Here is a 144,179-nt window from a genome sequence, read left to right on the forward strand (position 1 = left end):
GACGCCAATCGTCTATCTATGCCATGGATGTCTTCCTTGCTATCTCCCACCGGTATCCTGTATTTACCCCCATCGTCTATCTATGCCATGGATGTCTTCCTTGCTGCCTCCCACCGGTATCATGGATTCACGCTCATTGTCTATCTATGCTATGGATGTCTTCCTTGCTGGCTCCCATTGGTATCCTGTATTCATCCCCATCATCAATCTATGCCATGGATGTCTTCCTTGCTGCCTCCCACCGCTATCCTGTATTCACACCCATCGTCTATCTATGCTATGGATGTCTTCCTTGCTGCCGCACCTCGGTATCCTGTATTCTTGTCCATCATCTATCTATGCCATGGATATCTTCCTTGCTGCCTCCCATCGGTATCCTGTACTCACGCTTATCATCTATCTATGCCATGGATATCTTCCTTGCTTCCTCCTACCGGTATCCTGTATTCATCCCCGCCATCTATCTATGCCATGGATATCTTCCTTGCTGCCTCCCATCGGTATCCTGTACTCACGCTTATCATCTATCTATGCCATGGATATCTTCCTTGCTGCCTCCCATCGGTATCCTGTACTCACGCTTATCATCTATCTATGCCATGGATGTCTTCCTTGCTTCCTCCTACCGGTATCCTGTATTCATCCCCGCCATCTATCTATGCCATGGATATCTTCCTTGCTGCCTCCCATCGGTATCCTGTACTCACGCTTATCATCTATCTATGCCATGGATGTCTTCCTTGCTGCCACCCATCTGTATCCTGTAGTCACGCCTAAGGACTTGCAGGTTCTGTGAGATTGCGGATCTGGGTCCGACATCTGAGACGGGTCTTTGAGTGCTTTAGTCATAGCTTTTAACCCGTGTCCTGCCCCTAATCTGTAGAAGAAGGTTGAGTATAGGTGCACACCTCTGGTTCAATAAAGATTGTTAGGTAATTTGAAGTTATATTCAGATAATTTTAGGTGCTGGGGAGGAACTGGAGTCATGGCACAAAACCCTGACACATAAAATTAAAAAAGAAAAGGATTTAACCTAGGAGTCCTCACGTCCCCTGCACACTTTTGAATGTTTGGATCAAGTCCAATACTGTTATTTTTATACATCAACAGAATGTTTAAGGGGTAATACTTCATAAAAAGAAATGTCAATAGACAAAATGATACAAAAACATTTTTTATATCACAAATAATGTGATTCAATTCTTTCGAAATGAAATTTACAACATAAAGAAGCACAAATGGTATCAAAAGATCACATCAAGTTTGGAGAGAAAAATGAAAAGCGAAAAAGGATTTTTTCTGAAGAAAGAGATGTATACATATGGAGTCCAATTCACTTGGCGACGCGTTTTGAGGATACTTTCCTCTTCTTCATATGGCCCAAATTGGATTCTTAACACAAAGAGAAAACGATTAGGTTAGTATAATGTTGTTCATGAAAACATTAATTTTGGCTGGGTACTCATCATTCTGTGGGGCTGGCAACAGAGTCATTCAATTGCTGTTTTCAGGGTCACCGGTTGTAAGTAATTTTTATTGTTTATTGTTAATGATGTTCAAATTTACGTCCAGAAAGTGTAAGTAAGGGGTACCAATTTCAATGGTAAACTTGATTCTTGGATGCACAAGGTTGATGTATTCAAAAAACCTATTTAGTTCTTCCTGTGTGCCACACCAGATACAAAAAATATCATCAATAAACCTCTTCCATGTTACGATGTAAGGTGACCAGATTGGGTGTTCCAGTACGTGTTTACTTTCAAACTGAAACATGAAAGTATTCGCATAGAAGGGTGCCATCGATGAGCCCATCGATGTACCTGAGGTCTGTAAAAAGTATTTGCCCTGGAATCTGAAGTAACTGTTGTAGAGGATCAAGCCAAGTAGTTCTAAGATAAATTGTGGATTCCCTTTGATCTCAGGATTGTTGAGGAGTAACCATTCAACAGACTCCATACCCTCATCGTGGGGGATTGAAGTATATAGGCTGCATACATCTAGACTGAAGAGTATACAGTCGGAACTGATGACTGAAAAATCTTTAAGACCGTTTAGGAAATCTGTTGTGTCCTTTAAATAGGTGGACGTAGACGTAGCTTGTATAACTGGTTGTAGTAGTTTGTCAATGTAGATAGCCAGAGGAAGAGGTTTATTGACGATATTTTTTGTATCTGGTGTGGCACACAGGAAGAACTAAATAGGTTTTTTGAATACATCAACCTTGTGCATCCAAGAATCAAGTTTACCATTGAAATTGGTAACCCTTACTTACACTTTCTGGACGTAAATTTGAACATCATTAACAATAAAAATGCGGGATGCCAGCCCCCTCATTGTGGGCTTTACGCTGCCCTTGAAGTTTCCCTAGATCTGTTCACCTGCCTTGTGACTGCTGGGACGCAAGCCCCCTCATTGTGGGTCGTGCTTATGCTGCCCTTGAAGTTTCCCTTGATCTGTCCACCTGCCTTGTGGCTGCTGGGATGCAAGCCCCCTCATTGTGGGCCTTTATGCTGCCCTTGAAGCTTCCCTTGATCCATCCACCTGCCTTGTGGCTGCTGAGACACAAACCCCCTCATTGTGGGCCCTTATGCTGCCCTTGAAGTTTCCCTGGATCTGTCCACCTGCCTTGTGGCTGCTGGGATGCCAGCCCCCTCATTGTGGGCCCTTACGCTGCCCTTGAAGTTTCCCTAGATCTGTTCACGTGCCTTGTGACTGCTGGGACGCATGCCCCCTCATTGTGGGTCACGCTTATGCTGCCCTTGAAGTTTTCCTTGATCTGTCCACCTGCCTTGTGGCTGCTGGGATGCAAGCCCCCTCATTGCGGGATGCGCTTCTGCTGCCCTTGAAGTTTCCCTTGATCTGTCCACCTGCCATGTGGCTGCTGGGACGCAAGCCCCCTCATTGTGGGCCCTTATGCTGCCCTTGAAGTTTCCCTTGATCTGTCCACCTGCCATGTGGCTGTTGGAACACAAGCCCCCTCATTGTGGGCCCTTATGCTGCCCTTGAAGTTTCCGTTGATCTGTCCACCTGTCTTGTGGCTGCTGGGATGCAAGCCCCCTCATTGTGGGCCTTTATGCTGCCCTTGAAGTTTCCCTTGATCTGTCCACCTGCCTTGTGGCAGCTGGGATGCAAGCCCCCTCATTGTGGGCCGCTTATGCTGCCTTTGAAGTTTCCCTTGATCTGTCGACCTGCCTTGTGGCTGCTGGGACGCAAACCCCCTCAATGTGGGCAACTTATGCTGCCCTTGAAGTTTCCCTTGATACGACACCTGCCTTGTGGCGGCTGGGACGCAAGCCCCCTCATTGTGGGCCACGCTTATGCTGCCCTTGAAGTTTCCCTTGATCTGACCACCTGCCTTGTGGCTGCTCGGATGCAAGTCCCCTCATTGTGGGTTGCGCTTTTGTTGCCCTTGAAGGTTCCCTTTTTTCTGTCCACCTGCCTTGTGACTGCTGGAACGCAAGCCCACTCATTGTGGGTCCTTATCCTGCCCTTGAAGTTTCCCTTGATCTGTCCACCTGCCATGTGGCTGCTGGGACGCAGGCCCCCTCATTGTGGGCCACTTATGCTGCCCTTGAAGTTTTCCTTTATCTGTCCACCTGCCATGTGGCTGCTGGGATGCAAGCCCCCTCATTGTGGGCCCTTATGCTGCCCTTGAAGTTTCCCTTGATCTGTCCACCTGCCATGTGGCTGCTGGGACGCAAGCCCCTCACTGTGGGCCCTTATGCTGCCCTTGAAGTTTCCCTTGATATGTCCACCTGCCTTGTGGCTGCTGGGACGCAAGCCCCCTCATTGTGGGCCCTTATGCTGCCCTTGAAGTTTCCCTTGATCTGTTCACTTGCCTTATGGCTACTGGAACGCAAGCCCCATCATTGTGGGCACTTATGCTGCCCTTGGAGTTTTTCCCTTGATCTGTCCATCTGCCTTGTTGCTGCTGGGATGCAAGCCCCCTCATTGTGGGCCCTTATGCTGCCCTTGAAGTTTCCCTTGATCTGTCCACCTGTCTTGTGTCTCCTGGGATGCAAGCCCCTCATTGTGGGCCTTTATGCTGCCCTTGAAGCTTCCCCTGATCTATCCACCTGCCTTGTGGCTGCTGGGACACAACCCCCCTCATTGTGGGCACTTGTGCTGCCCTTGAAGTTTCCCTGGATCTGTCCACCTGCCTTGTGGCTACTGGGACGCAAGCCCCCTCATTGTGGGTCGTGCTTATGCTGCCCTTGAAGTTTTTCTTGATCTGCCCACCTGCCTTGTGGCTGCTGGGATGCAAGCCCCCTCATTGTGGGATGCACTTTTGCTGCCCTTGAAGTTTCCCTTGATCTGTCCGCCTGCCATGTGGCTGCTGGGATGCAAGCCCCCTCATTGTGGGCCCTTATGATGCCCTTCAAGTTTCCCTTGATCTGTCCACCTGCCTTGTGGGTGCTGGGACGCAAGCCCCCTCATTGTGGGCTCTTGTTCTGCCCTTGAAGTTTCCCTGGATCTGTCCACCTGCCTTGTGGCTGCTGAGATGCCAGCCGCCTCATTGTGGGCCCTTACGCTGCCCTTGAAGTTTCCCTAGATCTGTTCACCTGCCTTGTGACTGCTGCGACGCAAGCCCCCTCATTGTGGGATGCGCTTTTGCTGCCCTTGAAGTTTCCCTTGATCTGTCCACCTGCCATGTGGCTGCTGGGACACAAGCCCCCTCATTGTGGGCCCTTATGCTGCCCTTCAAGTTTCCCTTGATCTGTCCACCTGCCTTGTGGGTGCTGGGACGCAAGCCCCCTCATTGTGGGCCCTTATGCTGCCCTTTATGTTTCCCTTGAACTGTCCACCTGTCTTGTGGCTGCTGGGATGCAAGCCCCCTCATTGTGGGCCCTTATGCTGCCCTTGAAGTTTCCCTTTATCTGTCCACCTGTCTTGTGGCTGCTAGGATGCAAGCCCCCTCATTGTGGGCCTTTATGCTGCCCTTGAAGCTTCCCTTGATCTATCCACCTGCCTTGTGGCTGCTGAGACACAACCCCCCTCATTGTGGGCCCTTATGCTGCCCTTGAAGTTTCCCTGGATCTGTCCACCTACCTTGTGGCTGCTGGGATGCAAGCCCCCTCATTGTGGGCCCTTATGCTGCCCTTGAAGTTTCCCTTGATCTGTCCACCTGTCTTGTGGCTGCTGGGATGCAAGCCCCCTCATTGTGGGCCTTTATGCTGCCCTTGAAGTTTCCCTTGATCTGTCGACCTGCCTTGTGGCTGCTGGGACGCAAACCCCCTCAATGTGGGCAACTTATGCTGCCCTTGAAGTTTCCCTTGATACGTCACCTGCCTTGTGGCGGCTGGGACGCAAGCCCCCTCATTGTGGGCCACGCTTATGCGCCCTTGAAGTTTCCCTTGATCTGACCACCTGCCTTGTGGCTGCTGGGATGCAAGTCCCCTCATTGTGGGTTGCGCTTTTGCTGCCCTTGAAGGTTCCCTTTTTTCTGTCCACTTGCCTTGTGGCTGCTGGGACGCAAGCCCACTCATTGTGGGTCCTTATCCTGCCCTTGAAGTTTCCCTTGATCTGTCCACCTGCCATGTGGCTGCTGGGACGCAAGCCCACTCATTGTGGGTCCTTATCCTGCCCTTGAAGTTTCCCTTGATCTGTCCACCTGCCATGTGGCTGCTGGGACGCAGGCCCCCTCATTGTGGGCCACTTATGCTGCCCTTGAAGTTTTCCTTTATCTGTCCACCTACCATGTGGCTGCTGTGATGCAAGCCCCCTCATTGTGGGCCCTTATGCTGCCCTTGAAGTTTCCCTTGATCTGTCCACCTGCCATGTGGCTGCTGGGACACAAGCCCCTCACTGTGGGCCCTTATGCTGCCCTTGAAGTTTCCCTTGATCTGTCCACCTGCCTTGTGGCTGCTGGGACGCAAGTCCCCTCATTGTGGGCCCTTATGCTGCCCTTGGAGTTTTTCCCTTGATCTGTCCATCTGCCTTGTTGCTGCCGGGATGCAAGCCCTCTCATTGTGGGCCCTTATGCTGCCCTTGAAGTTTCCCTTGATCTGTCCACCTGTCTTGTGGCTGCTGGGATGCAAGCCCCCTCATTGTGGGCCTTTATGCTGCCCTTGAAGCTTCCCTTGATCTATCCACCTGCCTTGTGGCTGCTGGGACACAACCCCCCTCATTGTGGGCACTTGTGCTGCCCTTGAAGTTTCCCTGGATCTGTCCACTGCCTTGTGGCTGCTGGGATGCAAGCCCCCTCATTGTGGGCCCTTAAGCTGCCCTTGAAGTTTCCCTAGATCTGTTCACCTGCCTTGTGACTGCTGGGACGCAAGCTCCCTCATTGTGGGTCACGCTTATGCTGCCCTTGAAGTTTTCCTTGATCTGTCCACCTGCCTTGTGGCTGCTGGGATGCAAGCCCCCTCATTGTGGGATGCACTTTTGCTGCCCTTGAAGTTTCCCTTGATCTGTCCGCCTGCCATGTGGCTGCTGGGACGATAGCCCCCTCATTGTGGGCCCTCATGCTGCCCTTCAAGTTTCCCTTGATCTGTCCACCTGCCTTGTGGGTGCTGGGACGCAAGCCCCCTCATTGTGGGCCCTTGTGCTGCCCTTGAAGTTTCCCTGGATCTGTCCGCCTGCCTTGTGGCTGCTGAGATGCCAGCCCCCTCATTGTGGGCCCTTACGCTGCCCTTGAAGTTTCCCTAGATCTGTTCACCTGCTTTGTGACTGCTGGGACGCAAGCCCCCTCATTGTGGGTCACGCTTATGCCGCCCTTGAAGTTTTCCTTGATCTGTCCACCTGCCTTGTGGCTGCTGGGATGCAAGCCCCCTCATTGTGGGCCCTTATGCTGCCCTTCAAGTTTCCCTTGATCTGTCCTCCTGCCTTGTGGGTGCTGGGATGCAAGCCCCCTCATTGTGGGCCCTTATGCTGCCCTTGGAGTTTCCCTTGATCTGTCCACCTGTCTTGTGGCTGCTGGGATGCAAACCCCCTCATTGTGGGCCCTTATGCTGCCCTTCAAGTTTCCCTTTATCTGTCCACCTGCCTTGTGGCGGCTGAGATGCCAGCTCCCTCATTGTGGGCCCTTACGCTGCGCTTGAAGTTTCCCTAGATCTGTTCACCTGCCTTGTGACTGCTGGGACGCAAGCTCCCTCATTGTGGGCCGTGCTTATGCTGCCCTTGAAGTTTCCCTTGATCTGTCCACCTGCCTTGTGGGTATTGGGATACAAACCCCCTCATTGTGGGATGCACTTTTGCTGCCCTTGATGATTCCCTTGATCTGTCTACCTGCTTTGTGGCTGCTGGGATGCAAGCCCCCTCATTGTGGGCCCTTATGCTGCCCTTGACCTTTCCCTTGATCTGTCCACCTGCCATGTGAATGCTGGGATGCAAGCCCCCTCATTGTGGCCCTTATCCTGCCCTTGAAGTTTCCCTTGATCTGTCCGCCTGCCTTGTGGCTGCTGGGACGCAAGCCCCCTCATTTTAGGCCCTTATGCTGCCCTTGAAGTTTCCCTTGATCTGTCCGCCTGCCTTGTGGCTGCTGGGATGCAAGCCCCCTCATTTTAGGCCCTTATGCTGCCCTTGAAGTTTCCCTTGATCTGTCCACCTGCCTTGCGGCTGCTGGGATGCAAGCCCGCTCATTGTGGGCCCTTATGCTGCCCTTGATCTGTCCACCTGCCTTGTTGCTGCTGGGGCGCAAGCCCCCTCATTGTGGGCCGCTTATGCTGCCCTTGAAGTTTCCCTTGATCTGTCCACCTGCCTTGTGGCTGCTGGAATGCAAACCCCCTCAATGTGGGCAACTTAAGCTGCCCTTGAAGTTTCCCTTGATCTGTCCACCTGCCTTGTGGCAGTTGGGGAGCAAGCACCCTCATTGTGGACCACTTATGCACCCTTGAAGTTTCCCTTGATCTGTCCACCTGCCTTGTGGCTTCTGGGGCGCAAGCCCCCCTCATTGTAGGCCGCTTATGCTGCCCTTGAAGTTTCCCTTGATCTGTCCACCTGCCTTGTGGCTGCTGGGAGGCAAGCACCCTCATTGTGGGCTGCTTATTCTGCCCTTGAAGTTTCCCTCGATCTGTCCACCTGTCTTGTGGCTGCTGGGACTAAAGCCCCCTCATTGTGAGCCGCTTATGCTGCCCTTGAAGTTTCCCTTGATCTGTCCACCTGCCTTGTGGCTGCTGGGATGCAAGCTCCCTCATTTTGGCCCACTTATGCTGTCCTTGAAGTTTCCCTTGATCTGTCCACCACCGGGACGCAAGCCCCCTCATTGTGGGCTGCGTATGCTGCCCTTGAAGTTCCCTTGATCTGTCCACCTGTCTTTTGGCTGTTGCGATGCCAGTCCCCTCATTGTGGGCCACGCTTATAATGCCATTGAATTGTCCCTTGATAGTATTCTGTTAGGGAGAATTCTCATTTATGGCTGATTTCCCTCACCTAGTGAGTCCCCCAGCAGCTTTGCTGGACTTCTGGAGTTTAATTTCTTTCACTTGGTAAGAGTGTGAGCTTTCCCCCCACTCTTACCAATGTTTTGCCATATGTCTTTTACCTGTTTTATGATTGTGGACTCTGGAGTACACCACTTCAGTAGCCCCCTTCTTTTGTGTGTTACACAGCACCTTCATTGCAGTGACACAGGGTTGTCTTTTAGACTTCCCACCGACTCCATTTCTGGGGCTGACTACAGTCCCCCAGAAAAGGGTAAAGTTAGTGAAATTACCACAGCTCCAGTACACCCCATCTTCCATGGAGTATTGGAAAGGGTTAACTTGCACCCCTTTTTATCTGTACCTCCTAGAGCATTGTTTCGCTCTTTTAACATTCAGACTTGGCTGGTGGCAGTGGTATCTACCCTAACTTTTCTACAGCGATTATATTAGATAAACATGGTATTGTTTTAGGCTATTTTATTAGCCTCGAACTTAAACCCGCTTGACCAAATACTTTTTTCTTTTGGCTCTGGTCGGGGTTATTCGCCATTTCTTTTTGTTAAAGTCCTTCTTGTGTCTTACTTTGCGTGGCAAACCAGGTTTGCCTCCTTTGTTCACCGTCTATTGGCGGGCTTCTGCTCAGAAGCCCTCCTCCAGGCACCTGGGTGTCTAGGTGGGCTGAATGTGAGGGAGGGGTGTAGTCACCCCCTGCACAGGGTATCCTAGGAGACCCAAGTCACACTTTGCCATGATTGGCTGAGGTGGTTGTCCGGGCTGGACAACCCACCTGCTGCGTGATTGACACCCAGGCTGTGTGAATGGGGGGTTTTCGCATAAAAGGCAGGTCTCTTGGGCTAGAAGTCAGAGAGTCGCCACTGGAAGTACAAGGAACCGAAGAGAAGCAGAGAAGTCGGATGCTGCAACTTCCCCGTCCCGGGGAAGCCCAGCTGCAGTCCTCAGCTATCTACCCTTCGATGACCAGAGAAGATCCAGTACGGAGTCTTCTTCCCTTGAGCTTGGTGGGGATAACCAGCTCATCTTCTACAGCCAAAGGATCCTCTTCTTGGTCAAAATCTCTGCACACTGCTGAAGTGATCCGGATAGCCATCTGAAGAGCCTCTCCAGTTTTTAAGGAGCGCACCTTTTATTCATCGTCACTGCTGCCAGCTTCATCCCTGTGTGGTGCAGACCCCTTCAGACGTCCTCCTTCACATCGAAGCTCCAGGAACCTTGGGTCTGTAGGAAACCAACAGGAACAACTGCCAGGGCACCATGTTCTCCACTGAATAAGGTACTATGTTCTGCTTGAGGAATTAGGGTGAATCCATTTTCTTCATCTCCAAGGCTTGCCCTTGTCCTCCCTCCTTCTTATAACTTTTGCTTCCGAACATTGACAATATCAAAGTACTCTTGGCTACGTTGAATCGTGAACTGTCCAACTGTGTGATCCTCCACAACAGGCACCCGGTGTCACTTGACGCTGGCTCCGGCCCTTTGACTCTTGAATTCCTGTCTATGAGTGTTCTTCGATGCTGTCTGCCTAGCTATAATATTGCCTATGATTTTTGCCTCCAACTCCCCCTGGGTATCTTAGGTGCTAAGTGTGTTTTTGCCCCGGTAGCATTTCTTGTCACGGATTCGCGTTTATTTATGTCAAGTTAGCTTAAAGGAGGAGGAGATCAATCCCCTCTCCCGAACCACAGAAGCCGAATAGTTCGACCCTCCTGCCTTGGTTGGCAGGGGTGCCTGAGTATATAAATACAGGAAACCACGTGGCAGCCAATGGGGGAAGACGGAGTAGGGAAGGGGGATGGACTGACAAAGGTAAGGTAGGGAAGAACAATATGCATAAATGAGAGGATAACAACCTACACACAACTAGACCTAACCCAGCTGTTCCTGACTTAATACCTTGAATATTCTACCTCACCATACTCCGCTGGGCCCTGTCCTAACCACCTGACAACACCTAACATAATTCACATGAACTCACAAAGCACAGTGGACTCTGCTACAAAAACAGAAAAACACATTTTCCATAAAGTTGACATGTCATTGCGTGCAATTAATAACTGACAATGACTGAGACACGTTTAGCACCCCCATAACATGGAACATTACACTGCACATATGGGACATATCAACGTGTGCTTAGGAGGTGCAAAGACACGTGTAACACCCCTGTGACATGGAACATTTACACTGCACATATGGAACATCTCAACTTGTGCTTAAGAGGTGCTTGTATACACTAAACTCATAGGGAGCCCAAAAACTCAATCAGGGCACAGATTGCCTCATAAGCGCTTGTTTGATCAGACTCTGGAGGCATAACACGAAACGTGTCTTAAGTGGAACAGAGTGCGTAAATCCATCTCACACAATCTTTTAAATATCAGAAAACACCCTAGAAAACACACTTAACTGCTTGCCCGGACGCCTTTCCCAGACGTCCGGACACAAAAGAAACCTAGATCAACTCAAGATATAGTCGCTTCCAAATCATCACTGCGACCCGAGTATTTATCAAGTACAAACATGCTGTCCACTTAACTGGCTGTCCGGTGCCTTCCGCGGCTGCCCTGGACCATGAGATAGAAAGCATCAAAGGCTTTTACCTCCGCGACCCGAGTCGTAGCTTGCCCACTTCACTGGTCCGTCTGCTGCCTCGTCGCCACCGCCCGTGCTCTCCAACGTTAATCATCAGCACCTGAGCACGGGCGGTTGGCTGTAATATACATGCCTTCTGGTTGTCTGCAGCTGACCACTGGCGCGCATAGGGAACTACACATCCTCCCGATGCCTACTGGGAAGTGTAGTTCCCAACCTTATTTATGAAAGATATGTTTTCTCTGCACCCTGTTCCTTAACCCCTGAAAACTGACAGTACCTCCTCTGCTAGGGCTCTTCCCAGGACCTGCCTTGTCAGGATGTTGTAAATGAAATGGTCTTACCAAGCGCGGAGAATTAACCAAACTGGCAGGTTCCCAGGAACAGTCTTCTAGTCCATAGCCCGCCCATTGGATCAGGTACCACAAACCTTGCCGTCTTCTTCTTGAGTCCAACATTTTCTTCACCTCATACTCTGTCTGACCCTCCTTGTGGATGGCTGGAAGTCTCTGCACTCGTGTTCCAGGCACTGCAGGTTTAAGCAAACACACATGGAATACTGGGTGTATCTTTAAGGTTGTAGGCAATCGTAATTTCATAGCAACTTCTGGCACACATTTCGAAATTTTGTAAGGTCCAGTAAACTTGGGGGCACATTTGTGAGATCCTATTAAGGGCAGATTTTGCGTAGACAACAATACTTTATCCCCCACCTTGTATTGAGGGGCTCTCCTTCTCTTTTTGTCTGCATATATTTTGTATTGTGCTTTTGGCTGTTCAAGATTGTCTCGAGCCTTCAGTCAGATGTTCAGAAGCAATTGTTTTCTGTCCTGGAGTACTGGCATATTTTTCACCTCAGGTAATTGTTCAGGCAACCTTTCCTGTATTTGCCCATACAAACACTCATTAGGAGACATCCCTAGTGATGCATGCTCCGTATTATTGCAAGTGAACTCAGCTAACCATAACGCTTGAACCCATGACTCCATACCTTCATGTAAATAGCAATGTAAGTATTGTTCAAGCGTCTGGTTGACCCCTTCCGTCTGTCCATCCGTCTGAGGATGATAACTAGTTGATAAGGCACAATTGATTCCTAGCATCTGACAGAAGGCACGCCAGAACTCTTTTGCGGACCCCTGTTGGATACAATACTGCACGGTAATCCATGTAACTGTACCACATGTTGCAAAAATAATTATGCCAACTTCCCTGCCCCTGGAATTCCTCTATAAGGCACAAAATGAGCTTGTTTAGACAAGTAGTCCACCACCACCCATATGGTATCATATTGATCGTCCGGAGACAGATCTGTGATAAAGTCCATAGATATATGCGTCCATACCTTCTCCGGAGTAGGCAGTGGTTTAAGTAGCCCTGCTTTCTTATTGTGACCAGCCTTACTTTGCACACATGTTTCACACCTTTGCACATACTTATTTACATCCTGACCCAAATTGGGCCACCAAAAATATCTTTCTATCAAAGTCTGTGTCTTCTTGCTGCCTGAATGCCCTGCTAAAGGGGAATCATGACACCAATGCATTTCTTTCTTTTGTAAATCCAAAGTGGGCAAATATAATCGTCCATCATAATAGGGAAGCTTATTTCTGAAGGTTTCAAAGGATCATTCACTCCCCAATCCAAATCCTTTTGTTTCTTGATTTATTGTTTCACTTGAGTCAATAACTGGGTCACCACAGCTCCCACTGTTGAACTGGATATTAAATTATGCCTCCTATTATAACGATTTGTATGTATATTGGCCTACGCCAAGTTGCTTAAAATTGTACGCGAATAACTCTCTACGGCAAGGTCTTGACCTTAGAAATTGAAGTAAGCCGCCATCTTGAATCAAGCCTCCATTTTAGGTTAGAACCGCCATTTTGGGGTTTTTGAACAAAGTCACCCTGTAATCTAAAATGGACGTCTCGTGTGCCCTTGTTCTTGCCTTAACCTCTCCAACCTCTGTAGGAGAGTTAATGTCCAACCTGTCTTCAGGCTACATGTTAGGGTCATGTAGACCTTGTCCTTTGTTGACCTAGGGAGCAGGGGATTACTTGAATCAGCAATGTTAAACTACAAGTATACAAGAACAGTAATGCTATCCGAATATAATATGTGAAACATTTGTTTGGTCTGTATTGAAACAGTATGTAAAGAGTGTAAATGTTAAATTAAAGAATAATGAAGTGTGTTAGTAAATATATTCAAAAGTAAACCGCATGCACGAGATATGTAAATTAGGAAAGTGAACCTGGCGCGTCCCTAGCCCAGTGTATAATTAACCTCTAAGACGCTGGACATCATTTTACAAATTGTATAAATGCGTCGATGTCGAGCTAGGAAATTCTGTTCACTGCTCACATTGAACCCTGCTGGTGGTCTCTGTGATGTATTGATGGCCAAATAGCTATTTGTGTACTTTGTTGAATACTGTTCAGTTTTGTAATAAAGATTCTGGGAATCTTTACAAGCCTGTGTCGGTGTATTTTCCTTTGCTTGGTGTAACAGCAGTAATATTGTATTTTTTCTGATTCCACAGATGGCGCCCGAATAGGGACCCTCAAGATTGACTTCGTCGCGTTGAAGGTTGGCTCGGCTATCGGACCGGGATCAGACGGTGCCAACAGAAACAGCAACTCTAGACGAGAAGCGAATTCCTCGACGAAACTGCACGATCGGATCCCTGGACGGTGAACTGTAGCCCGAGACAACGTCTTGACGAGGGTCCATATATTTGAGGTGGGTAAATTTGCCGAAAATCACCAGACACGTGGGTCCTTAGCACTGTCCTTAGTAACCCGATCGGGCCTCCCAGTCCTTTGGTCAGGTGAATCGTGTCCCGATTCTTAATCTAACCCTGACAATTTGAATTTGGAGCATTGTACTCGCGAGCACAATTATTTAACCAGGTAACACCAGAACTTTGATATGCCTGGGAAATTGTCTGCCTGCTTTAGGGCATTATTCCGCAGCGACAGACAATCTTTGGAAGATAGCCGTCCCGCACAACAGGAGGGGTCGCCGGCATGTACTATGTACTGTAAGAAATGTTTTGGTAGTATAGCATTTAATGACAGACTAGACATAATTCTAATCTTCGGTGGCCAACCAATGGTAGTTTTGAAATCCCTCATATAGAATATTTAGAGTCTGTATTAGTAAAGAAAAAGGCTATACCTGCAGCATTTGACGCGTTGCACAGTTGGAAAACAGAAGCTTTGCAGCAACAAAAGAGTAGAGAGAAACACATGCGTAGACATATGACAAGTCGAAAAGGCATGGTTACATGATCAAAATAATTAATTGGAGTCAGTTAGGGACACGGACAGGGCGTTTCAATTAGGCATTCAGAAAATCTACCCTTCAAAAGATTTTCATACGTCAGATGAATTGATTAATAAACTTTTGCATGAACGAAGGCCCGATGCCTCCGCGCCACCTCCGCACGTCCCTCCTCCTGGCGCTTTGCCCCTTCCTGTTGTTGTTCCCCCTCTTATAGTTCCTCCGGTCCTCCCTGCTTTTCTTCCTGTTGTTCTTCCAGCCATCACTCCTTTGCCTGCCCCCTTGCCTTCACCTGTTGTTATTCAGAATGTGCCTACTCTTCCTCTTCCAAGTGATTCTGCATCGCTTGTAGTAGACCAGGGAGCGAGACCAAGGGTTTTGACTCGTAATACTGTGTCCCCAGACAAAAAGAGTGAATTGACTGCTTGGGCTAAACATTGTATGGAGAAGGGTGAACAAGCTGATGTTTTTTCCACTCTCGAAATTTTAAAAGGTATTCCTGAGAAAAATGTTTTTATTGAAGGATTAGGGACTCATTTGAGTATAATGTGAAATAGACTAAATGATGTAGATTTCCCACAAGGGTTACGGGATTTGAATGCCTTAGCGTTGTCCAGAGATACTGTGGAGAAGGTATATGAGCATGATGAGAGGATTTTTGAGTATAGGAAGGAGTTGGAAGAGTTACAGAATGAGGAAGCAGATGGTGGTCGTTTAGGTATTATGTACTTACAGAAATGGTTTTCTCCTCGTCGAGAATTAAAAGGAGAGGAAGCGCGAATTTGTATAAAGGATGCGATAAGATGGATTTCGGATATGTCGATAACTCCAGATGAAGTATATGAGACATATAGTCAGTATATGTTAGAAATGCAAAAGAAAGTGATACAGGTGATGGTAGAGCACCTGCATAATGAGTGTGTAAGAAGAAAGATTTGTTGTCCCGCAGAATTGTTGAGTGTTTATAAGAGAGCCTTTTCGACTGATACTTCTTCGACTGCCTTAGCGCTTGATTTGGCTCTGTTGCTTAGTAAGCGTTCGGAGCTGCCTACTTCTCAGTTGCCTATGAGAGAGGTCCCTCCGACATTTGTCCCGAAAGTTGAGATTGCAGCCGATGCTGGACGAGGAATAGTCGCCGGAGAAATTCTTGCACATTACGTTTCACAGTTTGTTCACATTCCGTTTTCAAGACAGGAAGTGAACACCATAATGCAATCTATTCCCGATATAAGAAAGAATCCGACCGGATTCTATAAAGAAATAGAGTCGATCTTACAGTCGTCAGTATTCACTTTAAGTGATATTGACCTATTATTTTCCATACTCCTGCCAGTTGATTTGTGGAAACAGATTAGGACTATAGATGACATACCTGGGTTGGGAGATACATGGGATAACATGGTTAGGCTAGACAGAGAAAGACCAGCTGGCGAAGGACCACCTCAAGTGATATTAACCTTGCCTGATAGAATTATTGTAAAATTGAAAACTATGGTTCCAGAAAAAAGAATCATTTGGGACAAGCTTACGGCCTGTGTTCAAGGAAAGTCTGAGGGTGCTACCGATTTCTTCAATCGGTTCGAGCAGGTATTCTCAGATTTCAGTGGACAAGACTTAGGCACAGAGTCAGGGAAAAGGTTGTTTGTCCACAAATTTGTATTTGGATTGCTGCCTGACATCCAGTTACAGATTATGTCTTCTGAAAGCGCTTGGCAGGCGAACTGCATATGGCCCAGTACTATGAAAATCGTGTAAATACTGAAAAGGAAAAACTTGAGAAAAAAAAGGGTGACCTGAAAACTAAAGTTTTATTACAGCAGATTGTTAGAAGCCCTAGAGGGGGTAATCAATTTAGAGGTCAGTACATTCCACAGGGAAGTGCGCCCTTGGCTCCGGTAACCATTAACCAGTGTGCCTATTGCCGGCAGGAAGGCCACTGGCGCGCACAATGTCCGACCTTGCAGCAAAGGTCATTTGGGAACATGGGTAGACAATCCAGAGCTCGTCCAGGTGCAGGGGGCCCTGGCAGAGGTCAGTTTGCACCAGAATCACAGCAACCTCCTTCACAAGATAAGCAAGTTTTGAATGTGGATAATAGAAACATTTTTGATCACCCTTCTGCCACGTACCTCTCTGAAGAGCTTCCTTTTGATAATATTCTGTTTCACTAGGATTGCCCGAAGCAGGATTTGGAACCTACGCCTATTCCCGCTCATCAGAAAGGCCCCTATGTTGAGATGGCGGTGGGAAATAGGAAGCATCTATTTTTAGTAGATACGGGAGCACAGAAATGTTCCATTGATCATTCACGGGTTCCAAATATTCCCCTGGCAGGGCAGTCCAACGTTTCCGTAGGGTTTTCAGGCACACCTGCAGTTTGCCCGGTTTCTCTGCCGGTACCGATAACACTGGGTCCCTTCACGGACAGTGTCCATTGTTACTTACCACAAACTGTGGAGAGAACTTGCTGGGGCTAAATTTGTTGAAGGCATTGCATGCAGTAATACATTGTTCTCCGGATGGAATTCGGCTAACAATTTCACCTCAGCAATCACTCGCCTCTCAGTTTTTGACTCGACCTTTACCGCCAGAATTTAGTAATGTTCCAGAATGCTTATGGGCAATTGATGATAATGATGTGGGCATTCTTCAAATTGAACCTGTTAAAATTATTTTGAAACATGGAGAAAATTGTCTGGCATCCCGCAATATAAGATCTCAGTTGAAGGCGAACAGGCTTTGAAATGTATACTTTCTGATTTTGTACATCGTGGAGTAATTGAGGAGATTACGGGTAGCATATGTAACAGCCCCATTTTGCCAGTATACAAAAAAGGTGATAATGCGATTCCCTTTCGTTTTATAATTGATTCACGCGCTATTAACAAAATTGTGGCTCCTCAATTTCCTATTGTACCTGATGTTACAACGATACTAACCATGATTCCGGCTTCTGCCACTCATTTTGGCGTTGTTTATCTTAAAAACGCATTTTTCAGTATTCCCATACACAAGGATAGCAGGTATTTGTTTGCGCTTACCCTAGGTGGAGGCTTGTTTACATTCACTCGTGCACCACAAGGGTACAGTGAGAGTCCAAGTATTTATAGTAGGGCATTGGAAGAGCAGCTCGATACCCTCGAGTTGCCTACTACTTGCACATTACTGCAGTATGTAGATGACCTCCTCTTGGCTGCTCATTCTGAGAGCGCCTGTAAAGAAGGCACCATTTTGTTGCTTTGTCATCTAGCAAAACATGGCCACAAAGCTTCACTTAAAAAATTCCAATATTGTTGTCAGGAGGTCGCCTATTTAGGCTATCTCCCATCAAAGGAGGGAAGACGGTTGACACCTGAACGAATAAAGACCATTTCTGGCATGTCTGTCCCAAATACGCAAAAGGAAGTTAGAGCCTTGATAGGTATGGCTTCTTATTGTAGATTGTGCATCCCTAACTTTTCGTTAACGATTAAACCAATGCTGGCTTTGACAAAGAAGGGCATTTCTTTGCCATTGCCATGGACTTTGGAACACCAGACAGCATTTGATTTGCTCCAATCCGCGCTGTGTTCAGCGCCGGTTTTAGGAACTCTGAATTATAACAAGGCCTTTGTATTGTTTGTGCATGAACGTGATGGATGTGCTTTGGCTGTGTTAACACAGGAACATGGAGGGAAGAATAGGCCATGTGGCTACTATTCTTCCGCCCTTGATCTTGTAGCATGCGCTTTGCCAAGATGTTTGCGCGCTGTTGCTGCTGCTGCTGTGTCTGTAAAACAGAGTGAGGGAATGGTCCTGGGTCATGCATTAACCCTAATGGTACCTCACTCTGTAGATATTCTACTGAATAGAACTGAAACGCAACACCTCACTTCTGCATGATTGACAAGATATGAACTAATCTTGTTTGCCCCCCACATTCAAATTCAGAGGTGTTGTGTATTAAATCCGGCTGAACTTTTACCTTTCTCGCAAGATACTGTTGATGGTGACGATACGTCACACGATTGCCTTTATATGACAGAACAAGAGACTAAAGGCAGAATCGATCTGAAAGACACGCCTTTGAATAGCCCAAAGGAGAGCTATGCAACGGCTCTTGTTTTAAACTTCCAGACGGTACATCCACGGCTGCTTATGCTGTTACTACTTTAAGCACGGTTGTGGAAACTAAAAGAATTATGCATAACACTGCGCAGGCCGCAGAAATGATAGCATTAACTCGAGCTTGTGAACTTTCTGAAGGGCTTACAGTGAATATATATACTGATAGTCAGTATGCCTTTGGGGTGGCCCATAATTTCGGTAGACTTTGGAAATAACGAGGTTTTTTGACCTCGCACGGAACGAAAAATCCAGTACGGCACTTTAATAGTGCGATTACTTTCAGCACTCACACTCCCTGTTCAGTTAGCTATCATAAAATGTTCAGCACATCAAAAGGTTACAGATGATGTAGGAAAAGGGAATGCTTTTGCCGATCAGATAGCTAAACAAACTGCCACTGATTTCAGTTCAGAAATGTATGCTGTAAAAGAAATTGTAAATGTTTGCACTTTGGGTGAAAGAATCGATGCTGTAAAATATATTCAAGCAGATGCTACCATAGAGGAAACTAAGAGATGGATCGAGGGTGCAGGGAGATTGGATGACGATGGCTGTTGGGTAGACAATATTGAAGGGAAATGGTTACACCCTAACGCCTACATTACAATGATGGTTATTATGGCTCATGGTCCGACACATGTTTGTGCGCGGAAATTGACTAAAATGTTACACAGTGTATGGACCAATGATAAGATTTTCAAAACTGCGGAGCATTTTGTCCAAAGCTGCATGGTTTGCTTGCAGCACAATGTAGGAAAAGGTACCTCGACTCCTAGAGGAGGTTTCGCTCCACCTTCTGTCCCGTTTGAGGTTATTCACTTTGATTTTATTGAAATGGAACGGTGTAACAATCTTAAATGTGTGTTGGTTGTTATTTGTGCCTTTAGTAAGTGGGTTGAGGCCTTCCCGGTTAGAGATGCAATGGCCATAACCCTGGCAAAAACTCTGTTGAAAGAGTTTTTTCCTGGGTTCGGGCTGCCGAGAGTCATCTGGTGTGATAATGGGCCACACTTTATTGCCACTGTAATCCTTCAAATTTGCAAAGGATTACAGATTGACAAGCGGTTCCATTCAGCTAGACATGCCCAAAGTGCCGGATTAGTGGAAAGGCACAACGGCATTATAAAAAACAAACTCGCTAAGACGTGTGCTGGCACCAAGCTAAAATGGCCGGACGCCTTACCGATTGTGTTACTGTCGATGAGAACAACCCCTCAAACTAAGACTGGGCTCTCTCCCTTTGAGTGGTAATGGGGAGACCTGCTAATATTTGGGGTATGCCAAAAAGTCGCTCATTACAGGATATAGAAAATGTGCTTCTTTCAGATTACTGTAACCAGTTGACTAAAAATCTGTTTTCAAATTATCACCAGGTGCGAGAGGCATTACCTGTGCGCTACAAGGGTCCTGGTCACAGTCTACGGCCGGGGGACTGGATCCTCACAAAGGTTTTTGAGAGGTCGTCTTGCCTTGCACCTCGGTGGAGTGGTCCCTACCAAGTCCTGCTAGTCACCCAGACTGCCGTGCGGGTAGCGGGTCGTAAACACTGGATCCATGCGAAGCACACCAAACGGATCCCGCAGCCCATGCCGTACGATACAGAAGACACAGAATCCCTTCCCACTGTTGTAACTAGTGTACTTGAAACAGCAACAACCAACAAGGGAGAATCGGAGACCGCTTCAGAATCCGCAAGGCCAGACAAAACGGCCATCTTGTCTCCGCACTCCCCAATAGTGGAACTTCTGGATCAATCCTTTTCTGATCCCATTTCCGTCCATTCGCCATTTGCAGGAGGAAGTGACGACACTTTGTCCTCACCAGAAACTGTAAAATATAATTTGCGCCCAAGCAAGTAAATGTATAGCATGGTCTGACTGTGCGATTGAGAAAATCATTTGAGGGCTTGCCTTTTGGCCCGACTGTGCGGGAAGATTCTGTTAACTAAGGGTTGTGGGAAAGACATTAAGAAGACGCGCGACTGGAGTCGCCAGCAAACGAACAATTGGTGTTTTTTCGGTTGAAGATTGCCCAGGGATTGGCAAGGAACCTGTTATTTAGGGATTCTATTACCTGGGGTATTTATTGCCAGTACTGTGGAAATTTCGAAGACTCGTCCACGACGAGGTGTGAAAGGGGATACTCCAGCGCAAACTCTAGGAGATATTATGAAATCCTTTGTGCCATTTTTTGGGCAAATTACAAATTCAGAAGATATCAGGGGACTAGCGAGAGTATTGGAGAGAACCATCAACCGGACCACTGACATACTCTATAATATGACGTTAGAGCAGAGAGCGATAAGATTAGTGGCTCTTCAGAACCGGATGGCATTAGATGTCATCCTGGCAGAGCGAGGAGGAGTATGTAAATTAGTGGGGTCCGCTTGCTGCGTTTACGCACCAGACTCCTCTCTGACGATCTTTAGGGCTATCCAAAATCTACATGTTCTTATTTCAGAAGTACATGTTCCTGAGGGAAACTGGGAACTTGGTACATGGTTTTGGGACCTCCTGCGGTCATGGGGATGGAAGTTGTTTTCGGCCCTGCTGATTATCTTGGGAAGTTTTCTGTTTCTTTGTGTTGTATACAGTGTCTCCCTGGTATATGCTCAGTATTAGGGGGATGTTGCGCGCAAGCAACAAGTGTATTAGGGCATAAAATATACGCCCCAAAGAAGGTTTCCAAAGAGTATGTGTTAAAAGAAACTCTGGTGTTAGATCTAATGGCAATAGATATGTCAGACAATGATTCAGGGTGTACGGACGATGACATATGGAGTTACTTGCAAGGAGATCAGAAGTAGCGTTCGCACTTGGCATAGGCCAAAAGGAGGGTTTGTTGAACTGGATATTAAATTATGCCTCCTATTATAACGATTTGTATGTATATTGGCCTACGCCAAGTTGCTTAAAATTGTACGCGAATAACTCTCTACGGCAAGGTCTTGACCTTAGAAATTGATGTAAGCCGCCATCTTGAATCAAGCCTCCATTTTAGGTTAGAACAGCCATTTTGGGGTTTTTGTACAAAGTCACCCTGTAATCTAAAATGGCCGTCTCGTATGCCCTTGTTCTTGCCTTAACCTCTCCATCCTCTGTAGGAGAGTTAATGTCCAACCTGCCTTCAGGCTACATGTTAGGGTCATGTAGACCTTGCCCTTTGTTGACCTCGGGAGCAGGGGATTACTTGAATCAGCAATGTTAAACTACAAGTATACAAGAACAGTAATGCTATCCGAATATAATATGTGAAACATTTGTTTGGTCTGTATTAAAACAGTATGTAAAGAGTGTAAATGTTAAATTAAAGAATAATGGAGTGTATTAGTAAATATATTCAAAAATAAACCGCATGCACGAGATATGTAAATTAGGAAAGTGAACCTGGCGCGACCTTAGCCCAGTGTATAATTAACCTGTAAGAGGCTGGACATCATTAAACAAATTGTATAAATGTGTTGATGTCCAGCTAGGAATTTCTGTTCACTGCTCACATTGAACCCTGCTGGTGATCTCTGAGATGTATTGATGGCCAAATAGCTATTTGTGTACTTTGTTGAATACTGTTCAGTTTTGTAATAAAGATTCTGGGAATCTTTACAAGCCCGTGTCGGTGTATTTTCCTTTGCTCGGTGTAACAGCCGTAATATTGTATTTTTTCTGATTCCACACCACCACCTTTTCCGCAGGAATTATAGGTTTTACCTCAGTCACCACATTTTCAAGATTTTACTGACGAGATAGAGCATCAGCTTTTCCATTTCTTTTCCCAGGTCTGAATGTCACTACAAAGTTAAACTCATTGAAATATTGAGACCATCGTAGTTGCCTGGGACTCAAGGTATGGGCTGTCTTGAAATACTGTAAATTCTTATGGTCTGTTACCACTACCACCTGGTGCTTGCCTCCCAATAATTAATGCCTCCATTCCAGAAATGCCGCCCTAATGGCTAGTAGTTCTTTATCTTTTATTGAGTAATTTTGCTCACATTTATGAGTTTCCATGAATAGTAAGCTACTGGATGCCAAACCTCCTCTAGACCCTTTTACAATAGCACGGCCCCCACTGCCACACTTGACGCATCAGTTTCCACTTGAAATATTTTCTCAGGATCAGGATGCCGTAATATGGGTGCTGATGTAAACACCTTCTTCAATTCTTGAAAAGCCTCTTCAGCTTCTGGGTTCCAACAAAACCTTGTGGCCTTTCTTAATAACTTCGTCATGGGTGCTATGGTCTGTGAAAAGTTGGTAATGAATCGTCTATAAAAGTTAGCAAAACCCAAAAAAGATTGAATGTCTTTAACACATTGGGGCGTGGGCCAATCAAGAACTGCCTGTACCTTACTTTTGTCCATGATTATTCCTTCAGGAGTTAATATGAAACCCAAAAACTCCATCTGTGTAACATGGAAGGCACATTTTTCTATTTTTACATATAACTGATAATCTTGTAATTTCTTCAACACCGCCCTCACATGACTCACATGCTGCTCTTTTGAAGAAGAGTAAATCAAAATGTCATCAATATATACAATAACAAAAAGGTCCAAGAACTCACTCAAAACTTCCTGCATAAAATACTGAAAAGCCGCAGGAGCATTACATAAACCAAAGGGCATAAATAAATACTCAAATAATCCAAACTTAGTGCGAAATGCAGTATTCCACTCATCCCCCTCCTTGACCCGAATGAAATGGTATGCTCCGCGTAAGTCTAATTTGGTATACACCACTGCTGTCTTTACCTGATCCAAGAGTCCTGAAATCAAAGGCAGTGAATATCTATTTTTCTCTGTCACCTTGTTCAACGCATGGTAATCAATGCATGTCCTTAGGGTTCCTTCCTTTTTAGGAACGAAAAACAATGGGGAAGAGACTGGTGACGTGGAATGTCGGATAAACGCCTTCTTACACATTTCATCCAGATACTCTCGCAAATGGTGATTTTCTGTTTCAGTCAATGCATATATTCTGCTGCAAGGCAATTTGGCCCCTGGTTCTAAATCAATTACACAATCATAAGGTCTGTGGGGTGGCAATCTTTCTGCTCCTCCTTTATCAAAAACATTTACAAAATCTAGATATAGATCAGGAACCTCTATTCCCACAGCACCCACAACTTTGGATGCAGATGGCTGATCCGCCAAAAATAAAGCAGGGCCCAACTCTTCTTCCATATGTCCTATACAGACTCGATTCTCAAAGAAATAAACTCTCAAGTAACCCAATCAATTCTTAGATTATGCTGTGCTAACCAAGGAATGCCTAAAATAAGCCCAAACTGAGGTGCTGCTGTACAATCTGTTCCACATGTCCTGATCCACACCTCATTATTATGGTTTGCGTTTGTTGACAAATAGGCCCTGAAATTAATGGGGAACCATCCACAGACTGTACCCCTTCCACCTGTGTCTTCTCTCTTAAGGGCAAACCCAACCTTTTAGCTAAACTAATGTCAATGAAATTCCCAGTGGCCCCAGAATCCACCATAGCTGACACCATCTGTTTAGTACATGCAAAAAATAAAGTTTCCAAAATATACAAGTGGGAGTTACCCTTTTGTGTAGTCTTTGCTACCCAAGTGGGGAACTTTCCTACCACTGACCCTGACAGCTGAGTTCCTCCTAAGGCGGGCCCGATCCTTTTCCCGACTCCCCCTTGCTCTTTTCTCCACCAGTAACCTTCCTGGGTGTGTTTGGACAAGTGCGGATATAATGCCCTGGATGCCCACAGTATAGACACAAATTATTAGCTTTTCGCTGCTCCTTTTCTGCGGCTGATAAGGGACCTCTAACCCCTACGATCTGCATTGGTTCTCCTTCACTATTTCTGTTAATATTTCCTCTATCCAATCTTGCAAAAAGTACCACCTCCGGTCTTTTCCTGTCTCCTTTGCGCTCATTCATTCGATGATCCCATCTTAATGCCAAATCAATCATGGCCATGCAAGTGCTGGGCTGGGGCTCCACCTGGGCTATGGCATCTTTTAATTCTTCTCTTAACCCTTGATAAAACAGAACTGTCTGCTTATTTTCTGGCCAATCTGTTTCAATGACCAGCCTATTAAACTGTGTTACATACAATACCAAATCTTGTGTACCCTGTTTTAACGCCAATAGTTCCTTGTCTTGGGATAACAAAACCTCCCTACGATCAAACAAACGGCCAAATTCCACCAGAAAATTGTCCCAATGATATAATAAATGATATAATAAAGGGTCCTCCTTCTGCACCGATGGCATAGACCAAGCTGCTGCATCACCAGTTAAATATGATATTACAAATGCGGTCCTAGCTTGGACAGTCTCAAATGCAGCGGGTTTACACAAAAAATGCAACCGACACTGTGTCAAAAACATCATAAACTTCTTGGGATCCCCTGAAAATCTTTCAGGTGCTGCCAGAGGCACACTACTGGGAGGTTGGACAATTACCGTGGGTGATCTAGTGACTGCCATAGCTGTTGATGAACCTGCTTGCTCTAACGGAGCCCCTTGTGCTGCTAACCCCTGTACTTGATCCTTAAGTGTACCCTGTCTAACTTGGACTAATTCCACCTGAATGTCTTGCAGTGCTTTTAGTACGTCCTCTAACAAGGGAGGGTTTTCCATTTGGCCTGGGTGGTTCAGTAATCCTGAAATCGGGGCTGATGATTCTGTCAAGTTAGCTTAAAGGAGGAGGCGATCAATCCCCTCTCCCAAACCACAGAAGCCAAATAGTTCGACCCTCCTGCCGTGGTTGGCAGGGGTGCCTGAGTATATAAATACAGGAAACCACGTGGCAGCCAATGGGGGGAAGACAGAGTTAGGGAAGGGGGATGGACTGACAAAGGTAAGGTAGGGAAGAACAATATGCATAAATGAGAGGATAATAACCTACACACAACTAGACCTAACCCAGCTGTTCCTGACTTAATACCTTGAATATTCTACCTCACCATACTCCGCTGGGCCCTGTCCTAACCACCTGACAACACCTAACATAATTCACATGAACTCAAAAAGCACAGTGGACACTGCTACAAAAACAGAAAAACACATTTTCCATAAAGTTGACATGTCATTGCGTGCAATTAATAACTGACAATGACTGAGACACGTTTAGCACCCCCATAACATGGAACATTACACTGCACATATGGGACATATCAACATGTGCTTAGGAGGTGCAAAGACACGTGTAACACCCCCATGACATGGAACATTTAAACTGCACATATGGAACATCCCAACTTGTGCTTAAGAGGTGCTTGTATACACTAAACTCATATGGAGCCCAAAAACTCAATCAGGGCGCAGATTGCCTCATAAGCGCTTGTTTGATCAGACTCTGGAAGCATAACACGAAACGTGTCTTAAGTGGAACAGGGTGCGTAAATCCATCTCACACAATCTTTTAAATATTAGAAAACACCCTGGAAAACACACTTAACTGCCTTTCCCAGACGTCCGGACACAAAAGAAAATGTAGATCAACTCAAGATATAGTCGCTTCCAAATCACTGCTGCAACCAAAGTATTTAGCAAGTACACACATGCTGTCCACTTAACTGGCTGTCCGGGTGCCTTCTGCGGCTGCTCTGGACCACAAGATAGAATGCATCAAAGGCTTTCACCTCCGCGACCCGAGTCGTAGCTTGCCCGCTTCACTGGTCCGTCTGCTGCCTCGTCGCCACCGCCCGTGCTCTCCAACGTTAATCATCAGCACCTGAGCACGGGCGATTGGCTGTAATATACACGCCTTCTGATTGTCTACAGCTGACCACTGACGCGCATAGGGAACTACACATTCTCCCGATGCCTACTGGGAAGTGTAGTTCCCAACCTTATTTATGAAAGATACGTTTTCTCTGCACCCTGTTCCTTAACCCCTGAAACCTGACAATTTAGTAGATCGAACTGTCAAAAAGTGATCGCAATCGTATTCACGGTAACATGCCTTGTTTCATAACACCGGTCCATTCAAACACAGGATACTTACCTTGTGTCATACTGTACCAAGTGAATTGGTTAGTGGTAGTATATTTTTCGTGTGGTTTTGAATTTAATAAAAGTGTTGTGTTTATAACAAATGGTTTAAAAATAAATGTACTTATATTTTTCTACCTGAAACCTTGAGTCAGTGTTTGCTTGAGCCCCAGTAATTGTGGTCCCTTTGTGTAATCTCTGCTACTGCTCTTAGACTCTTGAGATAAGCCTGGCTGCTCCGCTACTACTACCACTTTAACATAGTAGTACAGGCTTGTACCAAAGGTAAAACTTGTATTTCCACCTGTAGTCTTAATTGTGCATAGTGGTCCCTAAGGGCACTGCACAGGATTCTGCCTAACAGGTGATGCGCTGGGCGGAGCTAAGAAGGGCGGGTTTACGGCCGCGTGCGCTACCCCGCGTAAAAAGAGAGGAAGGACACATTTCTGAAAAATGTGATGCTTTTTACAAAGTGCTCCGGTCCTGTCCCACAGAACGGAGAAATATCCCATAAGTATGGAGGAAAGGGGACGGGACATAGGAGTATGGCCCTCATTACGACCCTGGCGGAAAGTGACTGACCGGACCGCAACAGCGTAAATAGCGTTTCCGCCATTGCACGAAGGAGCAAAGTGCGGCTAATCACGACCCATCGGGCACGAGCATTACGCCATGGCGGAATCCGAAAGGCTGCGATGGCGAAAATGACCCCAAAACGGCCCTTACCGCCGCCGTACGCTGCACCAGGTGCAATACCGCCACCCATCTTAGCGGTCACCGTAATGAGCGGTCACCGTAACGAGCGGGCACCGCAAATTACGGCCACCGTAAATATACGGAAACGGAAGTAAAAGCATGTGGCCGGAACGGGAAACAGCACGCCGCACAACTATAAAAACCGAATCCCAACACAACCATTAAAAATCCGACCCTGACACACATCCCAACCCGTTAGCAACCCCAGTTAAAAAAATAAATATGGGAAAGGTAGCCAAGAAAGCGTGTGACCGCAAGCGGCAGGTACACTTCTCCCGAGAGGAACTGACCGTGCTCACCGAGACCCTCCAGGAAAATGCCGCCGTCGTCTTCTCCAGTCAAATGACCAGGACGGCCCTTGCCAACAAGAAGGCCATATGGGCCCTGGTGGCACAGCGCGTAAGTGCGGTGGGGACAACACCCCGCACGCCACAGCAATGTCGCAAGCGGTGGGACGACCTGCGGATCCGCGTACGCAGCATACTTTCTGCGAACAGGAACATCGCCACAGCTACCGGGGGGGGATCAGAGTCGCCCATCAAGTTGACCCCCTGGGAGGATATCTGCGCCTCCACCATAGGAATGGAGAGCATAGAGGGAGTCGGAGGGATGGAGAAAGGAGTGCCGACATCCGGAGAATCAGGTAGGTTGGCCAAGAGAAACAATGCGAAATCCACAAACCACGAACATGTGCAGTACCATGTGACCCCATAGTGCAATACATACTTTGCCCTGACAGCGCCCTCTAAAAGTCAGAATGAATAAACAAATCAATCAAGATGCCATAAACAACCCCTACATGTGCAGCATGCACCCCTTAACTGCAGGCAGCCAAATGAATGCATCCTCAATCCACACGAAAATGAGACCACCTCCAAGCCCCAGTCCCAAATCAGCCTCATGTACCACCCCAATCCATTTGATACGTTGCCATTCCAAATCCGACAGACCCATAACTAACGCTCGCCCCTCTTTACTCCACCACAGGGTCCGATACCAACGACGAGCTGCAGGACACCCCTACCAGCACGCCTGCAAAGAGGGCCAGGACCAACGTCCCAAGAGCCTCCACCTCAGGTGCAAGGATCAAGACACGGCAGCAGCAGGAATCAAGTGGCAGCACACTGGAGGGGACTGCAACAGGCACCCCAGCAGCCAGCAAGTCCACAACCCCAGCACCACAGGTCCCCCCAAAGAACGTATCTGATGGCACTGCCTCTGGTGGTAGCAGCACCATAGGTGACACAGCTGTCATGCCAGCATGCTCCGACACGGAAAACAGTGCTGGCGACGTAGATACCATCCATGACCTTTCCCAATCCCCCTGCATGTCCCATCCCCTACACCATGACGAAACCACGCAGGGGCACCCTGAAGACGACGACTGGCCAACCCCCACAAGTCCTGTGCCAAGGCAACATGTGTTGAGCAGCCCCCCTGTCACACCACCGCAAATGTCCATGGCCCAGCAGAGGCAACAGTCCCTCGACCTGCTGATCGAGCAACAGCAGGAAGTGTCCACGCTACTCAAGGACCATGCAAATGAATGCGGGGGTTCCAGGGCAGCCATGGAAACATCCACCGAGACACTCAGGGCACAAATAGAGAAAAGTAGTGAGAGCCTCAGGGGAGAAATGGAGAGAAGCACCGAGAGCCTGAGAGCACAAATGGAGAAAAGCACCGAGAGCCTGAGGGGGGAACTGCATGCGACGTCCAAAGACGTTTGTGCTGAACTTGCTGCTGTGCGCCGTGTGCTCTCGGAGCTCTCACAAACCCTCAGAGACATGCATGGACGCGAGCAGGCAGAGACATCATCCGTGGCAAGTTCCGTCCAGGGCAGCCCCCAACGCAGATCTGGCAGGAACCTGCGCTCCACGGGCAGGGGTGCCCCTGATACCCGTAGAGGGGGCTTGCAATAGCGTCCAACCACGGACAGCATGCATATTTGGACACTGGTGTTGGGGGGGGAGGTAGTAGGGTGGAGGGGGTGTGTTGGGCTTCACTGGGTGGCGGGTCCATAGGGTGTATAAATCAAATCACATTAACAATACAGCATCTCATAATCATCCAATGACATGTGTGGACATTGATATTTGCGTACGAGGCCTTCATAGGCGTACAGTCCACAATGTGCCTGTACTACACACACACAGTGCCACAGGTCCCCTTTCCGTGTAATGGGCACCATGCGTGGTTGCTAGAAGCATGCATCTATGATGCTCTGTCGGATTGCACGTGCATCCTGTGCCTCATGGACTCCTTGAGGTGCCTCCACATCCCCACCCTCATCATCATCATCATCTTCAGGTGCATGCAGTACAGCGTCAGGGGGCATGGGCACATTCCTACGTATGCACATGTTGTGCAGCATGACACATGCCATGACCATCTTAGAAACCTTCTCATGGCTGTACATGAGTGCCCCGCCAGACCTGCTGAGGCTGCGGAAACGAGCCTTCAGTAGGCCGAATGCCTGTTCAATGACCACACGGGTACGTGAGTGGGCATGGTTGTAGTCCTCCTCATGCTCGTTCTGTGGGTTCCGGATTGGTGTAAGGAGCCATCTCTTCAGTGGATACCCGGCATCACCTGTATGAGACGAATAAAGGGTGTCAGTGGAATGATAGTGCTAAGTAGCCCCCGCCCCTCCTGCAAGGTCATTGACGCATCAAATGGGCCACGATGTCATGCATGGAATGAGACTCACCGAGTAGCCAGGATCTGTGCCCTGCGTGTCGCTCCATGTAGCGTGGTATTCTTGTGTTCCTCAGGACCATAGAATCATGGGTAGATCCTGGAAATCTGGCACAACAATGCGTAAATATCTTGTTGGAGTCACACACCATTTGCACATTGATTGAATGAAATTGTTTCCGGTTGCGGTACTGGACCTCCATGGCATGTGGGACAACCAATTCAACATGGGTGCAGTCGATGGCACCAATGCAACCCGGGATGCCGCCAAGTGCATGGAATCCCACTTTTGCGTTGGTAATCTCCTGGTACGTGCGTGGTAGTGTGATGTGGTCGTCGGCGTGCTTCAGGAGGGCATCGTGCACTTGGAAGAGTGTCCGTGAGAACAGTGGCTGTGAAATGCCATGCAACTGTCCCACTGTGTGCTGGTAGGTGCCTGTGGCCAGGAAGTGGAGTGCAGACACCACCTTCAGTAGGGGTGGGATGGCGGTTGGGCTATCTATCATGCTCACGAGGTCAGCATGTGTCATGTCCACAATGGCGATTATGGTGTCCCGGTCCAAACGGTAGAGGGTGTGGATCTGCTCAGCAGTGAGGTTGAACGGATCGGCTCGGAGGCGTGGGATTGCGGGCTGCCTGCGTGGTGGTAGTGGCAGTGCTTGTGGGGCTTGCTGACCCTGCCTTGCCCTCCTCCTCCTCCTTCTCCTCCGTCTCCCCTGTGCGCCCGGTTGTTGTACCTGTTGTTGTTCGTCGTCTTCTTGTAGTTGTAGCACTTGCAGTGCTATCTGGTCCCCCAGGCCCAACATCGCTAGTCCTGCCGGTAGCATTTTGGAGTGGGAGTGGTTGTGGGAGGGGTTTGGGTCTGCAATATATGTGCTGTCGGCCTGTATGGCCTCCACCTGTGCTGATTGAATGAATCTGTGGCAGATGCTATCCCTTCTGGCCGAGCACGTCCCGCACGTAAGGCTGCATTTGGCCGCATGGCATCTTGGGATTGGAATCATGTATCAAATCCCGATGGCAGTGTGATGTACTTTGACTGATTTTCATGCTATGCTCCCATTGTTACACATGCTATGATTGCAGCCGCTTACATACCTGTGAAGAGTCAGTGGTATGTAGGGCTCGATCGATGGCCGACCCTCATGCAGCACAGTAACGTACTTCACCGACGGGCGTGGCGTCCCATTTGTGATTGCAGCCAGTTAGCATTATGACACACAGCCGCACTACATTGATGTAATTGTGAATGCAAGCGTTCACAGAAGCCTTTTCGACGTAATGTTGCAAGTGAGGAATTCGAAGGCCAGCATTTTTGGTTTTGAAGTAGCGGCGAGGATACGCCCACAGGTCTGGCTGGAAATGTAACGTTCTATTGTAGAATGTCCTTGGGACATGGCCCATAACGAGCAGGCAATGAATGATATGAATTGAATGGGATGCGCAATAGCGTAGTGGACGATAAGGCAGGACGTTCCCAAATCCATCTTGCTTCACAACACTACAGATCCGGCCAGGGGCACAGTGGTTTTTGCGGACTGCATTACGCACAGACGCGATGGAAGTTTCACATATAATGTGAGTGAATATTCATGCGTTTTCATTGCGGGATGAGGGAATGATGAATGGATGCATGGACTGATGATTCCGTTTAGGGTCTGCCATGTACATGGGTTTTTTGAATCACTCCCCTTCCCCTGCGCTATGTGATGCAAGGCTGCCATAGTGGGACATACGTCTATCTGCCCTTGTCGGATCCTCCCTGTCTCGACGCGCCTTCATACACTTGTGTCTAGGCACGTTACTAATCCCATGTCATGGGTTCTATCTTGACGGACGCATGCACAGTAACCGACGTTGCCAATGGTGTATTTAGCTCGATTGATTTCGTTATGATTCGATACTGATTTAGGGTTGTGTATATTCCTTTGGAGTGGGCTAGCATGCATATGGGTGTGGATTTGGTGTGTTGAATGAAGATTGTAATGCATCATGAGTCCCGTAATGCAATCGGTTAATTTGTGTTTCTTTTGGGTGACAGGTATCTCCTGCCCTATTGCAGATGCCATCTCTACGCCACTCCTCCAGATGGTTTTTACTCTCGACTCCTGCAGCTTCGGGTGAATCAGTGGAGCACCATTTCGATCTTATGGGACGATCGCCAATGGGCCACATGCCCTTACGCTGTACTGGTGGCTAGGTGCAACATTTCGGCCTTTCAGCTCGACTAGTGCCTGCCTCATGGGACGGACCTGCGGTTCTTGCCGCTTCCATGTTGCCTTTTGGAACGTTGATGTAGGCCCTGTGTGCCATGATGGTACAGGGCGTCACACAAGTGGAAGCTGGTCAATTATTGCAGATGCAGCCCTCGGTGATGATGGTTGTTTTGGTGTTATTTTGCAAATTGCTGTGGGGCCTTTGTCATTTGGATGTGCATTTAAATTGTATTCCGATATTTGTCGTGTTGCGTTGTTCTTTGCAGGTGATGTGGCGATTTTCGCTTTGTGGCGGTATGTATTGCGAGATGATCTGCATTGTGTTCCGCCTTCTGAGTTGAGTTGTGTGGTACAGTACTGGCCGCGTTTGCCTACGTAGCACAGTATGGTCACGGATAGGGGCTGCCATTGTGACTGTTTACATGATGTGCTGTTCAGGGGCGGGGGATTGGCTTTTGGCCGACTGGTGCCTGTCAGCCAGGTCGATTGGTGGAATGATGGGATGTTCAGAATGTGGCTGGTCACAGGTGACTGTGTTTGCGTGCGTTTGTTGGAGGGGGACTGGGGTCATGTCCATTGGAATAGCTTCTGTATTGATGCCATCTGTGCCCTGCAGCTCCCATCGGCCCCTCTTGGGATGAGCCTGGCTGCTCAGTCACTCTGCCAACTTGTGTGGTACATGCTTCTGCTGATGGTTGGTTTGTTTACTGGCAAGAGTACAGGGCTGGTGCAATCCCCCTCAGGATGCTGTTTTGGATGTTGCCTTGCGCTGGTGGCAAGCGATGGGGGACTACTGTTGTTTTGTGTCATGTGTTCTTGATTTTCATTTTGATGTATTGTACCTTCACATGCCTGTGCTGCGTCAGTACGGCTATGGTGACATGCCGTACATGGATGCCCACTCACGGGGCGCTTTGAGCCCCTGCATGCTTTTCTACGTTGGCATGCATGGGTGATTTGTAGATTTCACTGGTTGCATAGTGTGGGTACATTGCGCCTGCCAGGAGTTGTGCAATGTGGCCAGGGAGTGGAGTACAGGCACTCAGTGGGCCATTTACGGTTGGTTCACGATGCCGTATTTCTCGCCATGGCGGAATGGTACTTTACGACGTGCTTGATGGCGTTCAGTACATGTCCGCTAGGGTCAGAATTCGCGTACCGTTGCGCCATGGCGGTGATTCCGGTTTTGCAAGGCGCGCGTGCGCGTACTTGGTGCAGTTAGCGTTGCCGTTCACTGCGGTGTCGCTAATGGCATCGTACTTTACGGTGACGGGTCATGATCGCAACGAGCGGTGTTCGATGGCGGTATTGCATTTCCGCCATCATTTTTCCATTTCCGCAAGGGTCGTAATGAGGCCCTATGTCTTTTCCTGCCCAGGGACTGAGACATACCCCGATTAGGACAGCCCACAGAGAGCACTTGCATGTCCAGTACTATCGACTAACTTGCATCCAGAAGAGGAACCACTCGTAGCTTGAGCCCCAGTAATTGTGGTCCCTTTGTGTAATCTCTGCTAATGCTCATATACTCTTGAGATAAGCCTGGCTGCTCCACCACTGCTACCACTTTAACATAGTAGTACAGGCTTGTACCAATGGTAAAACATGTATTGCCACCTGTGGTCTTAATTGTGTGTAGTGGTCCCTAAGTGCACTGCACAGGATTCTGCCTAACAGGCTCCCCATGTTTAATGTGACCAATGTCCAAGCAATGCTTAGGTGGTCGGGGAGGGTGAGATTCTTGCGTCCCTTCATTTCTTTGGTGTGGCGGGGGCACATGCGTCTGGCACCGAAAGCCCCCCAAGAAGCTTCTGAATACATCCCTTCTCTTGATGGTCAGTGGTCATCTTGCCTCCTCTGGACCCCTATAAGTAGACCACCCCCACAGACAGTTGTTTTCTATATCCCAGACCCCAAGATAACCTATGATTCGATCAAGTCAAAGCCCCCCCCCCCCCATAAGGTGAAGCCAAAGTGTATTTTAGGGACCGGTCCCCCTCTTTTTGTTTAGGCCTGAGCTGAAAATTGCAAAGCTTTGGGGACAATATAGGAGCCAATAAGCGGGTGCTACGGCCAACCCCTCATATCAGCCCAAACTCGATAGCGTTCAAATCCTGACTAGTGGTGCCCAGAAAGGCCTAAGACCATCTCTGTCCGAGCAGAAGAGGCATTGCCTCTCTCTCCCGATGCCCCCACCTCCAGGATGGGGAGAAGCCCCAGACTTCCCTCCCCGCTCCGCTGCTCATAATCGGAGGGGTGGAGAGAGGATCAGAATGGGGTGCCTGCTATTGAAAAGGAGCCCAGCAAATTGCAGGCTTGCTGGAGACTCGCAGCCTGGAGTCGTTAGACCCCATTCAGGGGCTTAACTACCGACTCCATGGCTGTCACATAAATTCATGGCCCTGCTTGGGCCTATTACGGCTCCGCGGATCTTAAATGCAGGGGGCAATGCGACACCCGGGGGTCTACAGGTGTCCTCAGAAGCCATAACTACAGTAACTGCCAGGCCTTTTAGCTACAAGTAGCTCCCTTTATCTGGGCGCCTTTTACAGTAGATGAACACTTAAATGTTCCGCCCCCCCTCCCTTCTCCTGCACCTCAGTGGTTAAAAGAAGCGAGGCCTTTCTTCCACAAAGACGCAGGACAATGTTGGGGGTCATAGCTAATGTCATGGCTGTGCTGCTCGGCGCGAGCACAGAGGACCGTTTTGTTCTCTGAATTGCTTTTTTACTTATGGAAATTGGCTTGAAGTTTAGTGAACCAGCCTGGAACAAGTGGGAAAGAAATACTGGGGCGATAAACGCCCCCCTGCATTCAGGGCCCTCTGCCTACAAACACCTGTGTCTCACAAAGGCCGAGTGTGGAGTTAAAGCCAGCCTTTAAGGGGGAGTGTGCTATTCTCAAGTGACGACCGTCCCAACAAGTGGGGCACAATGGCGTGTGCGTCTGCCCGAGAGAGTGGATAAAGGGGTGCAGACGGTCTATTGAGCGGCGCAGAAGATGAAGACACAGCGGCTGGTTCGATAGACTCCCCTCCCAGGGCAGTGCCCTTCCTCCGGGCAGGTGCTCACATCACTCAGGGCATGCTTGCTGGCTGCCAGGCTCTGCATTGCCATGGGATAGACCCAACTTCAGGTCTCCTCTTGGCTGGAGTCTGCAGTCCCAGGCAAGGCACCCCCACCCCCCACTCCAAGTGTGCTGCCTTAGGCGGGGTAGCTGGCAGTCTTGCACATCTGTGCACCCACCATGGCAGCCGAGGCGAATGAGAAGGGGCGGCGCTCTGAAAGGATGGCTGACCGATTGCTGAATTTGGGACCATCACGGCACCATCACGTTATAACGTTTTATTGAAAGTGGTGTCTTTGAAACACTGCATTCACATGTAACTCCGATAAAGCAGTCATCATGTCGGGTAGAGGGGGTGGCCCAGATTCCCTTGAGTACCTAGTGTTGAGGGGTCTGGGTGATGTGCTGAGGGGTCTGGGTGATGTGCTGACAGGTCTGAGTGATGTGTTGAGGGGCCTGGGTGATGTGCTGAGGGGTCTGGGTGATGTGCTGACAGGTCTGAGTGATGAGTTGAGGGGTCTGGGTGATGTGCTGAGGGGTCTGGATGATGTGCTGAGGGGTCTGGGTGATGTATTGGGGGTGTGTGTGATGTGCTGAGGGGTCTGGGTGATGTGCTGAGGGGTTTGGGTGATGTGCTGAGGGGTCTGGGTGATGGATGTGCTGAGGGTCTGGGTGATGGAGCTGAGAGGTCTGGGCGATGTGCTGAGGGGTCTGGGTGATGGAGCTGAGGGGTCTGGGTGATGTGCTGAGGGGTCTGGGAGATGGAACTGAGGGGGCGGGTGATGGAGCTGAGGGGTCTGGGTGATGGAGCTGATGGGTCTGGGTGATGTGCTGAGGGGTCTGGGCGATGTGCTGAGGGGTTTGGGTGATGTGCTGAGGGGTCTGGGGGTGTGTGTGATGTGCTGAGGGGTCTGGGTGATGTGCTGAGGGGTTTGGGTGATGTGCTGAGGGGTCTGGGTGATGGATGTGCTGAGGGTCTGGGTGATGGAGCTGAGAGGTCTGGGCGATGTGCTGAGGGGTCTGGGTGATGGAGCTGAGGGGTCTGGGTGATGTGCTGAGGGGTCTGGGAGATGGAACTGAGGGGGCGGGTGATGGAGCTGAGGGGTCTGGGTGATGGAGCTGATGGGTCTGGGTGATGTGCTGAGGGGTCTGGGCGATGTGCTGAGGGGTCTGGGTGATGGAGCTGAGGGGGCTGGGTGATGGACCTGAGGGGTCTGGTTGATATGCTGAGGGGTCTGGCTGATGTGCGGAGGGGTCTGGGTGATGGAGCTGAGGGGGCTGGGGATTGGAGCTGAGGGGTCTCGGTGATGGAGCTGAGGGGTCTAGGTGATGTGCTGAGGGGTCTGTGTGATATGCTGAGTGGTCAGGGTGATGTGTTGAGGGGTCTGGGTGATGTGCTGAGGGGTCTGGTTGATGTGCTGAGGGGTCTGGGGTTTGTACTGAGTGGTTTGGGATGTGTTGAGGGGTCTGGGTGATGTGCTGAGGGGTCTGGGTGATGTGCTGAGGAGACTGGGTGATGTGTTGAAGGGTCCGGATGATGTGCTGAGGGGTCTGGGTGATGTGCTTGGGGTCTGGGTGATGTGCTGAGGGGACTGGGTGATGTGCTGAGGTGTGTGGGTGATGTGCTGAGTGGTCTGGGTGATATGCTGAGAGGTCTGGATGATGTGTTGAAGGGTCCGGATGATGTGCTGAGGGGTCTGGGTGATGTGCTGGGGGTCTGGGTGATGCGCTGAGGGGACTGGGTGATGCACTGAGGGGTCTGGATGATGTGCTGAGGGGTCTGGGTGATAGAAGTGAGGGGGCAGGGTGATGGAGCTGAGGGGTCTGGGTGATGGAGCTGAGGGGTCAGAGTGATGTGCTGAGGGGCCTGGGTGATGTGCTGAGGGGTCTGGGTGATGGAGCTGAGGGGGCTGGCTGATTGAGCTGAGGGGTCTGGGTGATGGAGCTGAGTGGTCTGGGTGATGTGCTGAGCAGTCTGGGTGATCTGCTGAAGGGCCTGGGTGATGTGGTGAGGGGTCTGGGTGATGGAGCTGAAGGGGCTGGGTGATGGAGTTGAGGAGTCTGGGTGATGTGCTGAGGGGTCTGGATGATGTGCTGACAGGTCTGAGTGATGTGTTGAGTGGTCTGGGTGATATGCTGAGAGGTCTGGATGATGTGTTGAAGGGTCCGGATGATGTGCTGAGGGGTCTGGGTGATGTGCTGGGGGTCTGGGTGATGCGCTGAGGGGACTGGGTGATGCACTGAGGGGTCTGGATGATGTGCTGAGGGGTCTGGGTGATAGAAGTGAGGGGGCAGGGTGATGGAGCTGAGGGGTCTGGGTGATGGAGCTGAGGGGTCAGAGTGATGTGCTGAGGGGCCTGGGTGATGTGCTGAGGGGTCTGGGTGATGGAGCTGAGGGGGCTGGCTGATTGAGCTGAGGGGTCTGGGTGATGGAGCTGAGTGGTCTGGGTGATGTGCTGAGCAGTCTGGGTGATCTGCTGAAGGGCCTGGGTGATGTGGTGAGGGGTCTGGGTGATGGAGCTGAAGGGGCTGGGTGATGGAGTTGAGGAGTCTGGGTGATGTGCTGAGGGGTCTGGATGATGTGATGAGGGGTCTGGGTGATATGCTCAGGGGTCTGGATGATGTGATGAGGGGTCTGGGTGATGTGCTGAGGGGTCTGGGTGATGTGCTGACGGGTCTGGGTGATGTGCTGAGGGGTCGGTGCTGTACTGAGTGGTCTGGGTAATGTGTTGAGGGGGGTGGGTGATGTACTGAGGGGTCTGGGTGATGGAGCTGAGGGGTCTGGGTGATTGTGGAGGGGTCTGGGTGATGTGCTGAGGTGTGTGGGTGATGTGCTGAGGGGTCTGGGTGATATGCTGAGGGGTCTGGATGATGTGTTGAGGGGTCCGGTGATTTGCTGAGGGGTCTGGGTGATGTGCTGAGGGGTCTGAGTGATGGAGCTGAGTGGTCCGGGTGATGTGCTGAGGGGTCTGGGTGATATGTTGATGGGTCTGGGTGATGTGTTGAGCAGTCTGGGTGATGTGCTGAGGGGCCTGGGTGATGTGGTGAGGCGTCTGGGTGATGGAGCTGAGCGGGCTGGGTGATGGAGTTGAGGGGTATGGGTGATGGAGCTGAGGGGGTCTGGGTGATGTGTTGAGGGGTCTGGGTGATGTGCTGAGGGATCTGGGTGATGTGCTGAGGGGTCTAGGTGATGTGCTGAGGGTCTGGATGATATGCTGAGGGGTCTGGGTGATGTGCTAAGGGGTCTGGGTGATGGAGTCTGGGTGATGGAGCTGAGGGGTCTGGATAATGTGTTGAGGGGTCTGGATGATCTGTTGAGGAGTCCAGATGATGTGCTGAGGGGTCTGGGTGATGTGCTGAGGGGTCCGGATGATGTGCTGAGGGGTCTGGGTGATGTGCTGAGGGGTCTGGGTGATGTGCTGAGGGGTCTGGGTGATGTGTTGAGGGGTCAGGGTGATGTGCTGAGGGGTCCGGGTGATGTGCTGAGGGGTCTGGGGGATGGGGTTTGTGTGATATGCTGAGGGGTCTGTGTGATGTGCTGAGGGGTCTGGGTGATGTGCTGAGGGGTCTGGGTGATGTGCTGAGGGGTCAGGGTGATGTGCTGAGGGGTCCGGATGATGTGCTGAGGGGTCTGAGTGATGGAGCTGAGGGGTCTGGATAATGTGTTGAGGGGTCTGGGTGATGTGCTGAGGGGTCTAGGTGATGTGCTGAGGGTCTGGATGATATGCTGAGGGGTCTGGGTGATGTGCTAAGGGGTCTGGGTGATGGAGCTGAGGGGTCTGGATAATGGGTTGAGGGGTCTGGATGATGTGTTGAGGAGTCCGGATGATGTGCTGAGGGGTCTGGGTGATGTGCTGAGGGGTCCGGATGATGTGCTGAGGGGTCTGGGTGATGTGCTGAGGGGTCAGAGTGATGTGCTGAGGGATCCGGGTGATGTGTTGAGGGGTCAGGGTGATGTGCTGAGGGGTCCGGGTGATGTGCTGAGGGGTCTGGGGGATGGGGTTTGTGTGATATGCTGAGGGGTCTGTGTGATGTGCTGAGGGGTCTGGGTGATGTGCTGAGGGGTCTGGGTGATGTGCTGAGGGGTCAGGGTGATGTGCTGAGGGGTCCGGATGATGTGCTGAGGGGTCTGAGTGATGGAGCTGAGGGGTCTGGATAATGTGTTGAGGGGTCTGGGTGATGTGCTGAGGGGTCAGAGTGATGTGCTGAGGGATCCGGGTGATGTGCTGAGGGGTCTGGGGGATGGGGTTTGTGTGATATGCTGAGGGGTCTGTGTGATGTGCTCAGGGGTCTGGATGATGTGCTGAGGGGTCTGGGTGATGCGCTGAGGTGTCTGGGTGATGTGTTGAGGGGTCTGGGTGATGTGCTGATTGGTCTGAGTGATGGAGCTACTGCAGCAGGGACAGAACTCGGTCCTTTCGAAGTAAGTAGGGGCGTTCATCATGCAGAGTCGTCTTCCGAGGGAAATTGCTGGATGTCCTGTCCAGGCTTTGGGGGTGTCACTGCTGCCCTCTCCGCATGGCTCCCCAATGTGAATCGGCTGGGCTCTCTCACTTGTCACATGGGTCTGCTTACTTGTGCGCAGATTAGTGGTGGTAGGTTGCGATTCGGTATCCAGTCAAAATATCTAAAACATAACAGAGTGGTACATTTCAGAGTGGACCATAAAAGCGAAAAACACTGCCACCATTAATTAAATAAATAAAGCGTAGTGGGGCAAAGGGGTTAAGATGGGATGGGATTGGGGTGGCGTTTTAAGGGTTAAAAAACGGGGGGATTAGGGGAGACCTGCCCAAATTTATTAAAGAATTTGGTGTTTTTCAGTATTTTGTCCACAGTGAAATGTACCACTCTGTGATTGTGGTCGGTAAGATCACATCTAGCCTGTGATGCTTTGGCTCTGCACACAGTACCAGTCGTTCCCTTGGATCGGGAAGCAGGCTTCAAAGGCAGAGGGTCTGGGTTTAGGCTACTACTTCTGGGAAGGAAGTCGGCATTTTGGAACAGCCCTCGGCACCTGTTGGGAGAGATGATTAAGTCCCAGAACCACCATTAACATTCAAGGTTCTGGTGGAGGAGAGATTTCAGTATTTCTTTTCTCTTCGGTCTTACTACTTTCTTCGTCCCGGCCTTACTACTTTCTCCATTCCGGCCCTACTACTTTCTCCATCCCGGCCTTACTACTTTTTCCATCCCGGCCTTACTACTTTCTCTGCCCCGCCCTTACTACTTTTTCCGCCCCGGTCTTACTACTTTTTCCATCCCGGCCTTACTACTTTCTCCATCCCCGCCTTACTACTTTCTCCACCTTGGCCTTACTACTTTCTCTGCCCCGGCCTTACTACTTTCTCCGTCCTGGCCTTACTACTTTCTCCATCCTGGCCTTACTGCTTTCTCCATCCCAGCCTTACTACTTTCTCTGTCCCAGCCTTACTACTTTCTCCATCCTGGTCTTACTACTTTCTCCGTCCCGGCTGTAATACTTTCTCCGTCCCAGCCTTACTAATTTCTCCGTCCCGGTCTTACTACTTTCTCCCTCCCGGCCTTACTACTTTCTCCGTCCCCGGCCTTACTACTTTCTCCATCCCAGCCTTACTACTTTCTCTGTCCCAGCCTTACTACTTTCTCCATCCTGGTCTTACTACTTTCTCCGTCCCGTCCGTAATACTTTCTCCGTCCCAGCCTTACTAATTTCTCCGTCCCGGTCTTACTACTTTCTCCCTCCCGGCCTTACTACTTTCTCCGTCCCCGGCCTTACTACTTTCTCTGTCCCGGCCTTACTACTTTCTCCGTCCCCGGCCTTACTACTTTCTCTGTCCCGGCCTTACTACTTTCTCTGTTCCAGCCTTACTACTTTCTCCATCCTGGCCTTACTACTTTCTTCATCCGGGCTTTAGCACTTTCTCCATCCCGACCTTACTACTTTCTCTGTCCCGGCCTTACTACTTTCTCAGTTCCAGCCTTACTACTTTCTCCATCCTGGCCTTACTACTTTCTTCATCCGGGCTTTAGCACTTTCTCCATCCCGGCCTTACTACTTTCTCCGTCCCGGCCTTACTACTTTCTCCGTCCCCGGCCTTACTACTTTCTCTGTCCCGGCCTTACTACTTTCTCTGTTCCAGCCTTACTACTTTCTCCATCCTGGCCTTACTACTTTCTTCATCCGGGCTTTAGCACTTTCTCCATCCCGACCTTACTACTTTCTCTGTCCCGGCCTTACTACTTTCTCAGTTCCAGCCTTACTACTTTCTCCATCCTGGCCTTACTACTTTCTTCATCCGGGCTTTAGCACTTTCTCCATCCCGGCCTTACTACTTTCTCCGTCCCGGCCTTACTACTTTCTCCGTCCCCGGCCTTACTACTTTCTCTGTCCCGGCCTTACTACTTTCTCTGTTCCAGCCTTACTACTTTCTCCATCCTGGCCTTACTACTTTCTTCATCCGGGCTTTAGCACTTTCTCCATCCCGACCTTACTACTTTCTCTGTCCCGGCCTTACTACTTTCTCAGTTCCAGCCTTACTACTTTCTCCATCCTGGCCTTACTACTTTCTTCATCCGGGCTTTAGCACTTTCTCCATCCCGGCCTTACTACTTTCTCCGTCCCGGCCTTACTACTTTCTCCGTCCTGGCCTTACTACTTTCTCCATCCCTGCCTTACTGCTTTCTCTGTCCCCCTTTCTCCGCCCCCCTTTCCATTTTTTGTTTTATTTGTTCTCCATGTCATATGCTCAGTCTAAAGATTATCCAAAAGAGTTGTGTTGATGATGTGTGACTTGAACCACCAGTGTGTGGATTCAGGCATAAAGGAGGCCTAAGTGAGTGTTGTGTGGTCGTGCCCTGCATCTTGGGGGAGAGAGGGAACTATGCAAGTAAGCATTCCTTCTTTCGTTTTCCACAACACACATAACTCCTGATCCATGGAACTGTGCAAAGTGTATTTTTGTAAAGCAAAGTCATTGCAAAACATTCCATGAATCAGGCCCTTAGTCTGGCTGTTGGAACATCATGTGTTTCGGACACTTACGGGATGGTACAGCCATAGTCTGCAACCCAAACACTAGAAGGACTGCTATTGGCCGATCACTGTGCTCCTGGTCATGGTAATTAGGGTATCCGCACCCGCGTTTGCCTGAAGCTTCCGGTGATCATCGGAACTGCCACCTTGTGTGGAAGTCTGGGATCAGATCCCACATGGTGATTGTTGCAAACGGTTGATTAGGGAAGAAGAACATGTCAGGGGTGCTCCAAGTTTCTTGTGGCTCAGGGTCTTGGTCTCATATAAGGTATGCCTACTTGAACACACAACTCAGTAAAGCCATCGACATGTAAGTGGCTGAACCAGTGTGGGGGAAATCGTTTGTTTGTTTGTTTATTTTATTTATATAGCGCGCCTGACCCAGAGGCATCTTGGACCTTCTTTGGTGTTTGCAGAACAGAAGGTGTTTTTGGCAGTTTGTTAGCTGGATGAATCTGGGATTGTTGGCAAATTGAGGGTTCCTGTTGGTATGTTCCACATGTCTCAACTGATTTGGAGATAAAATGTGGCAAAACCCTAAAAGCCTGTTCCTGGTGAAGGGTGGATAAGTGGACCCTGCTCAAGCTGGCACTTCCATCTTAGGGTTTTATGGCGTAGCGAGAGCATCAACTGAGCCGAACTGGCAGACAAGGGAACATTTGCCATTCTTGGGGTTTGGCGTTCAGGGCCACAACAGTAAATCGAGAGAGACTTCCAGAGGGAGGATCCTTGTATGTGAGTCTTCTCCCACCCAAGCTCATGTATCCTGACTGACTGATGGCCATCACTTCCGGGCTATCCTTTTGCCGCCTTTCACTCACAGTCTTGCATTAACCAGGCGGGTGCCCAAACTATCTCATGGCCCAATGTGGCTGGTACCCTGATCTCACCAACCTGACCAGCTCCATGTGGCGGTTCCTGGGCCCCCTGAAGGCTGGCAGACACCGAGGACCTGTGTGAGAGCTGCAAAGGCATGCATGTGTGTGGTGGTGTGCAGCTGCCTATGGTCACGGGAAGGACACCTTCCCCTCTTCCATGGAAGGTTGGTGCAGCGGGGCGGTTGCATATGTATGGCGGTGTGCAGCTGCCTATGGTCACGGGAAGGACACCTTCTCCTCTTCCATGGAAGGTTGGTGCAGTGGGTGGGGTCAACAGTTTGATTGAAGTTGGAGGTTGACTGTGGTGCAGTGCACTATGGGACACCTAGTCCCAGTGTAGGAAGGAATAACAGTTACCTAATGTTGGTCTGGTAGGCAGCAGAAGGAGAGAGCGTTGGCGGCGACACAGTGGAAGAGCAGGGTGGCCCCCATCGCCCCCCCATGTAAGGTCCTTTAGGGATATGGAGAGGACTCCTATGTCAGGTTTGCTTGCACTCTGTGTCAGAGTTGGCACGCAAGGCAGTGATATGTTAGATCAGTGCGGGGGTAGAGCGCCTAGGAAGGAATGAGTACAAGATTGAAGGTTACCGGGTAAAGATTTGCGAGTTGAAGACATCGATCCCTTTTTGGTGAGTCAGTAGGCGCTCGCCAGTAGGTAGCGAGGCGTCACTTTGGTAGGAAGTTGATGATCATGTCTGCAGCAGAAACTATGCAGTGTTATTTTGCACTGAATTAAGATCTGAGAGGACTATCCACCTGGATCCCTGGAGCCTAAATCATCCTTCCCTGAGTGCAGACGAGTGGTGGAAGTTGATGTTTCAGGGAACTGATTTAAAGTTAATACTTCCTTTAACACGGTTGCTGGAAATCATTGAAGCACGTTTGATACCAACAGAAGGAAGATTTCTTGTAAATAGTGATATTGGGTGAATTAGTTTAAGATGATGCTTGATGTAGAAGTCATGGAAACGGATTATTCACTGGCGTCTGTTACTCAATATATGATATATGTTAACACGTGTGTGCATATGTTGTATGTATTGTAAAGGTTTGTAAAAACCAATAAAATAAAAAATAAAAAAATAAAAAACTATGCACAAGGCAGAGGATCTCAACACTGACGCAGTGCTTTACTGGGAGCCAATGGAAGGACTCTAACGCCATAGAGATGTGCTCAGAAGTTTCGAACCAAAGGTTGCTCAGACTGCAAAGTTCTGGAGACGAAGAGCAAAGATTTGTATTTAACAGGAATCATGTCATGTATAGACTCCATTGCAATAGTCAAGTTGGGACAACGTAACTGCTGGTGCCAACGTGATATTAGTGGCTGTCTTGAGGAGCAGTAAACCTGCAGGTAGACAGACGTTTTTGACTTGAGGAACAAAAGAGATGTGCTTGTCAAGGATGACACCCAAGTTTCATACCTGAGGATACAGGAGGGGGCCCATGAAAAAGAGGGAGGTCGCCGGCCCAATCCAGGGAATCACTCTTTGAGGCATTGGTAGGAGGCGCCAGCCTGTTCTTTGCGTGTTAGATGCGACTGTATGGTATCAGGAGACATCTGCTTTGCCATCTCGCTGATATTATGATTGAAGCCTAGCTGCCTGGATTCACTGACTAGGATCCATGACTGGATCGCGCCTTCATACCGCCTCCCAGGTTGCTCCAGGATGGAGACCTGGAAAGGAGCTAGCTATTACATCAGTTGGGGTCGAAAGTAATTCTCCAAAAGAAGAATTCACACTTGACTGAAATACTGAAAGCATGAACAATGTAGCGCTTTCAGCCTCAGATGAAACTATCCAGAAATGCACGGGTCCTCCACAAACATTGAGTCAAGTCCTACTTCTATTAAAGTTTCGCTTATCAACACACGATTCCTAGTTAAACATTCTCAAGATACCCACGACTATATAGTACTTAGAAAAGTATATTTTCTGTGCGTAACTGAAACATGGTTACAAGACACCAGTGGCCCCCAATATATCAGAGGCCTCTCGCCCTGGTTATACTTTTTACAATGCAGACCATAAGGAAGGGCAGGGAGGAGGAGTGGCCATAATAGCCAGGTCCACTCTAAGGCTTTTTCCAGCCATTATCACATGCTCACATTTTGAGATTTTACATCTTAAATTGACACCATCTTATCATCATTGTGTCAATATAATATTGATTTGTCGACCCCCCTCGTAATATGCCCGAATTTAATGATGAGGTTGTGGGAATACTTAACGGCCACAGCAGCCCAAACTCACCACTCCCTTTTTGGGCACTCTCAATGGATGGAAGGGAGAAGCAGAGAATAATGAAGCAATACTTCTCGAAGCAGCACTATCAGATGGTGGCTTCAATATAAGAAGTAATGACCCAACACACGAGAACCCCCATGTGCTGGACTGGTCGCTACTAAGAACATTGCAAACATTGCAACAAAGGACATAGTTACCCTACCATGCATTTGGTCGGATCATTCTATGATAAGCTTCACTTTGTATTGACCAACACCAATTGCTAAACCTACCAGTAGCATGAAATCTGTTATAGGTCGTAATATTAAGAAAGTGAGCTCTTCGGACATCATGAACGGAATTGAGACGGCCACGGCCAAAATATTACCATCTGACCAAATTGATGACATGATGAAAGCATCTAATAATACATTCACAACAATACTCTATACGGTTGCCCCTATTGTAGCAAAAAAAGCCAGAAAATATCTTAATCATCAAAGTTGGTTTACATCAGAACTGGACGAGTTGAAAAAGAAAAAAAGGGCTTTAGAATTGACTTGGAATTAACACCCTTCGAACACCACACGACACGAATGGAAGAACCTAGATAAATCCTATAGAAATTTGATAGTGGACACAAAGTAAAACTATTATAACACCCGCATTGAGCAAGCATCCAATTCTTCGAAGGAATTATTTAGCATCTTAAAATCCTTAGAAAAACCTAAAACCGTGGAGCTTCCCATCTCAATCACAGATAAAGACTGTGCCCGGATATCTCTAGCGTGCAAAGACAAAATGAATAAGGCAAGGGATAATATTTTAGCACCCCAGAGTTCTAATATCCCACTGGTGTACCCCAACAATGCTACAGAGTCCAAAGAAATAGAGGATTCTCCCCCTCTCTCACAATCTCTGGCTTTTTCGTTCTCCTCCATCTCATCAACAGAAATCAATCTGCTGCTAGCTTCCATGAAACCTACCACCTGTTCATTAAACCTATTACCATCCAAAGTTATTCTACAACATACAAACATATTTGAACCATTTCTAACACAATTTGTTAATGCCTATTTTGGAGATTAACAAGCCGAGCATGCTTTGTACTCCTTTAACTGAACTTGGTGATGGCCACTTAAGGATTGCGTCCACTTTTCGTGAGTCCATTCGGACTCACTTTGGGGTCAGGATAAACCCAAGGAATTCAACTTCTGTGGCATGAAAAATGCATTTTTCTAGTTTTACATATAGTTTGTGTTGGCGCAATTTCTCTAGGACTGCTCGGACATGCTTAACATGGTCAGATTCTGAAGAGGAGTATACTAGAATATCATCGATATATACGACAACACAAACGTCAATGAGTTCACGAAGGACACCGTTCATGAAGTATTGGAAGGCTGCTGGTGCATTGCACAACCCGAAAGGCATCATCTGGTATTCGAATAACCCATACTTAGTGCGAAAAGCAGTCTTCCATTCGTCACCCTCTTTTACTCGTACCAGATGGTATGCCCCCCGGAGATCTAATTTAGTGTATATACAAGCGTCCTTCACTTGGTCTAGTAGTTCAGGGATCAGAGGCAATGGGTATCGGTTCTTAACAGTTATCTGGTTCAATGCGCGGTAGTCTATGCAGGTTCTGAGGTCACCTTCCTTTTTGGGCACGAAGAACAAAGCTGAAGATGCAGGGAACTTGGATGGGCGAATAAAGCCATTGGCAAGGTACTGGTCTAAGTATTGTCGTAGGTGAAGGTTCTGAGGTTCCGTAAGGGCATAAATCCTGCTACAAGGGGGTTGTGCACCGGGTATGAGATCGATTTGACAATCGTACGATCTGTGAGGAGGTAAGGTGTTTGCCTGTTCTTTTTGGAAGACATCCTGGATTTCTTGGTATTCTGGAGGTAGTTGCATCACTGCTGTGGTTAGTGTGGCCAGGCCTGCATTCTGATTTTCTTTGGGTAACAGGTTTGTGCACAATCCTGGAAGGTTATTCTCTTCTCTCGCCAATCAATACAAGGATCATGTGTTTCCAACCAAGGTATCCCCAGTATTATTTGGAACTGTGGGGCTTTGATTAGATCAACCACAATAGTCTCTCGATGACCATCCTGACCCAATAGTGTCACCTCTGCGGTGGAATGAGTTACAGGCCCAGAGGCAATTTCAGTTCCATCGACTGTGGTGATGACATCTGAGGTGGTTTTTCGGCAGAGAGGTAGATTCATCCTGGAAGCCAATTCATAGTCCACATAGTTTCCTATGGCCCCGCTATCAATGTATGCCCTTACTGCGTGCATACGCAATGGCTGCCTTGGATCTACGAGGACCATTGGTATGATGAAATGCGAGGTCTGAGTATCCTTCTTCAAGCTCGGCAAGCGGATCTCTACGCTTGTCGGGCGTGGTCGTTTCCCGAGTCTGACTCCATATAGCTTTTATCAGCAGCTCCTACCACCTTCTTGGGTGGTTTTACAGGGCAATCCCGTAGAAAATGCCCAGAAGTTCCACAATATAGACACAATTGCATTTGACCTCTCCTTTCTCTTTCCTTCTGGGTTAAGGGTCCTTTAACCCCTCCGATTTGCATGGTTTCTGAAGCATCTGCTCCTTTGGGGTTAGCGTAGGTTTTGACCAACACCTGATTCTCAAACTTGGCTCGATCAGCCTTTCTGTTCTGAAGTCTGTGATCTAACTGGACCACTAAGTCAATATATTCAGTCTTGAGGTGGGTTCACGACTTGAGCCAAGACTTCCTTGAGTTCTCCTCGAAGCCCTCGATGAAATAACGTGATTCGTTTTACCTCCGGCTATCCAGTTTCCACTATAAACCTATTAAAGGTCACGATGTAGGATAAAAGGTCCTGGTTACCCTGTCGTAGGGACAAAAGTTTGTTATCCAGGGACTGTCCTTGGGAGTGCCAGGCAAATAGTCTTTCCATGCTCGTTTGAAAGCCCTGAAAATCCCGAAGAATTGGGTCATCCTGAGTAACTAGTGGAATTGACCAATCAGCTGCACTGCGGCTGATATATGACAATACAAAGGCTACCTTGGCTTGATCGTTTGGGAAGGCTCCAGGTCTGCATAAAAAGTGCAAGTGGCATTGGTTCATAAACACGGCAAACCTTTTGGGATCTCCGGCAAAGCGTTCGGGTGGAGGTAATGGAATATTTCCTAGTAGGTTTATTTGCACAGGGTTACCCGATAACACAGGAGCTGGATTTCCCCCGGAATCAGGTAGGGGTGCTTGTCCAGCCTGGCTTTGCAATAGTTGCCTAGCAAGGTCATCAGTTCGCTCCTTTGACAAAATCAGTTCTCTCCTAAGAGCATTGGTTTCTTGACGGGCGGAATGCACTTCAGCCCTCAATTCCCCTAGTAATTGGGCCAATTGGTTAGTCTCTGAGGTATCCATAATGCCCGGGTGGGAATTTGTGGGTAGGCTTCGTGTTCTGTTACGCTCACCTGGCTCCCACAGAGGCGTCGATCTGAACTGGACAGCTGCGGACTCCACCAATGTGACGCGTAGGGCCAAGATTGCCGGACTGGACTGGCCCACCTAGCTTTGTTTGCTTGGCCCGTAAGAATATTCTTCTGCAAATGGAGAAAGGGATTTAACCACCCCGTGGAGTTGAGTGTAAATCCCCACACCCCCGCTGTTCTCCCCACGGATCACCTTTGATGTCCCCTCTTATAGTCTCACCTGATTGTTTGAAAAGATGAGCTCTCCATCCTGCATTGAGCACAGGGGCGCGTTGATAACTAGTTGCTACACTGGCTCGAAGGAATTGGTGAGTTCCAGAACAATATTGACTCCGAAAAGTATGTAGTTCGTAAGAGTTCAAATGCCTGACTTTCACTCTTGTCCGATTCCTTGCAGATTGCAGCTTGACCCTAGTGAAGAGTTCCTCGTGGCAACCAGTAATATTCTGGTAAGGATTTGTATTTGCAACACAGTTCGATAAATAATGTCAATATGTAACCTGTTGCTTTCTCTCTTATTCAGGCACTGAGAGAAAGTATGAAGTCTCGGGGAATAATACCTCCGGTGGTAAAATCAGGTAAGTCTAATGTGGTGAGGAGGGTTCCCCTTGATAGTCCCTTTGTTTCTCCTTGCTGTCCTTTTGTTTCCCCTTAGGGGCCGGGGTTCGGCAAGATGCAGTGGAAGCTGCGCCGACCCGTGAAGAGGAATAGTACCCGCGGTGGTAAAATCAGGGGTTACTAATATTCCTCTGTGTATTCCCTTGGCTCACCTTGCTGTTCTTGTCCTCTCCTTAGGTGCTGGAATGCGGCGGGAACATGCGGGAGGATGCGGTGGAATGTGAAGATGCTGCGAAGGCCGGTGAGTTCACCGCGGCAGTGCAGCAGGCGAGGCGACACGCATAAAATAACTTCTTTCTTCCAGCTCGAAGGCACGATGGATCGGGAATTCAGGTAAGGATCAAAGGTATTGCTCTTGTTCTAACCTTTTCTCCTTCTTTCTCCCTTTTTCTAGGAGCGCCAAACTCGAGGCGGGCGTGGCAGAAGACTGGATGCAGACTTGCAGGCACGGTGAGCGTTACGCTGCTGGATGCAGAATAACACGAAGCGTGTGCTGCTCTTCGGGCGTGGTTTAAATAACCTCCAAAATAGTCCCAGGTAAGTATTCCTCCCCAGCCCTGCCCGAGTAAAAAAATAGTCCCTAGTTAAAATAGTCCCTTCCAAGCCTCCTTTGGCTTGGAGCTCTTGCAGCATGGTCTGCATCAGGTAAGCTTGCAGCATGGTCTGCATCAGGTAAGTTCTACTCTATGAGCCTGGCGCCTATGGCACCAGGACTGACTCTCCAGATGAGCCTGGCGCCATTGGCACCAGGACCGCACCCAAACAGCCCCTAGCAGGGGTTTTTGGGCTTGCCCAAAATAACTTGATGCCTGCTTCCGGGGTTGCTGGACCTGGTCTGGGTCCCCGGGGATAGGCATCATGACAGTGGGGTTGATGCCAACCCAATCATACTTGACCAAGTAATCTAGGGTCCTATAGTTAACAGAACCAATGAGACTTTGTACTTTTAGTGACGTCTACAGCAGCCATTTTGAAGGAAGGGCTCAGATGCCCCACCTGACACTGATTATCCAATCCCCTCACTTCGTTACCATATACAGATATAGTACCTATGTTTAAGTTACATTCCTATAACCATTAGAATTGCATGCAACATTTTAAGCGTTACACGTCAGTGATGATGAGTTTTTAGTATAAAAGATGTGTTTTTTTGATGAAGTTTGTTGGAGTTGTGAAGTGAGAAGGAAGATTGAGCGATTGCTGATGTTCAGGAAACTCCCTGTTTTTTGTGCTTGTCATTAAACGGACTCCCTTTGTCAAACTATTGAATCCCCATCCATCTCACAGGTGCTGATACTCATCCTAAAGTGCTATTGGGTAACCCCCAGCTTTGGGGCCGGTTGGGGTCCTAGTGCACACTTGGTAGCAGAGATAGGATGGCTTATCGACTACCGATTAGATAAAACACCCATTGGCCGTCGACATAAGTCACTCTAGGTCATCGGCAATTTCACAAGTCCTTTGCCATCCGGATAAGTGAACCGAGAAGCTCCCCGTAGATAGTGGCTAGAGTAAATTATAAAATCTGCAGTTGAGGTCTGAAGTAATCCCTGTTTTCACCCACAAAACCCTTTCCACTTCTACAAGCAGCCTTCTGGAAGAAAAGCAGGAGAGGCGGGAACGAAGGTGGTGATCGAGAGGATCCAGAGAGGAAAAAAATGCGAACAGTGAGTGAGAAAGACTAAATGCTTTGGCAAAAAGTTGCATGTCTTAGAACAAGTAAGGGAAGGTAACGGAGTGAGGTGGGACAAAAAATAAAGACAGATGTAGAGTAGAATGTATATGTATATAAGGGGAAGGTAATATTGACTCGAGGGTGACCGAGCAATGTATAGAAAATGCCGGGAAGATACCCGAGCTAGAGAGAGGATGCCAGGAGGATACCTGAGCAGAGAGAGGATACGCCTAAATACCTATGCTTTAAATATAGCGGTTACAAGAAGCCTGCATTCAAAGTCCTGAATAATATAGGGCAATAGGAGACTAAAACGGTTAAAGACGTTTTCGAAAGGAATGGGCTTACACTCCATGTCGGAGTAAATCATAGGGGCAGGAGATCTATGTAGCCGGCTGGAGTCTGTCTAGTCTGTCACGTCTGTCTTATGTTTTTTATTTTTTTCTCTGACATCATAAAAATAAGACATTTTTTGGAAGAATTAGCGCGAAAATTACGTGATTGTTTAACTAATAAATTGTATAATATGAATTGATGGTTGTTGTGTGAAAAAGAAAAAAAACAGGATTGGAGCTTGCTCATATTGTTGATTTTGCTTAAAACATAACAAAGTGTTGTGTGACGAGAAGATAAATAATTTTAAGCATGGATGACATTACACCATTAGTACACTTGTGCAAACAGTTGCCGAAACATTCACCTAAGCTGAAAAAGTACAGTGCAGAATGGGTCAAAGGAACCGCCCACAAAATGTTTATGCCATGGCCTCAGGGTGGATCGCTATCTAAAGCAGTCCTGCAACACAAGACGACATATTTGCACGCCACATATACTTGGAAAAAGTTAGATAAACGCCTAGTGAGTTTAGAGCTTTGGAAGATGTACCAAGAGGATAAGGAGGAGGAGCCGCCGGTAGATTGGATACTTAAAATATGCACAGAGGGGGGTGAAACGCCTTCCACGCCACTGGCCCCGTCTGAAACAAAGAGCAAAGCCAGTGAAGACGAAGGATTATACCCATTGAGAGAATTTAAAGCAGCCACGGGGTATAGCAACCCTGCATATGAGTCACCTACGCAAAGTAGTGACAAAACCCAGACAAAGACAGCGACAGAGATATCACCTCCAAAGTCCAGAGAGACAAGAGAGGCGTGAGAAAGAAAAAGGAGATCAAGCACAAGCAAGTACATCTCTAGAAACGAGTAGAGAAGGAAAGAGATGGAAAGGAGATGAGGACAGAACTGATGAGATGGCATTCACACAGAACAAATGGATGGGAGGTCAGATTCTTTTAAAACTCAATGGTAAAGGCATTGAGGATGTGAGACAAAAGGGAGAGCCGGATGATTCACAAAGAAAAGAGAACGAAAAGGAAAAAGGATTGAGAGACGAAAGGATCAGGATAAAAGATAGACAGAGACGAGAACAGCTGTACCGCGAAGAGCAAGAAAGGAAACGTGATCATAAGCCAAGAGCAGCTAATGGTCAAGACAGGCAGTAACAACGGAGAACAGAGGAAGAAGAACAAAAGATAAGGGAGAAGAGAATAAAAAGACAAGGAGATGAAGAAATACAAAGGGCAAATGAACGTAGAGATACAAAGAAACAGGAAGAAGATAGGATCAGAGAGGAAGCGAGGAAGCACAGAGAGTTCGAAGCCGACATAGAACATAAGTGAAGACAAAGAGCATGCAATCTTGAATATCTGGAAAGAGAGGTTAACAAACCCGATCCAATAGTAGAGTGGGAAGACCTAGAAGAATTCTTTCCTGAGTATGATTCAGTACCAAGCACGTCTAGGGCAAATATCAAAGATGACTTCGACACCAGAAGCATCTGAGAGACACTTGAAAGAATATATGATGAAATGGGGCTAGAACAAGTACCCCAAGGGAGAGGGGAGGATGAGCTTCTTGAGAGAACTCAGTTGTATGACACAGAAGACTCCTCCTGAAGTAGTAAAAATAGAGAGCTGTCCCACTAAACAGAAATGAGGAAGATGAGAGGAGTTACACGAGTTGGGCAGAGACAATATCAGATGCAGAAAGAGAGGAATATGAGGAAAAGGAAGAAGAGAGAAGATGCGAAAAACGCATCTCTGGAGGAAAAGGGATAAGATGGTCAGATTCTAGTGAGTCTGCACCTAAGGCATCAGAGTCAGCCAAAGAGTCAGACCAAAATGAAGGAGCATTTTACGGTCAGAGGGGGGTGTCTTCACCACCCTGTGTGAGCCGACTAAGGACATTGCCAGGTAGACAGCGATGCAGGACTATCAGCCCTGCAGTGGATAGAAAAATGATGAGAGAGGAAAAGGAGTGGCACGTATTACAATTCCCGTTGCTTGAAAAAGGAAGAACGAGGCCACAGTATATTCCATGGCCACACATGGATCGAGAAAATCTGAAAAGCAAGCTTCCAATGTTAACATCAGGAGCCGGAAAATGGATACATGAATTGGAAGAAATGGCGGGAGGGAACACAATGGCTATAGGGGATATTAAGGGTCATTAAATCGCCATACTTGGTGATCAAGCTGACAATGTGTGGACACGTGCAGGTTCCCCTGGTGTGACTAAAGTTAACACTGCACACGATGGAGTTCCATTTAACAATTGCAGAGCTGCGGTATGGAAAGCATTACGATTGCTATACCCGGATATGTCGGACATGGGAGCTACAATGACCCACAAAATGAAGGAGTCAGAAGATCCTTTGCTTTACATTCAGAATTTCCAAGACGCATGGGTGCTGGAAACGAGGGAATCTTGGGGGAAATCTATAAATGTGTTTTATCACATCTTATGCCAAGGACTGCCAGATAAGGTAAAGAAGCAGCTCAAGAAATTGGTAGGAATTGAGGCCAAGCCATGGTCCGAGATACCACCGACCATAGCTCACTATTGCAGGCTTCTGCAAGAAAAGAATAGCAAGAAAGAGACTGCACAAAAAGCTGAAGAGGCAAAGTTAGTGCTGAAGAAATTATCAAAATATGCCATTGAAGGGACAATGATAACTAGCACAGATGGATCAAACATACAGCAGGTCAATAATCAACAGCAGGTTAATCAGGGCAGTAATGGGTTTTACCCCAGAGGGAGAGGCTTTTGAGGAAGAGGATGGCAGAGTAATCAGGGAGGTTTCCAAGGTAATTAGGGAGGTTTTCAAAACATGCAAAGTGGCAATCAAGATATGGCAAATGGCAAATGATCAGACCACTGCCTATATGTTGGACGTGTGGGATGACAGGGCATCTAGCGCGCACATGCAGAAGTCAGGGCATGATGCAAACAGACCAAGGAATCAGAGGAGGAATGGTGACTCTACCTGTGTTTTTACAGCAGGGTGAAAATGGAGTTGCACAGAATCACATGGTGCAAAAGGAAGCGTCAGGAGCACAGCAAAGCTTGCAACCTCAGAACTTGATACGTTTTCCACAAAGACAGTCTCAACAGTCAACCATGCAACTGTCACAGACAACAAATACAGGACAGGCATTGAACTCTGGAATGAGAGCCAACAGTGGTGATGGAGGAAGTCCATTCACGCAGCAAGAGACAAGGTTATATATGGACTAGGACAGCTCACTGGGAAACCTGATGTGTTCTACCCTATCAGTGACACCACACCCTCATGAGGAACCAAGGGTAGGTGTTGTTATAGGGGATAAAGAATATTCCTTCCTAGTAGACACAGGTGCAACACACTCGTGTATACGTGAAGGAAAGTTTTCCTTGTCCGGCGATACGATAAATACTCAGGGCTTCACAGGAGCAACAAATTGTGTTCCTTTTACAAAAGAACTTCCAGTCTTTTGTAAAATGGGAGTAGGAGAATGTGACATGAATGGGCCATTGCTATATTCAAGGCAGACCCCAGTAAATATATTGGGCCGAGACTTAATGACAAAGTTGAACATGACAATCTCGTTCACAGAGAAGGGCATTGTATGTTCGACTCCAGAAATGTATTATTTAAACGTATGCAAAATGATTAGAGCATGCGTGGGACAAACAGCTTTGAGGTATGTCCCATTGGAACCAGAAATAATCACGTATGGAGTGCGTGTGTTAATGGCAGGGCTACCAGGCCTTGCAGACAAAACCATGAGGACCCTAGATGAATTCCCATTCAGGCCAAGAATACCCATGCACGAGGAAAAGGGACAAGTATTTCCCTTGGCAGTACACACAGCCATAGTGCGAGGAAAGATGGAGTTGATCGATGATTGCGATGATGAAGGCAGACAATGGTGCACAGTAATCGCCATTGAGGAAGGGTACAGATTGACTGACGTCACTGATGACGATCTGTTTGACGAGCAAAAAGATGTTGAGGAAACAACAGTTGAGGTAAATCTCATTTTTTGGGTGAGGATGATCAAAAGACAAGTGCCCCAGAGAATGTTGATGGCACAGAACCGTCCTGAATATTTTGATGATGACATGGCCCAGGTGACAGTCTCATTGTGGACCAAAGGCCCCTATGATGTAGGCTTATTGAAAGGAGTCAGAGAAATAAGGATTAAATTGAAACCAGGAGCAATTTTGCCAAAAGCAGGACAATATCCCATGTCTAGGGAAGCAGATGAAGGGATTTTCAAGACAATCTCTGCTATGATGAAGCAGGGCATCTTAGTGACGTCAAAGTCGTCATGCAATACCGCGTGCACCCTATTAAAAAATCAAAGGGAGGGTCTTGGCATTTAATTCTGGATTTAAGGCCAATAGAGGATATTGTTGAGGCCGAGTTCCCTCTAGTCCCTAACCCGTCCCCGATTCTATGTAATATACCTGTTGAGGCTCAATATTTAATGGTGATTGACTTAAAAAATGCATTTTTCTCAATCCCATTGCACAAAGACTCAGAAGATCTGACGTCATTTACATTCAGACAGATGCGCCTGAAAAGCACAAGACTACACCAGGGGTACTGTGAGTCTCCTTTGATTTTTAACAGAGTCCTGCACATGGACGTAAGCAATGTTGCATTAGAGAGTGTTGTCTTGCAATATGTGGATGACATCTTAGTTTGCACCATGACAGAGGAGAGGTGCAGACACGATTCTGTTCAGCTATTGACTATATTGGCTGAGAAAGGATATAAAGTTGACAAAGAAAAGTTACAATATTGTCAGCAAGAAGTGTTGTACATAGGCCAGCTGATCTTGCATGGGGGAAAAGGGTTACCCATGAAAGGGCTGAGGCCATATTGAACACAGCCAAGCCACACACGATAAAACAGATGCAGAGTTTTTTAGGACTTTGCAATTATGTCAGGGCATGGGTCTTTGATTACAGCTCTTACACTAAGCAAAGCAGTCTTACAGCTTACTTCCTTCACGGACTGCACAGACTGCAAGACACTCTGCTGGCACTTTTCAGCAGATCTGCTACTCTTCTGAGGTTGAGGGTCGTCGGAAGCGGCCACTGCGTTCACTGTAATCCTATCAGTGATAGCAAACGTTGGTGCGGCTTGACATCCTGAACACCTCGGTCCCTTTCTCTAATAGACGTGCGCCAGGAAGTGGGACGCGCACTCGGAGCCCTCAGAGCCCTCGGAGCCCTCGGAGCTGAGGTAGGCTTCGTTTGGGCTTCGTCTGGGGAAGTAACGCTCCCCGGATCAGACTCGGAGCGGGAGCCGCCTGGGAGCTCCGGACTTGTACCAGACTCGTGTTAGCCACTTTAGCGAGTCTGGCAAGGAGGCAGCATAGAAGCAAGGAGGTGAGGGGGGGGCAAAGTGAGCAGATATTAGGGTAAGGAGTATTTACTATCAAACGCCTGACTCTTTTGCCGAGGAGCTAGCTGTGCTATAGCTGTGCTATAGATCCATTAACAGAGACACGAATACCTCGCCAAACAGAGAATCCACAATTCCCTCGCCCCCCCACTGCCCTCTCCCCTATGTAGTGAAACATTATATTCCGCCTCCACACCGAATTCGTTCTAGAGACCTGCCCAAAGTCCTTCCCCACTCTCAATACTCCCTTTCTTCTTTTCTATTGTATTTACTCCTCTGGCTTCAATAAATGTAAGACAGGCACGTCAGTCATAGTGCGGCAGTAATTAGAGCAACACTATACGGAGGAAGTCAGTGGGCTGTTAAAAGCGTAAAGGGAGGGAGTGCTCCATAAACACTGGTTCCACCTATCTTTACTTTTTGCTGTGACCGGGAGACTGTGGGCAACGCCTTTGATCCTGGCACACAAGGCAAAACCATTTCAATATAGAAATAAATTACAGGCTTTCTTAGTAAGATCTCTTACTGTGGGGAGAAACAAGACACACTATGCTCACTGTTAAGAAGTGCTCTGCTACGAGGTACAACCTTCAAAATCAGAAGGACAGGACCTCTCTAACAGGGATGAATAAGTGTAAGGGGACTAAACCTGCATCGATGAAGAAAGGCACCATTACTGATTTCTTCCCGCTCCCGGACACCACAAACCCAATAATGTCTTCACCATCTATGGAGAAGGAGTTGGGCAGTCATAGTATGACTAACAACGCAGAGGGTCTAGGTGAAAGTGCAATTGATAACAATTCATTGCTAGATCTCTGCTTATCTATGCAGAGAGCAATGACTCCTCTACCAGGAAGCAACGCTGACAATCTGATTAACAGTTATCAACATCAGGCCAACGATACACAACGTGAAGCATTCAACAGATTATCTGCTTCGCCTAATTTGGATGTCCACTTGGATTCATTGCAATCAGAAAACAATAGTGATCAAGGAGAAAGTTGTACGACCCTAGGTGACCTGCAAGCTTCGGTTGCATCCTTACAATTTGCATTAAACATTCTGCTAAAAAAGTGTGGAAAGATATTGGATGTCATCCTCACTCTGTCGAGAGGAGTCACAGAGGAAAATAGTCATAAGAAATCTGAGCCGAAAGAAAGCAATGTCACCACTCCAGACTGCTCTGAACCGGTGGCTCTGGATCCAAACGTCACATACAATTCGGAAACTTATTTCTCACGTAAGCAGCGACGTCTAACCAGAAGAGCGATTGGAAGGTGAAAGCATCAAACTGTAACTATAACAGTACCTGACACATCTGAGCCGGAGGATGAAATCTCTAGACCGACTGTAGGCAACATACCCAAAAAGGGTCAGAGAAAAGCAAAACGTAAAGCAGCACGCGCCCGAAAACGCACTGCAGGAAAAGAGGGAAAACTAACCAGCTGGCTCATCACTGATAAGAGCAATACCCCTCATCCAACAGTGGAGGGGGACCCAGAACCATCTCTCTGCTTTGACGCGTAAGATATGAACTTAATTCAGAATAACACAACAAATGTATCAATTATCTCATTGCCATTGATTAACGATCCTCCTTTATCAATATCAGTAATAGCTGACAACAAATGCAATATTATAGTACCCCAAGGTGGAAGAACTTGCCTTATTAAAAACCTGTATCAAACCAGCGATCATGACTGGATTACTAGATCAGCACTAATGACTAGACTGCACTCCATCCCTCAGTTGAGAGTATTACGATCTGAGGATTTCGAATTTGTCGAACCATTGAAAGTCAAGAATTCCAGTACATCGGCTCTACACTGTAAATTTTTAGCCACAGCTAATCTGATACGTAACTTTAAAACCAGCTTGAGGGACACAGACATGGAAGTAGATGTTGATCCCAACACAATTTACCCACAATGGCCAACACAGATCTCGAGTCCAAAAACGGAAGAAAACACAACACCACAGCTACCAAAAGGCAATTCAGTACAAATGGAAGATATACAGAAGGTGCTCAAATGGCTCGCGGATTCTCTTCCGACATTAACATTAAAACAATGAGATCAAACCGTAATATCATGGAACTGCCGGGTTTTTAGCCACTTACTAATGCCCGATGGCTACATTCCTCTATTACAAGGACATACCTGCATATGTCTTCAGGAGACGTGGCTTACCTCTCGAGCCCTGTTAAATGGTTACACTATACATCAGGAACTGGCCAAAAAGGGACAGAAGGGAAGACCTTATGGGGGCCTACTTATTGGAATTTTACATCCACTAAGATCCTCCCGTATTTATACAAACATGAATGAACTTATATTAGCGGTGGAAATTGAATTCCCGGGAATAGATGCAGTGGAACAAATATTGTTGGTTAATATATATAATCCTCCTAAATATTCCTACAGAGATCACATTCAGGAAGCCTGCCATGATCTATTAATTGACTGGATGACCGATGTAAAGAAAAACCTGGTTATATTTGCCAGTGATTTCAACTGCCACTTAGTTGGAGATGTGAGTGCAAGTAACAATCCCCTGATGAAAAGCATAGGCAAGATGAGACATGCCGATGCAAACTCTGAGGGATTACTATGGCTCAATTTCTTCAGGTCATGGAACTTTGAAATTCTAAATGGCAGAACCACCAGCGACTTCCCGGGCCAACCGACATGGGGCAACGCTAAATCCAGAAGTACATTGGATTACATCTATGTTAGCCCCTCCATAGCCACTTGGGTAACGGATATGAAGATCATTGACAACGACTGGAGTGACCATGCAACCCTTACACTTACATTCAATTATAGGCTACAGCATATCCAAAATAGAGCTCTGGGAGAGTTGAAGACGAACCATGCCTCCTCTAACATTCGTTGGACTGACAAAAACATCAAAAAGCTACAGAATATTCAATGGATAAGCGAAATATGGGACGTGCTGAGCTTCTTGCTATAACTAGCAATGAGATTGAGGACTGGATTACATCATTCTCGTATTGCTACGCAAATGCTAAAACAAATATTATGTTGGCCCCTGAAGTCAAGTCTACCAACGAATTCGATATTGAAATCAGAGACGCTAAACAAAGGCTAAGAGCAGATTTGAGACAGCTGCAAAAAGAATCCAGTACATGGAACAATTATTTGAACTTAAGCAAGAAGTTGAAAAATGCATATAGAGTATGGCTCAAGCAGAAACGCTATACAACCAAACTACTCAAATGGCAAAAAACAGTTCAAACACTCTGTACAGGGAATTCTCGATCTATATGGGGAATGCTGAGTATGGCACGGGGAGACACTGACAACCTTTTTTCCAACCCAATTGGTATCGACCAGTGGGAGGAATTCCTGAAAACTCGTAATCATACTGCCCAAGATAAACTCGAGGAGAGGACCATTGTGGGTCGACCTAGTGCCCCTTTTAAGGTGACAGTTGAAACATTGATTGACAGGATAAAAAACCTTAAAACATCAAGGGCTTCTGGGCCTAATGTTCTAGCGAATGTTGTCCTAAAGATCAATCCGGAATACTGGGCGGAAGTACTTGAGATATTATTCGAAAAGATCCTGAATGAGGGTTATATACTGGAATCCTGGTAGACAGCAACCTTGGTTCCTGTTTACAAGAGGGGGGATCGTACTGATCCCGGCAATTACCGTCTACTATCCATGTTGGACTGTAGGGCAAATTATTTGCAGTGTACCTACTACATGAACTACAAACATGGGTAGATAGAGAAAAGATCTTAGACCGATTTCAATGCGCTTTAGGGGAGGATATTCTACAACACATAACCTGATTGTAATGGATATCCTTTGTAATAAGGCCAGAACACCAGGTAATCTCCCCCCTTTATGCTCTGTTTATCGATTTCAAGGCGGCTTTTGACCTAGTCCCTAGGCAGTTACTGTGGAAGAAACTCAAGAATCTCTGGTGCCCAAAAGGAATTCTACACTACCTCAGACTTCTACATCATAATACTACCGTCTCCCTGAAGTTAGACACCAAGGGGAATATGACCAACAAGATCAGACAAAATCGTGGAGTAAAACAAGGTTGTGTCACAGCACCAATACTAAATAACCTGTTTGTTCATGATATACCCAAAATATTAGCATTGGAACACAACTGCCCACCTAAGATTGGTAACGCCCGATGTCTGGTCCTAGCATATGCGGATGGCTTAGTCATCATGGACCACACTATTAGTGGTATCCGAAGGTCGGCAGAGGCGCTATGGGCTTATACTCAAACCAATGGCTTGATAATCAATCTGAATAAAACCCAGAAGGTAGTATTTAGCTCCAAGAAGATTCCTCGAGTGAATGTCAAAATGCAAGGGACTGCAATTAATTATACCCACTATTACAGATATTTGGGCATCGAGCCCAAGGGGCAATATACTTTGTGTAAACAGGCCAGAATTACGAGAGCTGGCCAAGTCACAGCCCTGATATATCGTTTCTCTACAACTCACTGTGGGTATACCATCTGGGCAGCACAACAGTTATACCTTCAGGTGCTTGCACCAATGATAACTTATGGTCATGAGGCACTACAACTGATGGACATGGAATGGCTGCAGATCCTTGGAGGAAAATATTGGAAAAAAATACTCTGACTCCCGGCTTGCATACCCATGTCCATCCTGAGATTAGAACTGGGCCTCATCTCTTGGAAAGCCCAGGTATTTAGAAAAAGAGCTGAACTATATTTAAAAATGACACCTCATACAAACAATCTCTTGTTAGCGACAATGCACTGTGAAACCAATAAAACGTTATCTTGAAACGATTGGCTGGACTCAAAGACAACAAGCGGATACAGCCTTGGCACCCAGAGCTCTATCAAAGAAAACTGAATTGCATGATTGGATCAATAATTTTGCGCACTTGGAAGACCTGAAGCGCTATAAATTTGTGCAACATATGAACTATACTTTCAAGAAACCATTACCATACCTGAATCTGTGCCCCTCACCACGCCTGAGATGATTTGTTCTCCTGCTAAGGATTGATCAGCTGCTGACACTGGCTATAAGTGGGATCAAGAATAAGCTCACTACATCCGAACGCTCCTGCCATTATGCATGGACAGATCAGCGATTGAAACTGGCAAACACGTCCTTTCCAGATGTCCGGCTATGATCAAAATCTATAAGATATATTATGCAGACTTTGTTCATAAATTGGACCACGTTAACAGCAACGACTTCTGGTTAAGGGCAATTAATGCAAGGGGACTGAAACTCTACATCGCAATGCACAACATATGGTTGAATATAGAGAAGTCATTGGACATAAGCATATAGTCATCTTGCTGGCTACGTATATCTATCATTGCTAGAATCTTATGTATGAACTAACAGGTTTTTATATTAATAATTGTTGATTTTTAGAAATGTTTATACAGTGTAATTATGATTATGGCATATGTGCTTATTTTTGAAATGTTTCCATATTTTTCTCCTTTTCTATCTGATATTACTGCTAATTTTTGCTTTCGATCTAAAACATTATCTTTCTCTATTTTCTTTCTTTCTCTTTTTCTATGTATATTTTCACATAATGTAATCTATTTTATGTAATTTATGAAATATGAAAAGCTTATGTTAAGCTACAACACATTAATAATAAATAAAATAACTAAGCCCTTGTTACAAGCCCTGAAGAAGGCACAGGGGATGAAAGAAACAATTTGAATGGTCTGTGCCCATGGAAGAAGGTTTTATTGAAATCAAGAAAATTTGCACGCCACCAGTGTTAGGGAGTCCCAATTATGCAGAGGAATTCTACCTGTTTTTCAAACCTGAATGACAGCGTTATGACGGCAGTACTCACACAGAGAACCACATTGGGGTACAAGCCCCTAGCATACTACAGTGGGAATTTGGACCCAGCGATGAGAGGTCATTTCCCTTGCGAACAAAGTTTAGCTGCCGCAGCATTCGCCATAGAGAAGGCTACAACCATTGTGATGGGCTGTTCAATGACATTGTTTGTCGAGCACGCACTATTTGCCATTCTAGCGAAACCAAATGGCAATTGACATCTCAGAGAGCTTCTGTTTATGAAGTGATCATATCGAATCCATTGATTAAGATAGTTTGATGCAAAATAGTGAACCCAGCTATGTTCATAGCAGAGCCAGTCACTGAAGGAGAGCCGATCCATGACTGTGCACATTATGAAGAATTCTATGATGAAATTCCCAGAGTGAAAGAAAATGCATTGGCAGATGGAGAAATTGTCTTCGTTAACGGTTCTTCGAGAATCGATCAAAATAATGGACAAAACTATACAGGTGCCACTGTGATGAAGCTCACGGGAAATGGAGAATTTCGAGTACTCATTAGTTCACGATTACCATCTCATTACTCAGCACAGGATGTAGAATTATTGGCGTTGATACTCACGATTGAGAATCACTCAGACCAGGAAGTGCGGTGTACAGTGACTCCGCCTATGTGATATCAACAGCGCACGCAGGCCTAGCGCACTGGAAAAGGAGGGGCTACCTCTGAGCGGATGGCACACCAGTGCAGCTCGCAGCCCTATTGGATAGGCTCATTAAGGCACTACAGCTCCCAGTGGGCAGAGCAGTCGTAAAGTGCACCGCCCACACGAAGGGGACAGATTTGATCTCACATGGAAATCGAGCAGCTGACACAGAAGCCAAGCGTGTGTCCACCAAAGACAAAGTCGTAATGGATGTGGAAATAACTGATGTGCATGAGAGAATGATTGCTGTACGAAGTGAACCTGACAGTTATAGTAACATGGGGCAAATCCAGTTAATGGAACTCCAAGGGGAAGCACCACGGGAGGAGAAAACCCTCTGGAAGTGGCAAGGGTGTTCTTTAAACCCCTCCAAAAGCTTGTGGTGACAAGACAGCACTGCATTATCCAGCACATATGACAAAAGAGAATCTAGCAGAAACGCTCACTGAAGACTGGTTCATACCGAACTTAGCAGAGCACTTTGCATTTTATATAGTGAACTGTATAATCTGCCAACAGTTCACGGCTGGGAACACACTAAGAGTAATTAGAGGAGTCATCCCAAGGTCTAATGGACCTTTTCAGCACTTGCAGGTCGATTATGTCGATATGATTCAAGTATGTAACTGGAACAGGTACCTAATTGCTGTGGTGTGTCCATTCTCTAGATGGATAGAAGCATGTCCATGTACACACCCAGACTCTACCTGTGTGGCCAAATTTCAGGTGAAAGAGGGATTTCTCAGGTGGGGAGTATGTGAAGTCATGAGGTCAGATAATGGTCCTCACTTTGTTAATGCAGTATTTGAGCAGATCAGCTTGCTGCTTCGTATAAAGCACAAGTTCTTGTCGGTGTATCACCCGCAAGGTAATGGATTATGTGAGATGCTCAACGGCTTGTTAAAGGAAAGGATAGCCAAGTTGAAGCTTACTCTAAAGAAGGGATGGCTACACTGCCTTCCATTGGCACTGTATGCACTCAGAAACCAGCCTGGTTCTGACCATCATCTTACACCGCACGAAATAGCAACAGGCAGCATGATGCATACTCCATTGACACCCTGAGCTAGAGCTAGATGTGATGCTCAGCCAACAGGAGAAATCTTAGGGTCTGAAACGCAAAATTACTTGAATTGCATGACATTGTGTCTTACTGTAATTTCAGGACAGCTGCAGGGACGACAAAAAGGGTGCGGGGCAGCACAGAACACAGCAGGAGATACTACAACAGACCCAATTCAAGGACTACATCTACCAAAAACCATACAAGAAAGAAGTGGGACGAGCCAAGGTTCAATGGTCCATTCAGAGTGGAGAACGTTACTCCCTCTGCAGTCAAGCTAGAAGGAAGAAGAGCTTGACTATTTCTGGGTGATATCAAACCATACATCAGAGAAGGCCCCCTGCCCACACCCCAACACGTAGAGACTACAGATGACAGGGAAGAACCACAGCAGATGCAGACGAGATCCATGATGAGGAAGAAGGATGTATGACCAGCAAAACAAAGATGAGAAACTCTTGTGCAAGTTGTGACTTAAAATTGGACATTTCCTCTGAGCAAAAAAGGGGATAACAACATAAAAAATATGGACACTCTGTGCATCCTAGTTGCAGGGTGAAGAAGAGAATTGCACGTATAAGCCACAACATATTCTGTTGACTTTGAATTTTGGACTGAGGCATGCTGAAGCCTTCATAAGAAAAGGATATGCCAAATTTTGATCGAGGACACACAAATTGGAAGAAAATACAATATCCAGACTTGTTCCAAACAGAAGCATTATTTGGACTCACTTATGGTGTCCCACAGCAGCAACATCACTAAAGACGTTCTGTACTATTTTGACCTAGTCTTGAGGTCATACCCGCCACTAGTGGGAAGGCTCACTAGCATAACTGAATTTCTTAAAAACCCTGAAAACGAAAAGACAATAATGAGGATGCTCACTGTGAATGCCGAGCAGTTCCTCCTGCTTCCGAAATACAGAGAGGAAAAAACTAATGTCCCGAGCAGAAGAAGAAGCAAATAGGCTTGTCAGCATACTATTCTTTTGCTTAATTGAAGACTGCCCAGATCTTGTTGGGAGACTAACTGACATCTTGACATTTCTTTGAGATCCTGCAAACACAGAACATTTGAGCATAATCCTGAACGGAATCATAATCCAGGTTGCTCTTGAAGCTCACCGAAATCATAGAATCTGTCCAAAGTGCGCAAGGACAAGACCAATGTCCATGTCACCAGAAGATAGCAGATTGGTGAGCAATGTCTTCTTTCGACTAATTGAGGACTTTCCAGAACTTGTGGGGAGGCCTACCGGTGTTGACGTCCTCACTTTCATCAGAGATCCAGCAAACTCTACACAGTTGTGCATGCTCCTGCATGGTATTGTGATGCAGGTTGAACTATCTAATCATCATCAGAATTTCTGAAGGAGACTGTAAAACTTTCTGCCGAGGCACAGATCGAGAAATTGTTGCCAGAGACTTCACTCTTGTTTATACTGCCAAGGATCCAATATGTCTTCCGGAGTGAAACAGATAAGAGGAATCAACTGGGAGCTCGTGTATTTTGAACACGTACAGTAAAAAAGGACTTGTTGAATTTATTGCCTTAATTTCGAATACAGAAATGAGAATTGTCTCCAGAGACAATAGACAATCCATTGTCCAGACAGAGGAGGACAATTGTTCCCGTACCTACAACCGACAAACAGAAGCAGCAGAATCCAGAGATATTGTTGCATAGGATGTATTAAAACGATTAGTCTTCTTCCCTTAAATGATAGAGATGGGCAACTTAAACAGTAACATTGTCATCCCTCAGGAGGAAAGACTTACTTAAGGTTCCAGAACTAAGTGTTGCCGCCTAACCTACAGAGGCATAATATACCTATGTATTGTATTTATCATTGTTCTACTGTCACCGATGATTCGAATTGCATTTTCTATTGGTGCACAAAGTGTCTCGATTCCAATGCACCCGCCTAATGATGTACGCATGACACCGACAAAAGTACCCATACCTTTTAAAGTCCTTCCAGTTCCTAGACAATTTGACAAAGGGGTGAGTGAGCTTGAAATGGATGTGATTAGCTATGACACGCACACACATTTGGTAACAAACAAATTGAAAAGCCGGAGAATGAAAAATACACATGCACAAACAGTGAGTACACTTGCACCAGGTCTGGTGTCAATAACTGCTGAACAACAATCCAAAGCATGGGAGAATGATAGACTGCCTACTAGGAGAAGTTCTACTTCAAGTGAAGTGAAAAGATAAATGGAAAAAGCTGAACATTTAAAGAAACAAAAGGAGTTGGAGAATAAACCAACAGAGACAGCATCAATAAGCACACATGTTCCAGTGACGAGGACAAATTCAAGTTCTACACTACAGCCATATACTGGACCAATGGCAGAGTGGATATGGACATTTATAACCAAGAGAAAAAAGGATGCAAGAGGAGAAGGAAAGGATTACCAGACTTCTGCCTACTCCATTAGTACAGATGAAGAGACCTGAACCATGGATTGAGGTACCTGAGCATGCTCCAATGAGAAGAAGCTACATGGGTACTATTAAGGACGTGATGATAGCAAACTACATGAAAACCTTGAAAATAAAGAGAAGCATCCAAGAGATGACAATGAACTAAACGACTACCTGGACAGCACAGCACACTTAAATAACATATGGTACCAACACATGAAAGAAGTTGGATGACAAAATTCAGAGGGGGGATGCTTCATGTGCACTCCTACCTTACGGCATGGGGAAGTCAAAGACCTTCGTAGCTGTGGAAATTGATGTCCAGACAGCACACTGTCTATCAGACGTAGCAATGTGCATGACCAGAGGCCAGTTCATGGGTAGTGATGCCTCACTGAAAATGGGCAACTGAAGCAACTGATCCAAATGAAGATGATTATGCCCAGGACATAAAGACAAGAAACAATGGAAAAACAAAACACATTGTGATCAGATGCGAGAAGCCTGGAGTTAAAGAATCAGAGATCAGAAGAGAAGCAAATCACAAACTAAACATTCAAGAGAAGATGCCAGAAGATGCTCAAAAGTGGAAAAACAGAGGTCAAATGCAAATTTGAGGAAGAGTGCTTTTACCTGACGGATGGGAGAAAGGAGTAGTGATCTGCAGAGCAGGGACGGTCTTCGGTCACTACGAGCTCACTATCAACATAGTGTGAAATGGATGCAAGCCATTATGGCCAAAACTTGCTAAACGATTGACATGGGTCGAAGACAGAGGAGGACCCTTACAGATAGTGCCATTGGAGAATCTGAAATTCTGCTTCGGAAACAATGGTACAAGGAAAATGGGAGAGAATCAAAACTGTGGATGAGTCTTTGACACTCCAGGAATGGTACACAGTACTGCAGTGATCATGGATCATTATTGGGCATGTGGATCCAAAGCATATATCAGACTGCTGAGAAACTGGGGAGGTATATGCACAATAGTAAATGTCCATGTTGCAGCACTAGTGATCCCAAAAAGTGATCTGAATATTGACAGTTTCCCAAAAGCAGATGCTCACCTGAGGAAAAGGAGATCTGTGGAACCGATGAGCCGAATGAAGTGAGAGAATTACTTTTCTGCCAAATCCATGGAAGCTTTTGATGCTATCCCATATGAACACAGACTGTTCAGTCAGACTTCATCCGTGTTCACAACAATTTTCATGTCAAGAATTCAAGTTGGAGCAAATATTAAATAGTTGCAGATAACCAGATGGGAGTTACTACTGACCATCAACACGACCATAAAAGGATTTAATGCGATTAGAGACGAACTGAGGACAATTCGACTAATGACTCTACTGAACAGGTATGTTCTTCACATGATCACAGCTATGGATGGAGGAGTTTGTGCCAAAATTGGAGAATCATGTTGCACATTTACACCATCCCACGACGAAGAAAATGGAACGTTACCAGAGGCCATAGGTATGTTGTCTAAAGATGATCGATGAAGCTGACGAAGTTGATGGCGACAGCTGATATGGATCACTATTTTCCTGGGTTCCACAATGGATGGCATATACATTCAAGTTCCTAGGACCCCTACTAGTGATGATATTGCTTGGATTCTGTTTTATCAAGATAATAATCTCTCAATGCCAGAAAACTGCGAAAAAGGCCATAGGGATGAAGATCATGATTGATATTGAACCGGGATGGAAGCCCAAAGACCTGACTGATGAAGAAATAAGAGACTTTGTGAAAGCTAGCATTCATGCACCAGAAGGAACCAAGTTTGGGTATCCAAGGAAACACAGAAACTATGTAGGAAGATGGATCTATTGCAGTCCAAATGGACAATGTCAATTTATGACATGGAATAAGGACGAGCACTTGAGAACAGCAGGAAGCCTGAAGAGAGTCATAAAAATATGGACTCCAAAGAGACATTTCTTCAGACCTTCATGTGTGGAACCCGAAGACGAAGTAAAAATTGACCCAGATGATGAAGTAAAAGTGAATACAGAGGATGCATAAAAGACGGATACAAAGGAAGAAGTGAAAGTGGTCGATGAATCGCCCAGAGGGGGAGTGTAGAGGAGGTCCCAAACACGATTCGCACCCCTACCGCCCATTTTGAGGTACCAGGAACGTTCATGCAGAAAGATGTGACGTATGATGAGCAAGTAAACCAGCAGAGAGCCGCAGTGGGGCTCTGCCCAGTACCTATCAGACTCACAGCACCTATTCAAGTACCTGCACCTAAGAAACGTTGGACAGAGAGGTACCCATTGAGAAAACCATATCGACAAGTGAGACAGAATGACGATTGTCAAAACAAAATGCCTGAAGAAGCCAAGAAAGTCCTAAAAGAAGACGAATGGTGACATCACAAGAACCCGGACTGAATCACATATAAAAGATATGACGACCTATGAATGATGAAAAGAGACGAAACACCATGGGTAAGTGACATTCTGAGTTTAAAGTGAAATAACGATGTCAAATGTTAGAAGCTTATGCCATGAGCCTGATGAAGATATTCAGCCAGTTTACATGTGTACATATGCAAGGAACCACAAGAAGCTAAGAAAACCACTAAAGCTTAGTAGTAAAATAGAGTGCGGCAAGCGCCATCTATACATATCTACCTCAAGAAAAGAACTGTATATAGGTATTCTTCCACTATGCATAAGAGCAGAACTGACCAAAGGTCTCACGAGGAAAGCTTCGTAGAAGGAAAATTGAGAATTAAGGTCAGAAAAAACTCAGACGAAGGCAAGTCACGCCAAGAAGCCAAGGTCGTACCAGCTGAAGTAGGCCAACAGTAGATACATTTAATGAAGAGAAGAACAGAGTATCCTATTCTGAAAGGTCAAGATAAGCCACAGGAGGCAGATGGCTGACAAAATTAAATCAAATACACAAATTACTTGGAGAATAAGATGACTTTCCCGGTGTCGGAATCACGTGACCGAGCCAGCAGAAGGGATGAAACTTTCACACAGATGCATGGAATTGTGCCATGCCCATGCGCCTTCACTTTTCCAGACCAAGAAGCAGTCTCGAGGCCAAAATACAAATAAATAATTGACACATAACCACTGAAGTGATGATTGATTGTTGCAATAATTGGAGGGAGACTGGGGAAGCGGATGGGCTCCCTGCACCTGGCCGGTTATTATGCACGCTGCTAGGCTAGTGGAAAAGTGCGAGTGAGGTTGATGCCAAGTCAATCATAGTGGACCAAGTAATCTAGGGTCCTATAGTTAACAGAACCAATGAGACGTTATACTTTTAGTGACGTCTACAGCAGCCATTTTCAAGGAAGGGCTCAGATGCCCCACATGACACTGGGCCTCATTACACGGAAGGCGGTAAGGGTTAACGGTCACCGGTAATGGTACCGGTGACCATTAACCCTTACCGCCTGATTACGAGGTCCCTTTGCGGGTTGGTACTTTAACGCCTGCTTTTTAGCAGGCGTTAAAAACCAACCCGCAAAGGGACCAGGGTGCTAATTACGGTACCGCAATTTGCGGTACCGTAATTAGCACCTTCCCCATTCCCATTATGCCCTATGGGGCAAAAGTGGGAATGGGGAAGGGCAATGGGGGATGGGGGAATTACCGCCCCGCCAACCTTGGAATAGGGCGGTAATTCCCCTTTCCTCCAAGGCGGTGCCGGTATTTTACCGGCATGGACCAAGGTGCTAATAGCACCTTGGTCCACCGCCTACCGTGTAATGAGGCCCACTGTTTATCCAATTGCTGCACTTCGTTACCATATACAGATTCAGTACCTATAATAAAGTTACTTTCCTATAACCAGTGAGGACGAGTTTTTAGTATAAAAGATGTGTTTTTTATGAAGTTCATTGGAGTTGTGAAGCGAGAAGGAAGATCGAGCGGTTGCTGATGTTCATGAACTCCCGTTTTTTGTACTTGTCATTAAACAGACTCCCTTTGCCAAACTATTGAGTTGTCATTACTGATTCAATGCTTGAGTATTAATCTTCAACCCCATCCATCTCACGGGTGCTGCTACTCATCTTAAAGTGCTATTGGGTAACCCTCAGCTTTATGGGCCAGTTGGGGTCCTAGTGCAAAGCTACATCAGAATACACCATCCACGTGGTCTATGGAACCTCAAGTTCGGATTTGAGCACCCTTTCTCAAAAATACCAATTAATATATCTCAATCTAACTCAAAGGCTGCTGTATTATACACCACAAAAGAAAGACAGAAAGAAAAGAAAGATGGAGTAAATGAAAGAAGGACAGAAGGAAAACTAAAGAAATAATGAAGGAACAAAGGATGGACGTATGGCTGGAAAGCAGTAAAGAAGAAAGGCAACAAAGAAAGATGGACTGAATAAAATGGAGAGAAGCATGGATGGAAAGAGAGAAATATAAAGAAGGAATGATGGAATGAAAATTGAAAGATGAAATTAAAAGGAAAGTTGGAAAAATCAAAGAAAAGAAAAAGATGGATAGGTTGGAATAGAAGTGGGAAAGGGGGAAGATTTAAATGATGAATAAGAAAGAAGGAAATGGTGAAGATGGATGTAAAGAAAATGCACCACGGAAAGAAAGAAGGAAAGGCAGGTGCAGAGTAGATCAAAATATCATTCCAAATACCATTATACTGCTCTAGATCCCGATTCTATCATTGCACTTCAGAATTGAAATGTTTCCTCGCCAGTCCAGACATTGCTATAGCGACCATTGCCTCTCATTGTTTTAGTAAATGCCCTGCAGTGCCCAGTGGAGTCTTTCATTGATATTTTGTGACAGGAGCCATGGTACCATCCGATGCACTGGGAAATATGGCTGCTGCCAGCCCCACCCTAGCCAGCAGGAGGGCTCATTTGTGGGGCTATTTAACATGTTAAATAGTTTGTTAGTGTCCTCCAAGGTGCTGTTTGTAATTGCTTCAGTTTTAAAATTAAACGATTCATGAAAGTTCCCCTTTAAATGGTATCTGGACTCACGATGGTGACGTATGGAAAGCTGTTTGCTGGGGAATCTTTGGCATACATAATTATTTATTTTATTTTATTTTTTCATAACTGGCTTAATACCAGCGAGTGGTTCGAACCTGTGTTGCGCTGCGTTGTCTTGCTACAAGGGCAAACGTGTTGCCCCTGAGCTATCCTTCCTAGCTGGGATGTTCTCCTCTCTATTTTTGGCAGGCCAGTGCTAACTATACAGATTTGGACACCCAGGTTGGTCACGAGTGGTGCTGAAAAAGTATCAGTGTGGTTGTTTGGTAAAATAATGAGCCATTGTCGATTGGTGACCTGCGCAAAAGTGTGTCCTCCCACATAGATCCTGGAGAGCTGAGATCCCAAGTGTGCTCTCCCACATAGATCCTGGAGAGCTGAGATCCCAAGTGTGTCCTACCACATAGATCCTGGAGAGCAGAGATCCCAAGTGTGTCCTCCCAAATAGATCCAGGAGAGCAGAGATCCCAAGTGTGTCCTCCCACATAGATCCTGGAGAGCTGAGATCCCAAGTGTGTCCGCCCACATAGATCCTGGAGAGCTGAGATCCCAAGTGTGCCCTCCCACATAGATCCTGGAGAGCTGAGATTCCAAGTGTGTCCTCCCACATAGATACTGGAGAGCTGAGATCCCAAGTGTGTCCTTCCACATAGATCCTGGAGAGCTGAGATCCCAAGTGTGTCCTCCCACATATATCCTGGAAAGCTGAGACCCTAAGTGTGTCCTCCCACATAGATCCTGGAGAGCTGAGATCCCAACTGTGCCCTCCCACATAGATCCTGGAGAGCTGAGATCCCAAGGGTGTTCTACCACATAGATCCTGGAGAGCTGAGATCCCAAGTGTGTCCTCCCACATAGATCCTGGAGAGCTGAGATCCCAGGTGTGCCCTCCCACATAGATCCTGGAGAGCTGAGATCCCAAGTGTGTCCTACCACATAGATCCTGGAGAGCTGAGATCCCAAGTGTGTCCTCCCACATAGATCAAGGAGAACTGAGATCCCAACTGTGCTCTCCCACATAGATCCTGTAGAGCTGAGATCCCAACTGTGCCCTCCCACATAGATCCTGGAGAGCTGAGATCCCAACTGTGCTCTCCCACATAGATCCTGGAGAACTGAGATCCCAACTGTGCTCTCCCACATAGATCCTGTAGAGCTGAGATCCCAACTGTGCCCTCCCACATAGATCCTGTAGAGCTGAGATCCCAACTGTGCCCTCCCACATAGATCCTGGAGAGCTGAGATCCCAAGTGTGTTCTACCACATAGATCCTGGAGAGCTGAGATCCCAAGTGTGTCCTCCCACATAGATCCTGGAGAGCTGAGATCCCAGGTGTGCCCTCCCACATAGATCCTGGAGAGCAGAGATCCCAAGTGTGTCCTACCACATAGATCCTGGAGAGCTGAGATACCAAGTGTGTCCTCCCACATAGATCCTGGAAAGCTGAGATGCCAAGTCTGTTCTCCCACATAGATCCTGGAGAACTGAGATCCCAAGTGTGTCCTCCCACATAGATCCTGGAGAGAAGAGATCCCAAGTGTGCCCTCCCACATATATCCTGGAAAGCTGAGACCCTAAGTGTGTCCTCCCACATAGATCCTGTAGAGCTGAGATCCCAACTGTGCCCTCCCACATAGATCCTGGAGAGCTGAGATCCCAAGGGTGTTCTACCACATAGATCCTGGAGAGCTGAGATCCCAAGTGTGTCCTCCCACATAGATCCTGGAGAGCTGAGATCCCAGGTGTGCCCTCCCACATAGATCCTGGAGAGCTGAGATCCCAAGTGTGTCCTACCACATAGATCCTGGAGAGCTGAGATCCCAAGTGTGTCCTCCCACATAGATCAAGGAGAACTGAGATCCCAACTGTGCTCTCCCACATAGATCCTGTAGAGCTGAGATCCCAACTGTGCCCTCCCACATAGATCCTGGAGAGCTGAGATCCCAACTGTGCTCTCCCACATAGATCCTGGAGAACTGAGATCCCAACTGTGCTCTCCCACATAGATCCTGTAGAGCTGAGATCCCAACTGTGCCCTCCCACATAGATCCTGTAGAGCTGAGATCCCAACTGTGCCCTCCCACATAGATCCTGGAGAGCTGAGATCCCAAGTGTGTTCTACCACATAGATCCTGGAGAGCTGAGATCCCAAGTGTGTCCTCCCACATAGATCCTGGAGAGCTGAGATCCCAGGTGTGCCCTCCCACATAGATCCTGGAGAGCAGAGATCCCAAGTGTGTCCTACCACATAGATCCTGGAGAGCTGAGATCCCAAGTGTGTCCTCCGACATAGATCCTGGAAAGATGAGATCCGAAATGTGTCCTCCCACATAGATCCTGGAGAGCTGAGATCCCAAGGGTGTTCTACCACATAGATCCTGGAGAGCTGAGATCCCAAGTGTGTCCTCCCACATAGATCCTGGAGAGCTGAGATCCCAGGTGTGCCCTCCCACATAGATCCTGGAGAGCTGAGATCCCAAGTGTGTCCTACCACATAGATCCTGGAGAGCTGAGATCCCAAGTGTGTCCTCCCACATAGATCAAGGAGAACTGAGATCCCAACTGTGCTCTCCCACATAGATCCTGTAGAGCTGAGATCCCAACTGTGCCCTCCCACATAGATCCTGGAGAGCTGAGATCCCAACTGTGCTCTCCCACATAGATCCTGGAGAACTGAGATCCCAACTGTGCTCTCCCACATAGATCCTGTAGAGCTGAGATCCCAACTGTGCCCTCCCACATAGATCCTGTAGAGCTGAGATCCCAACTGTGCCCTCCCACATAGATCCTGGAAAGCTGAGACCCTAAGTGTGTCCTCCCACATAGATCCTGTAGAGCTGAGATCCCAACTGTGCCCTCCCACATAGATCCTGGAGAGCTGAGATCCCAAGGGTGTTCTACCACATAGATCCTGGAGAGCTGAGATCCCAAGTGTGTCCTCCCACATAGATCCTGGAGAGCTGAGATCCCAGGTGTGCCCTCCCACATAGATCCTGGAGAGCTGAGATCCCAAGTGTGTCCTACCACATAGATCCTGGAGAGCTGAGATCCCAAGTGTGTCCTCCCACATAGATCAAGGAGAACTGAGATCCCAACTGTGCTCTCCCACATAGATCCTGTAGAGCTGAGATCCCAACTGTGCCCTCCCACATAGATCCTGGAGAGCTGAGATCCCAACTGTGCTCTCCCACATAGATCCTGGAGAACTGAGATCCCAACTGTGCTCTCCCACATAGATCCTGTAGAGCTGAGATCCCAACTGTGCCCTCCCACATAGATCCTGTAGAGCTGAGATCCCAACTGTGCCCTCCCACATAGATCCTGGAGAGCTGAGATCCCAAGTGTGTTCTACCACATAGATCCTGGAGAGCTGAGATCCCAAGTGTGTCCTCCCACATAGATCCTGGAGAGCTGAGATCCCAGGTGTGCCCTCCCACATAGATCCTGGAGAGCAGAGATCCCAAGTGTGTCCTACCACATAGATCCTGGAGAGCTGAGATCCCAAGTGTGTCCTCCGACATAGATCCTGGAAAGATGAGATCCGAAATGTGTCCTTCCACATAGATCCTGGATAGCAGAGATACCAAGTGTGTCCTCCCACATAGATCCTGGAAAGCTGAGATGCCAAGTCTGTTCTCCCACATAGATCCTGGAGAACTGAGATCCCAAGTGTGTCCTCCCACATAGATCCTGGAGAGAAGAGATCCCAAGTGTGCCCTCCCACATAGATCCTGGAGAGCAGAGATCCCAAGTGTGTCCCCCCACATAGATCCTGTTGAGCTGAGATCCCAAGTGTGTCCTCCCACATAGATCCTGGAGAGAAGAGATTCCAAGTGTGCCCTCCCACATAGATCCTGGAGAGCAGAGAACCCAAGTGTGTCCCCCCACATAGATCCTGGCAAGTAGAGATCCCAAGTGTGTCCTTCCACATAGATGCTGGAAAGCTGAGATCCAAAGTGTGTCCGCCCACATAGATCCTGGAGAGCTGAGATCCCAAGTGTGTCCTCCCACATAGATCCTGGAAAGCTGAGATCCCAAGTGTGTCCTCCCACATAGATCCTGGAGAGCTGAGATCCCAAGTGTGTCCTCCCACATAGATCCTGGAGAGCTGAGATCCCAAGTGTGTCCTCCCTCATAGATCCTGGAGAGCAGAGATCCCAAGTGTGTCCTCCCACATAGATCCTGGAGAGCTGAGATCCCAAGTGTGCCCTCCCACATAGATCCTGGAAATCTTTGTTCCCAAGTGTGCCCTCCCACATATATCCTGGAAAGCTGAGATCCCAAGTGTGTCTTCCCACATAGATCCTGGTAAGCTGTGATCCCAAGTGTGCCCTCCCACATAGATCCTGGAAAGCTGTGATCCCAAGTGTGTCCTCCCACAAAGATCCTGGACAGCTGAGATCCCGATTGTGTCCTCCCACATAGATCCTGGAGAGCTGAGATCCCAATTGTGTCCTCCCACATAGATCCTGGAGAGCTGAGATCCCAATTGTGTCCTCCCACATAGATCCTGGAGAGCAGAGATCCCAAGTGTGTCCTCCCACATGGATTCTAGAGAGCTGAGATCCCAAGTGTGTCCTCCCAGATAGATCCTGGAGAGTTGAGATCCCAAGTGTGTCTTCCCACATAGATCCTGGAGAGCTGAGATCCCAAGTGTGCCCTCCCACATAGATCCTGGAGAGCTGAGATTCCAAGTGTGTCCTCCCACATAGATACTGGAGAGCTGAGATCCCAAGTGTGTCCTTCCACATATATCCTGGAGAGCTGAGATCCCAAGTTTGTCCTCCCACATATATCCTGGAAAGCTGAGACCCTAAGTGTGTCCTCCCACATAGATCCTGGAGAGCAGAGATCCCAAGTGTGTCCTCCCTCATTGATCCTGGAGAGCTGAGATCTCAAGTGTGTCCTCCCACATAGATCCTGGAAAGCTGAAATCCAAAGTGTATCCGCCCACATAGATCTTGGAGAGCTGAGATCCCAAGTGTGTCCTTCCACATAGATTCTGGAGAGCAGAGATACCAAGTGTGTCCTTCCACATAGATCCTGGCAAGCAGAGATCCTAAGTGTGTCCTTCCACATAGATCCTGGAAAGCTGAGATCCAAAGTGTGTCCGCCCACATAGATCCTGGAGAGCTGAGATCCCAAGTGTGTCCTCCCACATAGATCCTGGAAAGCTGAGATCCCAAGTGTGTCCTCCCACATAGATCCTGGAGAGCTGAGATCCCAAGTGTGTCCTCCCACATAGATCCTGGAGAGCTGAGATCCCAAGTGTGTCCTCCCTCATAGATCCTGGAGAGCAGAGATCCCAAGTGTGTCCTCCCACATAGATCCTGGAGAGCTGAGATCCCAAGTGTGTCCTCCCACATAGATCCTGGAAATCTGTGTTCCCAAGTGTGCCCTCCCACATAGATCCTGGAAAGCTGAGACCCCAAGTGTGTCTTCCCACATAGATCTTGGAGAGCTGAGATCCCAAGTGTGTCCTCCCACATAGAGCCTGGTAAGCTTTGATCCCCAGTGTGTCCTCCCACATAGATCCTGGAAATCTGTGTTCCCAAGTGTGCCCTCCCACATAGATCCTGGAAAGCTGAGACCCCAAGTGTGTCTTCCCACATAGATCCTGGAGAGCTGAGATCCCAAGTGTGTCCTCCCAAATAGATCCAGGAGAGCAGAGATCCCAAGTGTGCCCTCCCACATAGATCCTGGAAAGCTGTGATCCCAAGTGTGTCCTCCCACAACGATCCTGGACAGTTGAGATCCCGATTGTGTCCTCCCACATAGATCCTGGAGAGCTGAGATCCCAATTGTGTCCTCCCACATAGATCCTGGAGAGCTGAGATCCCAATTGTGTCCTCCCACATAGATCCTGGAGAGCAGAGATCCCAAGTGTGTCCTCCCACATGGATCCTAGAGAGCTGAGATCCCAAGTGTGTCCTCCCAGATAGATCCTGGAGAGTTGAGATCCCAAGTGTGTCTGCCCACATAGATCCTGGAGAGCTGAGATCCCAAGTGTGCCCTCCCACATAGATCCTGGAGAGCTGAGATTCCAAGTGTGTCCTCCCACATAGATACTGGAGAGCTGAGATCCCAAGTGTGTCCTTCCACATATATCCTGGAGAGCTGAGATCCCAAGTTTGTCCTCCCACATATATCCTGGAAAGCTGAGACCCTAAGTGAGTCCTCCCACATAGATCCTGGAGAGCTGAGATCCAAAGTGTGACATCCCTCATAGATCCTGGAAAGCTGTGTTTCCAAGTGTGTCCTCCCACATATATCCTGGAGAGCAGAGATCCCAAGTGTGTCCTCCCTCATTGATCCTGGAGAGCTGAGATCTCAAGTGTGTCCTCCCACATAGATCCTGGAAAGCTGAAATCCAAAGTGTATCCGCCCACATAGATCTTGGAGAGCTGAGATCCCAAGTGTGTCCTTCCACATAGATTCTGGAGAGCAGAGATACCAAGTGTGTCCTTCCACATAGATCCTGGCAAGCAGAGATCCTAAGTGTGTCCTTCCACATAGATCCTGGAAAGCTGAGATCCAAAGTGTGTCCGCCCACATAGATCCTGGAGAGCTGAGATCCCAAGTGTGTCCTCCCACATAGATCCTGGAAAGCTGAGATCCCAAGTGTGTCCTCCCACATAGATCCTGGAGAGCTGAGATCCCAAGTGTGTCCTCCCACATAGATCCTGGAGAGCTGAGATCCCAAGTGTGTCCTCCCTCATAGATCCTGGAGAGCAGAGATCCCAAGTGTGTCCTCCCACATAGATCCTGGAGAGCTGAGATCCCAAGTGTGTCCTCCCACATAGATCCTGGAAATCTGTGTTCCCAAGTGTGCCCTCCCACATAGATCCTGGAAAGCTGAGACCCCAAGTGTGTCTTCCCACATAGATCTTGGAGAGCTGAGATCCCAAGTGTGTCCTCCCACATAGATCCTGGTAAGCTGTGATCCCCAGTGTGCCCTCCCACATAGATCCTGGAAAGCTGAGATCCCAATTGTGTCCTCCCACATAGATCCTGGAGAGCTGAGATCCCAATTGTGTCCTCCCACATAGATCCTGGAGAGCAGAGATCCCAAGTGTGTCCTCCCAAATAGATCCAGGAGAGCAGAGATCCCAAGTGTGCCCTCCCACATAGATCCTGGAGAGCTGAGATCCCAAGTGTGTCCGCCCACATAGATCCTGGAGAGCTGAGATCCCAAGTGTGTCCTCCCAAATAGATCCAGGAGAGCAGAGATCCCAAGTGTGTCCTCCCACATAGATCCTGGAGAGCTGAGATCCCAAGTGTGTCCGCCCACATAGATCCTGGAGAGCTGAGATCCCAAGTGTGTCCTCCCACATAGATCCTGGAGAGCTGAGATTCCAAGTGTGTCCTCCCACATAGATACTGGAGAGCTGAGATCCCAAGTGTGTCCTTCCACATAGATCCTGGAGAGCTGAGATCCCAAGTGTGTCCTCCCACATATATCCTGGAAAGCTGAGACCCTAAGTGTGTCCTCCCACATAGATCCTGGAGAGCAGAGATCCCAAGTGCGTCTTCCCCCATTGATTCTGGAGAGCTGAGATCCCAAGTGCGTCTTCCCCCATTGATCCTGGAGAGCTGATATCTCAAGTGTGTCCTCCCACATAGATCCTGGAAAGCTGAGATCCAAAGTGCGTCCGGCCACATAGATCTTGGAGAGCTGAGATCCCAAGTGTGTCCTTCCACATAGATTCTGGAGAGCAGAGATCCCAAGTGTGTCCTTCCACATAGATCCTGGAAAGCTGAGATCCAAAGTGTGTCCTCCCACATATATCCTGGAAAGCTGAGATCCCAAGTGTGTCCTCCCACATATATCCTGGAGAGCAGAGATCCCAAGTGTGTCCTCCCACATTGATCCTGGAGAGCTGAGATCTCAAGTGTGTCCTCCCACATAGATCCTGGAAAGCTGACATCCCAAGTGTGTCCTCCCACATAGATCCTGGAGAGCTGAGATCCCAAGTGTGTCCTTCCACATAGATTCTGGAGAGCTGAGATCCCAAGTGTGTCCTCCCACATAGATCCTGGAAAGTTGAGTTCCAAAGTGTGTCCTCCCACATAGATCCTGGAAAGCTGAGTTCCCAAGTGTGTCCTTCCACATAGATTCTGTAGAGCAGGGATCCCAAGTGTGTCCTTCCACATAGATCCTGGAGAGCTGAGATCTCAAGTGTGTCCTCCCACATAGATCCTGGAAAGCTGAGATCCCAAGTGTGTCCTCCCTCATAGATCCTGGAGAGCAGAGATCCCAAGTGTGTCCTCCCACATAGATCCTGGAGAGCTGAGATCCCAAGTGTGTCCTCCCACAGAGATCCTGGAAATCTGTGTTCCCAAGTGTGCCCTCCCACATAGATCCTGGAAAGCTGAGACCCAGGTGTGTCTTCCCACATAGATCTTGGAGAGCTGAGATCCCAAGTGTGTCCTCCCACATAGATCCAGGTAAGCTGTGATCCCCAGGGTGCCCTCCCACATAGATCCTGGAAAGCTGAGACCCCAAGTGTGTCTTCCCACATAGATCCTGGAGAGCTGAGATCCCAAGTGTGTCCTCCCACATATATCCTGGAGAGCAGAGATCCCAAGTGTGCCCTCCCACATAGATCCTGGAAAGCTGAGACCCCAAATGTGTCTTCCCACATAGATCCTGGAGAGCTGAGATCCCAAGTGTGTCCTCCCAGATAGATCCTGGAGAGCTGAGATCCCAAGTGTGCCCTCCCACATAGATCCTGGAGAGCTGAGATTCCAAGTGTGTCCTCCCACATAGATACTGGAGAGCTGAGATCCCAAGTGTGTCCTTCCACATATATCCTGGAGAGCTGAGATCCCAAGTTTTTCCTCCCACATATATCCTGGAAAGCTGAGACCCTAAGTGTGTCCTCCCACATAGATCCTGGAGAGCTGAGATCCCAAGTGTGACATCCCTCATAGATCCTGGAAAGCTGTGTTTCCAAGTGTGTCCTCCCACATAGATCCTGGAGAGCTGAGATCCCAAGTGTGTCCTCACTCATAGATCCTGGAAAGCTGTGTTTCCAAGTGTGTCCTCCCACATAGATCCTGGAGAGCTGAGATCCCAAGTGTGTCCTCCCACATATATCCTGGAGAGCAGAGATCCCAAGTGTGTCCTCCCTCATTGATCCTGGAGAGCTGAGATCTCAAGTGTGTCCTCCCACATAGATCCTGGAAAGCTGAGATCCAAAGTGTATCCGCCCACATAGATCTTGGAGAGCTGAGATCCCAAGTGTGTCCTTCCACATAGATTCTGGAGAGCAGAGATACCAAGTGTGTCCTTCCACATAGATCCTGGCAAACAGAGATCCTAAGTGTGTCCTTCCACATAGATCCTGGAAAGCTGAGATCCAAAGTGTGTCCGCCCACATAGATCCTGGAGAGATGAGATCCCAAGTGTGTCCTCCCACATAGATCCTGGAAAGGTGAGATCCCAAGTGTGTCCTCCCACATAGATCTTGGAGAGCTGAGATCCCAAGTGTGTCCTCCCACATAGATCCTGGAGAGCTGAGATCCCAAGTGTGTCCTCCCTCATAGATCCTGGAGAGCAGAGATCCCAAGTGTGTCCTCCCACATAGATCCTGGAGAGCTGAGATCCCAAGTGTGTCCTCCCACATAGATCCTGGAAATATGTGTTCCCAAGTGTGCCCTCCCACATAGATCCTGGAAAGCTGAGACCCCAAGTGTGTCTTCCCACATAGATCTTGGAGAGCTGAGATCCCAAGTGTGTCCTCCCACATAGATCCTGGTAAGCTGTGATCCCCAGTGTGCCCTCCCACATAGATCCTTTAAAGCTGAGACCCCAAGTGTGTCTTCCCACATAGATCCTGGAGAGCTGAGATCCCAAGTGTGTCCTCCCACATATATCCTGGAGAGCAGAGATCCCAAGTGTGCCCTCCCACATAGATCCTGGAAAGCTGAGACCCCAAGTGTGTTTTCCCACATAGATCCTGGAGAGCTGAGATCCCAAGTGTGTCCGCCCACATAGATCCTGGTAAGCTGTGATCCCAATTGTGTCCTCCCACATCGATCCTGGAAAGCTGAGATCCCAATTGTGTCCTCCCACATAGATCCTGCAGAGCTGAGATCCCAATTGTGTCCTCCCACATAGATCCTGGAGAGCTGAGATCCCAATTGTGTCCTCCCACATAGATCCTGGAGAGCAGAGATCCCAAGTGTGTCCTCCCAAATAGATCCAGGAGAGCAGAGATCCCAAGTGTGTCCTCCCACATAGATCCTGGAGAGCTGAGATCCCAAGTGTGTCCGCCCACATAGATCCTGGAGAGCTGAGATCCCAAGTGTGCCCTCCCACATAGATCCTGGAGAGCTGAGATTCCAAGTGTGTCCTCCCACATAGATACTGGAGAGCTGAGATCCCAAGTGTGTCCTTCCACATAGATCCTGGAGAGCTGAGATCCCAAGTGTGTCCTCCCACATATATCCTGGAAAGCTGAGACCCTAAGTGTGTCCTCCCACATAGATCCTGGAGAGCAGAGATCCCAAGTGCGTCTTCCCCCATTGATCCTGGAGAGCTGAGATCTCAAGTGTGTCCTCCCAAATAGATCCTGGAAAGCTGAGATCCAAAGTGCGTCTGGCCACATAGATCTTGGAGAGCTGAGATCCCAAGTGTGTCCTTCCACATAGATTCTGGAGAGCAGAGATCCCAAGTGTGTCCTTCCACATAGATCCTGGAAAGCTGAGATCCAAAGTGTGTCCTCCCACATATATCCTGGAAAGCTGAGATCCCAAGTGTGTCCTCCCACATATATCCTGGAGAGCAGAGATCCCAAGTGTGTCCTCCCACATTGATCCTGGAGAGCTGAGATCCCAATTGTGTCCTCCCACATAGATCCTGGAAAGCTGGGATCCCAACTGTGTCCTCCCACATAGATCCTGGAGAGCTGAGATCCCAAGTGTGTCCTCCCACATAGATCCTGAAGAGCTGAGATCCCAAGTGTGTCCTCCCTCATAGATCCTGGAGAGCAGAGATCCCAAGTGTGTCCTCCCACATAGATCCTGGAGAGCTGAGATCCCAAGTGTGTCCTCCCACATAGATCCTGGAGAGCTGAGATCCCAAGTGTGTCCTCCCTCATAGATCCTGGAGAGCAGAGATCCCAAGTGTGTCCTCCCACATAGATCCTGGAGAGCTGAGATCCCAAGTGTGTCCTCCCACATAGATCCTGGAAATCTGTGTTCCCAAGTGTGCCCTCCCACATAGATCCTGGAAAGCTGAGACCCCAAGTGTGTCTTCCCACATAGATCTTGGAGAGCTGAGATCCCAAGTGTGTCCTCCCACATAGATCCTGGTAAGCTGTGATCCCCAGTGTGCCCTCCCACATAGATCCTGGAAAGCTGAGACCCCAAGTGTGTCTTCCCACATAGATCCTGGAGAGCTGAGATCCCAAGTGTGTCCTCCCACATATATCCTGGAGAGCAGAGATCCCAAGTGTGCCCTCCCACATAGATCCTGGAAAGCTGAGACCCCAAGTGTGTTTTCCCACATAGATCCTGGAGAGCTGAGATCCCAAGTGTGTCCTCCCACATAGATCCTGGTAAGCTGTGATCCCAATTGTGTCCTCCCACATCGATCCTGGAAAGCTGAGATCCCAATTGTGTCCTCCCACATAGATCCTGCAGAGCTGAGATCCCAATTGTGTCCTCCCACATAGATCCTGGAGAGCTGAGATCCCAATTGTGTCCTCCCACATAGATCCTGGAGAGCAGAGATCCCAAGTGTGTCCTCCCAAATAGATCCAGGAGAGCAGAGATCCCAAGTGTGTCCTCCCACATAGATCCTGGAGAGCTGAGATCCCAAGTGTGTCCGCCCACATAGATCCTGGAGAGCTGAGATCCCAAGTGTGCCCTCCCACATAGATCCTGGAGAGCTGAGATTCCAAGTGTGTCCTCCCACATAGATACTGGAGAGCTGAGATCCCAAGTGTGTCCTTCCACATAGATCCTGGAGAGCTGAGATCCCAAGTGTGTCCTCCCACATATATCCTGGAAAGCTGAGACCCTAAGTGTGTCCTCCCACATAGATCCTGGAGAGCAGAGATCCCAAGTGCGTCTTCCCCCATTGATCCTGGAGAGCTGAGATCTCAAGTGTGTCCTCCGAAATAGATCCTGGAAAGCTGAGATCCAAAGTGCGTCTGGCCACATAGATCTTGGAGAGCTGAGATCCCAAGTTTGTCCTTCCACATAGATTCTGGAGAGCAGAGATCCCAAGTGTGTCCTTCCACATAGATCCTGGAAAGCTGAGATCCAAAGTGTGTCCTCCCACATATATCCTGGAAAGCTGAGATCCCAAGTGTGTCCTCCCACATATATCCTGGAGAGCAGAGATCCCAAGTGTGTCCTCCCACATTGATCCTGGAGAGCTGAGATCCCAATTGTGTCCTCCCACATAGATCCTGGAAAGCTGGGATCCCAACTGTTTCCTCCCACATAGATCCTGGAGAGCTGAGATCCCAAGTGTGTCCTCCCACATAGATCCTGGAGAGCTGAGATCCCAAGTGTGTCCTCCCTCATAGATCCTGGAGAGCAGAGATCCCAAGTGTGTCCTCCCAGATAGATCCTGGAGAGCTGAGATCCCAAGTGTGTCCTCCCACATAGATCCTGGAAAGCTGAGAGCCCAAGTGTGTCTTCCCACATAGATCTTGGAGAGCTGAGATTCCAAGTGTGTCCTCCCACATAGATCCTGGTAAGCTATGATCCCCAGTGTGCCCTCCCACATAGATCCTGGAGAGCTGAGATCCCAATTGTGTCTTCCCACATAGATCCTGGAGAGCTGAGATCCCAAGTGTGTCCTCCCACATATATCCTGGAGAGCAGAGATCCCAAGTGTGCCCTCCCACATAGATCCTGGAAAGCTGAGACCCCAAGTGTGTCTTCCCACATAGATCCTGGAGAGCTGAGATCCCAAGTGTGTCCTCCCACATAGATCCTGGTAAGCTGTGATCCCAAGTGTGTCCTCCCACATCGATCCTGGAAATCTGAGATCCCAATTGTGTCCTCCCACATAGATCCTGCAGAGCTGAGATCCCAATTGTGTCCTCCCACATAGATCCTGGAGAGCTGAGATCCCAATTGTGTCCTCCCACATAGATCCTGGAGAGCAGAGATCCCAAGTGTGTCCTCCCAAATAGATCCTGGAGAGCAGAGATCCCAAGTGTGTCCTCCCACATAGATCCTGGAGAGCTGAGATCCCAAGTGTGTCCGCCCACATAGATCCTGGAGAGCTGAGATCCCAAGTTTGCCCTCCCACATAGATCCTGGAGAGCTGAGATTCCAAGTGTGTCCTCCCACATAGATACTGGAGAGCTGAGATCCCAAGTGTGTCCTTCCACATAGATCCTGGAGAGCTGAGATCCCAAGTGTGTCCTCCCACATAGATACTGGAGAGCTGAGATCCCAAGTGTGTCCTTCCACATAGATCCTGGAGAGCTGAGATCCCAAGTGTGTCCGCCCACATAGATCCTGGAAAACTGAGTTCCCAAGTGTGTCCTTCCACATAGATTCTGTAGAGCAGGGATCCCAAGTGTGTCCTTCCACATAGATCCTGGAGAGCTGAGATCTCAAGTGTGTCCTCCCACATAGATCCTGGAAAGCTGAGATCCCAAGTGTGTCCTCCCACATAGATCCTGGAAATCTGTGTTCCCAAGTGTGCCCTCCCACATAGATCCTGGAAAGCTGAGACCCAGGTGTGTCTTCCCACATAGATCTTGGAGAGCTGTGATCCCCAGTGTGCCCTCCCACATAGATCCTGGAAAGCTGAGACCCCAAGTGTGTCTTCCCACATAGATCCTGGAGAGCTGAGATCCCAAGTGTGTCCTCCCACATATATCCTGGAGAGCAGAGATCCCAAGTGTGCCCTCCCATATAGATCCTGGAAAGCTGAGACCCCAAGTGTGTCTTCCCACATAGATCCTGGAGAGCTGAGATCCCAAGTGTGTCCTCCCACATAGATCCTGGTAAACTGTGATCCCAAGTGTGTCCTCCCACATCGATCCTAGAAAGCTGAGATCTCAATTGTGTCCTCCCACATAGATCCTGCAGAGCTGAGATCCCAATTGTGTCCTCCCACATATATCCTGGAGAGCTGAGATCCCAAGTGTGTCCTCCCTCATAGATCCTGGAGAGCAGAGATCCCAAGTGTGTCCTCCCACATAGATCCTGGAGAGCTGAGATCCCAAGTGTGTCCTCCCACATAGATCCTGGAAATCTGTGTTCCCAAGTGTGCCCTCCCACATAGATCCTGGAAAGCTGAGACCCCAAGTGTGTCTTCCCACATAGATCTTGGAGAGCTGAGATCCCAAGTGTGTCCTCCCACATAGATCCTGGTAAGCTGTGATCCCCAGTGTGCCCTCCCACATAGATCCTGGAAAGCTGAGACCCCAAGTGTGTCTTCCCACATAGATCCTGGAGAGCTGAGATCCCAAGTGTGTCCTCCCACATATATCCTGGAGAGCAGAGATCCCAAGTGTGCCCTCCCACATAGATCCTGGAAAGCTGAGACCCCAAGTGTGTTTTCCCACATAGATCCTGGAGAGCTGAGATCCCAAGTGTGTCCTCCCACATAGATCCTGGTAAGCTGTGATCCCAATTGTGTCCTCCCACATCGATCCTGGAAAGCTGAGATCCCAATTGTGTCCTCCCACATAGATCCTGCAGAGCTGAGATCCCAATTGTGTCCTCCCACATAGATCCTGGAGAGCTGAGATCCCAATTGTGTCCTCCCACATAGATCCTGGAGAGCAGAGATCCCAAGTGTGTCCTCCCAAATAGATCCAGGAGAGCAGAGATCCCAAGTGTGTCCTCCCACATAGATCCTGGAGAGCTGAGATCCCAAGTGTGTCCGCCCACATAGATCCTGGAGAGCTGAGATCCCAAGTGTGCCCTCCCACATAGATCCTGGAGAGCTGAGATTCCAAGTGTGTCCTCCCACATAGATACTGGAGAGCTGAGATCCCAAGTGTGTCCTTCCACATAGATCCTGGAGAGCTGAGATCCCAAGTGTGTCCTCCCACATATATCCTGGAAAGCTGAGACCCTAAGTGTGTCCTCCCACATAGATCCTGGAGAGCAGAGATCCCAAGTGCGTCTTCCCCCATTGATCCTGGAGAGCTGAGATCTCAAGTGTGTCCTCCGAAATAGATCCTGGAAAGCTGAGATCCAAAGTGCGTCTGGCCACATAGATCTTGGAGAGCTGAGATCCCAAGTTTGTCCTTCCACATAGATTCTGGAGAGCAGAGATCCCAAGTGTGTCCTTCCACATAGATCCTGGAAAGCTGAGATCCAAAGTGTGTCCTCCCACATATATCCTGGAAAGCTGAGATCCCAAGTGTGTCCTCCCACATATATCCTGGAGAGCAGAGATCCCAAGTGTGTCCTCCCACATTGATCCTGGAGAGCTTAGATCCCAATTGTGTCCTCCCACATAGATCCTGGAAAGCTGGGATCCCAACTGTGTCCTCCCACATAGATCCTGGAGAGCTGAGATCCCAAGTGTGTCCTCCCACATAGATCCTGGAGAGCTGAGATCCCAAGTGTGTCCTCCCTCATAGATCCTGGAGAGCAGAGATCCCAAGTGTGTCCTCCCAGATAGATCCTGGAGAGCTGAGATCCCAAGTGTGTCCTCCCACATAGATCCTGGAAAGCTGAGAGCCCAAGTGTGTCTTCCCACATAGATCTTGGAGAGCTGAGATCCCAAGTGTGTCCTCCCACATAGATCCTGGTAAGCTATGATCCCCAGTGTGCCCTCCCACATAGATCCTGGAGAGCTGAGATCCCAATTGTGTCTTCCCACATAGATCCTGGAGAGCTGAGATCCCAAGTGTGTCCTCCCACATATATCCTGGAGAGCAGAGATCCCAAGTGTGCCCTCCCACATAGATCCTGGAAAGCTGAGACCCCAAGGGTGTCTTCCCACATAGATCCTGGAGAGCTGAGATCCCAAGTGTGTCCTCCCACATAGATCCTGGTAAGCTGTGATCCCAAGTGTGTCCTCCCACATCGATCCTGGAAATCTGAGATCCCAATTGTGTCCTCCCACATAGATCCTGCAGAGCTGAGATCCCAATTGTGTCCTCCCACATAGATCCTGGAGAGCTGAGATCCCAATTGTGTCCTCCCACATAGATCCTGGAGAGCAGAGATCCCAAGTGTGTCCTCCCAAATAGATCCTGGAGAGCAGAGATCCCAAGTGTGTCCTCCCACATAGATCCTGGAGAGCTGAGATCCCAAGTGTGTCCGCCCACATAGATCCTGGAGAGCTGAGATCCCAAGTTTGCCCTCCCACATAGATCCTGGAGAGCTGAGATTCCAAGTGTGTCCTCCCACATAGATACTGGAGAGCTGAGATCCCAAGTGTGTCCTTCCACATAGATCCTGGAGAGCTGAGATCCCAAGTGTGTCCTCCCACATAGATACTGGAGAGCTGAGATCCCAAGTGTGTCCTTCCACATAGATCCTGGAGAGCTGAGATCCCAAGTGTGTCCGCCCACATAGATCCTGGAAAACTGAGTTCCCAAGTGTGTCCTTCCACATAGATTCTGTAGAGCAGGGATCCCAAGTGTGTCCTTCCACATAGATCCTGGAGAGCTGAGATCTCAAGTGTGTCCTCCCACATAGATCCTGGAAAGCTGAGATCCCAAGTGTGTCCTCCCACATAGATCCTGGAAATCTGTGTTCCCAAGTGTGCCCTCCCACATAGATCCTGGAAAGCTGAGACCCAGGTGTGTCTTCCCACATAGATCTTGGAGAGCTGTGATCCCCAGTGTGCCCTCCCACATAGATCCTGGAAAGCTGAGACCCCAAGTGTGTCTTCCCACATAGATCCTGGAGAGCTGAGATCCCAAGTGTGTCCTCCCACATATATCCTGGAGAGCAGAGATCCCAAGTGTGCCCTCCCATATAGATCCTGGAAAGCTGAGACCCCAAGTGTGTCTTCCCACATAGATCCTGGAGAGCTGAGATCCCAAGTGTGTCCTCCCACATAGATCCTGGTAAACTGTGATCCCAAGTGTGTCCTCCCACATCGATCCTAGAAAGCTGAGATCTCAATTGTGTCCTCCCACATAGATCCTGCAGAGCTGAGATCCCAATTGTGTCCTCCCACATAGATCCTGGAGAGCTGAGATCCCAATTGTGTCCTCCCACATAGATCCTGGAGAGCAGAGATCCCAAGTGTGTCCTCCCAAATAGATCCTGGAGAGCAGAGATCCCAAGTGTGTCCTCCCAGATAGATCCTGGAGAGCTGAAATCCCAAGTGTGTCTGCCCACATAGATCCTGGAGAGCTGAGATCCCAAGTGTGCCCTCCCACATAGATCCTGGAGAGCTGAGATTCCAATTGTGTCCTCCCACATAGATACTGGAGAGCTGAGATCCCAAGTGTGTCCTTCCACATAGATCCTGGAGAGCTGAGATCCCAAGTGTGTCCTCCCACATATATCCTGGAAAGCTGAGACCCTAAGTGTGTCCTCCCACATAGATCCTGGAGAGCTGAGATCCCAAGTGTGTCCTCCCACATATATCCTGGAGAGCAGAGATCCCAAGTGCATCTTCCCCCATTGATCCTGGAGAGCTGAGATCTCAAGTGTGTCCTCCCACATAGATCCTGGAAAGCTGAGATCCAAAGTGCGTCCGGCCACATAGATCTTGGAGAGCTGAGATCCCAAGTGTGTCCTTCCACATAGATTCTGGAGAGCAGAGATCCCAAGTGAGTCCTTCCACATAGATCCTGGAAAGCTGAGATCCAAAGTGTGTCCTCCCACATATATCCTGGAAAGCTGAGATCCCAAGTGTGTCCTCCCACATAGATCTTGGAGAGCTGAGATCCCAAGTGTGTCCTCCCACATAGATCCTGGAGAGCTGAGATCCCAAGTGTGTCCTCCCTCATTGATCCTGGAGAGCTGAGATCTCAAGTGTGTCCTCCCACATAGATCCTGGAAAGCTGACATCCCAAGTGTGTCCTCCCACATAGATCCTGGAGAGCTGAGATCCCAAGTGTGTCCGCCCACATAGATCCTGGAGAGCTGAGATCCCAAGTGTGTCCTCCCAAATAGATCCAGGAGAGCAGAGATCCCAAGTGTGTCCTCCCACATAGATCCTGGAGAGCTGAGATCCCAAGTGTGTCCGCCCACATAGATCCTGGAGAGCTGAGATCCCAAGTGTGTCCTCCCACATAGATCCTGGAGAGCTGAGATTCCAAGTGTGTCCTCCCACATAGATACTGGAGAGCTGAGATCCCAAGTGTGTCCTTCCACATAGATCCTGGAGAGCTGAGATCCCAAGTGTGTCCTCCCACATATATCCTGGAAAGCTGAGACCCTAAGTGTGTCCTCCCACATAGATCCTGGAGAGCAGAGATCCCAAGTGCGTCTTCCCCCATTGATTCTGGAGAGCTGAGATCCCAAGTGCGTCTTCCCCCATTGATCCTGGAGAGCTGAGATCTCAAGTGTGTCCTCCCACATAGATCCTGGAAAGCTGAGATCCAAAGTGCGTCCGGCCACATAGATCTTGGAGAGCTGAGATCCCAAGTGTGTCCTTCCACATAGATTCTGGAGAGCAGAGATCCCAAGTGTGTCCTTCCACATAGATCCTGGAAAGCTGAGATCCAAAGTGTGTCCTCCCACATATATCCTGGAAAGCTGAGATCCCAAGTGTGTCCTCCCACATATATCCTGGAAAGCTGAGATCCCAAGTGTGTCCTCCCACATAGATCTTGGAGAGCTGAGATCCCAAGTGTGTCCTCCCACATAGATCCTGGAGAGCTGAGATCCCAAGTGTGTCCTCCCTCATTGATCCTGGAGAGCTGAGATCTCAAGTGTGTCCTCCCACATAGATCCTGGAAAGCTGACATCCCAAGTGTGTCCTCCCACATAGATCCTGGAGAGCTGAGATCCCAAGTGTGTCCGCCCACATAGATCCTGGAGAGCTGAGATCCCAAGTGTGTCCTCCCAAATAGATCCAGGAGAGCAGAGATCCCAAGTGTGTCCTCCCACATAGATCCTGGAGAGCTGAGATCCCAAGTGTGTCCGCCCACATAGATCCTGGAGAGCTGAGATCCCAAGTGTGTCCTCCCACATAGATCCTGGAGAGCTGAGATTCCAAGTGTGTCCTCCCACATAGATACTGGAGAGCTGAGATCCCAAGTGTGTCCTTCCACATAGATCCTGGAGAGCTGAGATCCCAAGTGTGTCCTCCCACATATATCCTGGAAAGCTGAGACCCTAAGTGTGTCCTCCCACATAGATCCTGGAGAGCAGAGATCCCAAGTGCGTCTTCCCCCATTGATTCTGGAGAGCTGAGATCCCAAGTGCGTCTTCCCCCATTGATCCTGGAGAGCTGAGATCTCAAGTGTGTCCTCCCACATAGATCCTGGAAAGCTGAGATCCAAAGTGCGTCCGGCCACATAGATCTTGGAGAGCTGAGATCCCAAGTGTGTCCTTCCACATAGATTCTGGAGAGCAGAGATCCCAAGTGTGTCCTTCCACATAGATCCTGGAAAGCTGAGATCCAAAGTGTGTCCTCCCACATATATCCTGGAAAGCTGAGATCCCAAGTGTGTCCTCCCACATATATCCTGGAGAGCAGAGATCCCAAGTGTGTCCTCCCACATTGATCCTGGAGAGCTGAGATCTCAAGTGTGTCCTCCCACATAGATCCTGGAAAGCTGACATCCCAAGTGTGTCCTCCCACATAGATCCTGGAGAGCTGAGATCCCAAGTGTGTCCTTCCACATAGATTCTGGAGAGCTGAGATCCCAAGTGTGTCCTCCCACATAGATCCTGGAAAGTTGAGTTCCAAAGTGTGTCCTCCCACATAGATCCTGGAAAGCTGAGTTCCCAAGTGTGTCCTTCCACATAGATTCTGTAGAGCAGGGATCCCAAGTGTGTCCTTCCACATAGATCCTGGAGAGCTGAGATCTCAAGTGTGTCCTCCCACATAGATCCTGGAAAGCTGAGATCCCAAGTGTGTCCTCCCTCATAGATCCTGGAGAGCAGAGATCCCAAGTGTGTCCTCCCACATAGATCCTGGAGAGCTGAGATCCCAAGTGTGTCCTCCCACAGAGATCCTGGAAATCTGTGTTCCCAAGTGTGCCCTCCCACATAGATCCTGGAAAGCTGAGACCCAGGTGTGTCTTCCCACATAGATCTTGGAGAGCTGAGATCCCAAGTGTGTCCTCCCACATAGATCCAGGTAAGCTGTGATCCCCAGTGTGCCCTCCCACATAGATCCTGGAAAGCTGAGACCCCAAGTGTGTCTTCCCACATAGATCCTGGAGAGCTGAGATCCCAAGTGTGTCCTCCCACATATATCCTGGAGAGCAGAGATCCCAAGTGTGCCCTCCCACATAGATCCTGGAAATCTGAGACCCCAAATGTGTCTTCCCACATAGATCCTGGAGAGCTGAGATCCCAAGTGTGTCCTCCCAGATAGATCCTGGAGAGCTGAGATCCCAAGTGTGCCCTCCCACATAGATCCTGGAGAGCTGAGATTCCAAGTGTGTCCTCCCACATAGATACTGGAGAGCTGAGATCCCAAGTGTGTCCTTCCACATATATCCTGGAGAGCTGAGATCCCAAGTTTTTCCTCCCACATATATCCTGGAAAGCTGAGACCCTAAGTGTGTCCTCCCACATAGATCCTGGAGAGCTGAGATCCCAAGTGTGACATCCCTCATAGATCCTGGAAAGCTGTGTTTCCAAGTGTGTCCTCCCACATAGATCCTGGAGAGCTGAGATCCCAAGTGTGTCCTCACTCATAGATCCTGGAAAGCTGTGTTTCCAAGTGTGTCCTCCCACATAGATCCTGGAGAGCTGAGATCCCAAGTGTGTCCTCCCACATATATCCTGGAGAGCAGAGATCCCAAGTGTGTCCTCCCTCATTGATCCTGGAGAGCTGAGATCTCAAGTGTGTCCTCCCACATAGATCCTGGAAAGCTGAGATCCAAAGTGTATCCGCCCACATAGATCTTGGAGAGCTGAGATCCCAAGTGTGTCCTTCCACATAGATTCTGGAGAGCAGAGATACCAAGTGTGTCCTTCCACATAGATCCTGGCAAACAGAGATCCTAAGTGTGTCCTTCCACATAGATCCTGGAAAGCTGAGATCCAAAGTGTGTCTGCCCACATAGATCCTGGAGAGCTGAGATCCCAAGTGTGTCCTCCCACATAGATCCTGGAAAGCTGAGATCCCAAGTGTGTCCTCCCACATAGATCTTGGAGAGCTGAGATCCCAAGTGTGTCCTCCCACATAGATCCTGGAGAGCTGAGATCCCAAGTGTGTCCTCCCTCATAGATCCTGGAGAGCAGAGATCCCAAGTGTGTCCTCCCACATAGATCCTGGAGAGCTGAGATCCCAAGTGTGTCCTCCCACATAGATCCTGGAAATCTGTGTTCCCAAGTGTGCCCTCCCACATAGATCCTGGAAAGCTGAGACCCCAAGTGTGTCTTCCCACATAGATCTTGAAGAGCTGAGATCCCAAGTGTGTCCTCCCACATAGATCCTGGTAAGCTGTGATCCCCAGTGTGCCCTCCCACATAGATCCTGGAAAGCTGAGACCCCAAGTGTGTCTTCCCACATAGATCCTGGAGAGCTGAGATCCCAAGTGTGTCCTCCCACATATATCCTGGAGAGCAGAGATCCCAAGTGTGCCCTCCCACATAGATCCTGGAAAGCTGAGACCCCAAGTGTGTTTTCCCACATAGATCCTGGAGAGCTGAGATCCCAAGTGTGTCCTCCCACATAGATCCTGGTAAGCTGTGATCCCAATTGTGTCCTCCCACATCGATCCTGGAAAGCTGAGATCCCAATTGTGTCCTCCCACATAGATCCTGCAGAGCTGAGATCCCAATTGTGTCCTCCCACATAGATCCTGGAGAGCTGAGATCCCAATTGTGTCCTCCCACATAGATCCTGGAGAGCAGAGATCCCAAGTGTGTCCTCCCAAATAGATCCAGGAGAGCAGAGATCCCAAGTGTGTCCTCCCACATAGATCCTGGAGAGCTGAGATCCCAAGTGTGTCCGCCCACATAGATCCTGGAGAGCTGAGATCCCAAGTGTGCCCTCCCACATAGATCCTGGAGAGCTGAGATTCCAAGTGTGTCCTCCCACATAGATACTGGAGAGCTGAGATCCCAAGTGTGTCCTTCCACATAGATCCTGGAGAACTGAGATCCCAAGTGTGTCCTCCCACATATATCCTGGAAAGCTGAGACCCTAAGTGTGTCCTCCCACATAGATCCTGGAGAGCAGAGATCCCAAGTGCGTCTTCCCCCATTGATCCTGGAGAGCTGAGATCTCAAGTGTGTCCTCCCAAATAGATCCTGGAAAGCTGAGATCCAAAGTGCGTCTGGCCACATAGATCTTGGAGAGCTGAGATCCCAAGTGTGTCCTTCCACATAGATTCTGGAGAGCAGAGATCCCAAGTGTGTCCTTCCACATAGATCCTGGAAAGCTGAGATCCAAAGTGTGTCCTCCCACATATATCCTGGAAAGCTGAGATCCCAAGTGTGTCCTCCCACATATATCCTGGAGAGCAGAGATCCCAAGTGTGTCCTCCCACATTGATCCTGGAGAGCTGAGATCCCAATTGTGTCCTCCCACATAGATCCTGGAAAGCTGGGATCCCAACTGTGTCCTCCCACATAGATCCTGGAGAGCTGAGATCCCAAGTGTGTCCTCCCACATAGATCCTGGAGAGCTGAGATCCCAAGTGTGTCCTCCCTCATAGATCCTGGAGAGCAGAGATCCCAAGTGTGTCCTCCCACATAGATCCTGGAGAGCTGAGATCCCAAGTGTGTCCTCCCACATAGATCCTGGAGAGCTGAGATCCCAAGTGTGTCCTCCCTCATAGATCCTGGAGAGCAGAGATCCCAAGTGTGTCCTCCCACATAGATCCTGGAGAGCTGAGATCCCAAGTGTGTCCTCCCACATAGATCCTGGAAATCTGTGTTCCCAAGTGTGCCCTCCCACATAGATCCTGGAAAGCTGAGACCCCAAGTGTGTCTTCCCACATAGATCTTGGAGAGCTGAGATCCCAAGTGTGTCCTCCCACATAGATCCTGGTAAGCTGTGATCCCCAGTGTGCCCTCCCACATAGATCCTGGAAAGCTGAGACCCCAAGTGTGTCTTCCCACATAGATCCTGGAGAGCTGAGATCCCAAGTGTGTCCTCCCACATATATCCTGGAGAGCAGAGATCCCAAGTGTGCCCTCCCACATAGATCCTGGAAAGCTGAGACCCCAAGTGTGTTTTCCCACATAGATCCTGGAGAGCTGAGATCCCAAGTGTGTCCTCCCACATAGATCCTGGTAAGCTGTGATCCCAATTGTGTCCTCCCACATCGATCCTGGAAAGCTGAGATCCCAATTGTGTCCTCCCACATAGATCCTGCAGAGCTGAGATCCCAATTGTGTCCTCCCACATAGATCCTGGAGAGCTGAGATCCCAATTGTGTCCTCCCACATAGATCCTGGAGAGCAGAGATCCCAAGTGTGTCCTCCCAAATAGATCCAGGAGAGCAGAGATCCCAAGTGTGTCCTCCCACATAGATCCTGGAGAGCTGAGATCCCAAGTGTGTCCGCCCACATAGATCCTGGAGAGCTGAGATCCCAAGTGTGCCCTCCCACATAGATCCTGGAGAGCTGAGATTCCAAGTGTGTCCTCCCACATAGATACTGGAGAGCTGAGATCCCAAGTGTGTCCTTCCACATACATCCTGGAGAGCTGAGATCCCAAGTGTGTCCTCCCACATATATCCTGGAAAGCTGAGACCCTAAGTGTGTCCTCCCACATAGATCCTGGAGAGCAGAGATCCCAAGTGCGTCTTCCCCCATTGATCCTGGAGAGCTGAGATCTCAAGTGTGTCCTCCGAAATAGATCCTGGAAAGCTGAGATCCAAAGTGCGTCTGGCCACATAGATCTTGGAGAGCTGAGATCCCAAGTTTGTCCTTCCACATAGATTCTGGAGAGCAGAGATCCCAAGTGTGTCCTTCCACATAGATCCTGGAAAGCTGAGATCCAAAGTGTGTCCTCCCACATATATCCTGGAAAGCTGAGATCCCAAGTGTGTCCTCCCACATATATCCTGGAGAGCAGAGATCCCAAGTGTGTCCTCCCACATTGATCCTGGAGAGCTGAGATCCCAATTGTGTCCTCCCACATAGATCCTGGAAAGCTGGGATCCCAACTGTGTCCTCCCACATAGATCCTGGAGAGCTGAGATCCCAAGTGTGTCCTCCCACATAGATCCTGGAGAGCTGAGATCCCAAGTGTGTCCTCCCTCATAGATCCTGGAGAGCAGAGATCCCAAGTGTGTCCTCCCAGATAGATCCTGGAGAGCTGAGATCCCAAGTGTGTCCTCCCAAATAGATCCTGGAAAGCTGAGAGCCCAAGTGTGTCTTCCCACATAGATCTTGGAGAGCTGAGATCCCAAGTGTGTCCTCCCACATAGATCCTGGTAAGCTATGATCCCCAGTGTGCCCTCCCACATAGATCCTGGAGAGCTGAGATCCCAATTGTGTCTTCCCACATAGATCCTGGAGAGCTGAGATCCCAAGTGTGTCCTCCCACATATATCCTGGAGAGCAGAGATCCCAAGTGTGCCCTCCCACATAGATCCTGGAAAGCTGAGACCCCAAGTGTGTCTTCCCACATAGATCCTGGAGAGCTGAGATCCCAAGTGTGTCCTCCCACATAGATCCTGGTAAGCTGTGATCCCAAGTGTGTCCTCCCACATCGATCCTGGAAATCTGAGATCCCAATTGTGTCCTCCCACATAGATCCTGCAGAGCTGAGATCCCAATTGTGTCCTCCCACATAGATCCTGGAGAGCTGAGATCCCAATTGTGTCCTCCCACATAGATCCTGGAGAGCAGAGATCCCAAGTGTGTCCTCCCAAATAGATCCTGGAGAGCAGAGATCCCAAGTGTGTCCTCCCAAATAGATCCTGGAGAGCTGAGATCCCAAGTGTGTCCGCCCACATAGATCCTGGAGAGCTGAGATCCCAAGTTTGCCCTCCCACATAGATCCTGGAGAGCTGAGATTCCAAGTGTGTCCTCCCACATAGATACTGGAGAGCTGAGATCCCAAGTGTGTCCTTCCACATAGATCCTGGAGAGCTGAGATCCCAAGTGTGTCCTCCCACATAGATACTGGAGAGCTGAGATCCCAAGTGTGTCCTTCCACATAGATCCTGGAGAGCTGAGATCCCAAGTGTGTCCGCCCACATAGATCCTGGAAAACTGAGTTCCCAAGTGTGTCCTTCCACATAGATTCTGTAGAGCAGGGATCCCAAGTGTGTCCTTCCACATAGATCCTGGAGAGCTGAGATCTCAAGTGTGTCCTCCCACATAGATCCTGGAAAGCTGAGATCCCAAGTGTGTCCTCCCGCATAGATCCTGGAAATCTGTGTTCCCAAGTGTGCCCTCCCACATAGATCCTGGAAAGCTGAGACCCAGGTGTGTCTTCCCACATAGATCTTGGAGAGCTGTGATCCCCAGTGTGCCCTCCCACATAGATCCTGGAAAGCTGAGACCCCAAGTGTGTCTTCCCACATAGATCCTGGAGAGCTGAGATCCCAAGTGTGTCCTCCCACATATATCCTGGAGAGCAGAGATCCCAAGTGTGCCCTCCCATATAGATCCTGGAAAGCTGAGACCCCAAGTGTGTCTTCCCACATAGATCCTGGAGAGCTGAGATCCCAAGTGTGTCCTCCCACATAGATCCTGGTAAACTGTGATCCCAAGTGTGTCCTCCCACATCGATCCTAGAAAGCTGAGATCTCAATTGTGTCCTCCCACATAGATCCTGCAGAGCGGAGATCCCAATTGTGTCCTCCCACATAGATCCTGGAGAGCTGAGATCCCAAGTGTGTCCTCCCTCATAGATCCTGGAGAGCAGAGATCCCAAGTGTGTCCTCCCACATAGATCCTGGAGAGCTGAGATCCCAAGTGTGTCCTCCCACATAGATCCTGGAAATCTGTGTTCCCAAGTGTGCCCTCCCACATAGATCCTGGAAAGCTGAGACCCCAAGTGTGTCTTCCCACATAGATCTTGGAGAGCTGAGATCCCAAGTGTGTCCTCCCACATAGATCCTGGTAAGCTGTGATCCCCAGTGTGCCCTCCCACATAGATCCTGGAAAGCTGAGACCCCAAGTGTGTCTTCCCACATAGATCCTGGAGAGCTGAGATCCCAAGTGTGTCCTCCCACATATATCCTGGAGAGCAGAGATCCCAAGTGTGCCCTCCCACATAGATCCTGGAAAGCTGAGACCCCAAGTGTGTTTTCCCACATAGATCCTGGAGAGCTGAGATCCCAAGTGTGTCCTCCCACATAGATCCTGGTAAGCTGTGATCCCAATTGTGTCCTCCCACATCGATCCTGGAAAGCTGAGATCCCAATTGTGTCCTCCCACATAGATCCTGCAGAGCTGAGATCCCAATTGTGTCCTCCCACATAGATCCTGGAGAGCTGAGATCCCAATTGTGTCCTCCCACATAGATCCTGGAGAGCAGAGATCCCAAGTGTGTCCTCCCAAATAGATCCAGGAGAGCAGAGATCCCAAGTGTGTCCTCCCACATAGATCCTGGAGAGCTGAGATCCCAAGTGTGTCCGCCCACATAGATCCTGGAGAGCTGAGATCCCAAGTGTGCCCTCCCACATAGATCCTGGAGAGCTGAGATTCCAAGTGTGTCCTCCCACATAGATACTGGAGAGCTGAGATCCCAAGTGTGTCCTTCCACATAGATCCTGGAGAGCTAAGATCCCAAGTGTGTCCTCCCACATATATCCTGGAAAGCTGAGACCCTAAGTGTGTCCTCCCACATAGATCCTGGAGAGCAGAGATCCCAAGTGCGTCTTCCCCCATTGATCCTGGAGAGCTGAGATCTCAAGTGTGTCCTCCGAAATAGATCCTGGAAAGCTGAGATCCAAAGTGCGTCTGGCCACATAGATCTTGGAGAGCTGAGATCCCAAGTTTGTCCTTCCACATAGATTCTGGAGAGCAGAGATCCCAAGTGTGTCCTTCCACATAGATCCTGGAAAGCTGAGATCCAAAGTGTGTCCTCCCACATATATCCTGGAAAGCTGAGATCCCAAGTGTGTCCTCCCACATATATCCTGGAGAGCAGAGATCCCAAGTGTGTCCTCCCACATTGATCCTGGAGAGCTGAGATCCCAATTGTGTCCTCCCACATAGATCCTGGAAAGCTGGGATCCCAACTGTGTCCTCCCACATAGATCCTGGAGAGCTGAGATCCCAAGTGTGTCCTCCCACATAGATCCTGGAGAGCTGAGATCCCAAGTGTGTCCTCCCTCATAGATCCTGGAGAGCAGAGATCCCAAGTGTGTCCTCCCACATATATCCTGGAGAGCAGAGATCCCAAGTGTGCCCTCCCACATAGATCCTGGAAAGCTGAGACCCCAAGTGTGTCTTCCCACATAGATCCTGGAGGGTTGAGATCCCAAGTGTGTCCTCCCACATAGATCCTGGTAAGCTGTGATCCCAAGTGTGTCCTCCCACATCGATCCTGGAAATCTGAGATCCCAATTGTGTCCTCCCACATAGATCCTGCAGAGCTGAGATCCCAATTGTGTCCTCCCACATAGATCCTGGAGAGCTGAGATCCCAATTGTGTCCTCCCACATAGATCCTGGAGAGCAGAGATCCCAAGTGTGTCCTCCCAAATAGATCCTGGAGAGCAGAGATCCCAAGTGTGTCCTCCCACATAGATCCTGGAAAGCTGAGATCCCAAGTGTGTCCGCCCACATAGATCCTGGAGAGCTGAGATCCCAAGTTTGCCCTCCCACATAGATCCTGGAGAGCTGAGATTCCAAGTGTGTCCTCCCACATAGATACTGGAGAGCTGAGATCCCAAGTGTGCCCTTCCACATAGATCCTGTGCCCTTCCACATAGATCCTGGAGAGCTGAGATCCCAAGTGTGTCCTCCCACATAGATACTGGAGAGCTGAGATCCCAAGTGTGTCCTTCCACATAGATCCTGGAGAGCTGAGATCCCAAGTGTGTCCGCCCACATAGATCCTGGAAAACTGAGTTCCCAAGTGTGTCCTTCCACATAGATTCTGTAGAGCAGGGATCCCAAGTGTGTCCTTCCACATAGATCCTGGAGAGCTGAGATCTCAAGTGTGTCCTCCCACATAGATCCTGGAAAGCTGAGATCCCAAGTGTGTCCTCCCACATAGATCCTGGAAATCTGTGTTCCCAAGTGTGCCCTCCCACATAGATCCTGGAAAGCTGAGACCCAGGTGTGTCTTCCCACATAGATCTTGGAGAGCTGTGATCCCCAGTGTGCCCTCCCACATAGATCCTGGAAAGCTGAGACCCCAAGTGTGTCTTCCCACATAGATCCTGGAGAGCTGAGATCCCAAGTGTGTCCTCCCACATATATCCTGGAGAGCAGAGATCCCAAGTGTGCCCTCCCATATAGATCCTGGAAAGCTGAGACCCCAAGTGTGTCTTCCCACATAGATCCTGGAGAGCTGAGATCCCAAGTGTGTCCTCCCACATAGATCCTGGTAAACTGTGATCCCAAGTGTGTCCTCCCACATCGATCCTAGAAAGCTGAGATCTCAATTGTGTCCTCCCACATAGATCCTGCAGAGCTGAGATCCCAATTGTGTCCTCCCACATAGATCCTGGAGAGCTGAGATCCCAATTGTGTCCTCCCACATAGATCCTGGAGAGCTGAGATCCCAAGTGTGCCCTCCCACATAGATCCTGGAGAGCTGAGATTCCAATTGTGTCCTCCCACATAGATACTGGAGAGCTGAGATCCCAAGTGTGTCCTTCCACATAGATCCTGGAGAGCTGAGATCCCAAGTGTGTCCTCCCACATATATCCTGGAAAGCTGAGACCCTAAGTGTGTCCTCCCACATAGATCCTGGAGAGCTGAGATCCCAAGTGTGTCCTCCCACATATATCCTGGAGAGCAGAGATCCCAAGTGCGTCTTCCCCCATTGATCCTGGAGAGCTGAGATCTCAAGTGTGTCCTCCCACATAGATCCTGGAAAGCTGAGATCCAAAGTGCGTCCGGCCACATAGATCTTGGAGAGCTGAGATCCCAAGTGTGTCCTTCCACATAGATTCTGGAGAGCAGAGATCCCAAGTGAGTCCTTCCACATAGATCCTGGAAAGCTGAGATCCAAAGTGTGTCCTCCCACATATATCCTGGAAAGCTGAGATCCCAAGTGTGTCCTCCCACATAGATCTTGGAGAGCTGAGATCCCAAGTGTGTCCTCCCACATAGATCCTGGAGAGCTGAGATCCCAAGTGTGTCCTCCCTCATTGATCCTGGAGAGCTGAGATCTCAAGTGTGTCCTCCCACATAGATCCTGGAAAGCTGACATCCCAAGTGTGTCCTCCCACATAGATCCTGGAGAGCTGAGATCCCAAGTGTGTCCTTCCACATAGATTCTGGGTAGCTGAGATCGCAAGCGTGTCCTCCCACATAGATCCTGGAAAGCTGAGTTCCAAAGTGTGTCCGCCCACATAGATCCTGGAAAGCTGAGTTCCCAAGTGTGTCCTTCCACATAGATTCTGGAGAGCAGGGATCCCAAGTGTGTCCTTCCACATAGATCCTGGAGAGCTGAGATCTCAAGTGTGTCCTCCCACATAGATCCTGGAAAGCTGGGATCCCAAGTGTGTCCACCCACATAGATCTTGGAGAGCTGAGATCCCAAGTGTGTCCTCCCACATAGATCCTGGAGAGCTGAGATCTGCCTCCTGATTGGCCCAGATAAGGAGGGCCAGAGCCAATCACAGGCCGTCTAAGGACCACACAAATCACTCCAGTGCCAACAACAAGTGCGGCCATCTTAGAATGGTGGAGCATTGGTATTAAAGTGTGGTTCAATAAAGAAAGTCCCAAAGGATCACAGTTCACAGGGTCCACTCAACACAAAAAGGCAAAGGAAAGGTGCCGCGGGATCCAGAGCACACACAGCCCAATTGTTGACACAAGTTGCGCACTCGATCTTGCGGTTGCTGCAGAAGTGGGAAGACACACCTGCAGGTCAGCTGAGCACGGGGTGCTGCAAGGGGCTCCAGGTGGTGTGAGGGGGAGCAGGAGTTCTGTCTGGGTGTCTTTTTGGGACAAAGGCATTGATATTTTGTGTTTTTCAGTGACCTTGCCTTGAGTAGTAAAGCCTTGATTAGCGCTTGTATTTTCGGCGCTCTTTTAGGGGACGCCGAAACGCCTTTCGCCGCCTGTTCCTCGGCACCCTCTGCATGGAAAGAGTTACAGTCCCCACCCCAAATAGAAATATCTGAAATGGTGATTGAGTGAGGGAGGGAGGGAACCCGGTACTACCATCTTGCGATGGAAATTCGATTCAGTGGAAGAAACCCTGAGAAAATTAGCCTCAATAAAAAATGTATTTTGTGGTAGATCAGAATCAGGAGATGAACTCTTCTGGTACACCAGCAGTAAGGACATGTGCAGACTTGCACTCCGCCGGTGCAGGAAGGAAAGAAGCAGAAGGCAGGCGGTCACTGCCTACGCCCCAAGACTCTGGAAGCGCTCCTTCCCGTCAACAGCAGACTTGCCCCTTGCTTATGCAGTTCAGGAAGGAGCCCAAGGACCTCCTCCTCTTCAAGTAATGGCTCCTCTCTAAAACCTGTGTGTACACACCCTCCACTCCCCACCCTAAGTGACATTGAGGGATCCGACCCCTCCAGTATCCTCCCCTGGTTGCTTGTAGATTCCTTGCTGACCAATTTCACACCTTCCCCTTCCCCTGTTGTTGGGAACCCACTCCGTGCCCCCTTCACCTTGTTCTTCCCCCTATGATTACAAAGCGCTCCATTGCTATTTGAAGTTAGATCCACGCTCATTAAATACTTTAATAATAATAATTATAATAATAAACAGACAAGGAGGCATGGTGCCTGAACACTTCTTTATTCTTCTTTAATGAAAACCAAGGCCTAACCTTTCCCTAAGCCTAAGATTGTATGTCCTACTCTACAAAGAAATATTGAAAAGGTGCTTTTGGCTTACTGCACAAAAACCCAGACTCATTTAAAAGTGGAAAAGGTTGCTTTAATGTGAAAGGCCAAAGCTTACAATTCAAAATGCTTAACTGGCTCCAATGGCCTAACAAACTAAATAAATATTTCAACAAACAATTAAATAATTAAACATTCTCCTTTTCATTTTCATTTTTTCCAACAATTAAATAAATAACTCAGCCATTTCCTCCCTACTTACCCCTTGGAGCCTACCGTCTCCTTGCCCTTTTCCCAGGCGTCCCGCTTTCTCCCAGGGGCCATGCCCCTCCAGGCTCAATACCTGTTCCCCCGGGGTGACCTGCTTGTGCAAACAGCGCCACCCCATCCTTTCCTGTGTCATTCCCCATTGTGCTTCCCTCCCCCCACATCAAAAGGGGCCATGCCCCCGGCACCCAGAACCACTTCAACCCCATTATACTCCCCTCTACACCAATCTCCCCCTTCCTCTGACCTGCAGCCAGCCTGACCTGCCACATCAGCAACAGAAATTTACATCACATCTTCACAATGCCCTGACCTGTCACAAAAAACTACCACCCCTACCTCTAACAAAACCCCCACAAAACCCCTAAAAAAAAACCTCGGCATAGCATACAGAAACCCCCCCTTTAATCCCATGTACCCTGGAGCCTCTCCCATGCTTGAAACAGACCTATGGCCTAAAACCCAAAATGAAGGGGTGGGAGGGCGGGACAATCTTCAAGTCCTAACCGTCGGCTCCCAAACCTTCCCTGAGCCCCTTAAATACCCAGGGAGGCGCTCTGCCTCCCACGGCCACTCGCTGGCCGTGTGCAGCGCCAAAAGCTCCCCGGGGGAAACGCTTTGCGTTCCCCCCGGGGCCCCTCTTTTGGCTTACTGCACAAAAACCCAGACTCATTTAAAAGTGGAAAAGGTCGCTTTAATGTGACAGGCCAAAGCTTACAATTCAAAATGCTTAACTGGCTCCAATGGCCTAACAAACTAAATAAATATTTCAACAAACAATTAAATAATTAAACATTCTCCTTTTCATTTTCATTTTTTCCAACAATTAAATAAATAACTCAGCCATTTCCTCCCTACTTACCCCTTGGAGCCTACCGTCTCCTTGCCCTTTTCCCAGGCGTCCTGCTTTCTCCCAGGGGCCATGCCCCTCCAGGCTCAATACCTGTTCCCCTGGGGTGACCTGCTTGTGCAAACAGCGCCACCCCATCCTTTCCCGTGTCATTCCCCATTGTGCTTCCCTCCCCCCACATCAAAAGGGGCCATGCCCCCGGCACCAGAAAAACCCTCCCCTGAGGAGTTCTTTCTGCCCCACTCCCCCACCCTCCTCTTTCCTACCTCAAACTTCTTACCCAGTCTCCCAGCCAGGAACTCAAGTCCGCCAGGTAATGATTATTCCCATACATGGACAAGTGTACTCCATCCTCTCTAAAAATAAGGAGCCCTTCATACGTTATTTCTTTATGGTCCATGACTTGTACCGCCACCGAGGCACAAAACTTAACCATTTCCCTGTTTATCCCTTTCCTAGTCCTCTCTATCGCCCCCCTCCAAACTCTCCGCGGCAACAACTTGGTCCAAACCACCTTTGCTTGAGGCCACATTTCCCTCATCCAAACTAAATCCCTCTTCATTTTCCTTTGCAGAGAAACCCCCGTATCCTTCACCAGGTCATTCTCTCCTGCGTGAATAATCACCACCTCTTGAACCCCATAGCGTTCCCTCATCCCTGCTAATATCGGAAGCAGCTGATCCCAACGCAGACCCCCAAACCGTGCCATCTCACCACCACCTCCTTATAGCTGCATCCCAGCTGCCTCCCAAACACCCTTTTCTCCACCTCTTTCCCAGCCCACTTAACAATTGAATGGCCAACAAACCACACTTGCGCCAACTCCCCTTCCTTTTGCGCAGCATCTGAAAAAGAAATAATTAAAAATCACTGACAAGTCAAAAACATTACAATAAAAGCAGTCGTCCCAAAATCCTTTCCCTCCTTTCTTCAAACATTCCCTTTATCAAACTCCATGACGTACCCCTTGTATTTCCCAGACCTCCATCGCCCCAAGCTTTTCGCTTTGTCTTCCGAAAATCCCAACCTACTACCTTCAGATGCTGCGCCCATCCTAAAAGAATGAGTCCCAAAATCCTCTGCCTTTTCACCCACTGCCACCAACGCCTTCCTCAATACCCCCAGCACATGTGCCGCTGCCACCGGCGATCCATCCTCATGCTGAAACACCAAGCCTGTCTTACCCCTACAACGCTCCTTCCACACCCTTCCTACCTTTACTGGGCATAAATCCTTACTCCCCCTACCCAGTAGAACCCAGGAACCCCTCCCCTTCTGGTCAGTCTTGGATCTTCTGATCTTGATGTCCAGACCTTCTTCTGTAATTCGAACATCTTCCCATTGCAGTCCTCCTACCCCCCCTCTTCCCCCTACCAACTCAGAAACCCTGAAATCCCCAAAGAATAACCAAGTAAAACAAGTCACAAACAATTCCCCTTCCCATACCGACCAGCAAACTCCCCCCACCACCTCGATCAGCCTCTGCAACAATTCCGCCGATATCGGCCTCCTCTTATCCTTGTCCCTCTTACTCTCCCTTGCCCATCCTTCCAACATCCTATTTGCCATTTCCCCCCCACTTGGTTGAAAACCCCAAAACCATTTCCCATAGAAAGCAATCCCTGCTAACTTCCCCGCAAGCGTTGCCTTTGAACAGCCCCTGTCCATACACCTCAGGAGAAAATTCATGACATCATCTCTCCTCCTCTCTTCTGCGTCCCATCTATCCTTCCAACTACAAACTCCCCCTCTAATAAAATCCTCCCAGGCCCTCCTATATGACTCCTTAGATGCCGAGGCCAATGAACCCTCCACCAATGAAAGCGCTCTCAGCTTCCCATCTTCCACAGCTCCTCCGGAATCTGCTGCCCCTCCTGCTCTGCATCTGGAGCCAATCCACAGAATTTCTGCCATTGAAAACGAGATAATGCATCAGCGATGACATTATCCTTCCCCGGCACATGTGTTGCCTTAAACACCACATTCCATTCCATGCACCGCAGCACAAATTCTCTCATCAGTCTCACCACCCTCTGATCCTTAGCTGACTGCCTGTTCACCACATGAACTAAGCATTCATTGTCAACATTGAAATTCACCTTCTTGTTTTGCAAATCTTTCCCCCACAACTGCAATGCCACTAGTAGTGGAAAAAAATTCAAGAAATGCTATACTCTTTCCTTCCTTCAACCACCGCAATGGCCATTTCTCCGCACACCACTTTCCTCCCCAGAAAACTTCGAAACCTCCCGCTCCTGCTGCATCAGAAAATATCTGTACTTCCCAAGTCACCGGGTCTCCCTGCAACCACATCGACACTCCGTTGAAACTCTCCAAAAAGCGCAGCCAAATTCTGCAATCCTCCCTCACTGCCCCTGACACTCTTATCCGATGATGTGGGCACTTTGCTCCCACCATAGCCCTCGCCATGTTCCTGCAAAATGTCCGCCCTGGGGCCACCACCTTGCATGCAAAATTCAGATGCCCTACCAAACTCTGCATTTCAACCAGCATCATTTTCTTGGCCGCCACCGCTTTTTCCAACAAAACCATCAATTTGCTCACCTTGTCTTGCGGCAAGCGTGAGGTCATGGCCACTGAATCCAGCTCAATTCCTAGAAATGTCAATACCACTGCCGGCCCCTCTGTTTTGTCTTCCGCTAAGGGCACCCCCAGCTCCTCCATCAGCACCTGAAATGACTGTAGCATTTTTTCACAATCCTCCACTCTTTCTGCCCCGCTAATGAAAATAAAATCATCCAAATAGTGCAGCACAATCTCCCAACCCGAACTGAATGAGAAGACCCACTGTAAGAAAGAGCTGAACCGCTCAAACAAAGCACAGGAAATTGCGCACCACATTGGCAAGGCTTTGTCTATGTATATGCCGTCCTCAAACTGCAAGCCCAACAACCAAAAATCCTCTGGGTGCACCGGCAATAACCTGAAAGCCGCCTTGATATCACACTTGGCCATGAAGGCCCCTCGCCCTTCCTTCCTTATCAGCTCCACCGCCTGGTCAACACTGGCATACACAACCCCATACTCTTCCGGGGCAATAAAATCATTAACTGACATACCCTCCGGCCATGACAAATGATGTATCAGTCTGAACTCCCCCGGAGCTTTCTTCGGCACCACCCCCAATGGGGATATCACTAAATCACCCGGCAGGTCATCAAATGGGCCCACTATCCTTCCTGCCACTATTTCTTTGGTCAATTTATGTCTCACCACGTCAACATTTTCTCTTGCTGACTTCAGATTTTCAACTCACCTACGCACTCTTGGGCCCTGGTACCCTAATCTGAACCCCTGACAGAAACCCTCACTCAAAATCTTCGCCCCTTCCCTGTCCGGATAAAATTGCAAGCATTTTTCGAGCACCCCCACTTTAATTGGAGTAAAAGCTTTTCCCCACAACCCCTCTACCTGCCCCCCTCCACCTCCCCCTGTCCCCCTGTTGGAAACACTAAGTGAGAGGGTGTTTTCCACCACACTTGCTACACTCGTGCCTGAACCTACACAGGGTCCTTGCGCAGCCTTCCTTATTATACCCCCAGCACGCTGCTGATGACTGCCCCCTACCTCCTCCCCCCGCCCCCTCATGGGCGGGGGGACCAAGAAAGGGCCGGAAAGGTATGGGCAGCCCGCTCGCCATGTGCAGCGTCGGGACAGGCCTCGTTGGAGCCATCCATTGCAGCCAGAGATCCATGTCTATCTCCCCCCAGACCACCTGACTGTCCTCCGCCAATCTCGCTCTGAATTCCTCATCATACCTTACCCATGCAAAGCCCTCAAAACTCGTGAAAGCCTTCCTGATAACATCCATATATTTGAGCAGGGCCACGCAACGCTCTGGAAATTTTTCACAATAAACACTGGCATAAATGATAAATGCCGACGTCCAATTCTCAATAGTCACCGGGACCCTTGGGCGCGACGCCAGTTCCCTTTCTTCTTCTTTAGACCCCTCTTTTGCTCTCACTTCCCTATGCAGCAATTTGAACACATCTGCCAATTCCCCCGCCTGAATCTTCTCCCTTGTCGTTGCCATCAAGTGTGCCCCAATGGTTTTGTTATCCCCATGTACGGCCATTTTTTCTCCTTTCCTTTCACTCCATTCTCTTTTTATTTCCAGCTTGCACTTGGAGCACCAATGGCTCCATCACCTTGTCCGTTTGGACCTCCACTGAGCAAATGCTCTTCTCAACCCCCACGGCTCCAATGGCCTGCACACCAGCTTCTTTCCTTACCCCGTGCAAATTTGCCCCTTCATTCCCAGTCACCCTTCTCGTGACCCCTCTCTGCCATGCAGATGACCATTCCCGTTCCTGCTCACCTCTTTCCACGCCTGCCATCTGTGGTCTGGCGTCCACCTCGATGCTCCTCATCTCCTTTCTTAGAGGGCTCCTACTGCGGGGACAAAACATGTCAACAGACTCACCCAGCCAATAGTTTCCCCGACCCCCTACCCCCCTACCACCCTGCACCTGCCTTTCCATATCCCACCTCAAGCTTCTTTTCTCCTCCCCCCTTACCCTTGCCGATCTATAACCTTCTACCTCCCATTGCCCCACATATTCCTCCAATCCAACTTCATCATCCCTTAAATACCACTGCTGATGCGAGCTCATGCCCGAGTTGAGATGATCTTCTTCTTGCGAGCCCGGGGCGTACGCCCCATCACTCCTTTGATGTCTTCTCGGCTGGTCCTCTTCTCTCGGGCGAGGCGTTCCGTCCTCCACCCTGTAATCCTCATTGCTAGGGGCCATGCTGCACCCTCTAGGCTCTCCTTGTGCTTATCGAGGCGGGGCCGTACTAAAACCCTCAACCTCCCTCTGACCAGCGGGGGCTGCGCAGCGCCCTCCACCCTCAATCCTCCTACCCATGGGGGCCGTTCCGCGCCCCACTCTAACCTCCTCAATTGATGGGGACCTCTCCCTCCTTCTCCCTCCTGTACTCTTCTGCAAGTATTTGCCCCCTCCTCCCCTCTGCCCTGCCATCCCCCTCTGTACCCCCTCACTCGCCCCGCTCGGGTTCCCAAGAGCCCTCTCCATCTGCGCACTCCTATCTTCCCTAGGGCTATTAATCACTCCCTCCCTCACTGGCTCCCCACCCGAAATCATCTCTCCCTCAGACGCCCTCCTATCTATCTCCCTTCTCAACCTTCTTCCCCTGGATTCCCATACCTCCCCTCTCCTTGCCGCGGGGGTGCAAGCCACCACTGCCGCGAGAGCCCCATCAACCGCGGCTCTATGCTGCGGCCTGCCCCCACCTACCTCCCTCTGACCCGTGACCTCCCCCACAGCCCTCTCCAGCTGGGCCTTAGACGCCCGGCTAATAATTTCAAGGGCCTCCCTCAAAGCCCTAGCATCAACCATACCCTTCTCACTAGCTCCCTGTCCCACCATAGTGCACTACTCCTCTTAGAGTGCACTAATATTCCGCCCTATGAAGCTAACTAGCTAAGCCCCCGAGCCAGAACCTACCCTTGGAATGTACTTGTAAGCTGGCAACACCAATAAAATAAATTGCTATAAAGAACTAATAAAGAAGTAAAAATACCTTATAATACTATATAAGGATAATAAATAATTATTACCCTAAAAAAAATTAAAATTATTATATATTTTTTTTTCATAAACCCCTAATAACAATTGCATTAAATAGCACCCCCTAGCAAAAAGAACCACCATATAAAATTTAAACCAAAAATAAAACCCTCAGATAAAATCTACTTAGATACAAAAATGATCACACTGCCCCCTGCCTGATACATAACCTTAACGCACCCGCACTAAAAATAAGACACGGTCCCTTTAAGAAAGACTGTGTCTCTCGCTCAGGAGAACGCCAACGCGCGCCGCTCCAGGCGAAGAAGCCGACGGCCCGCACCACAGCCGCACACGTGGTCCCGGAGACCAGACAAGCCCGCGACAAATCCTGCTCCCCCACAAACGCAAAGAAAAAGAAAAATACAAACTCCTCCACCCACCCCCAAGCCGTGCAGAGACGCCCGCCCGGCCCCCGAAACACACAGAAAACGCTCCCGACGCGACCCGCCCCAACACGCAGGTAAGAAACTAGGGGTGTCTTATTTACGGCACCCCTGAATGTAAATAAAATTATTCCTCTTTTATATTTTTTTTTTTTTATACCTAATAACCTAACCTCCTAATCCCACTAAACCCTACCCTGCCTCACCTGCACTATACTCGCCCACACACTAGGCCTGGCTATCTCAGGGAATTCTCGGGAGCAGGCGACCCGGACTGACAATCTTCAAGTCCTAACCGTCGCCTGGCTCCCGAACCTTCCCTGAGCCCCTTAAATACCCAGGGAGGCGCTCTGCCTCCCACGGCCACTCGCTGGCCGTGTGCAGCGCCAAAAACTCCCCGGGGGGAAACGCTTCATGTTCCCCCCTGGGCCCCCCTTGTCACGATATCTTGCGTAAATGAAGTTCTTGGTCCAGAATCCTATTCTAATCTGAATTTGTTCCCTACCTCTGCCAAAAAAAAACACAAATCAAACCAAGACATATTTTGGGCCATTGCACATATAAAAGGGCAGCGGCTGCTTTTTGACCCCTACCCTTGTATCTCTTTACCGTAGGCCCTTTACAGATGTGCACAGTCCCAATATGCATGGAGTGTCTTTTCAGTATTTCCTTCGCAGCTCTGATTTATCAAAACCTTTCTCCCTTCCAATCCGGGATTCTTTCAGTTGCCCTCCTTTGGCTTTTTATTTATTTATTTTTTAATTTTTTTTTATTTATTGGTCACTTGTTAGGTGCTTATACAATTAGAAAAATGGTTTCAAAGCACCCACAGGGCAACAGGGTGGGCACAGGGCAAGGTAGACAATGAATTACAAGAAAGATAAATAATTGAAATAATACAAACAAATCATGAGGATAAAAAGGAGGGGAGACAAACCTACTATGCCTGAGTGTTCAGAACATGCAAGTGCAGGGGGGCGGTAATGGATAGGTGCTGTGGTGCTCATGGGGGAAGTGCTCGGGGTGAAGTGCTAAGAGAAAAGTAAGTGCAACCTCTCGTGGGGAGGGTGAGCCTAAGCAAGTGCAGTAAGGCAGCGGCTGAGATGAGAGATGTGGGCCAGTAGCAAAGGAGTGGTTGCAGAGATCTGTAAGAGCGGGGGCGAGAGAGAAGATCTTGTCCTTGATGGTTCTGGAAGAGCATGGGGCAACCTGTTTGGCCGAGACCTTCATGGAAAAGACAACTCTGGTGACCTCTGCAGGGGAGACGGGAGTGAAGGAGGAAGGTGGGGGGAAGGGGGAGAGAGGGGTGTGGTTGGGTTGGAGGAGTGCGTGACAAGGCTGTTCAGTATGTCCTGGGTTTTGGAAATGAAGCGAGAGGAGAGTGCATTGCCAAGAGCCTGGGAAGGAGTAGGGGAGGAAGATACTGCGGAAGGGTTGGCAAGTTCCCTGCAGATTTTGAAGAGTTCAGCCGTGTTGTTGGACGCATTGGACACTCGTGCTTGAATGTGTGCAGGCATGGATGGAGAGCCTGTAGTATCTCTGGGTCGGGCGGCAGGCCAGTGTGTCACGGATGGAGAGCCTGTAGTGTCTCTGGATCGGGCGGCAGGCCAGTGTGGCATGGATGGAGAGCCTGTAGTGTCTCTGGATCGGGCGGCAGGCCAGTGTGGCACGGATGGAGAGCCTGTAGTGTCTCTGGGTCGGGCGGCAGGCCAGTGTGGCACGGATGGAGAGCCTGTAGTGTCTCTGGAGCGGGCGGCAGGCCAATGTGGCACGGATGGAGAGCCTGTAGTGTCTCTGGAGCGGGCGGCAGGCCAGTGTGGTACAGATGGAGAGTCTGTAGTGTCTCTGGATCAGGCGGCGAGCCTGTAGTGTCTCTGGAGCGGGCGGCAGGCCAGTGTGGCACGGATGGAGAGCCTGTAGTGTCTCTGGAGCGGGCGGCAGGCCAGTGTGGTACAGATGGAGAGTCTGTAGTGTCTCTGGATCAGGCGGCGAGCCTGTAGTGTCTCTGGAGCGGGCGGCAGGCCAGTGCGGCACGGATGGAGAGTCTGTAGTGTCTCTGGGTTGGGCGGCAGGCCAGTGTGGCACGGATGGAGAGTCTGTAGTGTCTCTGGAGCGGGCGGCAGGCCAGTGTGGCACGGATGGAGAGTCTGTAGTGTCTCTGGATCAGGCGGCAGGCCAGTTTGTCAGAGGGTGAGCCTGATGTGTGCCACTTCCATTCAGCAGCCTTGCACTTGCGTTTTTGGCCTGCAAATTGAAAGTCGTACCAGGTGGTACACGGATGCAGTTTTCAGGCGGATCATCATGGCTGGGGCAAGGGTGTAGGTGTTGGACAGATAGAGGTTGCTGAGGGCAGAATCAGAGGAAACGTCAGTGTTGGGTGGGCAAGGGGGAATGTAGGTGGAGGAGAAGGCAGCAGCTGACACTCATTTCATTGGACGGATGCTCGTGAACAAGGTTGGCAGAGCTTTATGAGGAGTTGTCTCAGGGCCATAGGGACCCAGATGAGAGGTGAGGAGAGATTGGCCAGACCAGGAGAGAGGGGTGACCAGGGGAGAAGAGAGAGTGAGGTTGGAGTGGGTGATGGCATCTAGCGTGTGTCCAGCAGAATGGGTAGGGCTCGAGGGAAGAATGGAGAAGGATAGGGAGGAGCAGAGGTCAGTGAAGAGGATGGTTGCTGTGCAAGGGGAGTCTAAGTGGATGTTGAAGTCACCTAGTAGTAAGCAGGTTGGAGGTGGGAGAGAGAAGGGAGCAACAGAAGTCCAGCACTCAGAGAGGAACAGAGAAGAGGTGCCAGGGGGCTGGTAGATGGTAGCAATGGTCACGGTGGGGGAAGGAGAGATGACTAGTTTGCATACTAGGCTCTCAAAGGACGAATAGGGCTGAGTGGGTAGGGTGGAGGAAGGAATCCGCTCAGGGAAGATTAAGGCAACCCCACCAGCAGCACAGTGCAGGTAACTGAGCTGTCACTGAACCAGTGAGTGCAAGTATGTCCAGATCAGTGTCCATACTTGCCAACATTCTGTGACCAAAAAGATGTAGGATTTTTCAAGTTTCGAAAATAATAATTCCCATAATGATGACATCACAGGAAAATACAAAACATACATTGTTAGCACCATTTAACCATTCTAAAATACACAACCCGTCAAACAGCACAACATGGAAAGATGTTGAAATGTTAAAAATATATAATTCTGAATGGTAACTTTACACCAAATTCAATTACCTAACTTCACAGAAGGTAATCGCACAGAGCTGGTGGGCAACATTGGACACTGCCCTGTAGCAGTGGCCCAGGCAGTACATATTTATTGCAAGTTGAACACTGAAGGACATGGTGACTGATACCCCCCTCAGTCTGATAGGCAGATGCTGTGTGATGGTGTTACACTCTGCCACTTGCCTTCACTGGTTTTTCACCTAAGGGTTGTCTCGGCAAGAGTGCAGGACAGAGTCACGCAGCTGTCAGTTCAGTGAATTGGTCTGAGCCCAATCAAAGTATTCATCTACCAGCCCACTGTACAGACAGGCTAATTAATGGGCCTCATCACGACCCAGGTGGTAAGTTACCGCCTGGGCCGTGACTTTACCACCATGGCGTAAACTACGTTTACGCCATGGTGGTTGGCGGACTTACCGCCCCATTCCGACCTTGGCGGGGCGGTAAGTCCCCAATCCCCATTTACCCTTCCCCATTCCCATTTTTGCCCCATAGGGCATAATGGGAGTGGGGAAGGTGTTAATTACGCCACCGTAAATTACGGTGGCGTAATTAACTCCATGGTCCCTTAGCGCCATGGATTTTAACACCTGCTAAAAGCAGGTGTTAAATTCGCCATGGCGCTAAGGGACCTCGTACTCAGGCGGTAAGGGTCGGCGCTGTTTACGGCGCCGTAAACCCCTTACCGCCTGGGTCGTAATGAGGCCCAATGTGTTGCATGCTTTGTCCTGCAGCCTGCCTTAGAGTCACATACATTACCTGCCACTGTAAAAAGCAGCAGGATATGTCACTGAAATCTGTAGGCGGTAGGACTGCTTAAAAAGCAGTAGCCTACTGCCTAAATCTGTAAGGTTGGCAAGTATGAGTGTCTTCAAGGAGAAGCAGATGTCAGCAGAGTGTTTGATGGCTGAGTGTGATTTGAGGGTCGGCAGGTGGAGACGATCGCTGCCTTTGAAGGTTTTTTGATGCAGAGTGTGGGGTGTGGGGCTTCTGTCAGAAGTGGTGGAGAAGAGGTGGTGGAAGGGGGAGAGGCAGGGGAAGGAAGGAAATTGATGAGAGAAGACAGGATCCGGTCAAAGAGAAGGAGGTTGGCCTGAGGGCATTGAACCAGGACTGTGCCCATGAAGTAGACATTGATGCAGCAGGGGGATGAGAAAAAGCCTGCAAGGAGGACTTCCCACTTGGTGCCGCCATTAATGGATGTGGAAGAGTAAGGTGGGAGGGTGGCAGAGAGGTGAGAGGTACATAGGTCAGGAGATAGGACAGAGAAGAGGATGTCAGTGAAGATTTCTCTGGAGGATGCACTGATATAGGTGTCTGCAATTGGGAGTTCAGGATTGGCAGCAGGGATGTATTTTTTATGCTTTTTCCATCCATATTTTCTGAGAGAGGGAGGATAGGTAAAGGTGTAGCAGTTGGAGTAGATTGGGGAGATGGAGGGTGCCATCTTGGAGCGAGAGGAGGAAGTGAGGGGGGCAGGGAGTGTGTGAGCTGCAATGCACAATTCTGAACCTGAACACAGTTGGCCAGTGGGTGATGAGGTGCACACAAAACAGTTGTAGGGTGAAGGCAGACCTACATTCAAATATTAAGCTAGCAGACACATACAATGCAGGAGGGGAGGCAACCTAATACGACTTGTGAACTAAAAGACGATTTTTATTTTACACAACAGTAGCAAACGAGGGATGACTCAGGAAATTGCAGCACTGCAGTAAGAGATGAGGTCAGTGGGAAATGCAGCACTTGATGCTGACTCGCTGCCTTTGTTCCGGTGCAGCACATTCAGCGATTTCGCACCTCCAACCAATTCAAGCACAAAGTAAAAAATGTTGAATGATGCGATTTCGAATTCCTTAAATACCGATTATATATCCCACGGAGCCCGCAGAGCTTCGTGGCCATTCTTAGGGTGGTCACGCAAGGATGCGGCCCTTTGGACTCTTACTGCTTTAGACTGTTTGGCCAACAAGACTAATAGATGTAGAGGAATTGTTGTACATTTTTCAAATTATATAACTGACTTACTAGCCCTGCATCTACCAGACATAAAATAAGTCAGTTGCCGGGGTGCTCGCCTGCCCCAAGTGCTCCGAGGTTTGAAAGATGGCGAAGAGAGGTTCTTTTCCCAGACCAGGGTTTACCTTTCACCCCCACATCATGGTTTGTCTCAGTCTCTCGAGCCAAACTCTGGGGGTCTTCCTTTGCTTTTTTCCCGCTTCGGAACCTCTTGATCGTATGTCTCCTCTGGGGCTCATCTCACTCGCTTCCCCCACTCTGGTGGTGCTTGTGTTTTTCCCCACTTGTGGCTTTACCTTGGGCTCCCCACTTTGGGGTCTCTCTGTTCTTACCTGCCCTGGGGCCTCTTAGTATTCTCCCCACCTTGGGGCGACTTTGTGATCATCCTCCCTTTGGGATTTCTTGGCAATCTCCTTGCCTTCGGGTTTCTTTTTTTTTAAACTGTCTTTATTGTTATTTTCTTATTCATAACTATAAGAATAATTTACATTAACATCAACGTCATATCCCCCCTAATACTTTCTCCCTCCCCCCTCGCCCTTCCATTGATACACATGTTGGCACAGTCATTCTCATGGGCACAAAGGTCTACACATACATTGTGGAGTGGACATTTGCTCATGGTCTGTACAAGTATATAGTTCCAACATGCGTTTCTTATACCATGTGTACCGTACGGGTGATCCAGGACCCCCTTACAGCGGGTCTCCACCCTCCAACAGTGTAATACCTTCCCTATCTGAGTAGTACTGGCAGAATAGAGACCAGTGGTCTAATGGTTGACTGCTGCTCGGCAGGGTTTGGGCATAGCCGGTTTCTCTCAGTTCACTTGTGAACGCTGGTGCTATGCTCTTACCCCTTGTGGTGGCTATAAGGTACCCTGCTCTTACTGATGCCATTCCCAGCAATTTCCTCTCCCCTCGAGAGCCCCCCTCGATCAGAGCTAGAAGCCAGACTGCGGGTGTGTACTTCCATCTGGTTACCAGCATCTCCGCCATTGCCTCCTCCCCGTCTCCCAATAGGATCTATTTGCGGGCAAGACCATGCTATGTGATAGAAGTTAGCGTCTTCGGCTTTGCATCTCCTACACTCAGATGATCTGTCAGGGTAAATCCTGTGTAGTTTGTCTGGCGAGTAGTAGACCTGATGAAGGAATTTGTAATGGATCATCCTATATCTATTATTCACGGACAGTTTGCGCATTTGCAGGCATGTAAATTCCCATTGTTTGTCGCTTATCACTTCCCCCAAGTCGCCTTCCCAGGAGGTCCTAGACCTCAGGTCTGGGACCTGCCTCTTGTTTCTAGCTATTTTGTAGATAGAGGATACCAATTTCTGAGAAGATAACGGTTTGATCGCATACTGTAGGACCAGATGGGAGTCCCGGACATTGGGGAATTCGGACCATTTAGTTCGATGTGTCTCCCTGATCCTGTAATACATGAACAACGTTACCACTGTCCAATGCCCTCTGGTTTTTAGCGTTTCCCGGGGTATAAAGTTCCCGTCCTACACCAGATCCCCCAGCGCTTCCACCCCCACTTTCTGAAATAGGACTCGGAATGCGCTCTCATATGTGAGTGGGATACCATGCACGTTATACACCGGGAGATCCAGAGAATAGGTTGTCGATGCGCCAGTCAGTTGCGCTATTCGGTCCCATGCTCTACATGTCACCATTCTGGGTTGGATCTCTTTCCGCGGCATCTGTGGTCGTGTGCCCCACAGTCTCTCCATTATGTCATCCAAACATTTTGTCTCTCTAGCTAGGGTGGAGTGTGGGTTGTCCCGAGTGAGCTTTGGGGTTTCTTGACTGGAATTGTTCGTGGCTGTCGCTCTGCTCTCACTTTCCATCCTCCCCTTTGGAGCTTTTCCGCGCTCCTCCCTGTCCCCCGGAGCCACCGTGTACGTTCAACTTCTGTTCGATGCTCACCGGGGGCGCCAGTGACTCCGTCTGACGCAGAGCCGCTTACAAGACTCGTCAACTGGGTTCTGCGTCGGACGCAGCTTGCTCTCTTTTCCCGCTGACTTTGCACCAGACTCTGGTTGACTGATTCCTTGCGGGACAGTCCTTCGGCTCTCCTCCGCTCCTCTGGACTGAGTCCTTCTGGCTCTGCGGGCGCTTCTACATTTTCACAGCGCCGCTTGCCTTTGGGAGTGCCACACCTCTCACGAAGATCTAGGCTCTCCTAAACTCTGCGGGCTTCTCTCTCTCCCACCACTTCTGATTGGCTATTTGTCTGATGCTCATCTAATTGGCTGGGACATCCACTGTTCTGCTGTTTCAGGTGAGGACTGTGGATACCTTGGGTCAGAAAACAAACCAGCCATTACAACAGGAGGTTTTAGGGTTTGGGGGAAGGGAGGATAACTTGTATCCCTTTCTGGTGACTGGTTGTCCCCTAAGAGTGGGTGGGTGGATGCCCAGTGCCATCCCACCTCCCCTGTCCCCTATGTAGTGCTAAGCAGAGCATGCTCAACCCCACCTGCCCTCCGAGTCAAAAAGGGGGTGACTACCCCTTGGGGAGAGGGGACAGACTGCTAAGATTTGTCACAGTTCTTCCAACATATGGAGGAAATCTGCAGCAGACTCTGGGGCCCGCCTGCAGGTCCACTGGTGGAGAGGGACTCTGTGACAAGTGCACATCAGGTCCTCAAGCCTCAGCATGGATGGCAGAGCCGACAGACTGTCAACACGGGGAAGGACACAGACTAAGCATAGCGATGCATATGCTGTTAGTGGGGGGCACACTTGTGGGATTGCTGGTGAGAGCACTGAAAAAGCTGAAGGACATGGGAGCCGGGCAAAGGGCTGAGTTTGATTATGCGAACTAACATGGCTGGTCCCAAGTGAAAACAGGGGGAATGTATATGAGGAGGAGCAGCTGTAACCATTAGGCATGCACCAATAACCTAATATGAAATTCATGGTGAAACTGACCCACCAACTAGTGACCCCCATTGAAATAATTAGCACTCAAGCAACACTGTTGAGGGAGTTAAGGCAGCTTTCCAGAGTTGGTGTGACTTTAGTGAGAAGAACAGGCAAACACTGGCCAGAAGTCACCATGCCAAGAAGGACACACAGGAGTTGGGCAAGGCAAATAGTTCATGCTGTAAGAAAGCTCTAGTTGACGACAGGAGAGAAGAGAGCAAATGGCCTGACAGGCCTTTACCCAGAACCTGGCAGGAGTCAGGGGCCACTAAATGGCACGAGTATTGCCTGCTGGGGGGCACCATTTAGATACTGGTAGTTGCTGACGAAAGCCCAGGTATGGGAAGAATATGCCGTGGACCCCCTAGAGTAAGAGGGGGTCGCTAGGGGCAGCTGTGCATCGCAAGGCAATAGAGACCCAAGGGTTGTGCATCGTTTGGATCATAAGCAGAGGCCAAGTAAGGAAGCGTTCCTGGGCACTTCACACCACCCTCCTGCTGTGAGTGACGTCAAGGACTCTTCTCCTGAGTGTGCACTGTTAGAGTTGTGCTAGTTAGAGTGCCCTTTTCACTACCCTTTTCACTAACGTTAGAGCTGTTTCTTCATCACAACACTGTTTTTCCAATGTCTCCTTCCCTTTTGTGCTGTAGTTGGCATATCTTAGAACCTGTAGGCAGCTGCAATATCATGTGAACCTGTCTGAGGAAGCTACAGGCCAGGATAAAAGGGCTCACCGAATGGAGAGTGGTAAAAGACCTTCTGTTCAGTGCGATCCCCTCCTATAGACACGCGGTCCTTTCCTAACCTTAGGGTCACCTGGTTTATTGTTTTCTACACAAAGATGTCTAGTTTAAAAACAAAGTAAGTTGTGTTTTTCATAATTTGTATCTCTTGTCCTATGGTCCTTCTCCCCTATGAGAAGTATAATATGAATGGATCCTCTCATCCATAACCTCCAACCGAAGTCCCTGTAACTCTTACCCACTAGCAGCACCAATCAAATGGACCATTACACCGATTATGGCTAGTTCTACCTGAAAATGTCATCTCTTATAAACATCCACCAACTCAACACCTGCCTTGTCATGATACAGACCTGGATGTCCAGCCCTCTTTGCAAGGATGACCCCACTAAGGTGAGATTCCTGCTCCTCGCCAACAATACCAAACCGCCCCATATTCAGACCTCACTCTTCTCCTTCAATCTCGATTCAAACCGCAGCCAAGCCTTTCGCCCTTGGCCAAGCCTTTGTGGAATCGCAGACGGCTACCTCTCCTACACAGAACATAGCGAGGAAACTTGGTATCACCTATTTCTCTTCCAGAGAATCCAGTCCTTCCAACTAGATGCCAGCGTCAGATGCAGTGTACATGCCCTGGCCATATCTGAACTGGGCAGAGGAAATACCAACCTCCTTGCCATACCAGCTAACAGCATCCTCGGCTCTGCTGCCGGACTCCCCAAAAGCCACCCCCCATTTCTGACTTCACTGGCTACCACTGAAAGCATGCATTGTATCCCAAGCTGTTACCAGGCACGTCCCTCCTACACGATTACCCAAAATAAAGTAAATTGTATGAAGTATTCTCATCAGGGAAACTAATCTCACTGATGTGTAAGAGAACATTGTAGCAAAGGCAACCCATTTTCTCTCCAAGTCCTTAAGACTAAAACCTTTTCACTGTGGAGTTGTTGAAATTTCAGCACAGTAAGGGCTCTGAAGGATCCGCCCGTGCAGCCTAAAATATGGTGAAAGGAAACCTTTAACCAAAAATGACCCTTTGTGGGCATCACCGAAGACAGTTGTTATGGTTGTGAATTGTGCATTTATTTATTTATTTATTTATTCAGTTGTTTTCAGTTCATAAAACTTTACAACTTTACATTCATTTCAATCACACATTAACTAATTATACAAAAGTAAAATAGTAAAAAAAACAGAATAAATACTCACTCCTTCATACTTCAGTGCAAGGGTTCAGTGTAAAATACATTTACAAGATATTAATTTGTTCTTTACAGAGAAATTGATGGTAATTTCCTTAAATCATTGTCACATGGGGTTACCAGTTTGCCGTTAGAACTTTCATTATTTCTGGACGGAAATGTTTTCCATACTTTATAAAGAGCTATATGGACTGCCTCTGATTGCACATTCAAACCCCATCTCCAGGATTCCTCCGATTGTATATAGTTCATATTGTGGACAAATCGGCCATAATATAACATATAATAATTGCGTCTTTTAGGACATGAAGTTAGTACATTTCTAACAGTCTCAAGTTCATCAAAATCCAAACACATTCGGCAATATCTCTCTTTTTCAGGGATCTTCCATTGGGAACCAAAAGTAGACTTCACTGGAAGTTGATTGGTGTGCATTAAGAGTCTAGAATTCCATACCAATGGGTCAGGACAACGTATTAAATATCTTTGAGGTCTATAAAACTCATGTACAATCCATTCACTATATTAAAAGATTTTCAATTCATACATGTGGATAAAATTCATTTCCCAGTCAACTCTCTTTGCTTTTTCTTTGAATGCTTTTTGATAGCAGGAAAAAAACCACATTGATCCATATTGGCCACCCACTGCAATTCTTTGAAGTATTTACTGCAGCTAGACAGGTATTTGCTGCTACAAATAGGGACATCAATTTTAGCTGCATTTGTTCCAATAATTTGTAGCAACTCACTCTCTGGGTGGCACATTGCTTTTAGATTAAAGAGGCCACGTTGTTGTCTCACAATGGATCCCAAGGACTGGAGGCCAAGTTCCACCCTAATATATTGGATGGGACATGATCGGGGTACCCCTAAAATGGTACGCCAGAAAAGGCCTACAATCCTATCTAGGAAGGAAAGGTCAGAAATGGAAATAGCTTCTAACCCATGAGCTAAAACCGGGGTAAACCATTGACGATACAAGATAAGTATTCCTTTTAGTGAATAGCCTGCATATTCTTTAACAAACTTATACACCATCATAGTGATTTGCTTGGCCCTCCTGATTTTATTCTCAATAAGAAACCTGTATCCGATTTTACAGTTAAAGAAGACACCCAGATATTTATATACCTCGGTATATTCTACATCACCCCGTGATACTTCTACTTTAACTCTATTCACTTTTTTGCGAGAGAACAGCATGACCTTAGTTTTTTGCAAATTGATCTTTAGACCATGTTCTTTTACAAAATGGCCAGGTTCTTCCAGCATAGCCTTTATACCTGTTATAGAGTGGACTATTACCACCAAGTCATCTGCGTAAAGCATAGCTGATATTAATGCTTTTTCAAATTTTGCTGGACATTTAGCTTTGGCTGCAAGGCGTCTGATAAGGTCAGCTAAATAGAGATTAAATAAGAGGGCAGCCAGTAGACAGCCTTGTTTGACACCCCTATTCACATTAATCGGCTGTGTCAGGCTCCCCTCATTATCTAAACAAATTTGTACAGTGTTGTTTTCATGAAGGTCATAAATGATGTCAACGAGCCAATTGGGACAAGGAAGTTTCAACAAAATTTCCCACAGTTTGGCTCGACCAACACTGTCAAACGCTGACCTGAAATCTACAAAAATGACATAAACAGACGGCCCTTTGCTTGATTTCACATTAGAGGTTATAGCATCTAGTACACAAATATTATGGGTAGTGCTAGTGCCATGTCGGAACCCTGTTTGAAATGGGTTAAGTAGATGGTTAGTTTGCACCCAGGCATTCAGGTGTTCTAATACAATGGCTGTAAAGACTTTGCCAATAGAGTCTAATATAGAGAACATCCGATAGTTCTCAGGTAAGGCTCTATTCCCCGCTGGGATATTGCGATCCCGACAAACACTAATAAACATCTTAAACAACACCTTACTCCATATAACAGGATTGTGTTTCAAAACTACCGTGGCCAATACATTGGGTCCGGGAGCTCGAGATTTATTCAGTTTGGTTATGATGGACTCAATCTTTTTGATGATAAAGGAGAGAGGCCATGCATTACAGTTAGTTCTGGGGAAATTCTTCTCTAATTTCTTATACATGATATTATCAATGTGGTTAGTCCATATTTTCTCTCCTATTGAGTTCAGAGTACAAGCTTCATTCACATTTCTTACAATGTTCAAGATCTTCCAAAATGCACTAGATTCATTCCGTTGAAGGGTATTAAACATTATCTGCCATTTGGTGTTTAATTTAGACCATTTTCTGCGTTTGCACCAGTTAGTAAAACCATTTTTCAGCCGTTTATTTTTTTCATTTCTGAGCTCGATTGAGCCCAAATTGGATTTAGTCAGGCACCGAAGAGAGCGTCGATATTTATGTTTAACAACCAACAGCTCCCCATCAAAGGATCGATTAATCCTTTTTCCGTTATTAATTTTGGGGCTTCCCTTTATAGAACCAACGACATCCGTGATAGATTTTATCATATTCTCAAGCTCATTACCACTAAGGGAGGAAGCCTGCATGTCTACCAACTCGAAGAGGCCATGTAAATTGAGTGACATTATCTTACATTTTTTGATGTTCCACTTAATATTTGTACCCTTTTGATTGGTATAGATGTTACCAGTGCCACTCGTTATCTTAGTGTCCATGTCTAATTCTAGATTGGCACACAGCATTGCGTGATCACTGTATTTGTTCTGTTCTACTTCAAATTCGCACACAGCATTAAGCATTTCAGTATTTCCCCATATATAATCAATCGTGGAAGACTTCTTAACACACGACCACGTGTATTTCCCTGGGGTATCCCCCTCTGTTCTACCATTGAGGAAACTGAAACCCCATTTATTCATATAATTTTTCCATACTCTCCCTTGTGCATTAGTCTTAGAACACAAAAACGTGTTGTTGGCAGCCAAATTATGAAATTTAGCTTTCATGGTGTCATGATCACTGCTTCCAAGGAGCCAGGACCAGCCCAACGTCCTTGGAAGCAGGCCCCTAATCCTAAGCCTAGGCACCAGCCGGTCCCTACTGGGACCTTTTGGACCTTGTCCTGGCGCCGGTGGCACCAGGCTCATCAAAGCCATCGGTCCCGGCACTGGAAGCGCCAGGCTCATAATATGTGTGAAGATGCTTGGGTGGACTTACCTGCAGCAGACCATGCTGCTTACTTACCAGCTACATAGGAATCCTCTGTAAGCCGGAACTATTTTCTTACCTGGGTGGGGCAAGCTCCACGTCCTGGATACAACACTGGAACTCTTCTGGAACAGGAACTCTTTTCTTACCTAGGCGGGGCCGTGGAGGAAGACGCCTCATCACTCCTAGGCTATTTAAACCACACCCGATTGATGAAGCGTGGTTCACGTTATTCTGCATCTGCAGCAGAACGCTCACCGAGTCTGTTCCAGCTTTTCTTCTTCTGATCCTGTACCTGCAAGAACAATACTTACCATTCCAGTATCCAGTCTTCAGCAGCGCCTGTAAAAGACAAGAAACAACAGGTTAGCACGACGACTTCACATGCAACGCATTCCTTACCTGGTCCATCGGCAGCGACCATTTCTTCACGCTGCACCTCCGCCTGTGGAGACAAAAGCATAGTTATTACTTACCGGCAATCCGCGAATTCCGGATGTTTTCAACACTGCAACCCAGCATCTGAAAGACAAAAGAAGAGACATTAGACAGGTATTTACTTACGCCCATCGCACTCTCCACAATAGAGCGCCTGCAACTACTCCGGCGTTTTCCATCACCTCTTCAGCACGAACTCACAGCTGTGAAGGAAAGAGACAGTTAAAGCGCTTGCATTTACTCACGCATTTCCAAGCGCTTCTTTCCAAGGCTCTGGCTCCAGCTTTGGCTCTCTTCATTCCATCTTCTAACGCTAGAGCCCTGCAAAACAAATAGAACAAAGCATTATTCCGAGCCCTGTTCAATACTTACGTGTCCACGCACCTAAAGACTATATGGACTAAAAGGTGTCTGGAAACTCACCGCTCGTGCTGTTAACGGCGGTTGCGATCCTCTGATGTTAAGAGGCCTACGTTTCACCCAGTGAAGGAACTGGCAACGGCACCCTGCACCAGACGCAGATGGAGAGCCCAGCATTCACCTATCTAAGGTGAGCACGTTGGCCTGGGGGCTCTACGGAGAAGCTTAGACGAGAGAGAGAGAGAGAGAGAGAGAGAGAAGGACACTCAATTGCCCAGATCTTTAACCCCATATATTCTTTCATCTGCAGAAATCTCATCCTTCGAGTTCGACACACAGTGCGAAGAGGCTCAGCCCCAGAAACCAATCAAGTCCTGCACATCACTTTTCGAGTCACAGACTCCTTCCTGCCTAGACCAGCGCCTCCGTGGGAATCAGGTGAGCGTTACACATGGACATTGTTCCACATTGTGCATTCATATCTCCTCCTATTGATATCATAGAGTGGTTAGCATCCAGTAGCCAACTAGTAATAAGTTCATCGATAGTATCAAAGATGTCCATGGTTTTACTCCCACCAGGTGGATCATATATATTGATGATCAATATTTTATCTGTATGGGGTTTTTGTTTTAGACCAATAGTGACTGCCAATACATTATCATTTGTTTCTACTGGTGTAAGGAGTTCACAGTCAAAGTCATGACTGACTCCTATCATTAAACCTCCAAATGGCCTTCCCTTAATTCCCTTTTTCACATGATTATGGAAGAGGACATGGGTATCTACCAAAAAATCATTCATCATCCATGTCTCCTGTAAAATAAATATTTGATGGTTAAGAATATTATTCAAAGGGTGCCCTGGTCTAATAAAATGGGCGTGTCCCCTAGTATTCCAGGACACAATCTTACACCCTTATGGACATGATTTTTTCATCATGTCTACCAGTTGTTGCAACCAACATATTCCAGCTTGATTGTCAGATTCCCCTTTGTGATCAGTGTTTTTTTTCTGTTCTCCAGACTTCCCAGGCTTACAATTTAGACATACATGTCGCTGTTCTTCCTCACTGATTTCCAGGTCCAAATCGTAGCCAAGGAAGTCGAGAGATTCGCTCTGTGCTCTTATCACCTTAGCTGTTGCAGGCAAAACACAGTGCACTCTAGATATTGCCCCAAACTGCCTCGACAAATTCAAAATCACATGATTTAAACATTCTCAATTCAGGGATTTTGGCGAATAATGTAAGTAGAAAAGCTCTATTAATAGGATTTTTTGTTCTTTTATCAATTTTTTCACTAATTATCACAGTCCGTGGATCAAGTTCTTTTTCCTCTATTTCCTCAAGGGCTGCATGCTTGTTCTCCACATGGACCTTTGCCCTTTTACAAATGCTTTTCTTTTTTGTGTCAGAGTGTGTGGTCACAGAGCTGATTGATGACCCGTCCAGATCACTTTCTAACTCAGAGCTATCATCGCCCAATGGTAAATCATTTTTCTCATTTGTCTTGTGAATTTGCTTACGGGCTCGCCTCTTATTAATTTTTTGATCTTTACAAGAGCTCGTAGTTGAATTTAGGGGGTGGCAATGTACACACTCACTTTCTTTATTACTTTCAGGCTTTCTTGTACCACTCTGTTGTTTTTTCTTAGGTTGTTCATTTACCTTTGGCTTTTTTTGAGAAACATTAGAAATTGCACTTTTATCAGAGCAATTTGCGCTTTTAACCGGGTCGACAACCTCCACAGAATTTTTAGTTTCGTCAATTTCGATTACATCCTGAGCTTCGGCTATCAATGATAATAGCCTGATGCGTGGTTTTTGCTTTCTTCATAAGGATGTTTAAATATTGGCTATGCACCTGAGACTGGGAATAGATGTTATCGCATAACTTAATCAGAATTTTAAGGGCAAAATGCAACAAATTAAGCGATGGAGTAGAGATGTTAATTGTGGGCACATTTATGTTGTCAGATTTACTGATTTCTCTTGCAGAGCCTTCATGGTTCAACGTATTATTGGTTGCCTCCTCTTCTCTTCCTATACTGGATAATTTTTCAGGTATTTGAGTTAGGGGAAACATTGTGGGGGTACTGGATAATCTATCTGTTTCTGACCCAGCCCTGCTCGGCACACACACGACTTGCTGCCCGTAGCTCACGGAAGAGAGTGGCGTTCAGGAAGTGCGGGGAGGGCTAGAGGAAAGAACCTTTCTGCACAGACTTCACAAACAGGAACTGAAACAGAGATTGTCAAGCCGCACCGTACTGACTCTCGCTATCTCAGACGGCCGCTTCCGACAATTCCGAAAAAGACTGAGGCTATAGGAAGGGTCTCAAACATGGAATTGCGCATTAAAGACCATCAGCCTTTGGTCTTGATTTATCTTTTATTGCAATATAACATCGCAGAGCTCTCGTGACGTGTCTCAGTACAAAGAACTTATCAGAAGCCGGCTTTATCAGGATGATGGGCGGTCGCATTACAGCAGGCAGCCTATTAGCTAAAATTGCTATGAAATGCTTGTGGTCCTGGATGGATCCAACGGTATGATTATCATCTCCTTCTCTTGGAAGGAGTGAAACACCCGCTGACTTTAAATTCCTCAAGAGCAGTGTCTGTTGTAGTAACGGAGTGCGTCGGAGTGTTCCTGGTGTTCACACCTCTTTTCACTGCTGTTGTGTTTTGCTGCTGGAGTACCTCTTTCATCTCTACTGATGTCTACTGTTTAAAAACACACCTCCGGACGCGGAGCGTCGTGGAGTGTGTCAGAGTGTTCCTGGTGTTCCCGGTGCTCCAGGTGCTCCGGCTTTGAAAATATCACAACAAGCCCAAGCTGTCCGAACATCAAAAAAGAGCGTCTTCTTGATTTGGACTGCATCACGCCCAAACCCGAGCGCCACAATGCCATCTGGAAGATCCTCCCTTTGGTTCGTATAATCTTCACGCCTCTCCCCTTCGGGCTCCTGTCTTCAGCCGGACTCGAGCATGGACACGGACTTCACGAGAGTGTCTTACCAGAATCCCCAAGTAAGTGATGTGTTGGTTGCCCCTCGAAACTGTTGTCTTGAATATTCTTTGATGTTTTTCTGCAATCTACGTGTACCAGAGCAGGGCTCGGAGCGGGGGGTGGAGAAGGGGCGGACTGCACTTTGTGCAGTTTGTCTTGTTTAGCCTGCCCCCCCTCCCACGCGTCCACACTGCTACCGGCAAATCGAATGGATGTGTTTTGTAACCCAATGGCGGTTCATACATTTGAAAAATCTAACAAGATCCGCACTAACAAGGTGCCTACATCCGACTCTGTCGCTCACGCTGAAAAACTGAAATGGGATGGATGGCTCGATGAATCCGAGCATCTACCCTTCGCTTGCAACAGAGACAAGTTTATCATCCAAAGGAATCAAGAGCGCCAAACTAGAGAAAGTAATCATTGCAAACCATTGATTCCAACGCTTAAAACCTTAACATGGCGAACTGTTAAAAAACGCACACAAGATCATATCTCTGGCAATCTAAGTGTTACTGCACAGCCCCCTAATGGTCAACATTCGACTGAACATTCTGGAAGTCGCCAATCCCCTACCAGAAACCAACGTGGAAGATGCAAGCGTCGTCGCACCATATTTGCAAACGACTGCCACTGGTGACAAGTCGCCGCTGCCCCCGTTGAGGTTGGTTGGTGAAACGCACACGCCTTGTCCTGGCCAATGCAATCTGCATTCAGCTTGCCCCAAAAAACCTGAGCATCGCAACTCATTAATGGTAGCCAACCAGCTACTAAAAAACTTGAAAGAACTGAGTGCATCTATTTCCACTAACGCGAAACTCAAATCTCTGGGATTAGAACAATTAGGCAAAGAAATTGCAGATTCGAGAGTTGTGGAAAACTCAGTGTGCATGACTTCTGAGTACAAAGCTCCTATTAGTCAGAGCCAATCAAACATTCCATCTAAAAGGAGAAAACTCGACTCAAGTGCATTACCTTTTCTCTCAAAAAAGATTACAACGTAATAAGACAAATGGTATCAGAACTGTAGCAAAACCCAAAATTAACTCTAGTAGAAGATCTAATCAGAGCTCAACCACCTCGGATCGGTCGTCTGGAGATGCTATGTCTGATTCTTTATTCATGGAACGCGATTTCCCGAAAATACGTCGGCCACTGCCTACACGTCATAACAGAACTCGACCAGATAGTGAACGGGAGACCTGGACCACACTTGTTGAGCAAGTAATTAATGAACTAAGGCCAAACCTGACATCTGCTCTGACAATCACTGTGGCCCAGTTGCTAAAGCTTTACGAGCATTTGAATGAAGCATTCACAGACCAAGCAAGCCTTTTAATTACAACAAACTCTAAAATAACCAAAATGGAACAGGCCCTACATGACTTGAAACAACAAGAATCGAATGGACTTAAGAATGACGAGATGTTAAACACTCTACTAAGAGATCAATTGAGAAACAACTCCGAAGACAAACGACTCCTGGCAGAAGTCGCATGAGAGGCCATAGCGACCCTCCAAAAGCACCAATTTACGAGCACTGACAATTTTAGTGGAAAAATCGGTGCAAAAGAGTTGCTTTGTTCCACCGACTCTCCTAGTGTAAATGAAGTCCCATGTGTTCTACTGTGCCAAGAGTACAACACCCCAGGCAAGATCCTGAATTGGCGTATAGCCAGGCAGTTGGCGGTTCTGATCATCTGACCACAAAACAATCAAACGCAGAATTGCCTCAGAGCGACGTAATTACTTCCTCGATGGTAGCCACAACAAAAAGTGTCGTTCTGACTGCAACACCAGCAGATGTTTCTGCCCCTGCAACCGCTGACGGTGCGCCAATCCCTCATTTGGTGGCTTCAAATGAGGGTGGCGAATGGAATCACCCGACAAAGAAAATCTTTGCCATCTTTGAAAAAAGAAAGCCCTCTGAGGTGGGAAAAGAAACATGTGAACCTTGCAAGGTGCAGAAGCAAAGAATGAAAACAAAAAACTTAAAAACCATAAAAGATGTAAGAGCTAAAAATTCAAATAAATTTCGAAGAAACATTAAGGCTCTAAACATAACAATATTAACAGAACCAACAAACGAGTCTTCGAACATCGTCGCTGAAATACCTCGCAAAAATCTTAATATGGGGGACCAACAATCACGACACATGCTAAACACTTCAAACGCTCTAAAAAACCAACAAAACGAAGACGAGAGAATGATCGAACTACTGGCTAACTTGTCTATTCACAAAGTTGACCTGGAAAATGGATCTACTGATGAAGATACTAAAGCTGAAGACATTCTGGATTACATCTCGGATGAGGAACCTGAACCTTCTCCGGTACACCCTTCGATGTTCAAAGTAGTAGTTGGAACGACCTCCAAAAGAACATATGCCTTTCAGACGCCTCCAGTTGCAAAATCCAAAGATGCACCTTTGAATCTTGGTGGTCAACCTAGATTCATGACAATCGCCGAAAAAAGAGATCGAGCTCTAAAGAGACTGAACCCTGTAGTCGATCTAACACATTTGCCAAACACATGTTCAACTGAAGGAAAGGAAAATTCTCCTTTGGAAGTCGAAGAAAAACGGTCAACGAACACAACTGAAAACTTAAAACAACTACCAATTTCTCAATCCAATCTTCTTCAAGAATGGAGAAACGATAAGAGACCTCAAGCTAAAGGAGACTCTCTCACAAACAGTAAAAGTTCCAACTTACTAATTGAAAATCGTCTTCTGATTGAGAGGATATTCAGATCGGGCGATTCTCTAATTTTGAATAGACGCAATGTGCTTCAGTTGCTTGGACACATTCCCAAACTACGTGCAGTGTCTACAGAAGACATAAAAATTGCCGAATTTGTAGATGAGTCCGCAACTGACAGAGTCTTAGTGCACATTCCTTCACAATTAATTTACAACCTGATTCTAAATTGCAATTCAGAACTACATTCTCTTGGATTTGATATAAAAGAAGTGTGCGATGCAAAAAACACTAGCACAAGTAAGACCACATACGAGTAACCAATCAAACGGGAAGGGAGGACAAAAAACTAAAGAGCCGTCGGATGCCTTGAAAGGGAACACAATTCAACCCTCCTCTAGATCCCTTCGAACAGATGATCAGGACTCTGTTAATCGAGGTAGTCCCATAAAACAAATCAAAATTACTATGAAGAACAACCTGAATGTACCAAATGGCACTGAACAACCCTTAAGACCGAAAATCATCGATACGGGCCTAGGCTCCTGGAGTTGGCTATCAGCGTCACTAAACAACTGTGAGGAGCTCTAACGCCAACCCAACACGCCTGAGGAATCATTGATGGGCTCCTGGAACAAGAGAGGATTTAAGCACCTCTTTGGAAAGTCATCTAATGTTCATGAAAAATTGGACGTGATTTGCCTCCAGGAAACTTGGCTCGAAAAATCACCTTGTGCTGACGGTTTTGAAATAGCTTTGAACCCAGCAATCAAGCAAAGTATGGGTAGACCAATGGCGGGTCTAATAACAATGGTAAAAAAATAAAAAAACATAAAAAATAATAAGTACTGAAAATCCATCACCATACCTGCAGATTGCGACCATCGAACTAAATGTAAACTTACCTCACAAAATAACGATTATCCACATTATAAATATATATTGGCAGCACGCCGCTACGGAAGAATTGGACTTCCTAAAAATAATCTGTGATACAATTGACCGCATCACGGAGTCTAGTGTAGCGCCAAATTTAATCTTATGCAGCGATCTTAACATGGAATGCGTTGAGCTGAAACCTGACTCCACACTGAAAAATAACTCATATAGAAAAATGAAAGATCCCTACAACATCAAAGCAGCATGGAACGACGAGATGGAAGATCATGAATTAGCTTTATTAAATAGAAACATCAGAGGCGACTTTCCTTCCAAAGCAACCTGGTCTCAAGGAAAAAAAGCCTCGATCTTTGACTATTTCTACGTATCACATGCCATTGTGAATAAAATATCTGAACTAATTGTGATCCCGATGGAACAAAGTGACCACAACTTAGTAATGATCCAAATTTCTGGCATGGGGTGCATTGAAAAAGAACTTTGGAACCCGAATATAAGCGTGATGCCAGGTCGAAACAGAGTACGAATTAATAGAGATAACATCATAGATATCGCAACCATCCTTTATTCGAATAACGAAACCCTAACCAAGGCCCAAATCGAATACCCAAGATTACTGGAGAAATACATCGAACATAATCTTGGTCCACAAAACATAGGGTTTCGTCACCAGCACTTCTACGATCCGGAAATCGTTGCAAGAAAAGGACCTTGAGGAAATCTTTACGAGATGCTAAGAAGAGTTCCACACACAACTACCGGTTGGAAATGAAAAAAGCGAAAGCATCGTATAGAGATTGGTTAAAAGGCCATAAAAATCATATTTTACAAAATGATGCCGAGGTGATGACAAAGATCCTGACTGAAAAAAATTCAAAATCATTTTGGTCCTTAATTATCAATACAGAAGCCTGTCAAAGTTCCTTACAGGTCTCCACAGTCACTGAGGCCCAGTGGATCGATCATTACACTGAGCTATTCAAGAACCAACAAAAGAAGGGTCACGAAACCATCGAACACCACAGTCCATGGGCCCTTAAGATTTTGAAAGATAACATCTTGCAAAACATCAGAAATCTAAGCCTCTCTTGATCTCCTGGCCCCGACGGCCTGACTAATTTGATGCTAAAACAGAATCCGGAGGAGGGGCTGATTTTTGTTATAACCTTTTCTGTAACATCCTAAAAGAAGGAAGGGTCCCAAAAACATGGAAATGTGCTTTGATCGTGCCGATCTTCAAAAAAGGTACACGGTCTGACCCCAAAAATTTCAGACCCATAGCCGTCCTTGATGTGATCGGAAAGATCTTCGCAACCCAAGTCCTTAACCACTTAACATCATGGATCAAAGACGTAGGGACTGCTGATATCTGACAAACTGGATTCACAAAGGGCGTTGGGTGCTCGTTGAATCTTTTCATCCTAAACATCTTAAAAATGGACGTGATAAAGAAAAAATCAAAGATTTATTTAGCCTTTGTTGACCTGGCTCACGCTTTTGATAGTGTTGATTGCGACATGCTCTGGGCCAAAATGATAAAACATAAATGCCCATTGAGCCTACTGAAAGCGGTGCAAGAACTCTACTCTGACACGACAGTAAAAATCAGACTCGATCAAAAGGGCTCTCTATCAATGGCCATACAAACATCAAGAGGCGTGAAGCAAGGCTGTCTGCTGGGAGCTTGCCTATTCAACTTCTTCATTCACGTTGTTCATAAAGACCTAGGTGAAGTAAGAGCTTTTCCACCAATGATCAATGGAGCCCACATTGGGCATATGCTTTACGCCGACCACATAGTCCTCATTGATTCAACACCAGTTGGCTTACAGAGAAAATTGAGGGCATTAGAACATTATACCCTTAAAAACGGTCTTGAGAGCAATGCCTCAAAAACTGAGATCCTTGTTCTCCAAAGCCTAACCGGCGTAACACCTGCCCGAAAATCAAAATTCAAACGAGACGTCGGAGGCAAACTGATCAATTGTGTCAGTCAGGTACCATATTTGGGAGTTTTGCTCAGCTCAAACATAAATGACAACCCGATGGTCCAAAGGATCAAAAGAAAATGCAAGCTCTTAGCTGTTCAAGGTGCAATGCTAAACATGAAGTATGGAAAATTCTCCATAAAACCGGCCCTTGAATACTATAAGGCCAAGGTTGTGCCATCATTAATCTTTGGAGCTGAGGCCATGTTGGGGTGCCCGTACGAGACATGATCCTGGTGTGAGAACAACTACTGGAATCGAATCTTGCACTTACCGAAAGGATCACCCTCGGCGTGTACCCGATATGATCTAGGGTTAACATCCATAAATGCCTATGTATCATGAAAAGTAATCCATCTACCGCCTCAATACAAGAAGAATGGGAGGGTCAATGTGTAGCCATACTAGAACAAGTGAACGCGGACAGAGAAACGTTGATACAAAATCCAAATCAGGACAAAAAGAAACTGTGGGACGCCGATTGATGTGAAACTTGTGACACCCAAAATGCACATCGCCGTATGAACCTCGCTGCACCTGAAGCAAGAGTTCGAGGTTCGATACAGAGCTACATTGAATTATTTCTTTGTGTAAAGAAGCAAAGACTTTATATGAAATTCCGATTGAATCTATTCTTAACCAAAGAACCTTTGAATGTACGCCTATCACCACCCAAATTCGTCTATCTGTGTAGATTCTGTGATTCTGAAAACGAAACCCTAAAGCACTTGATCTTATACTGCAAAAAGTTCAAAGACATAAGAACGAGGATAATGGGTGAACTTTTGAACGCTAGACTCAATTTATCTGGAGAGGATTGGTGGAAAAGGATGTTCGAGGGAGCTGACAGGAAGTTAATCTTCACTCTGGTGACATTCTTGGAATCTTTAGAGAAGAGACGGTCTGAATTTAAGGCTGACTAACCTAGCTGTACTTGCCAATCTTAAGAACCTTTCGGTCTGGAAAGATACATGTTAAATGAGTAACGCGATCTTGAAATTTGTGGATATGAAATCGGTCTAGTTTATTGCCTTTTCTCTCTTTCTCCTCTCTCTTCTCTACGTATCCAGTGTTCGCTCCGTCTTACATCCCGCTTAATGGATTTGAATTTGTTCTCTTTTTTTAAAAGTTTGTAAACAGACTCATAAAATAAAAAAATGTTCAAAAAATTAAAAAATAAAAGTAACTGCACCTCTGAGGGCTTCGATTAGCTTCATAATTTCTGGTCTTCTTTCGTAGTCTAGCTGCAGTCTTCCGAAGCAATAGTAGTCATCTGCTTTTTAGCAGGGAGAAGTCTAGACTTTCTCTAACTCTTCTGCAAGTTCTAGAGTCTTTCCACTCTGTCTTCTATGCAATGTTATGATTGCTGGAATGTTGACACTGTTCTTCTTGACTTTCAGATTGCTCGTTAGAAGCCTACCAGATATTGTAGTATTAGTGTCTGTGGTACAGCATACACCAATGGGAAGACCTTTTTCGTTCAAGCTCGTTCCTTCTGCAACCCCAAGGGCAAGTGGGATGCATGAGCTGGGTAGTGATCTGGGACAGCAAGTTCACGGAAATCTGCTGCTGTACTGCATTGACTCCTAAGAAAGGGTTGAAGGCCTTTTTTTGAGTGGCGCAGGTCAGAAAAAAATGGATGTTCGTTTATTGTTATTTGAAGGGCTCCTGTGCTTACGACTATTTTAGAAGGGTTTGACTGCCATGTTTACTCTCCCCCCAAGAATAGTCGTGGAATTCCTAGTGCTATCAAATCAGATAACCGTTCCTAAACATTGCATCATCTGCTGAGGAATCTGCATTAGGCAGAACATATTGATCACCCTCAATCCTGGCCTGGAACAACCCTCCTCACCATCCCCACCTGTGATTGCCAATGATGGCCACGTTAATAGCTTCCTTAACGACATTTTCATCTCCTTTTCACAATTAAGCAACCTTGGAGGGGTGCCTCTTAGTCACTCTCCCATCTCCATCCCATAGATGGGTGTTCTGTATCGATGTCTCGTGGTCATAGGGTTTTCTAATTGTGTTGATGGAGTCCAGGGCATTTCGTGTGGCATTAAGGTAACTGGACTTGGATTTGCCTCCTCCATGTAGAGTCTCAGAGACAGTAACAGGCTCCTATGTCCAGAGAGCCCACATCCCTCCATGTCAGTGCAGAACTTCAGGTTCTGATAGTACATGCAATAGGTGCTTGAGGGCCCTGACAAGGTATCCCTTGGGCAGTTAAGAGCCGAACTGAGTGAACCTAAAACCTAGTCTGCTGTAGACCACAGTGCCTCAACTAATTTAACATTTTACTTATGTTTTATGCACAATGAACTTTTTGTGCCTTCAGTGGACTTAAAAAGGATGCCGTGACCTTTTGACTGAGTATCCAGATTCTTCAAGTTGGCACCACTGGACCAGTTCTTGAGAACAGCCAACATCAACCTTCTGTTGCTGCCTTGTTCATTTGGAGCAGGTTCTGGTGCCCGAGGACCTACATTATTATTTCCCTGGTAGGCATTTTTGCAGGCTCGAAATGGGAGTGAAGCTGATTTGCTTTGTCAGTTTCAAATATGGATGTGCGTGCTAATTTCAGGAGATCAGTGAAGAGATTATCTGGGTGTATTCAAAGCAATGGTTTCCTCTATTCTTTCTTGTGCTGCCTGTTTTGTTTATCAAGGTCTGTGATTTCATTTTATTCCTGGGAGGGAACGGAGTCATAGGCTTCCTGGCTTCAGTTGCCAATCTGATGTCTCGCCGTCTCGCTTTCAGCATTTGGATTCAGTTGCCAGTCTGGTGTCTCGCTTTCAGCATCTGGCTTCAGTTGCCAGTTTGGTGTCTCGCTGTCTCACTTTCAGCATCTGGCTTCAGTTGCCAGTCTGGTGTCTCGCTGTCTCGCTTTCAGCATCTGGCTTCAGTTGCCAGTCTGGTGTCTCGCTTTCATCATCTGGCTTCAGTTGCCAGTCTGGTGTCTCGCTTTCATCATCTGGCTTCAGTTGCCAGTCTGGTGTCTCGCTGTCTCGTTTCAGCATTTGGCTTCAGTTGCCAGTCTGGTGTCTCGCTGTCTCGCTTTCAGCATTTGGCTTCAGTTGCCAGTCTTGTGTCTCGCTGTCTCGCTTTCAGCATCTGGCTTCAGTTGCCAGTCTGGTGTCTCGCTGTCTCGCTTTCAGCATCTGGCTTCAGTTGCCAGTCTGGTGTCTCGCTTTCAGCATCTGGCTTCAGTTGCCAATCTGATGTCTCGCTGTCTCGCTTTCAGCATTTGGATTCAGTTGCCAGTCTGGTGTCTCGCTTTCAGCATTTGGCTTCAGTTGCCAGTCTTGTGTCTCACTTTCAGCATCTGGCTTCAGTTGCCAGTCTGGTGTCTCGCTTTCAGCATTTGGCTTCAGTTGCCAGTCTGGTGTCTCGCTGTCTCGCTTTCAGCATCTGGCTTCAGTTGCCAGTCTGGTGTCTCGCTGTCTCGCTTTCAGCATCTGGCTTCAGTTGCCTGTCTGGTGTCTCACTTTCATCATCTACCTTCAGTTGCCAGGCTGGTGTCTCTCTGTCTCGCTTTCAGCATTTGGCTTCAGTTGCCAGTCTTGTGTCTCGCTGTCTCGCTTTCAGCATCTGGCTTCAGTTGCCAGTCTGGTGTCTCGCTGTCTCGCTTTCAGCATCTGGCTTCAGTTGTCAGTCTAGTGTCTCGCTTTCATCATCTGGCTTCAGTTGCCAGTCTGGTGTCTCGCTGTCTCGCTTTCAGCATTTGGCTTCAGTTGCCAGACTGGTGTCTCGCTTTCAGCATCTGGCTTCAGTTGCCAGTCTGGTGTCTCGCTGTTTCGCTTTCAGCATTTGGCTTCAGTTGCCAGTCTTGTGTCTCGCTGTCTCGCTTTCAGCATCTGGCTTCAGTTGCCAGTCTGGTGTCTCGCTGTCTCGCTTTCAGCATCTGGCTTCAGTTGCCAGTCTGGTGTCTCGCTTTCAGCATCTGGCTTCAGTTGCCAATCTGATGTCTCGCTGTCTCGCTTTCAGCATTTGGATACAGTTGCCAGTCTGGTGTCTCGCTTTCAGCATCTGGCTTCAGTTGCCAGTCTGGTGTCTCGCTTTCAGCATTTGGCTTCAGTTGCCAGTCTGGTGTCTCGCTTTCAGCATCTGGCTTCAGTTGCCAATCTGATGTCTCGCCGTCTCGCTTTCAGCATTTGGATTCAGTTGCCAGTCTGGTGTCTCGCTTTCAGCATCTGGCTTCAGTTGCCAGTCTGGTGTCTCGCTTTCAGCATCTGGCTTCAGTTGCCAGTCTGGTGTCTCACTTTCAGCATCTGGCTTCAGTTGCCAGTCTGGTGTCTCGCTGCCTCGCTTTCAGCATCTGGCTTCAGTTGCCATTCTGGTGTCTCGCTTTCAACATCTGGCTTCAGTTGCCAGTCTGGTGTCTCACTTTCAGCATCTGTTATCCTCATATTGCTGCCCATTGCATCCTTCCTAGCTTAGAGCACATCTGCTTTGATCTGATTCAATGACCTAATTTCCTAATCTCCGGGATAATCATCTCCATCGTCAGTGGACTGTCTGTGGCCGGTTTGGGGCTTCGCTGGTATTGGGGGTGTCAGATTGTCATTTAGCATCTGTTGCTTGGACCTTTGGGAGACTTGTGACCTTTAGTAAAGCGGTTCTCATGTGGCACAAGGAACATCTTTATGGAAGCAGAGTAGTCTGTCCAGGAAGATGTTGCCTGCTAACCCCTTGTCACTTTTTTGTTTATTTTTTCTGAAGCCCACACTTAGCCACTGTAGTGGCCATCCTCAGCCCTGGTCTTGGTCCTTGAAGATATTCATAGTCCCATTTTATAGCGAGGGATGGATGGATAGATAGATAGATAGATAGATAGATAGATAGATAGATAGATAGATAGATAGATAGATAGATAGATAGATAGATAGATAGAGAGAGAGATAGATAGATAGAGAGATAGAGAGATAGAGAGATAGATAGATAGATAGATAGATAGATAGATAGATAGATAGATAGATAGATAGATAGATAGATAGATAGATAGATGTGCCAAAACTGTGTGAGATTCAGGGAATGGCAGGACGGAGTTTGTGTACATAGACTGTGTCAAGGAACTGTTCTTTCTTCTTGGTGCATAACTGGTAGTACTGGTAGAAATTGAAGTCTCCAAGGAGGCTGGACAGTTCTGGCACTGTTGTCCCTCCGTAATACTACGACTTCAGTAATATGATCCATTGGTTTCAGGGTGGTCTCTTTCAGTACTGGAAGGGGAACCTCTGTTGTCTGATCACCAGGTTGTCATATGTGAAGGAAGACAAAGCACAAAGTTGGTTAAGCATCACGCGTTGAGAGCTGTCTCTAATGAAAGTGCTTCCATTAGCTTGACTCTGGCTCATATCCAGCCATCTATAGTCTGGAATAAATGGACTCAGAGATTACAGGAACTGTATACTGGGATGCCAAGCGCAGGCATTGAACTGGAGCTCTTTACTGTAGCTATGTCTCGTAAACATTATCAGTAGCAAAGCAGAAGACAACACAGGAACACACACTTCAAAAGACAGCTTCAGACAAACCGTCCAATCCATGAATATTCCCATCCCTCTTGTTCTCAATTTTTAGTGTAGAGGAGGAGACAAGTACCCCCACTCCAACTGCCCCACTTACATTACCTGAGAAGTATGAACCAAAGTATGTGACGTATACTGAACAGTTAAACCAGCAAAGAGAAGAGCGTGGACTCTGTGCAGTACCCATAGGAGTGCCTATACCTACGGGAATATGGGAGGTAAAGTACCCATTGAGGAAACCATACCTGCATACAAGACAATATGATGGCCATTTGAACGAGATTCCTGAAGAAGCAGAGAAACTAAAAGGCAAAGATGAATAGTGACGTCATATAAAATCAAATTGACACCCATAGAAGAGATAAACAGACCAGAGGATGCAGACAATTTATAAACCATCAAGAAGGTATCAAGGATAAGTGACATCTTGGGATCAAGGTGAAGAAACCTATGCCACAGACCTGATGAAGATACTTAGTTAGTTTAAACGTGTACAGATGCAATGAAGTGCAAGCAGTAGAGCAATCATGAAGCTAGTCACATACTTAAATAGATTAGACCCTGACAAGCACCAACACACATATATATATATATATATATATAGATACATATGGACAAGTAAAGGATGGAGGTTTCCACTACGCATATAAGCAGTACTGAACAAAACAAGAAGGCCTCATTTCAGTGTCACAGTTAAGAAAAGCAATTGAATTAAACAGAATACAAGCTCAGCTAAGGAGTTGACTGAACCAAGAAAGCCAAGAGGCCTCATTACGAGTTTGGAGGTAGCCATGCCCTTAATAAGGGCATGGCTACCACCAAACCCGGGTCCGGGTTCCCTGAATGGGGAAATACCAGGCCATTCTGACCTTGGAGGGCCTGGTATTTCCCCATTCAGGGAACCCGGACCCGGTCCACCCCCATTCCCATTGATCCCCTATAGGGCTCAATGGGAATGGAGAGCATGCTAACAACGGGCCCGTTAATGACGGGCCCGTTGTTGGCATGCTGGGATGCTCGCCGGACCCGCTAAGGACATCTAGTAAAACCAGGAGTCCTGAGCGGGTCCCGCGAGCGGACCTCATAATGGGGCGGTAAGGGGTTAACAGCTCCTGCACCTTTACCGGTGCCGTTAACCCTTATCGCTCTCCTCGTAATGAGGCCCAAGGTCTTATCAAACTGGAATTGGCTGACATTGGATACAATTAACGTGAAAGAACAGAGGCTCCTGTTCAGAGAGGTCACGCAAAAACAAAAGACGCCAGAGGACTATTGGAGAATAAAATTAAATACACAATAAGCTCAATTTCATGGTGTACAGTCACGTGGTAGAGGGAAGTTGGACGGGCAAGATGGTCACACCTAAGCACGAAGGCCGGCTGGTGCCCACACTCCCTAAAAATTCTCAGAACACAGTACAGACTCAAGGCCTAAATTCAAACACTAATTGACTAATTTGTGGGAAGCTGGTGCTAAGACGAGCTCAACTGCACCTGGTTGTTCAGTCTGTGTGCTGCTAAAACGTAGGAGGAAAAGTATTGATGGGGTTAGGAGCTAACCAATTGTAGAGGACCGTGTAATTAAGGGTCCTATAGCTTATGTAACCAATGGGACATTGTACATTTAGTGACGTCCATGGTGGCCATTTTGAGGGGCGAGCTTAGTTGCCCCACCTGATGTTAAGTATCCTATCACCTTCCTCCAGTGCTCCATACAGATATAGAGCTTACACTTAGAAATAGTGTTAGACCAAATCACACCCTCCGTTAGGTTTTTGTAGTTTGCCACGTAGGATGATGTTGCTAATGACGCAGGTCAAAATGTCAATGATGACCAATTGTGGGTATAAAAGCCCAGTTTTTTATGAAGTATGTAGCGTCAGAGGATCGAGCGATTGCTGATGTTCTTTTTACCTCCTGTTTTAGATACTTGACATTAAAACAGACAAACTTTTCCAAACTATTTGTGTCGTCTTGATTATTGATGTATGAATAAAATCTGCATCAACATCCATCTCCAGGGTATCGCTACTTATCTTAAAGGGCTGTCTGAGAGAACACCCAGCTCACTTGGTAGCAGAGATAGGATGGTTTGATAAGATAACCATCGGCCATCGACATAAGTAACTTTAGAGTCTCTACAATATTGCACGACCTTTGCCATTCGGCTGACAGGATGTGAAGCTCCCCATAGATTGTGGATAGTTTAAACAACTCCTGGCAAGGGACGGTTTGACAGGACCCCTATTTTCAGATAGAAACCCCTCTCACATCTACGAGAAGTGGATCAAAAAGCAGCTCGAAGAGGCGGTAACAAGGTGGTGATCCCGAGGGTCCAAAGAAGAAAACATGGGAACAGTGAGTAAATAGACCAAAGAGTGTGGCAAAAGAATACATGTATAGAAAATAACAGAGAGTAACGGAGGGAGGTGGGATACAACATAACGTAAGGGTAAGAGTGTAATATATATGGATATGGGAAAGAAGATATTGGGCCTCATTACAAGTTAGCCAGTCCGGATATAACGGTGCCAGCAAAACCGTACCGGCACCGTTTTCCAGGCCGGCTAACTACGAGTTCTGTGGCTGTGTGGAGGTACACCCACCAGGTCTGACCTGCCGGGCGTAACGCCACATGGCCACAGACGGATGCAGAAACACCGGCACCATTACAACATGGTGCCGGTGTTTCCACTTCCCAATTCCCGTGGAGTCCACGGGAATGGGGATTTACAGAATGCCGGCTCCGGATTTACCAGATCACAGGGGCTACAATGCCCCGGTAATTCCGGCAAGTCCAGAGCTGGTAAATGCCTACAGGTCCGGCGGCAGCCTGCCGGTTTTACCAGCACGGCTAACGCCGGACTCGTAATGAGGTCCATTGTCTTGAGTGTGTCCAAGCAATATATAAAGAAGAATAGTCGTGAGTGAGGCCACGATAATAGGATATGCCCTGTTCCTAAGCTTTAAAGAGTGTTAGCAGAAACATTAATTCAGAGACCCTTAGCGGGACATATAGAAGACGGGACCGGTTAAAGACGGTCCTAAAGGAATTCGTTTAAGTTCCAATCGGAGCAGATTTTAGAGGGCAAGACAAGTTTTAAGGAAAAGATCGTAAATAGTACATGTGGCTGGTCAAATTTGTCTGTTTGTTTTATGTGATTGAAAGGTGTGATGATGTCAGAGTGGAAAGAAAAATGTTTATGTAATAGAGCAGTGCGAAGTTGAGACCCGGAAATTGATTGTTTTTAAATTTGTATTTTGATGGTTGTTTTTTAGCAAGATTAAAGTAAACAATTTTGTTTTGACAGGATTGGAGCTTGCGACAATTGGTGCTCGCTTATATTGTATGTTGATTAGGATGTATTTAAAAAATGTGTGATTGAAAATTAAGTGTTAGCAAAGAGAAAAGTGAAAGGTTAAAAAATGGAAGAGGTTACTCCATTAGTGCATCTTTGCAAGCAGCTGCTGAACCACTTGCCCACACTGAGACAGTACATTGCAGATTGGGTTAAAGGAACCGCGGATAAAATGTTTATGCCATGGCCCCAAGGCGGATCATTATCGAAGGTAGTCCTACGGCATATGACAAGATATTTGCATGCAGCGTACACAGGAAAGAAGCTAGAAAAGCACCAGGCGAGTCTAGAACTTTGGTAAATGTACCGACAAGTAAAGGAGGAGGTGCCTCCTTTAGATTGGATACTCAATATATGCAAAGAGGGGGGTGAAAAGCTTTCTGCTCTGCCTGCCCGTCTGAAACAAAAAGACAATGTTAAGAAATACGATGGGTTATACCCATTAAGGGAACTTAAAGCAGCGGCGGCATATAGCACTCCATCATATGAGTCACCTACGCAAAGTAGTGACAAGGGCCCAGAGAAAGATACAGAGAAAGATGTAACCTCCAAAGTCCAGAGAGACAAGGAGAGACATGACAAGGAGGGAAGTGACAAGGAGAGACGTGACAAGGAGAGAAGTGACAAGGAGAGACGTGACAAGGAGAGAAGTGATCGAGCAAGCACATCTCTAGATATAAGGAGAGAAATAGAGAGATGGAAAGGACACAAGGATAAAACTGATGAGATGGTGCTCTTACAGAACAAATGGATGGGAGGTCAGATTTTACTTAAACTGTATGGTGAAGGCATGGAGGATGTAAGAATATGGGAAGATCATGACAGACGGCATAAAAAAGACAGGGCAATCAAAGAACGATTGAAAGATGAAGGAGCCAAAAAAGAATAGATAGACAAAGTTGAGAACAGTTAAATCAAGATGAACTCTGGAGACAGAGAGTGAGACCCTTACATTGGTTTTCCCCCGGGACTCCCATCATGGGCCAGCAGGAATGTGTGTTAGACTACACAGGTGATATCCTGACACTAGGATGCATCACAAGGGGAATGTCACACACCAACTGTAGGAGGCAGGGCCTCACAACCTGAGTAGCCTCCAACCTCTCAAGGTTTGCTCTGGCGGGCTCTGTGGGCTTACTTTGCAGTAACCCACCTTCCTGGTGAATTCTTTGCTTCACTGGAGGAGAATCCTCTAATTGGAAGCAGGCCTTTCTCCACAGGCCTAACCATGATGGTTTCCTTTTCTGTTAGCCCATACTTCTTGGTCTCCCAGGGCTCTCCTCTACCTGTATTCTAGGCAGCTGAGGAGGCCCATAGGATGCAAGGTTTTCTGGGGGTCCCTCTTCCAAACTAGGAATGGGGACACTTCCAACTACCCCAAAATCAGTTGTAGGTAAGGCAGGAGGAATATTCTCCTTCCCTCTGCCTCTTTTTCTGACTCCACTGGCCATGGGTTTCCCCTTTGGCCTAGGCTTTCTTGTAGGCTTGGCTAAGACAGCCTGATTTTGGGACATAGTGCTTGAAGGGTCTGGGGAGGGCCTATCAGGACCTAGGTCTTGAAGAATCAACTCACCCAGTACTCTTCTAGGAACCACTCTCCTGACATTGACAGATGCCCTGACCATTTCTCTATTCACAGCTTGAATGACAGGTGCTACTGGAACATTAAGAGAGGGCCTATCAGCCAACTGAGTATCCCCCACATGAACTCTGGCAAGAACCTGTGGGTTTACCATGAAGGAAGCTACTGCTGTAGGCCTGGGCCCAGTGTTTCTAATAGTAGAGGTATTTACACCTCCTACCTGAGCACTATCCTTATAGGAAGTATCACTATGCAATAGGACTGGGATGGGAACCAATGCCCCAGCACTACTAGTTTCCAAGGAAACTAGACTACCTTCAGACTCTTCCTCTGAGGGAATGCAGTATAAAGGGAAGGCCTCCCCTGCTATCCCTTCTTCCTCATACTGAGAGAAGCCCAGACTAGCAGAGTGGACCCCCACGGTATTACACTTACATTTGGGGTCCCCTTCCTGTGGTCACTTGCTCCACAAGTGTAACAAATCCCACTGGCACTTGCCACAGAGGGAGGCTTAGAGTGTACACCTGCATGCTTGGGAGGGTTAGTCCCACTACCCGGCCTGATTCTGATGACTTCCCCTTATTAAACCTTTTGTGGGCGTTCTTGGACATAGTTTTATCAGTATCCCCACCCTCTTTCTCTTTCTGCTTCTTTCCCTCCTCTTGCTTACCTGAAGCAAGCTTGCCCTTATGGGACACTCTATGTGAAACCCATAAATCAGCAGCCATGGCTAGCCTCTTTGGATTTAGCTCCTTTGAGTCAGCCAAATGCTGCTTAGGCTCTGGGGAACAAGAGGCAAAGGTATGTTCAAGCATGATCAAATTGATCATACCCTCAAAGGTGGTTACCTGATACCCTTCTATCCATCTACTCAAGGTTTTCAGAGAATCTGCAACAAAACGTACATAGGTCATACATTCCTATCTTTTGTATTTTCTAAACCTCCTCAAGTATTGGGCAAGCCTTCCCAAACTTGAGGATCAGAGATTGCTTTAGTTTCACAAAGTCTAATCTATCAGCCTTTGACATTTCCATAATGGCACCGCAGCCAGAATGGGGCAGTCTGCTGATCAACCATGCAATTCTGTCAACATCACTCACTCCTTGTACCTCACAAGCATATTCAAAAGTTACAAGCCAGTCAATTATATCATTCATTTCCTCATACTGTCATGCCTGTCGCTCCAGGTACACCTGGCACATCTCTATC

This window comes from Ambystoma mexicanum, chromosome 12 (assembly GCF_040938575.1).
Source record: "Ambystoma mexicanum isolate Mex_15411 chromosome 12, UKY_AmexF1_1, whole genome shotgun sequence".
Taxonomy (NCBI): Eukaryota; Metazoa; Chordata; class Amphibia; order Caudata; family Ambystomatidae; genus Ambystoma; species Ambystoma mexicanum.